The sequence below is a fragment of the Vitis riparia genome, chromosome 19, assembly GCF_004353265.1.
Source record: "Vitis riparia cultivar Riparia Gloire de Montpellier isolate 1030 chromosome 19, EGFV_Vit.rip_1.0, whole genome shotgun sequence".
Classification (NCBI taxonomy): Eukaryota; Viridiplantae; Streptophyta; class Magnoliopsida; order Vitales; family Vitaceae; genus Vitis; species Vitis riparia.
In genome coordinates, this window is record NC_048449.1 from 9,994,259 (window position 1) to 10,138,437 (window position 144,179).

General features: G+C 34.8%; 8 protein-coding genes and 1 pseudogene across 15 annotated transcripts; 3 read left to right on the plus strand and 6 right to left on the minus strand.

Annotated features, from left to right (window-relative positions):
• The first annotated feature begins 7,407 nt into the window (after window positions 1–7,407).
• LOC117908169 lies at window positions 7,408–9,973 on the plus strand (annotated as a pseudogene).
• A 4,727-nt stretch (window positions 9,974–14,700) lies between these two features.
• On the plus strand, window positions 14,701–50,748 carry LOC117908665 (proteasome activator subunit 4). Its single transcript, XM_034822330.1, has 35 exons — window positions 14,701–15,246; window positions 17,984–18,086; window positions 18,182–18,294; window positions 18,663–18,785; window positions 25,544–25,645; window positions 25,740–25,905; window positions 30,156–30,272; window positions 30,380–30,447; window positions 30,547–30,648; window positions 30,742–30,958; window positions 31,152–31,382; window positions 31,467–31,594; window positions 31,772–31,889; window positions 31,986–32,204; window positions 32,287–32,442; window positions 32,639–32,715; window positions 33,113–33,321; window positions 33,690–33,903; window positions 33,985–34,064; window positions 34,181–34,298; window positions 34,394–34,564; window positions 35,494–35,662; window positions 35,745–35,788; window positions 35,942–35,984; window positions 36,065–36,210; window positions 36,563–36,657; window positions 36,866–37,749; window positions 39,278–39,559; window positions 39,647–39,742; window positions 40,796–40,974; window positions 48,077–48,158; window positions 48,593–48,717; window positions 49,399–49,491; window positions 50,334–50,487; window positions 50,586–50,748. The coding sequence occupies exons 1-35, from the start codon at window positions 15,086–15,088 to the stop codon at window positions 50,625–50,627; spliced, it is 5,427 nt and encodes a 1,808-aa protein (XP_034678221.1). The 5' UTR covers window positions 14,701–15,085; the 3' UTR covers window positions 50,628–50,748.
• On the minus strand, window positions 50,677–52,579 carry LOC117908667 (transcription factor MYB80). The gene is made up of 3 exons (XM_034822334.1): window positions 51,858–52,579; window positions 51,633–51,762; window positions 50,677–51,549 (listed from the first exon to the last, which is right to left on the minus strand). The coding sequence occupies exons 1-3, from the start codon at window positions 51,988–51,990 to the stop codon at window positions 50,835–50,837; spliced, it is 978 nt and encodes a 325-aa protein (XP_034678225.1). The 5' UTR covers window positions 51,991–52,579; the 3' UTR covers window positions 50,677–50,834.
• A 687-nt stretch (window positions 52,580–53,266) lies between these two features.
• On the minus strand, window positions 53,267–57,788 carry LOC117908666 (probable amino acid permease 7). 3 transcript variants are annotated; one of them, XM_034822331.1, is made up of 7 exons: window positions 57,450–57,788; window positions 57,073–57,309; window positions 54,839–54,932; window positions 54,516–54,730; window positions 54,283–54,416; window positions 53,963–54,190; window positions 53,267–53,871 (listed from the first exon to the last, which is right to left on the minus strand). In XM_034822331.1, the coding sequence occupies exons 1-7, from the start codon at window positions 57,556–57,558 to the stop codon at window positions 53,470–53,472; spliced, it is 1,419 nt and encodes a 472-aa protein (XP_034678222.1). In that variant the 5' UTR covers window positions 57,559–57,788; the 3' UTR covers window positions 53,267–53,469. The 3 variants fall into 3 exon arrangements, with proteins under 3 accessions (XP_034678222.1, XP_034678224.1, XP_034678223.1); XM_034822333.1 differs by lacking the exon at window positions 54,839–54,932 and having other exon boundaries at window positions 57,450–57,541; XM_034822332.1 differs by lacking the exons at window positions 54,839–54,932; window positions 57,450–57,788 and having other exon boundaries at window positions 57,073–57,443.
• A 1,990-nt stretch (window positions 57,789–59,778) lies between these two features.
• LOC117908786 (probable amino acid permease 7) lies at window positions 59,779–67,156 on the minus strand. 3 transcript variants are annotated; one of them, XM_034822528.1, is made up of 8 exons: window positions 62,601–62,830; window positions 62,363–62,469; window positions 62,042–62,275; window positions 61,823–61,916; window positions 61,343–61,557; window positions 61,019–61,152; window positions 60,712–60,939; window positions 59,779–60,388 (listed from the first exon to the last, which is right to left on the minus strand). In XM_034822528.1, the coding sequence occupies exons 2-8, from the start codon at window positions 62,430–62,432 to the stop codon at window positions 59,987–59,989; spliced, it is 1,377 nt and encodes a 458-aa protein (XP_034678419.1). In that variant the 5' UTR covers window positions 62,433–62,469; window positions 62,601–62,830; the 3' UTR covers window positions 59,779–59,986. The 3 variants fall into 3 exon arrangements, with proteins under 3 accessions (XP_034678419.1, XP_034678417.1, XP_034678420.1); XM_034822526.1 differs by lacking the exons at window positions 61,823–61,916; window positions 62,042–62,275; window positions 62,363–62,469; window positions 62,601–62,830 and adding exons at window positions 64,823–64,916; window positions 65,710–65,946; window positions 66,950–67,156; XM_034822529.1 differs by lacking the exons at window positions 61,823–61,916; window positions 62,042–62,275; window positions 62,363–62,469; window positions 62,601–62,830 and adding exons at window positions 64,823–64,916; window positions 66,950–67,108.
• Window positions 67,157–68,901: 1,745 nt separating this feature from the next.
• Window positions 68,902–78,173, minus strand: LOC117908785 (vacuolar cation/proton exchanger 5-like). Of its 4 annotated transcripts, none has more exons than XM_034822525.1 (12): window positions 74,751–75,390; window positions 74,358–74,624; window positions 74,193–74,260; window positions 74,076–74,104; window positions 73,120–73,316; window positions 72,811–73,023; window positions 71,774–71,908; window positions 70,657–70,773; window positions 70,528–70,581; window positions 70,066–70,182; window positions 69,843–69,939; window positions 68,902–69,342 (listed from the first exon to the last, which is right to left on the minus strand). In XM_034822525.1, exons 1-12 carry the CDS (start codon window positions 74,793–74,795, stop codon window positions 69,329–69,331), a joined length of 1,353 nt encoding a protein of 450 aa, XP_034678416.1. In that variant the 5' UTR covers window positions 74,796–75,390; the 3' UTR covers window positions 68,902–69,328. The 4 variants fall into 4 exon arrangements, with proteins under 4 accessions (XP_034678416.1, XP_034678415.1, XP_034678414.1 ...); XM_034822524.1 differs by lacking the exons at window positions 68,902–69,342; window positions 74,751–75,390 and adding exons at window positions 76,843–76,951; window positions 77,980–78,173 and having other exon boundaries at window positions 69,349–69,939; XM_034822523.1 differs by lacking the exons at window positions 68,902–69,342; window positions 74,751–75,390 and adding an exon at window positions 77,980–78,173 and having other exon boundaries at window positions 69,349–69,939.
• Window positions 78,174–99,064: 20,891 nt separating this feature from the next.
• LOC117908554 (small nuclear ribonucleoprotein SmD1a-like) lies at window positions 99,065–107,096 on the plus strand. Its single transcript, XM_034822196.1, has 4 exons — window positions 99,065–99,173; window positions 99,251–99,327; window positions 106,537–106,728; window positions 106,815–107,096. Exons 1-4 carry the CDS (start codon window positions 99,160–99,162, stop codon window positions 106,874–106,876), a joined length of 345 nt encoding a protein of 114 aa, XP_034678087.1. The 5' UTR covers window positions 99,065–99,159; the 3' UTR covers window positions 106,877–107,096.
• A 614-nt stretch (window positions 107,097–107,710) lies between these two features.
• On the minus strand, window positions 107,711–111,833 carry LOC117909003 (cytochrome c oxidase assembly protein COX15). The gene is made up of 7 exons (XM_034822903.1): window positions 111,602–111,833; window positions 110,776–111,074; window positions 110,225–110,450; window positions 109,880–110,125; window positions 109,666–109,776; window positions 108,297–108,428; window positions 107,711–108,114 (listed from the first exon to the last, which is right to left on the minus strand). The coding sequence occupies exons 1-7, from the start codon at window positions 111,773–111,775 to the stop codon at window positions 107,944–107,946; spliced, it is 1,359 nt and encodes a 452-aa protein (XP_034678794.1). The 5' UTR covers window positions 111,776–111,833; the 3' UTR covers window positions 107,711–107,943.
• A 1,299-nt stretch (window positions 111,834–113,132) lies between these two features.
• On the minus strand, window positions 113,133–117,836 carry LOC117909002 (probable galactinol--sucrose galactosyltransferase 1). The gene is given in 14 exon segments (XM_034822902.1): window positions 113,133–113,950; window positions 114,164–114,295; window positions 114,298–114,380; window positions 114,466–114,600; window positions 114,710–114,777; window positions 114,870–115,011; window positions 115,128–115,538; window positions 115,638–115,772; window positions 115,872–115,979; window positions 116,059–116,150; window positions 116,361–116,409; window positions 116,605–116,695; window positions 116,785–117,044; window positions 117,550–117,836. Coding segments are annotated over 14 exon segments (2,274 nt in total). The 5' UTR covers window positions 117,741–117,836; the 3' UTR covers window positions 113,133–113,573.
• Window positions 117,837–144,179: the final 26,343 nt, after the last annotated feature.

Genomic DNA, 144,179 nt, shown 5'->3' on the forward strand with positions numbered 1-144,179 from the left:
AACGCTTGTGCCATAACATTGATGAATTCTCATTCATTAATTTTCGCTTAATGCCATAATTACTTGAATGCAAGGTTTCATTTCCATTAGTGGCCTTTATGTTCATTTTATATAGTTTGTCTGTTAGACTACCTGTACCAATAATATTTGAATTTAGATAAAGACTAACTATTCCATTTCCAAATGAACAACAGTATCCAATTTTGTCCAAACATGAAACAGAAATTAAATTCCGTCTAAACGACGGTACTACAAAAGTCTCTTCCAAATCCAATGTACATCCAGAGTCTAACTGTAATCTGAAAAGACCAATAGCCTTGACTGCAGCCTTGTTGCCATTTCCCACATAGATGTATCTTTCACCATTAGTTGGCATTCGACTCCTTAGGCAACCCTGCATAGTGACACTTATGTGAGTAGTTGCACCCGTATCTATCCACCAAGTGTCAATAGGCACTACAGCTAAATTAATTTCTGAACAAACAAAGTTGAGAAGTGTACCTTTCTTTTCACGCCAAGCAGCGTATTTGGTACATGTCTTCTTCATATGACCAGCCTTTTTGCAAAAGAAACAAGTGATCTCCTTATCTTGTTTCTTTTGCTCCTTTTGCTTTGATGTCCAAGAAACTGCAGTTTGTTTTCCTTTATTGTCCATCTTTCTTTTCTTGTTGGTACCAAATCCCTGAGATGTGGAAGCCAAGTGAGCACTTTCTATCTTTTCTTGCTTTAATCTCTCTTCCTATTGCACACATTGAGCAATAAGCTCATTCAAAGTCCATTTTTCCTTTTGTGTATTGTAACTGATTTTGAATGGACTGAATTGTGTAGGCAGAGAGATCAAGACCAAGTGCACGAGTATGTCTTCTGACAACTCTAACTTTAGTGCCTTGAGTCTCGTCACAAGATTAGACATTTCCATAATGTACTCCCTAATATTCTCTTTCCCTTTATACCGCATAGAGACAAGCTTACTAAGAATAGTGCTTGTCTCAACCTTTTCGTTTGCAGCGAATCGGTTTGCTATCTGGTCCAAGAATGCCTTGGCTTGGGTTTCCTCAGGTATTGCACCCCTTATTGCTTCTAGAATTGAGTGCTTCATAATCATTAGACTCATGCGATTGGATCGCTCCCATTTTTCCATAGTAGACCTTTGCTCAGCAGTGCTGGCACTAGTAAGATCTGAAGGGCGATCCTCCCTTAATGCAAAGTCTAAATCCATGCACCCGAGCACAATTATAACGTGTTCTTTCCATTTCTTGAAGTTTGTGCCATTAAGCACAGGAATGTTATTCACATTTGCAGATATAGAAGATGTTGAATTCATAATAATAAAGCTCACAATCAGTCACATAAGCATCATACACACATGAATAAATAAACATCATGCAAGATACCTAGCACAAACATTAATATTCAGTCTTTGGACAAAAATATTAACTTGTAATTGGTATCCTTATACAAAATTAATTCATAAATATTGACAATAAAATCAAACATTATATGTTTGTCTTTGAACTAACATATCAATGCAAGATAAACATTATATGTCACATATTTATAACTACTTTATCTATTAAAATAATCTTCCTTTGGGCCGATTATTTTAAATAATAATAATAACATGTTTCATACTTCAAAATGAATAAAATTATATAATATAAGTCACTTTGGCAACAAATATATAGATAACCTATTCATTTTGAAACGTTAAACATAAACGTAACAAGAAATAATAAATTCTAAAAAAAAAAGAAAATACAAAAATTCATCAAAACCATAAATTTATTATAGTATAAAATTCATAAATAAACAGAAGAGTCTCATAGCCTAATTGGTCAAGCACAAGGTTGAAAACCTTGTGGTTTTGGGTTTGAGCCCCATGGGGGTGGCCTTACTCATTTTTCCATCCTTTTTTTTTTTTTAAATATCAAAAACGCCATTCATGGCATTGGCAGCCTGTAACATCATGTTGCCTTAAACTACAGTGGCACCCCGAAACACTCCCCCGGAACGGCGTCGGAGGTTGCACCTAAAGCGCACACCAGTCGCACTTGAAGCGCGCTGTCTGAAGCGCCTCCAATGGCGCGGATTGAAGCGTCGTAACGACACTGTAGTGGCGCCGTAACGACACTTAGAAACGCACCCTAACGGCGCACGGAGATGGCGCTTGAAGTGCGCCTCCAAATGACGCCTGAGAGGCGCCTGTGACAGTGCCTTAACGGCGTCATTCCTAACGCCGGAGTAGCGCCCTGAACGGCGTCAATGGCACTGAAGGCACTGCCTGAACCGCGCCTCAATGGCGCTGCAGGCGCTGAACCGAGCGCATAGGTGCGCGCACAGGCTGCACCCCAGGCCGTACGCACAGGCCGGCAACGCCTGCCTCCTCAGCCGCGCGCACTAGTGACACCGTCAAAGGCGCTGGAATGGCGCCCTGAAACGTGCCTTAACGGTGCCTTGCGCTGGAGTGGGGCCTTAAACGGCGCCGGAGTGGTGCCTCAAGCACGCCCTGAACTGCGCCTCCATTGGCGCTTGAACCACACTTCCGATGGTGCTGCAAATGACGCTGGTATCGCGTCTGAATTCAACGCAGTACAATTATTATTGCCCTAACATGCTATTTCTCATTGATCCAACAAAGGCTCTAATACCAATTGTGAGATTTCATATATAATGATCATACAGGATCGTATGTTGAATCACATGAAGAAATTGTGCCATAATTACTATTAAAATTGTACCAACCTGAATCCATGTGTGAATTTGAAGACGGTACGGATCTTCTAAGGCTGATGGAGGGCACCACATTTTTCTGGATTCTCTCAGGCAATGGGAGCGGGAGAGAGAGCGGTTCTATTCTTTCAAAATGATGTAATTTTCTCAAAAGACACAAGCCTAAGCCTTTTATACCCTCCTGCCTTAGGGACCATACCCATTGGTTATTGGGCCTCACGAGCCTTAGGCCCATCATCTAAAGCCCATGATGACATTGGGCTCTACACATTAGGTGGCCCATACTCAAGATTAAATCAGAAATTGCATGTTAAAAGATAGCTTAATCCTGGACAATGTTTAATATATTGTCGGTCCACATTCATTCTATCATAATTTACTTTCAGATGTTATATTATTTGTTTTTCTATTTTTTTTTATGATTTGATATAAATTTTTTATTAAATAGAAAAATTAAAATTTTACCCTTTTATTTACAAAAATATTAACAATAAGTACTATTAATTATAAAATATTAACAAACAAAAAATTATTAATACTTAAAACTATTAAATACTATTGAATATAAATTCTATTTAGAATTTAAAAAGAAAAACAAACATCACCTTATTGTCATTATTGTAAAATTGTGTCTTCAAAAGTTAAGATGGTTTTTTTTTTACTTAATTATAAAAATAAACATGTTTTCTTTACTAACAGTGATTCACTTTTAGCATTAAAAAAAAACTAAATATTTTATCATGTTGAATAAAAATTTAAGAAATAAGTAATATATCAACAAAATGTGAAAAAACAAATTATCTAAAATCTAAAAGTAATTTATTTTCAACAAATCTTTAAAAAAACCAACACCTTAATCTTCATTTCTTTTCTTTTCTTTTTCCTAGTCATTTTTCCTTTTATATTAATTAATTATTATTATTTTTTAGTTTTTATTTTATTTTTTTTCTATATTTTCCAATTTTTTACAATTTAAATTTTTTTTAAAATTTATTTTATATACATGAAAGTGGTGTTTGGTACATGGGAATAGATAATTGAAATAAATATTTTATTTTCATTTTAATGTTTTGCAATAATAGGAATGAGAATGAAAAAAAAATAAATTGACAATAATGCCCTTTTGTAGACCCCCATTTTTTGGGGTGTGTTTTCTGCAACTCGTTCTTACCAGGTGGAGGGCTCTCAAGGAGCCACTTGTCGACTCATGGATGGCTACTAGGGAATCACAATAGTGCTTAGGAGAGGCAATGGGAGGTTGACACATGTCAAGGAATATTCTAAGAAAAGCTGCAAGCCGTTACGGAGGAGCGTATTCTATTGTTGAGGGTGATATATTTTTTAGGGGGGTGAGATGGTTCTTTAGCTAGGAGAGCAAGCTACTAGAAGGTGAGGTTTTTCTTGGAGAGAAAGTTTATCGGAAAAATGAGGGTGTAGGAAACGGGGTGAGATTTTGGAGAGGTTTTCTTGGAAAGCAAGCAGGAGAGGGAGTAAGACATGGAGGTGAGATTGTGAGGTTTTTCTTGGAGAGAAAGTTTACCAAAAAAATGAGGGTATAGGAAACGATGTGAGATTTTGGAGAGGTTTTCTTGGAGAACAAGCTGCTAGAGGGAGAAGTTTTTCTTGGAGATAAAGTTTACCAGAAAAATGAGGGTGTAGGAAACAAGGTGAGATTTTAGAGAGGTTTTCTTGGAGAGCAAGCGGGAGAAGGGGCAAGATACGTTTGATATAGTTTTTTGGATTATTTTCACTCATTACTCTGTTTTCTTTATCTTCCATTTTCTTTGGTTGTCTCTGATTTTCTGGGCATTGAACGATTGTTTGGGTATGGGTGTGATGTTGTATTACTCTTCTCTTATGTCTTTTTTTTATATATATCTGAATATGGCTCACTCCGATAGTAGGAGTTTGTTAATGACCCCATTTTGATATTTTTTTTGAACTCCCCTGCTGCACCACTGGTTGAAGAACCCCTGGATCTCAATATGAAAGGGGATCCCATTTAATGCTTTGTTCACTCTATTTGCTCTATTCTGAGTACGTTGTATCCTGTTTTTCCCACCTCTTTACTTCCAGCACCTCAATCCATATCTCTTTTCATGGTTCACATCTTTGGATTTGTTCCGAATGATTAGTTGTGTATGTTATGATACGAGCTTGAGGAGAGATGGGTGTGTGTGGGTTTATTACTCCATATCTGTGACCCCAGTAGACGAGATGTATACGTGAGTTATGTTGGCTGTTGTTTTGGCTGTTGGTTGACTTGTCTCTGGTCCATTGTCGATCCCTTGGATAGTTTCAGATGGAGCTTCCGTTAAGTTTATTATGCTGGAAATTTTGATTTGGCACCTATCATCGTGAGAAGCAAAGAGCCTGAGCTGTACCGAAATAGATGTACTCAGAGAATTCGTGCACCTAAAAAGAACTTGCTGAATGGAGGATTGCCTCATGAAAATATGACTGATCAGTGCTTACTCATAAAGAATAAATCAGTCATTGAAATAGATGGAAAAAAATGAAGGATTACATGTTGTACTCTCTCTCAAGGCCAAGGATATAGATAGAATGAAGAACCTAGCTGAGTTAGAAGATGGAAAGAAACTAAATGGTAGCAGCAATGAGGATCGGCTTTGAGAAAATAAAGACTATGCTTAATTAAGAAAAATACCTAAAATGAAGGGGGGAGGGGTGAATTGGGTTTTTTAAATTCTTTTCAATCACAACAAGTTCAAGCACAATATAAACAAAATAAAGAGATAGAGTTAGAGAATTCAAACTCGGGTTTTATAGTGGTTCGACACTTCCTTCCCTACGTCCACTCTCCTCAATCTCTTAACCGAGTGAGGGTCCCACTAACTTGAAGCTTCAACCAAGCTTCTAATCTTCTTACACTTGGATTCCGGCTCCAATGGGCTCTTACACAATCTCTTCAAGATTCAAACATCTTGAAAGCTTTAACACTCAGATTTTACAAGAAAGAATCCCTCAACCTAGCTTAAGGATAGTTCAAATACAAGACAAAGCTAGGATGACACACAAGAGTGCACTAAAGGATATGCAAGTGATGATTTAATGCACTAAGAAAGAAATGAGAGTTTTTTGGTCAAGAACAGGTAGGTAGACAATTGATTGCAAGTGTTCTCTTGTCAATAAATGAAGTAGGGCTCTCAATTTATAGATTTCTAAGCTTGGGAGCCAAAAATAGCAAAAGGTAACCTCGACTGGTCGAGCTAGGGGTCGACCGGTTCACTAGCAGTTGGAGCATTTAATGCTTGACAGGTTACCATTGCCTCGACTGGTCCTCAACCGAACCTCGACTGAGAAGAGAAGGCTATTGGGAGAGAGAGAAAATTTTGTGCATCCCTCGACTACTTCCTCGACCGAACAAGGGCAACCGGTTGACCGGTTCCCCAACCGGTTGAGCCAGTTAGTCATAGCCTCAACCGGTTGAGCCTTTTGGCCCCGAAAACCTATCTTTTTCAATTCCTTTCTTTTCTAACACTTAGGCAAGGTTTTTAGATGAATTATTATGTCAATTTGAAAACATTTTGCCTAAGGTACATTTTTTAAAACTCGAGTTTTAATGAAATCGAAGTTTTAAAGAATAAATCAAATTTTCTAAGTTGCATGAAATGACATGAAAATCCTAAGTGCACTCATGCATTCATCTTACATTAGTTTCCTATGATCACAAGTCTTCCAAACGTCTCGATCTTGTATCCATTTGGTCATTTGATGAATTTTCGAGTTTATGCCTGAGATTCTTAACCATTAAACCAATTAGTCATTAACCATGGTTTGTTATCATCAAAACCCGATTAGGAGAACCCTTGGGCTAACAGGCTTGTTAAGGTTATTTGAGAGGCTTTGGAGAAGAAGAATTCGATATGGGATTGGAAAAACAATGGTTGAGCATTTTTTGGAAGCAATTATCGGGTTTTGACTCCACTATCAACAAACAGGGCCAATCTTATGAGTCCCTTTATGCCAACTCACTTATCATATATGATGCTGTGAGTCAATCCAAGGCCTTGATTGTTCTTTGGTTCTCAATGGTTCAGAGTATGGCTAAGCGCTTAATGAAGGGAATACTAACCGAACCTGGTCATCATAGCACCTTCACCACAACACACTTGTTGTTCATCATCATTTTCCCAACCATGCCATCTAACCCATCTTCATTTTGCCTCTATTATTTCCCACAAACAGGAAGTCCCATGTGCATGGCCATCTTTACTTCTTCCATATTGCCTATCCATGAAACCCATCCATTAAGCTTACCTATTAAACCCATTCCTCACATTACCCATAACCCTATCCAAGACCACTTATATCCATCATCATTTTTATCCATACCCCTACCCGGCTTACCCATATTCTCATACCCACCGAACTTGTCTCACTACCCATCCTTCATACTTCCCGTATCCACTACATGCATATACACTCATTTCATTTCACCATATTTCCCTTCATTCCACTACTTAATCAATTTTCTTCACTATTTTCTCCTCTTACACTCTCATTCATGCAGTTCACATGCATACCTACCAAGGAGCACGTTCACTGGCATAAGACAGGCAAGACCAAGCTTGTGATTGAGACTGGGTTTCAAAAGGGTCATAAGAAGATCATGGTTTAAGAAAGGGCCCGAAGTCAGATAAGTCTCATTGAGTAATGCATCAATATCTTCTTGGCACTGAAAAAGAAGATGAACATGTGGTGTCTAAAGTCTTCCATCAGCCCCAAAAGCGAACAAAGAATAATGATGATATTCCTGTCATTGAAGTTGCTAAAACGGATAAGAATATTGTTCATGATGACATTCTTATTGGTAGATATGTTATCATTCTTCATGCTTCCATCTCCGAAGGTTTTCGAATACAGTGGTTGAGTTTTACAACGCCACATTATCTGTTCACCAACTTCCTAAAAATGCAAGTGAATGAATGTTTCTGGACGACGAAGCTCAACGGTATTTGCTTCCGTACACTCATGTTCACCACGCCCAATTTTGGTGACTTGAACTATCCAATTTCTACCACAATGCATGGAGCCACATGCAGCCTTAGCTATCCTGGCCAACTGAATTTGGGTTTTTGCAAGCTGGCAGCCAACCTCATTCATTTCCTAAGGCCACATTTGTTATGGTTGGGTTTGTACCTTTCACATCCCGTGGGTCCTAGTAGTACTATGCTCTTACAGTTCTAGAACTTACTCGACATGTGTGGGAAACTGGTTGTAATGAGCTCCAATGTCAATGCCACAGGCACGCTACCTAGTGAAGCCCTCAGGGGTTACGGGGGAAAATCTGTTTAGGTCCACCACCCATTATGGGTATAGTGTTGACCACCAAGATGTCGACTCGTTTGAATCTGAATTGGTTGGTAGGCAGACTGATTTCATCCACTATGATTAGACTCGAACACTTGGCATGGATCCATATACTGAGAATGGTGGAACACGGTCTGGGGAACCCTCAAGTGAAATATAGAATTGGCCGCGTCACGTACACTCTATCTTGCACGTATCAATTCATGTATGGTGGCACTGTTGAGAGGATTGGATTGAACATAATGAAAGGTGTTAGTGAGGTTTTTTTTCTTTTATTTATTTTATTTTGGCATGGGTTCTCTGCCAAGTTCAGTCGTGTCGGCCTTGTGTGCATGCACATTGGAATGAAGATAATAGTTAAGAAACTTCAGCTAGATCAAGGACATTCGGATGTGTATTGGTTATTTTTGGTTGTCTAAAAAAAAAAAAAGGGTTTCATGGTGGACATGATGCTCGAATCGACGAGATTCTAACACAATAATGTTGACATGTACAGATTCATAAGTCATAATTCTCCGTGAGACATGTGATTTGTAGATGCCGAGGCTTCCGTAATGAGAGAGGAATGCATCAGGGCATTCTTAAGCAAAGAATAACTTGAATTTGTGAGCATTTGTTTAACACACGAAGTTTTTTTTTAGATCTGATGCATAAAATTGACTTGGTGACTTGGAATGGGAATAATTTATGGATATGTTCAGAATGGTCTATGGGTGAGGTTCCAGATGCCACCCTTAAATAATGGAGGTAGACATGGCAGTGCAGGGATTCAGGAATATCAAGGAGATTAAGTTGGGTTAGAGAGTTCCATACCATTTGAAATTGGGTCCATGATAGGCTCCTGATCCTCTTCCTTTACAGTTGGACTGAATATACCCCTACAAGAGTTGAAGATGCGACTGCTTAGGGATGGTGCATCGGTGATTGTGCTTTCAGCTTTCGGAAGATGTAGGAAAACCATCTTGGCTAAAATGCTTTGTCATGATCATCAAGTTAAAGAAAATTTCAAGAACAACATCTTCTATGTTACCATATCAAAAGTGTTCAACCTGAATGTCATTGTACAAAGTTTATTTTAACATAGTGGCCATGGGGTCCTAATTTTTTAAAATGATGAAGATGCAGTCAACCAATTGGAACAACTACTGAAGTAATTAGTACCGACTCCTATACTTTTGGTTCTAGATGATGTTTGGAGCGGATCAAAATCCCTTCTTAACAATTTTGTGTTTGAAATACCAAATCACGAGATTCTGGTTACATCAAGATATGAATTTCCAAGATTTGGTTATATCTATAATTTGCCATTGTTGAAGGATAAAGATGCTATGACTCTTTTTCGTAGCTCAACATTCCAGCAAGATAGGAGGTCTTATTTGCCTGATGAAGACCTTGTGGAAAGGATTGTGAAAAGCTGCAAGGGATTTCCTCTGGCCCTCAGAGTTGTTGGTAGATCACTATGTGGCCAGCCTGCAAAAGCATGGGAAAGTAGATTGCTGACATGGTCAAATGACCGATCCATTTTCAATTCCAATAACGATCTACTTCTTTGTCTCCAAGGTAGCATCGATGCCTTGGCTAACAAAGGTATACTGAAGGAGTGTTTTATGGACTTAGGCTCATTTCTTGCCACTACTCTTATAGATATGTGGGCAAAATCGTACAAACTCTATACATGCGATGTCTTCGCCATTAATGACCTCAAAGAACTTTCCTTCCGGAATTTGCTCAGTCTTGTAGATGTAAGGAAATATGAAAGTGATGTTGATGGCTACTATAATGACACCTATGTCATGATGCATGATCTTCTCAGAGAGCTAGCTATTTATCAAAGTAGCCAGGAACCCATAGAACAGAGGAAAAGATTGTGGACTTATCTGGAGACAAAGTTCCTAACTGGTGGACATAAAACAACTAACAACCCTTTGAGGCTTGCCTTTTGTCTATCTCCGCAGATGAACTGTTCTCTTCAAGTTAGGTTGCAACTATGACAGGATCGATGTGGGGAAGATGCTATCAGTGGCTTTGCCATACACTCAATACTTGTTTGCCCACCACCTCAAAATGTTAAAAGTGGTCAAGATGCTGAAAAGCCACAAATTCAGAAGTTGACTTAGCTTTTCAAATTGAACTCGTTGTACTGAGAAGAGAAGTAAGAGAAGGAATACTCCTCCAGAACGGATCCAGAAGAAAATGCTCACTACATGGTGTACCGTATGCATGGCCACCTTTGGGCCTTGTGCCACCTCCTGTTTCATCATCTTTGATTTTGAAAATGATTTCCCAACCCCTCTTTTGTAAATAATCTTCAAAATTCTGGTGGTTAAATAATTTTAAATCTCCAAAATTTTCATCCTTGGCATTTTTCTTAGGCGCCAAAAATCTGTTTTCCAATAAAATTTACTGTCATTTTCTTCAGCATGCATTTTTCACAACTTCCATGATTTTAAAATGTTTTGAAATAAGTGTGAATTTAATCTCGTAATTCTGGATAATGGAGTTATTGGAATTGATTCATGCAAAATAAATTGGGCTTTGGTGGAGGGGCCCGACATCAAAGAAGTTTTATTTAAAATAAACATGAACTTAAGCAAAGTGTCAGGTGTGTTATTAATGATTTCATATTCCATTTAGTGACATGTGAGCCATATTTTATGTTCATTAATTGCGCACTAACTCCATTTCTTGATAGCGCATTATGACTCATTGCCAAGGTACACACCCGCTCTCACTCTGGCCATTCTTTATTGAGTGTTTTGATTCTCACATGTGCATGATCATTTTTAGGCATCTTTTAATTTATTGGCCAATTGCCATGATCGCTTCATTCTATTAGTAGAGACCCGTTTTTTTTAGGGACTTAGAGAGGTGTTATGGTATTTACCGTACCTTCCCGATAAGTAACCTGACTCCTGAGCCCATATTTGGTTTTTCACAGACCACCTTTTCCAAAATAAGGAGTCACACTTACAGTTTTCTTTTTTATTTTGTTTACTCTTTAAAAATAAAACAAAAATAAGTGACAACTCCAAGTCATTTTCTAAAAAAATAAATCATTTTTCAAATAAAAAGTGACTTTGCCATCGAGTGGAAGCTCATAAACAGAAATACGGGGTCCACATCTTACACATGATTTAAAATATATATTTTTATTTTCATTTGAAAAAATAAAATTTGGGAGTTTTTTTTGTTACTAAATGATAAGACTAAAAAATATAATCTTATTATAGGATGAAAAGGTGGGATGAATAAACCTAAACACTACTATTTGTGATAAATTGAAATCTCACTTATAAGTGAAATTTGATTTATGTCCAAATCAGTTTTTCTTTCATTCATATCTTTATAAAATTTATCCAAATATGAGAACAAGAGAAGAAATAAATGGCATGTGTATTCTCACTCTTTTTTCCCTATTAATAATTTAAATTTTTTTATAATTATTATATATATATAAAGTGTAAAAAGCAGTTGAATGTTGTAATTGGATTGTTTGAAGAGATTAATACCCTATTTGACAACTATTTTTAAAAGTAATTTTATGTTTTTCTTCTAGAAAATAATTTTCTATTTTTTAAAACATAAACTATGGTTTTTTTAGAACCACCATAGGCCTTTCCATTCACCCCAATGGTGCAAAACATTCAATCCAAAGGTCTTTGTGCAATCCTATGCTTATAAGAGGGGGTTCTCATTGAAACCTAGGTGGTGTTTGTTTTTTGGTTGAGTAGAAAATGTTAAAATATTTAACTTTTTCTATTCAGCTAAAAGTAATTCATTGACACCAACCAATATAATTAAACTAAACTTATTAATAACACGTTCACTTTAATTATGTTGGTTAATATCAACAAGGTACTTTTAGCTTAATAGAAAAAAGTAAAATATTTTATCTTTTTCTATTTAGTGAAAAAACAAACACCACTCTAGGTTCCTTAATAAAGTAGTGTGAATATTGCAATTAGATTCTATATAGAGCTTAAGCCCCTATTTGATAACTATCTTTAAAAACAAGTTTTTATTTTTCATTAAAAAAAAAACAAAAAAACACATTTAATAATTATAAAATAATTTTCTATTCTTAAAAACATAAAATATAGGTTTTTTCAAAGCCACCATAAGGTCTTCCCATTCATTTCAATGGTGCAAGCTGTTCGATCAAATACTTTCCTTCTTTTTCTCATTTGTTTTTTTAATTTATCTCTAATTCCAAATGAGAGAGGTACTTAATGGATTTTCAAACTCATGGGTTTGGTGGTACTTAATTAAAATTTTAAGGAAGGTGAATGAAATTAACCATTTACTAAGATCATATTTTCAAGTCATAACTTTATAACGAATTACAAAAATAAAAAAAAATAAAACAAATCTATGCAGCTCCTTACCAGCACAAGGTACCATAGTTTTGAAAATATTTTTTGAAAGTACAATATTTAAAAAAATAGGTTTTAAAATTATGGTATTAAAAAAAAACATGTGCTTGCTTGTAAATACATAGACTTTGGACAAGATTGTTGTAATGACCCGTACCTAATAATGTAATGTCCCACATTGGATAGATGAAAAAATTATTGGGACTATATATATATATATATATATATATATATAAGTTCCTCTTAATCAAATAGACACGTTTTAAAATATCTACACCATCGGGCCAATGTATTGTTTGCCAAGAGTTCTAAAATAGTCTCTCTCCCGCAAGTGTTGTCAAATTTAATAAATAGGACCTCAATTATAAAACACTTTATAATAATTTATTTTAAGATGTGCATGTTCTCTAGGAAGAATTCAGTGGTACATTACAAATTGGAACATAAAAGTAGTTAGACAAGGATGATGAAATTAACTTGGCGTATGCTTTAGTCTTTTTTGTTTTTGTAATGAAAATTTATGTAATAGACCCTACCACTGTCACAATCAGATTACGTTAAAAGGAGCTGGGTGTGGCAAGGATGGTCAACCAGCTTGGAGGCGTAGGGCAGGGAATAAGCACATTTTTTACGATACCCATCCATCCTGTTCCCGTTCATTGGATGGGTTTGGGATATTTAACTAATTTTTAATGGTAAAAAGTTTACACGCTAGTAAATAATTTTTAAATCTAAATTACACAAAATCTTCTTAACCTAATTCAATTTAATTAACTCACGTATTAATTTTTTTTTAGTTCTCTTGTATTTTAAATAAAATATATTTTATTTGGATTTTCTTTCAAATTTTTTTCTTTGTATTTTGTTTCTATAATTAAGATTATTAAAGCTCATTTATATTTTTTTTTCTTTATCAAATTTTTTTTGAAACAATTAATTATATCAAATTAAAAATTTACCAATTTTTTTAGATATTTGTATATTTAAAATTTTTATCGAATCATATGTTTAATTTGGTAAGTTATGGTCTGTTTGACAATTGTTTTCAAAAATAGTTTTTAAAAACGGTTTTTTCATGTTTTGTAAAATAAAAATCTGTTTAAAAATTTAAAATATTTTTAATTTGTTTATAATATTTTTAAAAATAATTTTTATATATAGTATTTTATTGTTAATCATTATTCGTATTCGTATATTTAAAAGCATCATGTTTTATGTTTTTAAAAATAGAAAAAAAGAAATATTTGGTTGTCAAATGAGTTTTTAAGATTTTTTATTTTAAATAACATAAAACTATTCTCGGAAATAGTTACCAAATAAGTCTTTAAATTTTCTTAAATTTTTATTTTTATAATATTCACTTATGTTAAGGGTTTTAACAAGTCCTTTTAAAATATAAAATTATAAAAATATATTAATATTTATTTTATTAAAAATTTTGTAATTCAAATACTACCTTATGATATCATCTATGAAAAATTCTTATTTTTTTTTTGTTTAAAATCTTATTTTATTTTTATTAAAACAAGGATTAAAATAGATTTATATCAATTAGACGACATCAAGATGGTGGCAACATGCCCCAAGTCTATGCGATTACCTTCATTGATATGAGCATGCAACATACTTGGAATATTAAAATCTATATTACAATAACCAAAATGTTTATTAAAAATAGAATAAAAATAAAAAATATCTCGAAAATTACATTCATTTCAATTCTATGACGTCACATTTGTTACATCTTGTATTATATATCCAAACACAAGAATTAAAATTATTAAATTTATGATTATTTTAAAAAATAAAAATAAAAATAAATTATTCATTTTATTTCCTAGCAAAATTATTAGTGAATTTTCATTAGATGCCTAGCAATTTACATGGTAAACCATAAGGTGATGGAATTGTGTATACATTTTGGTAGTCAGGCCATATATTTGGGAGCCAAAAGAGAGAGAGAGAGAGAGAGAGAGAGTACTCACATCACTTCAAAAATAATTAAGGAGAGAGAGAGGAGAAATCCAAGTCCAGACCCCCAATAATGCCACATGCCCAAACAATTCCCAGCAATTGATTGAAGCCAAATTTCCAGAAATAAAAATTGTTGATGAGAAAAAATATCTAGCGTGTAGACGGTCCAAAATTTTGATGTAGTATAAAGGTACTACACTAAATATTATAAATGAAAAAGGGACAACGGGTGATCTCCCGGCCATCCAACAAATTCCGGAATCAGATTGGGCACACTCTGACTTCGACTTTGGTTGCTGCCACCTAGATATATGAACGAGGCTTCTCTACTTTACAGGTTAACCCTTTTCCATTTCAGTGGCTGAATCCTTACCCACGTGTATCTGCAACCGGGCATCGCCGGTACCCTCCTCGCCCAGCTCAGCCCCAAGCCACCTCCAGTCCACTCTTTCTTTTCTCCAATTTCCAACCCAGCAACTTAGCAACCACCGCCCGATCCCGTCTCGGACCGTTCATTTCTTCTCCATTTCGCACCGCTGCTGCCGGTGCCCAGTCAAGCGTCTCCGTCGTCTATATATGTCAATATATTGAATGGTTTCTTGTTCCAAAAGAAAGGTGATTCAGGTATAAATAGTGGAGGGGAGGGGTAAAGGATTGATACAGAAGTTGTAGAGATGCATCTGTACAATGCCTGGCTTCCACCCCCTGTGGCGGAGGCGACGAAGGGGGAGAAGGAGGCCTTCGGCCGCGTTATAGCGGCAGTGAAGGAGGCGTGGCGGCCGGAGGATCCTGAATCTGTGTATTCCACTCTCAAATGGATTTCAGTCATTGACCTGTGAGTTCGAATTGTTTGGTTCTGTTTAAAATGCTGCGTTTTATTGTTGTAGCTCCTCTGTTTGGATTTGGAATTCAATTAAAGCTCAATGAACCTTAAATCCACAACTGCGGCTCGTCACTCAGAGCATATTCTTTCTTTTTTATTTTTAATTTTTTTAATTTTTCTGAATTGTACAGAATTTGAACCTCAAGAATTAAATCCATTTCCCTTCGGCCAAACGCAGTGTTGAATGTAATTGTTGTTTTGTTATGTGTTTCCTTGTATTTCTATTTCTGAAGTCGAGAGTGAAGTTGTTTGTTTGGATTTTTCTCTACTTTCTTTGTCTATAAATCTGGAAGAAATATGCCAGTGCCATTTTAGTTTTGGTTTGGACCTCAATTATGCGGAAGAGCATATAATTCTCTGTCGAATTGGACCATGATTTGGTATGAAAATCATACTGATATTAGTCAAGAGATCATGGGTGGAGTACAGGGATTTAAATGTTTATAAATATTGAGGATGCAAGAGGTCTTGTTCTAACATTGATAAAAAGATTATCTCGAGGGGAGAATGTGTCCGAAACAAATCAGTGGGGTCAAGATGTCTGAAATTAAGAGAGGAGTGGTGATGTGGGTGTATTGAGCCTTGGACTGCTCCTTGGGGGTGGTATCTTTTGGGCCAGTAGCTAGGCTAGCTTTCCAGTTAGCTCCAGAATCCACCACCATGATTATCTAATATAAGGTCTGTAGGCTTGACAGTTAGGTTCTCCCTTCCTGAGGCTTGGCCTTCTTCTAGGGATAGCAAGGTCAGTGGTGACAGCATCTGACTTGTACAATAACTGACAAGCAACCTGTCATCAACTGTTTTCCATTTTCCACTTTCAGGATGGCTTTACTGGCAGATGTTTTCCTGAGATACAAGCCACATCTGCCTCAAGCATCTGCAACCCAACCACCAAGCCAGGTTTTCTAAATTGTCACATAGCCCACAATTAGTCACCATGGTCCAGTTCCACTGCCAGTGGGGTGCTTTTGGCATGTTGTTTACAAACATTGAATACACTTGGAAGACCCTGGACCTGTTTTTGAACTCAATTATTATTATCTAAAGCCTGATGAAAAACTTCCCTTTTCATCCATAGGCAATATTCATTTGGAAGTTGGCTATAATGTCCACTGTCTAGGAGCAATCATTTTCCAAGTCATGTGTTTGGTACATTAATATTGAACTAATTGATCTTTGATTTTTGGTTGGGAGTTGAACAAGAGGATGATAGGCAAGCAAGATATTCATGAGCTTGAAATGGAATTGAACAAAGAAGAGTTTATTGCAGAATCAAGTCCTCATACTGGATCAAGAAAAATGTACAAATGGGATAGTCTATTGTAGGGAGGCAATGGAACCAGCTTATTTGGAGACCTGCCTCTGCCCTGACTGACTAGAATGGGATTGGATTCTTTTAATCAGCCTAGGGATGTGGATAAGAATTTTTTCATATATATACAGGAAGGCAATGGAACCAGCATATTTAGAGACGTGCCCCTGCCTGGCTCATAATAGGATGGGATTGGACTCTTTTAATCAGCCTAGGGATGGGGTTAAGAATTTTTTCCCCATGTATGTATGTATGTATGTATGTATTACCAAAAAATGAAGTTCTTATAGATTTCACGTAGGAAGGTAGGCTGTGCACTCTCTATTAGCAATCAAGAGCCACCCCCATTAGGGTTATAGGTTTCCTTGATGCTTCAGATATGTGCGGTGTATGGAACTGTGTACTGGAAGCGCAAAACGACTTTTGTTGTATAGTTAGTCATAAATTAAAGTTTGTAAGTATTTTAGAACTCCGAATATTACCTGATAGGCTTCTGCACCATCTGCTTCTCTGATGCCACTTTGTCCTGCGCCTATGTAATCACTCTCCCTATTCTACAAATGAAGTGGATTTACCCTTTTATCCATATGCCCTTTTGGTGCACAACCTGTAGAGTTGTGTAAACTCATGATTACTTTTTAATATCCATCCTTCTGGACAGCTGAAACCTCACACACAGAGGAGCCTTATATGACATTTGCTAGAAGGGGAAATAAATTCATGTCCTTTCCAACCTTTGAAACATGCCCAGTATCCATAGAAGTAACAATACCAATTATGTGGTGTTCAAAGCTGTTTATTCATTGATAACCCATTGGCATTGAGATTCCACTCTTACTCTGTAATTCCTAATACAATTCTTAGTTTGTTTCTCTAGATATACTAATGGCTAACTTCTATTTGGGTTCATATTTGACCACATGCATGCATATTCATGGGAAAACAGTGTGTAGCTGAAGCTTGCATTACATGAAGGTGCAATACTTGTATGTAGGGGGATAATGGTCACTGCTTCTCTGGTTGGATCTTCGGTTCCTGAAAAATCTTGATCAAATGGATAGATAGTAAAACAATTCATGGTTTATCTGGTTAGATGTTTATGTACCAAAGAATATGTATTAAATGCAGATACTGTTTCCTTTGAATGACATGGTCCTTTTCTGTGAGTCTTACAATTCTGCTTCTTGTGTTATTACATTGCTGTGCTTAATGTTTATCCTATTCTTACTAGCATTTTATCACTTGGTAATTGTTAATGTGCTAAACTTATGATTTGCCGATGAAGTGGATGCCAGTAGTTGATTCCTTTTTCTACATATAGGCTTGGTGAGTCAGGGACACCAGTGCAATCTTACTTTTTATCCATTTGTTGTGCAGTTTCATAAAGGCGAAAAGTGAAGTATGTTTAGAAGACGTGGGTGCACTTACGGAAATTGGTTTAGAATTGTTTCACAAATCACATAATAAACTTTATGCCCAGGTGTTACATTGTATCTTAAAATTTTTGTCTTAGTCCTTTATATATATATATATTCTTGATTTTTGCTAAATGATGGTTCTGTTTGTGTTGATTAGGTTAGATGGGGGAACATTCTAGTCAGGTTACTTAACAAGTACCGAAAGAAGTTGGCCTTGAAAGTTCAATGGCGACCTTTCTACGATACTTTGATCCAGACACACTTCACAAGGTTAGTTTTTTATTTGCACCTTCCCACTGCATTGGCTATGTAAATTGAGTAATTAAACATCATTCATCACGAGTATTTCAGTTTGTTTTCATGGAGAATGTTCACAAAATCTATATATTGTGAACCCTCCTCTGCATGGTGTCCAAATAGAAATCTGTCTTAATATCTTGCTATACTTGTTTACATTTCTGTAGCCTCTTGAGAGGTTTGGCTTAACAGTTTACCGTTTTTTTACCTGTCAATGGTCTCTTGATGATTTACCAGTCGTGACAATCAAGTTGCTTAAGTGATACTTTATCCATGTTTTTGTTTTTGAAAGCTCTGTATGACGGTGGAGGCTGTGACTCTAAATTATGTATCTGACACAGGAATACCGGCCCAGAAGGGTGGAGACTGAGACAACGACATTTTGAGACTGTGACATCTCTTGTTCGATCGTGCCGGAGGTTCTTCCCACCAGGTTCTGCTTTCGAGATATGGTCCGAGTTTAAGTAAGTATTTTGAGTCTATCTGTTACCAGTTTTATCAATCTTGTGATCCATAATTGTATTTTTGGATTTGTTCTCTATTTTTCATTAGGACATTTGTGTAGTAGAATTTTTTCTACCCAACATCAAAGGGAGGGGACCACAACGGCTCCTCTCTTCTCGAGAATTACATAGTGTTCCAATTGCTTTAGTTACAATTAAACATATATCAGATCAGTAACTATTTAATTCTTTTTAGATGGAATTTTGGTTTTCTCCATTGGATGGGAATTCCAAATGCTCTGTTACCAGATCAATCTGGAATGTTCTGATTTTCTTTTAAATATAGGCAAAGAAATTTATTAAAGGGCCCCTAGAAACACCCATGTGCATTGATACATACAGCATCTAAAAGGAATAAAAAAGGAAGAAAGAAGGAGAAGAGAGGAGACTCCCTAATCTAAGGCCAAGCCATCTGCAAAATCTACCAAACCCAAATTTACAAATGCAAAGGGAACCCTCAATCATTCCCAAAGGGACTTAAGAAAAGATTCTGTCTTTTTCATGTCAGAGAGCTCCTCATTGAAAATTCTACATTCCTCTCTCCTCAAATGATCCAGAACAAGCAAAGAGGGGCCAAACACCATCCTTCCCTCACTGCTTCCCAAGGCCTTGCCCATGCCATCCCAAAAGATTCATAATGAACTGTGGAATACCTATGGTATCCTTAATAGAGCAAGCAAGAAAACCCCCTTAGAACTTGAGCTTTATCACAATGGATGAGGATTATATCTTTTTCGTTCCTATCAAAAAAAAAAAAAAAAACAATGGATGAGGATGTAGTTTGTTGTCTTCTCACTGATTTTGCGCAAAGCGCATTGATTAGCTAAATTCCATCATCTTTGCATGAGCTGATCAATAGTTAGGATTGATGTAGGACAACCCTAGGATGGTTGCCTACCATCAAATAGGTGGGGGCTAGGGTTTTATTGTTTAGGGTTTAAGGAGAGGAGCAAGGGATAAAATTTTATGGCAATGGGGAAAAGTAAAACAAAATAAAGAGAAAGAAAGATAAGAAGAAGAGATAGAAACCTTAAAATCTCACTAAAGTCTTTTAGGAATTTAACCTAGAAGAAAATCAATGATGTCTCAACATTGAGAATTGCAAAGTTTGCAAAAGAAACTAATATTATTTAATTAGTCTATCTTGTTTTACATCGATTAGCCTTATTTATAGACTTTTTCTAAGAAATCCAAATTCTACAAGGATTCTAATAGCCCATTATAACTCTAATTCTTATCCTCTTATAACCTAGTATGACTTTGATTCTAGTTCCCGTATTATGATTCTAATAATTAGCTACTCCTAATTTAATTCCAATTAATTCTAATAATTAGCTACTCCTAATTTAACTCCAATTAATACTAAGTTGCTTAAAGTTTATTGATTTGTTTCAACACTTTTTTTGAGTAGGTCTTGGAGATTCATTCTCATCAATTCCCTTTGACTTGGAAAATAAACTCGACCTTGAGTTTTGAAATCCTGAGCAATGCATTCCATCCTTTCTTTCTTTGTCGACTCTTTATCATGTTAAGATAGGATCTTAAGATCTCTTCATTGGAACCTTGTAAACTTTTACTAGATGCAACTCCTAAGTGAGATCTTCCAAGTGTTCCTCAAGTTTCTTTTTTGCTAATGCAATAGTTGTTTTCAAAGTCCCTTTGAATGAAACATGATGTTGGAACTTCATAATCAAAACCCATGTTGATGCTTGCATAAATCTACTCAATGCATTGGTTAATTCAAAGACCATGACTAATCATTCATATAATCCACCCTTCCCGAAAGCTAATAAAGATGAAATTCCATAAAGACTTAACCTTTCTTGAATAGAGTATTTAATAGACAACTTAATAACTTTTCTTTTAGAGTTCATGTGCTTCTTGTCATGTAAAGGGTAGGTAGGTAAACTTAGGAAAAAAGAATATGGAGTTAGATCAATATTATGCTTTAAATTTCGCATAGGTAATGATTTATTCTTTAGCACCAAGGGAATCGGGTTACTAGAATCAATTAGTACTTTTTTTTTGATAGGAAACAACACATGTATATATTGATAGAAAAAGAAGTACAATAGAAGGATGAAGAATCCTCCCACTAGAGATAAAACTAAACAACACAAAAAGAAAACAAGACACTACACTATGAAAACTACAAACAATCTCCCTTGACTAGACCGTCCTGTTGGAACTACACACTGCTAGTCAATCTAGTTGTAACATGTTAAGGGGAATGCCCTTAAGAATCGCGGAACAAAAAGCCTAAAGAGAAGCAAGGAAATGAATGGAATCCCAAAGATTATCTGAATTCCTAGCTTTGTCCTCAAATATCCTGACATTTCTTTCCCGCCACACAACCCAAATTAAAGCTATGCACACATTTTTCCACAAAACTATCCCTCTCTTGGAGTTGCCAAAACCTTTATAGTTGATGGACATCATGTCTGAAATGCTTCTCGGAGGAACCCAATCCATCTTGGTTAGCTGAAATAATCTGTGCCACAACCCCAACGCCACAGAACAATGTAGAAAAAGATGATCTGTTGATTCTCCTTGCTTCATGCACAACTTACAAATGTCAGGACTAAGAGCTTTGTGGGGTCTCCTCAATTGTAGCAAGTTATTAGTATTTACCTTCTTGTGTGCCACAAGCCAGGTAAAGGCCATCAATTAGTACTTTTTTGTGCTCGCTTATAGCTATTTTGGGATTCATTCAATCACATCTCACATCTCACATTCTATATTCATCATTAATGATTTCTTCCTTCTTACTAGTAACTTTGAATTGCTTCTTACTGGGAGTATATGATAGTTCTTCTAGTTCCAAGGATCCAAATTGGATTAAAATTTCCTTTATATTGATTGTTTGGGTGGGGGAGTTTCCTTTATTGGAAAAAAATATTCTCACGCCCGCTGCATGTAAGTGTGTAAGTGTTCTCATAGCCATCATGTTGGACCCTTCCATAAAAAATCCATAGTCTTCCAACTGCAATACGAGCAATATCGGCAAAACATCATACCATATTGACAACTGAAAGTTATTGCTAAAATTAAATGCTACAAGACAACGAGAACTTACCAAAATAGATTTTTTCATTTAGCCATGCTACGCCTATTTGGTAGGGATTTGGATGCTTCTTCGTCTTTAGATTAAGCTTCTCAATAAGTTTCTGTAAAGCTATGTTGAAACTACTACCTCAATCGATAATCATAGTCCATATTTTCCCTTGGTAAGCAACATGTGTTCGGAAGATGCTAGTATGTCACCAATCTTCCTCTTTGTTTGCCCTTGGTATGTTCACCAATTGTTGCATAAGAAAATTGTAATGGTTCTCCTACATCAAATATGTAGGCTAGGGCTTTATTGTTTTAGGGTTAAGGAGAGGAATAAGTAATAAAATTTTGTGGTGATGGGGGAAAAGTAAAACAAAATAAAGAGAAAGAAAGATAAGAAGAGTTTGAAACCTTAGAATCTCACTAAGGCCTTCTAAGAATCTCTATAGTAGAAAATCAATTGAGTCTCACCATTGAGAATTGCCAAGTCTACAAAAGGAACTAATATTATTTAATTATTGTATCTTGGTTTACAACAATTAGTTATAAGCCTTTTTAAGAATCAAAATTCTACTAGGATTCTAATATGTTGCCTAATATATTTTTATAAAAGCTTAAACTTATCTTGTTAGGACTCTAATTCTAATTCTCCTATAACCTATCATGACCATAGTTTCTAATTCTCCTATTATGATTCTAAGAATTAGCTACTCTTAGTTTAACTACAACAAATTAAATCCTAATTTAATTCCAACTAATATTGAGTCACTTAAAGTTTATCTATTCATTTCCTTCCGTGAGTGGATTTTGAAGATTCATCCTCATCAAGGATCTTCTTATAAGCAACTTCCCAAGCAAAGAAATAAATCGTAGGAGGGGTACCAGACCCCTCACACCTCCTCGGTAGGAAACTGACATTTTATCTCCATAGAAAGGAGGTTATGATTAGATTTCACTGAGAATTTCCAATCTTTTGCTCCCCTCCAAACCAGTCTATCCTCAATATTTTTCTACAAAGAAACTGACCATATTTGCCTTGAAAAACTCTCCATTATCTCTATCTCCCAATCATGCACTTTGAAATGAGGATTCAAATGTTTCTTGGTTCTCCTCTCTCATCTAAACACTTGTGACTCTTGCATTTCTATTAGAAGTGAAGCAAAAGAGGATAGTAAAGGCCTCTTTCAGGGGAATTCCCCTATACTATCTAACCAAAATTTTGTCCTGCGACCATTACTTACAAGGATTCAGTTTCTGGGTTTGAACTCCTGCTGATCTCCTCTTACAGCTGTTGAAAACCTTATAACATGAGTCTCCCTTGCCTCTCTAGAGCACCATCCACCATCTCACCATACTTACAATCAATAACATCCTTCAAAGATCTCTCTTCATTAAACTGCATAACCATTTTTCTAGCAGAGTGCTATTTGAAGCAGCAAGATTTTTGATCCCCAAACCACCAGTTCTTTTACATTAGCACACTAAAGGCCACCTTACCAAGTGCAGGTTTTTCCTTGACTGACAATTCCCTCAAAGAAAGCCTCTTTGGATCTTTTCTAGCTTGATCCTTACTTTCTTGGACATGATGGGCTAGGACATGAAGTAAATTGACAAATTGTGCTTAAGTACTTTTAATAAGAGTCAATCTACCCCCTTTTGATCAATGTTGTTTTTTCCAAGTTGATAACTTGCTCTTATAGTGCTCCTCCACCAAATCTTACACTATGCTTGAGTTAAAAGGGGCCTCTAGAAGTGGTCCTTGTAAGTACTAGGGAAACTTCCCACTTCACATCCAAATGTCAAAGGCCATCTTTCCACCTCCAATACTTCACCCACAAGGGTGAACTCACTCTTTTGAAGATTAATTTTCAGCCCCAGTAGCAACTTAAAACTAAGAATGATCCATGTCATATATCTCAAGTGCTCTATGTTGCATCACAGAGGAAAATAGTACTATCTACAAAAAGTATTTTAGATATTTCCACTCCATTTCTTCCTTTTTCCCCTTCTTTGAAACCGTTTATTAACCAATAGACATAACGAATGCATCTAGTGAAAACACGTGTAATGGAAATTCATTATATTTTTGTATAGCTTAATAATTCCTAATATTGTGAAGTGAGAGGCTTCTCTATTTCATCCATTATTGGTTCTCCTTCTTCCTCTCTGGATTGGAACTTTAGCTTTTGTCGAAACCTCATTGATCTAGGAATTGAAGAGCATGAACTTCTTATGTCATCTCTCACCTTTATTTATGGTCTTCCTTCTCAGATGAAAGACTTTGATCATAGAATTCCTCAAACTTCTATAATGTCTTTCTTTTCAGCTCTTTCTACTATTCCAAGCACTCCTTTCCCTATGAACTTCATTTGGAACTCTAGAGTCCAAACTAAGGTTAAGCCCTTGATATGGCCAGCGGCCAATTAGAAAGACAAGCCCAATGATTTGTTGAAGTTGAGGAGGCCTTTTAGAGATCTCAATTTGGATTGGGGAATCAATTGAACATTTGTTTTTACATTGCTTAGTTACTTTGAGCCTATGGAATAGGCTATTTGGCATTGTTGAGATAAATTGGGTTTCCCCTAAGACTGATAGATATGTCATTTATTCTTTTTAGGGGGTTTGGGGATACTCCTAGAGGAAGGCTACTTTGGCATGTGATTTGCCTTGCATTGTTATGGAAGGTTTTGGGGGAGTGGAATGCTGGAGTTTTTGAAGATAAATGGTGGTTTGTAGAATCTGTTTGTGATCTAATACATTTCTATTCATCCTTTTGAGCTTCTTAATCCTTCAGCTTTTGAGGGTACTCCATTGAATATTATATAGCTTGATCGGAATATGGTTTGTAGTTCAAAGAGGGTAGGTTGTAAGATGCTCTCAATATGGACTCTACCTTCATTGGATTTGATTTAGCTTTTAATGGGCATGTTCTAGGTAACACAAGTTATGTGGGAATTGGATTTGTGATTAGGGATCACTATGGTACAATGTTAAGGGCTTTCTCTAAGTCAACATAAGAGGTTTTGGCTATTGAGGTAGGGATCTTAGAACTTTTGGAGGGCTTTTTGGCTATTGCAAGTCTAGGCTTTGAATCTCTCCATTTTTTTAGTGGAAGTAGATTTTGGTGTAGTAATCTCATGGTTGTCTAAGTTGGAGAGAGGTCTTTGGAAATATGACATATGGCTCCATTAAATCCTAGATTTGACTGGCAGCTTGGGGTTATTCCTTCTCTTAGTTCCCTCATTCAGCTAATGAGATTGTTGAAGCTAAACAAATGGTTTCTTTTGTAGGGATTTTCCACTCCCCTTGAGTTGTACATTGTTGTATATTTTGTATATGTTCTTGTCTCATACTTTTTCTGTATAGTTATTTTGCAGCTCTTGTTTTCTATTTTGATCATCCTTTGTATTTCGGAAAGATTTCTCATCCTTCGCGTGTCTTTAAATTTGATATCAATGAATAGTTAGTTTATAATCAAAAGAAAAAATAATCATATCATTTTTAGTACTTCATGAAAATTCCCTAATGTTCTATTGTTTTTTAACTCTTAAGCATCCAAGAAAAAGAAGGGTCAAATTTGTCATTTGAACTACCACCAAACCTCCTTAACAATTTGAAAGTTGTTTGTTACTCTGCTTGCTTGGTTAATGAATGGGTTGAACTTGCAGATCTCTGCTGGAAAATCCATGGCATAACTCTTCCTTTGAAGGCTCTGGTTTTGTGAGACTGTTTCTTCCAACAAACTTGGATAACCAGGACTTCTTTTCACAGTAAGGGCCACAAGAATTTAAGGATTTTTATTTTCATGATTTTTGACATGACTTAATAGAGCAATGAATACCAAATGATTTATTGGCATGACAGTGATTGGATTAAGGAGTGTCTAGACCAGTGGGCCTCAATACCAAATTGCCAGTTTTGGAACAGTCAATGGGCAGCTGTTATAGCTCGTGTTATTAAAAACTACAACTTCATTGACTGGGAGTGTTTCTTACCCGTGCTTTTCACTAGATACTTAAACATGTTTGAGGTGAGCATGAATTCTTCAAGTACTGTTGATCGATATTGTTATGTTGCATTCTATAGTTACTGTGTTCTCAACCAACTAGCCTGGTAGTGGTCTTGAAGCTCAACATGATTCAATTCTATGTGAAGCTTGACAGAATGGAAGTAAGCGTAGCTACATATTAGCTGTGTATTAAATATACAGCTGTTCTTTCAACAGCCATCTTTGTGAATGGGTGAGGAATGTAGAAACTGGTTAACCACTTTTGTGGAGCCTTCTACTATAAAGGGGTTTTTCATGACAGTTTTTCCTGAATTTGAGATGTTGACACCTTCTATATGATATTTTGATGCTTAGCCTTGTTCTTTCTGTATAATATGCCACTTTGTAGGTTTTGTAGCTACTTATTTCCAACTTTTGTTGTCATAGTAGCAATTTGCAGTAAGCCTAGGGTATTTTTCATTTTTATTATTGTTTTCTTCTCCTTTGGTTTTTTGTTTTTGGTTTTGTCCTCAGGAAATCATGTAATATTACTAGAATATAACATTTTAAACGTTCATGTTATGGTACTACTTTTTGCTCTCTTCCCTTTAAGACCCTTTTTCCATAGAGAGATTTTTGCTTTAGTATATGTTGCGGGAGTATTTAGGATTTATTCTATACTGGTAAGTCAATAAAGTCTTGGATACAGTTTATGAAGACCCAATGATATGTTCATGATTAACTATTATATATCAGTTTTTTCTCAAGGTACATACCATTTGTTTATGATAGTAAATTTGGATTTTGACCATTTTCTGCTTACCCTTGTATTTGGCTTTATCTGCTTGCCTTTGTTGCAGTTAAGTTGATCCTATGGTCATAAAGCCAGTATATGGCACCTAGGTTAAATCCATGATACCAATGTGGATTTGGGTTTCTTCTTTTTGCTGATGATGCTATTTCATAGCTCTGGTCAGTTTTACTATACATCATGTAATTAAGTAATGAGCATTGTAGCCAAAACTGTTAGGGATGCATTAGTGTCAAATTCTTTAGATGTTTTTATTTATAGGTAGTTCAAGTCTAAAAATTATTTCTAAAAGTTATAGGTATTCAATATTATCAGAGATGAAAATGTGTTGGAATTTGTACGAATTTAATCCAACTTTAGGTTCACAAGTTGGGTCATTGAGTCCAGGCTGAGTTCAGCCTAAAGACTGAGAGAGGTTTGCATTTCATTCAGTTTGATGTCAAACCGCAGCTCTTACTTGGGTTCAGTCCATGCTATTGGAGCAGCTTTTGACCAGATTTGCACCAGGCTAACTTTAATAGTTGATCACTGTTGCAATAAAAACAACTATAGAAACAAAATAATTATGTTGCATTGCCAAAGGGCAGGTTGGATGCAATGCTCATGTTAGGTTTCACACCTTAATACTCCACTAAATCTTAATTATGTTGATTTCAATGCATGTTATAGATATGCAGTATGTGCCCTTAACTTCACATCATTCAAAGTCACGGTCTCGGTCATTAACTTGGGAGGTCCTGAGGCACATCAGTCTTGATATCTCGGGTCGGTATTATATGATACACAAAATATATATGATTAAATATACTTTTTATAAAATTTTAAGTTTAATTATATTTAATATTGTTTAAATAAATATAAAAAATATGTTTATCAGTTTTTAATATTAAAAGTTCTTTTACTTAATATCTTCATGTTAAATTTAACTAATTATAAAATTTTTCAATTGTTAATATTAATAGAAGTAATTGTTAATTTTTTTAGTAATATGTTATCTAACAAAATTTAATTATACATTTTTTTAATTGTATTTAAAAAGTTAATAATTTATTTAAAATATAATTAAATAAATTATATTTACATTTCTATTTATCTTATTATATTCATTATCTATGGTATAAATACCACTATGTTCATTACTCATTTTATAAATACCCAAACACCCATGGGTAAACCCATTACCTCATTACCTGAGACCCATTTCTTCATCCTCCCCGTCGCCTTCTCTTTCAAACCCATTTTTTTTCTTTGCAACTAGGTGAATGGGAATAAAACCATCCTTCCCATCCTCTTCTTGTCTTTCAAACCCATTTTTTTTCTTTCTTTGCAACTGGGTGAGTGGGAATAAAACAATCCTCCTCATCCTCTTCTTCTCTTTCAAACACTTTTTTTTTTCTTTCTCTGCAATTGGGTGAATGGGAATAAAACCATCTGCCATTGATTCTCCTCAAGGCGCAAGTTCTAGACTGCTTCTCATTTCGAATCAATCTAGACCATCTTCGAATCAAACTCGAATATTAGTTTTGTCGCAACTGAGTCGTATCGGTCTCGGCTGATACTTTGAACCTTGCTTCATATTAAGCTAGGATTTAGGCTGAAAAATTATAGTTAAAGCTTGACATGAACTCGGGTTCCAGCTTAGGGATGGCAACGAACCTGTGTGAGATGGGGCATCCACATGTGACTCCATCCTGATGGATGAAAAGCCTCATCCCAAGCTTATCTTGATCCTGAGAAGGAGCAAGGTTGTAGTATATTTCATTGTGGGTCATGGATCCCATTCACTTGAATATGATATATTGGAGTATAGTAAGAATCGTTCTCGTTCACCAAAGCAAATCTAACACTATAATCAAACAAGGAACCTATGTAAACTATGAAATTGACTCTCAAGTGCTTTAAGGTAATGAATGAAATATGTTAGAGGCTTAGATTGTTTGTTTTATGTGCCCATGGCCACTATCACTAGTGCATTAAAATTAGGGTATTTTTGGTACTAAAGCATAATGGTGTCAGGGCAGGGCTGGATGGTCTGTCTTATCCCTGCTTCAAACTTGGGTTGTGGTTTGTCTCATCTCTAGCAATAGTCCTCATTGAGTACTCTCCACACCTGTTCTGATTGGGTGGTGCAGGTTACATGGTTAACTTATCCAATTGTCACCCTTAGTCAAGGTCAAAATTTCACCAAGCTCGGCACTAATAATAAATATTGTTTAGCTTGAAAAACTCAGGCCAAAGGGTGGATATCCAATTAGCTTGGCCTAGTTTTCAGCCAGGAAAAAACTAGTTGGTGGAATGGAATTTGTGTGGCTGGCCCCAGTTAACTTGGATGAGGCTTGGTTGACTATTCGCCCTACTTGAAAGAAAAAAAATATTAAAGCTACAATATTTTGCTGCCTGGTGTTCTAGCTTCTAGTTCCAGAGACTTGAATTAAGAAGCATTAGCTAGCTTCAACCATTGGTGCTGGTTTTTGGGTTGGGATATTGGTTGCTTAGAGTTGCGATAGCAGGTTTGTGTTTCAGGATTAGGATTTTATGAAAATAATGGATCAAAGACAAAAGGTGGAAAAGAATAAATTGGGAAGAGTTGGGAAACTGCATCATTCTCTATAGTAGCTTATATTTGGGGTTTGTCAAGGGTAATCCTAGTATCCTAATATATAGCTTAATATCCTTATATATATATATGTGTGTGTGTGTGTGTGTATGCCTGTATGTATGTGTGTATGTATGTATGTATGTATATGTATGTATACATATATACGTATGACTTACTGCACTTTGCACAAGAAAGGTACCTCCATATTCCTAGATTGATAGTGTGTGCTACATTCCCCTATAAGTGCACGCATGTGCCAGATGATGTTTTTGACAAGTACAACCAGAAGAATAGGAGATTAAGAATTACTTTCTGATTAAGATGTTTGGGGGTCATCTCATTGGCTGCTGGTGCTTTGTGTGTGGTCTGTCATGGATTAAGCAATGGTATGCTAATATGAGTCCTATCATTTGGGACCCGAGCATCTCTCCTAGTAGAAAAAGAAGCAGAAGTAGAGATGTTGAACAAAACGGTAGGAACTGGAGGAGGAATTGACCAGTCTCCAATCAGCTTTATATTGCATTTGAAGAGAATCTTTGGTTTTTAAAGGGTTATGATTTAACTGAGAATTCACAATTCCAAGGTGTCATGAACATGGAATTACGGCTATGATGATGGCTACAAGAATAGGTTAAAGCGGTCAAATTGAAAAGAAAAAAAGGAATGAGTGAAGTGAAGAATATCTAACAGTATAATTGGCTTTATCCTATGGTCAGTATTTCATATGTGCCTTGTCTCATTTTCTTTCTTTCCATTTTTATTTCTTTCAATTTCTAATGTGAATGGGAACTGATATTCTTGGTGCATCTATCTAACAGTTCTCCCCGTGTTGTATGAATTTTTTCTATGATGAAATTTCATGCAGTTATCTTGAAATTACAGGTTCCTGTGGCAAATGGAAATGGATCATATCCTTTTTCTGTGGATGTTCCAAGAAATACGAGGTTCTTGTTTTCAAATAAAGCTGTCACCCCAGCAAAGGCCATTGCAAAATCAGTTGTAAGAATGATAATTATGGCACCTAACCTGCAGTTTTCATTAATTAATTCTACCTTGGATGGTCCCTAATGATTCATTACACAAATATTCTATAATTTCCAATGTAGGTGTATCTCTTAAAAGTTGGTAGTTCAGCACAAGAGCACTTTGAGAAATTGGTCAACCTCTTAGAACAGTTAATTCCTAACATCTTAATGCTCTTCCTCTTGTTTTTATGCATTTGAGTTGTTCCTAAATGCTATTCGTTGCTTTAAACTGATGTTTATTATTGTAGATATTACCATCCCTCTAATGGGGGTCGCTGGACATATTCCTTGGAGCGGTTTTTACTCTATTTGGTAATTACATTCCAGAAACGTCTACAGTATGAACAACAGTAAGTCTTTACCTGCAAAATGATACCAGATGTGTTCTTCCTATGATTTGGTATATTTTATGGTTCTTTCCTACTAAAATACTATTGATACAGGGACATTGATAACAATAGGCAGGCTGAATTGTATCTAGGAAGATCAGAAAGGATGTCTTTTGTCAATGTGGTGCTGAAGTTAATTGACCGTGGTCAGTACAGCAAAAATGAACATCTTTCTGAGACAGTTGCTGCAGCAACTTCTATTTTGTCTTATGTTGAGCCCTCATTGGTTCTTCCATTTTTAGCTTCTCGATTCCATCTGGCCTTGGAGACGGTTAGTAGTGTTATGTATTCCCTTAAGTTTTGGATTTTTGAAATTTAGATTTAGTCTAAGTAGTTTTTCCATTCAAACATCACCTGTTTAGGAAGCATATCAAATTCATATGTCAAATTAGAAGTGTAATTCCTTTTAGTTGTGCTTGTTACATTACATTAATTTACCTTTTCCAAATTTTGTGTCTAGTCAGATGACAGCCACTCACCAGTTGAAAACTGCTGTGACATCTGTAGCATTTGCTGGGCGATCGCTGTTTCTGACATCCTTATCAACTTCTGCAAAATCAGATGATCTTGCTGGTGCTGATGTGTTCATTGATCTTCTATCAATTTCATTATCCAATGCATTACTTGGTATGGATGCCAATGATCCTCCTAAAACCTTGGCGACCATGCAGTTAATTGGTTCCATATTTTCCAATGTAAGCACTAATGTGTATATTAAATATAGCTGGTATGTGCATAATTTGTGAAGAACAGTTCTGCTCATCTGTCTGGAATTGCAGATGGCTACACTGGAAGACAATACAGAAGAGTGTTCATTCATGCCAAGTATCTGTTTTTCTGAGTGGCTTGATGAGTTCTTATGTCGGCTATTTTCCTTACTTCTACACTTGGAACCTAGCAGTGTTCTGTGAGTAATGGCATTCAGACACCAATTATTTTGCTTCTCTTTTATCTCATTGCATATTTCTCTTTCTCTCTCTCTCTCTCTCTCTCTTCACACACAGACGCTCATCTAAGAGTTAATGTTAGATTCACATTCTTATCAATCATTTAGAGTTGGATTAAGTTGTTGGTGGTGCTGCAGGAATGAAGGCCTTCATTCATCAGCAACATCAGGAACTTTTCTGGTTGAGGATGGCCCTTATTACTTTTGTATGCTGGAAATCTTGCTTGGGAGACTTTCAAAGTCACTGTATAACCAGGTTATACTTCACTTCAAATACTCAGTTCAGCTGTTGAAACATTCTAATTTTTTGTTCAAAAATATCTTTGTCAACTTCTCCCCTTATTATCTACAGGCTTTGAAGAAAATTTCCAAGTTTGTCAGGACAAATATTCTTCCTGGGGCCATTGCAGAGGTTGGACTGCTTTGTTGTGCATGTGTTCATTCAAATCCAGAAGAAGCAGTTGTTAGCCTTATTGAACCTATTCTATCATCTGTTATATCCTCTTTAAAAGGAACTCCTGTGACGGGGTTTGGAGGAAGTGGAATTTCTGATCCCTCAGTTTCAGCCAAGGTATTTAATTCTGTAAATGGTTTTATTATATGCTTATATGTTTTCTCCAGAGACTTATTGGGAAAATTAATTTTCTTCTCAGGCAAAACCCACAATTTCCCCAGCTCTTGAAACAGCAATTGATTATCAATTGAAAATACTATCAGTTGCCATCAGTTATGGAGGTCCTGCACTTCTTCGTTATAGGGATCAATTTAAAGAAGCCATCATTTCTGCCTTTGAATCCCCCTCATGGAAGGTTTTTTTATTTTTTATTTTTATTTTTTCTTGTGGTTGACAGAATTAATTTATAAATTAAATTTTGTGTAATATGATGCTTACTGAATATCATCAAAAACTTTCAATGGTATTTTGGTTTGATTGTGTTTTTATTTTTATCTTTTGATAGGTAGTTTTGTTGTGTTTTTATTTGTTGGAACTTGTTTGCATGACAGGTTAATGGAGCTGGTGATCATGTCCTTCGTTCCCTTCTTGGAAGCCTGGTTCTTTATTATCCTATTGATCAGTACAAGTATGTCTAACTCATGTTCAGTAGCATATATAATTGTATTACATTCTTATGTTTTCTGTTGAACAACTAATTTTCCTAAAAGCTTAAGTTTGTAGGATTTGGACCTATAATGCATATCATGTTCTTCAACACCCTCTCTAACATGCACTCCATACACGCATGTGGAGAGACACATAGGCCTGTGGGCATTGAAATCATAGACTAGGGAAATAAACTAGGCTTAAGGTTTGAACACATGATCTCCTGCAAATGAGACTTTGATATCATGTTGAATAATCAATTCTCCTAAATGCTTAAGCTTGTAGGATTTGGACCCACAATGTATATAACGCTCTTCAATAATTTCTTAATTTTCCAATCTAAAATAACAGAAAAATAATTACACTTTGGCTCTCAGGTGTATTTTGCATCATCCCGATGCTGCTGGACTCGAGGAATGGATCAGCACAAAAGATTATGTAAATGATGAACCGTTGATTGGCCCAAAGTGGCATGTGCCTAGTAAAGAAGAAGTTCATTTTGCAAATGAACTTTTAAACTTGCATTTTCAATCAGCTTTAGATGATCTTTTGAGAGTATGCCAAACTAAAATGCACTCTGATCCAGGTGATATGCAAATTCTTCTCTCTTCAGTAGTTTTTCTCTTCAAGTGAAATGTCTGTTTCTTTGTCGGACAGGTGTAGCAATTTGTAGTGGAGCAATATCTCATATAGAGTTTATTTTTTAATGCTTGGAATAGTTATAAGTTTTGCCTTTTTGGAAAATTACACAACACTGACACCAACTTATCCTGATTTCATATTTATTCAATCCTTAAATTTTCATTATGAGTTAACCCTGCTACCATGGTTAATTTCAAATCTAGTTATGCATACGTTGCTCACATTGACATGTATTTGTTTGTTATAAAAATTCATTCTGTTTTCTTGTACAATAGTACAGTGTCTGACAATTATATGAAACTTGTTACCCAGGAATTGAGAAAGAGCACTTGAAAGTGACTCTGTTGCGTGTTGATTCTTCATTGCAAGGTGTTTTGTCATGCTTGCCTGATTTTAGACCATCCAGGAATGGGATGGTTGAAGATCAGGGTCATATTTCTTTCTTAATAGCTGGGTCAACGGGTTCGAGTGTTGGCAGCACTGAACTGCGGGAAAAGGCTGCTGAGATCATCCACACAGCCTGCAAGTAATGTTCAATTTTCAGTGGTCTGTTATTCATTTATGGCTAGTGTGATTTGAACCTCATCAGTATTTGTACATTTGACAGATATTTAATAGAGGAGAAATCGGATGACAGCATTTTATTGATACTTATTATTCGTATAATGGATGCTTTAGGAAACTATGGTAATGGACACTGCATCCAGAAGAAGTAAATCCATTGGTATTATGTGAGCTATTTACAGTAACCTTTTTCATGCATTAGATCTCACATCATTCATTTTCCAACCTGTGCTATGCAGGCAATTTAGAATATGATGAGTGGTCACATCACAGACAAGCTTGGAAATTGGAATCTGCTGCCATTATAGAACCTCCGATAAATTTTATTGTGTCATCTCATTCTAAAGGAAAGAGAAGGTAAAGATTCCCATCTTGAGATATCCTTTTATGTTCACTTGAACAAGGTATCAAGTTCTTGATCTGTAATCCCTGAATTCTTTCTTTCATTCCAGGCCTAGGTGGGCACTTACCGACAAGGCATACATGCATAGCACATGGAGATCATCACAGTCATCATATCATCTATACCGTACGAGTGGGAATATATCTCCATCAGACCATGCAATTCTTTTAATGGATGATCTCCTAAATCTCTCTTTACATAGATATGAAACTGTTCGAGGGTGAGTCATCTAATCTTCTGTGATCGTATTGAATAAAGAAACCATAAGATGGTTACCTTAAATGCAAACCATGAAAATACATTGCACACAAGAATGCTATGCATGTTCTAGTTTGATAATGATTTTAAGAATTAAGGGCAGTATTTTTTTTTTTCTTTTTTTTTTGATAGGTAAATTTTTGCCCCATTGGGACTTGAACTTAGAACCTCCCACAAACCCTCCCCATCCCTTTACCACTTGAGCCTGGCCTCAAGGGCAAGAATTAAGGGCAGTATACACTACCATCATATACTACCATAGATTTAACTCTTATTTATCGTCTCCTAGTGGACCCCAAATGAAAATGTGATCTAAAATTAGTCATTTGAGAAGTTCCATGATGCTGCCAATGATGTAGGATCTGCTTAACCAGTTAATAACTCAATAAAGTATGGAACAAATATCAAGGAGCAATAGAAATTCCCTCTTTTTTGATGGTAGAAAGTAGTGAGGGATCTTTGGAAGCAGTAAGCTTTTTTATTGTTTCTTTTGATCCCTTGTCAGTCATTGCTCTTTTTCCAGAATGACAATCAGCTCATCTTTACTGGACTATTTATGGTCAGATTTTCAAATTGAAGTACAGTCCACCAGCATGAGCTTATTTTACTAGCATCTCTCAACCTGATCTCATGCCCTATTTGAATTCCTGGGGGCAAACTTGGTGGCATGAAAGTTGCAACCATGACTATTGGCTGAGGCTTGCTGTTTGCCCCTCTTGTGACCAATCTATATTTATCACTCCTTGGTTATTTTAATTTTTATGATATGACTCTTATTAAATGGTAGTCGGTGTAACCTATCAAAAAAATTAAATGGTAGTTGGTGTTTTTTCTACAATTTTATGATAATGTCCATCATATCTGATTTAAGTTGTTGGCTTCTGTGTCCAGACTTGCTGGAAAAGCTCTCTTGAAGATGATTAAGCGATGGCCATCTATGATTTCGAAGTGTGTGCTCACTCTTACTGAAAACATACGGGACCCCAATTCACCAGAATATGCGGTCCTAGGTTCTTGTGCTGTACTTGCTACGCAAACTGTTCTGAAACATTTGACTATGGTAATCATCTTGATCAAAAGCACTTTACATTCATTTCAAAAAGTGATTTTTTCTGATATATCTTTTATTAACACTTTATCAGGACCCAAAGGCATTCTCATCTTTTCTCCTTGGGATTCTTTCAAGGTGACCTTATTTTCAGACATTTCGCAATATCTGAATTGGTTTGAGCATTTTAATGATAATATATGTATATATTTGATAGGTAGCTTTTGTCTTTTTAATGATAAAATAATCTCATATGGACTTTTATTTTGCTTGCCTTATTTCCACTTGAAGCTCTCATCATGAATCACTGAAAGCTCAAAAGGCGATAAATGAGGTAAAATGTCCTGTTGGCTTTAGAGGCTGATAGTCATATTCTTGAATTCCCTGTGGTGTAATGTTTTGTGTTTTTGACAGCTTTTTGTCAAATACAACATCCACTTTGCGGGAGTATCTAGAAGCATTTTCAAAACATTGGACAATCATTCAGATGGGCCTGATTTTACGAATCTGGTTTCTCAGATTGGTTCTATGAGTTTTGATTCTACTGGCTTGCATTGGCGGTAAATATATAATTGTTTGGAACTTGATAGGATCATTTTTTTTTTCCTTCTTCTTCCTTTTTTTTTTCTTCCCTTTTTGCACACCTGCTTTTTTATTCTCTCACCTATCTTATGAATTGGCTTGCCTTTTTGTCATTAATTAATGGATTTAGAAATTACACCTGACTGGAAGAACTTCGCTTTGATGCACAAATAGTTTACCTTTAAATTCAAATGTCTTTTAAAATCATAATTCCTAGACCCTAAGCCTGTGAAAAAATAAAGAAAAAAAAAGTATTTTGAGACTAAAATTTTGGAAATGTTTTAGATATTGTCTTTTATTTTGATTTTTTTTACCTTTGGGTGCTTTCAGGTATAATCTGATGGCTAATAGAGTTCTACTATTGTTGGCTATGGCATCGAGGAATGATCCACATTTCTCACCAAGCATTTTGAGTGAAACTGCTGGTTAGTCCATATTGACTTTGGGTGACAGATTTAGTTGAAAAATTGAAATTAAGCTGCTGCCTTGCCATTTTTTAAGTGCAGTTATTTCACTTTAACTTTTAAAATCATTGCCTCTTTGCTTTGTTACAGAAATCTTGCAATTATTTAAGTGTAGTTGTTACAGTTCAAGTTCTAAAACTTTTTAATGTCAAGATTTATTCCTTTTCAGGTCATTTCTTAAAGAACTTAAAAAGTCAACTTCCTCAGACAAGAATACTTGCAATCTCAGCCCTAAATACATTATTGAAAGAATCACCTTATAAGCTGTCAGCCGAGGAAAAGGCCAAAGAAAGTCCCAAATCCTCCCTTGAAGGAGCTTTAAGCCAAATATTTCAGGAAGAGGGATTTTTTAATGAGACTTTGAATAGTCTTTCACATGTTCATATCATCTCTGATACTGAAAGTGCATCTTCAAGAGGAAATCATGGAAATTCTTCCTTTCAGAGCCTAGCAGACAAATCAATCAGCCGTTTCTATTTTGACTTTTCGGCTTCATGGCCACGGACTCCTAGTTGGATCTCTTTATTAGGAAGTGATACTTTTTACTCAAGCTTTGCACGGATTTTTAAACGATTAACACAAGAATGTGGTATGTCTGTATTGCTGGCGCTCAAAAGTACATTGGAGGAGTTTGCAAATGCTAAGGAGAGGTCTAAACAGTGTGTTGCTGCTGAAGCATTCGCTGGAGTATTACATTCTGATGTCAATGGTCTTTTAGGTGCATGGGACAGCTGGATGATGGTCCAATTGCAGAATATCATACTAGCACCAACAGTGGAATCCATACCTGAGTGGGCTGCCTGTATACGCTATGCTGTTACAGGCAAGGGAAAGTATGGCACAAAAGTTCCTCTTCTGAGGCAAAAAATTTTGGATTGCCTGGTAACACCTTTACCTCATATGGTGACTACCACTGTAGTTGCCAAGCGCTATGCTTTTCTTTCTGCTGCACTCATAGAAGTGTCTCCACAAAAAATGCCAGTGACTGAAATACAGCTCCATAACAAACTACTCAAGGAGTTGCTGGCTAATATGAGTCATTCATCTGCCCAAGTAAGTGCTCTTCTTTTCATAATTTTGGCCATTTTTTAGATAAATTTTCTTTTGTATAACTGAAAAAACTTTGCTTCTTTAGCATCCCTGTTTCCCAATCACCCCTGCTGCATCACCCCCTCTCTAGAAAACCTCTCTTTCAAGGGGATATTAGCTTCATGTGTGCCTCTTCAGTTTTTATACTGTCATACTTTTTAATTATTGTTTGCCTCTCTCTCTCTCTCTCCCTGCTGTGTGTGTATGTGTGGAAAATCTCATTATCACTCCTGTGTAAAACTTATGTAACACACTTCTTTTTCAGCATCTCCCTAAGAACTAATGATGGAAAACTAAGGAAGTTTCCTAGTGTTGATTATTCAGTTGTTAGACCCTCATCAAATGGATCCCACCTGGATTATTTTCTAGGCAAAGCTCATTATGATCAAATGATCTTGGACCTTTTTCATTGAAGAATCTTTCCAGTACTTCCTCAAAAAATTCTTGATTGTCTTAAGAATTGGGTCAACTCTGATGGTACAGTATCATCCAGTTTGTTGGATACCAATTTGGGACGAGAAGCTGTAGATTCATCATAAATTGCTTGGAGGCGTGCTTGTTCCCAGGTCTTGAGGGCTTTGGTTTTGTTTGCGTGGTAGTTTGTTTCTCTCTCCTTTTGCTTGCCTTTTGGTGCTATTTGCATACTCGTGTGTACTTTGGTGCACCTTTTCCTACAACTTTTAATATAATTTCTTTTTTGCCTGCAAATAAATTGCTCAAAAGAAATGAGCACTGAGGTTCCCACTTTCTATTACAAAAACTGTTTCTGAAAATTTTTACCTAGTATTTCAGTAATCCAGTAAAGGAGTGAATTTGAATGGTCATCATCAATCTGTTGTATAAGCAATACCACTAAAAGTCAGGGGAACTGTGAAAATTTTGTTAGCCAAAGCTGAACTCCAAAATGTGACAATGTGCATGCCCCTCAATAAGAGTATGAAAGAAAGGGCTAATAAGAATTGTGCATCCTATAAAATAGAACAAAAAAAATATGCTAAGCAGGATAATTTTTTTTTTTCTTGGAAAAAATCTGGATTTCCATACAAAGATTTTGACAATTGGCTGCAATATTTCAAAACTGTAAAAGGTAAGATGGTGTTCACAAATAGATGAATTTTTTTTATATATTTAGCATTACCTTTTTGCAATTTTTTGTGGTGGTGGTGGTGGTGGGATGGTGGTTTGTTGTGATCTGGAAATAAGCAAGCTTGGTTGTTAACATTGAATGTTATTGCTGGCATTTGTCTATTGAAAATAGGGACAAATTTGAAGTTTTCACAATTTATCTTAGCTTTCTTCAATGTGTTATTTTTTATTTACATTTTTTTTGGAATCTCTGACGGGTCTTACTATCAGTATATTAAAGAAGAGGAAAATAATTATTCACAGATATTGATAGCAAATTACAAACAATCTTAAGATTGGCTTCCCCTCAATTTGCAAATTGTTCCTTAAGTCATATTTATTTTAATGCAAGGTTTTTTTGCCACAGGTAAGGGAAGCTATTGGTGTTACCCTTTCTGTGTTATGCTCTAACATTCGGCTTTATAGATCCTTTGCTCATAATTATTCACACGAAGGGTTAGATAGTGATGTGGTGAACCAAGTTAAAGGAGAAAGTTGGGTTCAATTTTTAACAGAACAAGCATTGGAATTGGTTATGAACATTCAGAAAACTAGTCAGTCTGACAATTTGGAGATTCCGACAGATTCAATTCCTGAAAATGGGCTTTCAAATGGGAACTCACAGGATGACATTAAATGGATGGAAACGGTACTAACTATAATGTGATTTTCGATGAAAGCTGCTTTTATATTTATAACCTTCTATTAATGAACTCATTTTTCTTGAATTATGTAGTTATTCCATTTTATTATCTCGTCTCTGAAGTCTGGAAGATCTTCATATTTGCTGGATGTAATTGTGGGTCTTCTTTATCCTGTAATTTCCTTGCAGGTATGTAGCGTAAAATTTTGATTATGTTCTCTTTAGTTGGTTTGTTTGGTTTTGGAATCATCTTGGATCTAACATCTCCATGGCATCTTACCACTTTCATATATTTCCATACTAGTTGATAACAATCAAATCATCGAGGGTGATTAACATACTGCTAAAGAAGACATTTTAAAAGCCATCAATATTTAACTGACATATATAAGCATATCATATCGAAAATCTTGACAGAAAATAACAGTGCCAATATCTTCTAATTTGTAGTTTGCATTACCATTTCAGAGGATGCTTGTTGCTTATTCACAACCACTCTATGGCCAGAGTCAAAATTTACTATAGTACCTAAATGTTGCCCAAAAGTTTCCCTTAATTTTAAAATTCTAAACTTCAAGAGAAAGTTCACTCTCCAAGGGCTTTAAACTTTATTAAAGAGCGAGGTACTACATTACCTTATATGGAACTGTAAAGGTTCACTAAAATATAACTTTCTACTATGTTTGCTGCTCAGAACAGTTTTTCTTTCATAACATGGTTGACTTGATTTATAGTGTTCCCTTATGCAGCCAATAAATTGGAAAAGTGTGTGTATATATATATATATATAAGCTAACATTCTCAAGCACTGGAATTCATTTTAGATAAAACCCTCTAAATATATTTTTTCAACTTCTACTTGGTCAACTTATTAGATATGGTGTCTATTATTGCATTGGTGCACTTGGCTCGCAGATTCTTTTCTAGCAACAGCTTTGCTGCGTTGAACTTCTAATTTTGTTTTGCTTCTTCCTTTTCATTTTCTTGTTTGGTTCTATGATTCTACAAATTGGTGGGGATTTTTGGTCACTTATGAATTTTATTTACCTGGCCAAGATCTGTTACTTCACCAAGCTTAGTGTGTTTCTCTGTAACTATATTTTAATTCCCTGAAGAAATTTGCTAAAGAAGGAATCCACCGGAAATGTTTTCGAGCCTCTGGTTTTCTGTCATTTTTCTGTCTGCACTATGATGTTGATTGGGCATACAGCTCTGTTCTAAGAGATTATTGGCTCTTTGAAGGAAACATCAAATAAAGATTTGTCAACATTGGCCAAGGCAGCTTTTGAATTACTAAAGTGGAGGATTTTTTGGGAACCCCATCTCCAGAAGGCTGTATCTGTGATTCTTTCTTCAGCCAATGACTTTAACTGGAGGACTAGATCTGCAACTCTTACATATCTTCGGACTTTTATGTACAGGTATGCTATTCCTGCATGAGTTTCTCATGCATCAGATCCTTTTTCACAAGTGTGAGGATAACGATTTTCGACATTTAACCTGCTGTTGGTTTCTGTATGTGCAAAATTGTATTTGAAAACCACATTTTAAATTTGAAGATCTATTTATATCATGTATGTATGTCATAAATGTTCAGTTGAAGAATAGGGTTTCACGGGAATAATTTTCTTTCATTGAGATTATTCTTTTATAGAGTTTACAGCATATACAAATCCTTCGAATTAGGAAATTAAATCACTGATTAAAAGGAAAGAATAACTCTTAACAATTACTTTCCTAAAAATACAAAGATTGACAACTAATAAATAATTTACAACTTTACAAAGTTATTTATTTCCATATTAGTTTCGGTTTTCCAACACTCCCCCTCAAGCTGGCTTAAAGATATCTTCCATAGCCAGCTTGCCAACTAGAAAATCGAATTGCCTCTTGTGTAGTCCTTTGGTGAAGACATTAGCCACTTGTTCCTCAGTAGGGATATAGGTCATACAGACCAATCTGTTGTCTATCTTCTCTTTAATGAAATGCTTGTCCACTTCCACATGTTTGGTGCGGTCATAGAGAACCGGATTGTGAGCTACTGAAATTGCTGCCTTGTTGTCACAATACAACTTCATAGGAGATGAACCTGTCATCTTTAACTCTTCCAGTAATCTTCTTATCCACATAATCCCACAAATACCATGAGCTACAACTCTAAACTCAGCCTCAGCACTACTTCTAGCAACTACATTTGTTTTTTACTTCGCCACGTAACCAAGTTGCCACCTACAAATGAACAGTACCCAAAGGTGGACCTTCGATCCACTATGCTTCCAGCCCAGTCTGCATCGGTGTAGGTTTCAATTTGTAGGTGTCCTCGTGACTTGAACAAAAGACCTGTACCTGGTGTCCCCTTTAGATACCTTAGAATCTTGTAAACAACTTCAAAATGATCTGGTCCAGGCGCATGCATAAACTGACTAACCATACTCACTGAGAATGCTATGTTAGGGCATGTATGGGATAGGTAAATCAATCTCCAAACAAGTCTCTGATAACGATCCCGGTCCTTCACATTCTTGGCTTTTGTAGGTTGCAGTTTTACATTCAGCTCTATAGGTGTTTCAGCAAGCTTACATCCTAACATACCTGTCTCATCAAGAAGATCAAGAACATACTTCCGTTGATTTACAAAGATACCTTCTTTGGACCTAGCAAACTCCATCCCAAGAAAGTATTTTAATGCCCCTAGGTCCTTAATCTCAAATTCCTCAGCAAGTTTCCCCTTCAGCTTCTCTAGTTCATTGCAATCATCCCCAGTTAACACAATATCGTCAACATATACAATTAAGATGACTATTTTACCTTCATTTGAATGTTTGTAGAACATCGTGTGATCAGCTTGACTTTGAGTATATCCATAATGCTTTATTACTTTTCCAAAGCACTCAAACCAAGCTCTAGGCGACTGCTTAAGTCCGTATAAGGACTTCTTCAATTTGCACACTTTCCCAACTCCAAAACTTTCTTCAAAACCTGGTGGAGAACTCATGAACACTTCCTTCTCTAGGTCTCCATTAAGAAAGACATTTTTAACATCCAATTGGTGTAAGGGCCAATTGGAATTTACTGCAAGGGACAAAAAAAACTCTAATCGAGTTTATTTTGGCTACGGGGGCGAAAGTCTCTTGGTAGTCTATACCATAGGTTTGAGTAAAACCCTTTGCCACAAGTCTGGCTTTATATCTCTCAACACTTCCATCTGCTTTACTCTTTATTGTAAACACCCATTTGCACCCTACAACTTTCTTTTCCCTTGGTAAATCTACAACCTCCCAAGTGCCATTCTTTTTTAAGGCATTCATTTCCTCAAACACTGCCAATTTCCAACTCGGTTCATCTAGTGCTTCTTGAATATTTCTAGGTACCACAAGTTTTGAAATATTTGTAGTGAATGCTCTATAGTTGTCAGAAAGGTTACTATAGGAGATATATTTGGCAATGGGATGTTTAGTGCAGGCTCGGGTTCCCTTTCTAAGAGCAACAGGGAGATCAAGGTCAAGGTCCTGTGCAGGAACAATTGGGGCTAATCCTAAACCGGGTTCGGGTGCAGATATTTCTGGACTTGGACCAAAGTGTGATGGTAAACTTAGATCAGTAACAGAAGAAGAAAAAGCATGTATATGAGTAGGAATAGAAGGAGGGTAACCTGAGACATTTAGAGAGCCATTGCCCAGGGCTTTCGGTTGATCATGTGCTGGGATGATCGACTGGTCTTTACTTCTTCTAGGGACTTTTTTCCTTGAATAAACCATAGGCTCAAGATTGTTTCTATTTTTTTTCATTAGTAATATTTCTTCTTCTGATAGACCAATTTCAGATTCAGATTCGGTAGACTTAGTTTCCTTATTTTCTTTTTCAAGAGAGATATCAAGAATTACACTAGGCAAAGGTTCAACAATTTCCCAAAAATTTGGTTCCACTAATTTCTCCCCCTGAAGTAAATTTTTGGTAAAATATGAGACATTTTCCATAAAGGAAACATCCATAGTTGTGTAAAAACGTTTTGTAAGGGGATTAAAACATTTGTAACCCTTTTTATTAGGAGTATATCCTACAAAAACACATTTTTGTGCTCTTGGGTCTAACTTAGATCTTGACCTTTTTAGAATGTGTACATATGCAGTGCAACCAAATATTTTCAAGGGTAATTCAGAATTAATTCAAGATTTTGGAAATACCTTTTTCAAGCACTCCAAAGGAATGGTATACTGCAAAATTTTTGTAGGCACCCTGTTGATTAGATATGAAGCAATTAGTATGGCATCCCCCCATAAGTATTTTGGAATATTCATGTAAAATATCATAGCCCGTGCTACTTCTAACAAGTATTTATTTTTACGTTCAGCTATTCCATTCTGTTTAGGGGTATTAGAACACGAGGATTGATTTAAAATTCCTTTCTCGTTTGAAAAGGTTTCCAAAACTTTATTAAAATACTCAGTCCCATTATCAGATCTCAAAATACTGGTTTTTGTTTGAAATTGGTTTTCAATTATTCTGTAAAATTCTTTAAAAATCCTTTCAACTTCAGATTTTTCCCTCATTAAATATACCCAACAAAGACGTGTATGGTCGTCTATAAAGGTCACAAACCATTTTTTTCCTGAAATTGTGGTTACTTTTGAAAGTCCCCAAACATCACTGTGAAAAAGATAAAATGGTTTTGATGCATAGTAGAGTTTTGGAATGTGAGTTTTTCGTTGGCTCTTTGCCAATAAACAACTTTCACATTGAAATGATAAATGGTCAACCTTTTGAAATAACACTGGAAATAAATGTTTTAAATAAGAGAAACTAGGATGGCCTAATCTGCAATGCCAAACCATTATTTGATCACGAACAGAAAGAGAACTAATACTACTTAGTCTTTGAGCAATTTTATTACTAGGTAAATTATCCTCAAAATAATAGAGACCATTGATCATCCTAGCACTGCCAATCGTCTTCCCTGAGCTCTGGTCCTGAAAAATACAATGGGATTCATACAAGATAACACAACAATTAGAATCTCTAGATAATTTGCTAACAGACAAGAGATTACAAGTAAGGTTAGGAACATGGAGAACAGATTTAAGATCTATTCCCTCAGAGATTTTTATTAGACCTTTTCCTGCAATAGGTGAGAAATTACCATCAGCTATCCGAACCTTTTTATTTCCAGGACACGGTGAATAGGATTCAAACATGTTTGAGGAATTGGTCATGTGGTTGGATGCTCCAGAATCGATTATCCATGGAGTAGATTTAAAACGACAAGATAGAGTATATAATTCATTACTTGTGTGTGCCAAAGAAACACTAGAAGTACCGGATGTCAAGTTGGATTTCAGCAGCGCAAGAAGATGCTCCATTTGCTCAGTGGTGAAGGTGCTGGTCTCAGCCTCATTAGCAGTAGGAATAATGGCTCGGCCTGGCTTGTCACCTGTTTTTCCTTTACAATTTGCAGGTTTCCCATGAATTTTCCAATAGTTCTCACGAGTATGGCGAGGTTTGTTGCAAAAATCACACCAAACCCGTGGTCTTTCATCTGATTTGCACTAAAACGTATCGGCTTTATTATAGCCTCCACTCGTGGTAACCAAGGCTGAACCTTCAATAGCAACTCCAGGTCCCTTCTTGTCCAACATCACATTCCCCCGACTTTCTTCTCTTCTAACTTCTGAAAAAACTTCACCAATTGAAGGCAGGGGTTGTCTTCCAATGATTCTTCCCCTTACCTCATCAAACTCGACATTAAGGCCAACCAAGAACTTGAAGATCCGATTGTCTTCCACGGTCTTCTTATGATGAAGTCCATCCTCGGCAGATTTCCACTCATAGGTGTTGAAGAGGTCAAAGTCTTGCCAGATCTGCTTCAAGGAGTTGAAGTACTTTGTGACGTTGTCCTCCCCTTGTCGTATCTCACCAAGTTTGAGGGTTAATTCAAAGATCTGCAATTGATTCCTTAAATCAGAATACATCTGATTTACATTCTCCCAAAGCTCTTGTGCTGTTGGATAGCACATGTAATTAGAGCTAATGTCTTCTTCCATAGAATTCACAAGCCATGTCATCACCATGGAATTCTCAGCATCCCATATAGCATAGTTCGGATCATCCACTGCAGGAGCCTTCTTTTCACCCGTTAGGTAGCCTATCTTTTCACGTCCTTTGATGTACATCCAAACTGATTGAGACCATCTCAGAAAGTTGTCACCATTCAAGCGAATCATGGTGATTTGGACAGAGTGAGATTCCGAGGTGGTAGGACTGATTTTTGAAGAATCAGTGATGATGGGATTGTTCAGAGAAGGTTGAGGAACAGTAGTGGACTCGTTTGAAATATCCGACATGGTTTCAGAGAACAGGGATTGAAAGAGAGGAAGAAGGAGGATTTCGGCAAGCAAATTGCTAGCTTTGATACCAAGTTGAAGAATAGGGTTTCATGGGAATAATTTTCTTTCATTGAGATTATTCTTTTATAGAGTTTACAGCATATACAAATCTTTCAAATTAGGAAACTGAATCACTGATTAAAAGGAAAGAATAACTCCTAACAATTACTTTCCTAAAAATACAAAGATTGACAATTAATAAATAATTTACAGCTTTACAAAGTTATTTCTTTCCATATCAGTTTCGGTTTTCCAACATGTTCATTTATAGAGGAATTCTGAGGAGCACATTCCAAGTACAGGTGAAGCACTTACAATACTCAAAATGAAAAAGAGAAAAAAATAAAAAGAATAAAGAAAGGAAAAAAAGCCTCTCTTTTCTAACGGCAATACACATTATTGATGAATCTAACAAAAAGACCTACTCCCCTCAGTTATAGGCTCAACCATTTCCATAATGAATGGTTTCAAGAAGATCCTTTAGTTTCCATTCTAGTAATTCCACCCACCTCTCAAATGTTCTTCTATTACCCTCTTTACAAGTACAACACACCAAACAAAGTGCTGCACTTGATGCTTTTCTTGACAGACTTGCTATGGTAGCTAGCTGGAACCCCATGCACATCCTGAGAAGAATCTACACAACTCAAAAGAGTATAAAAAATCATGGACCAAAGATTGTGGGTCATCAGCCAGTTGACCAGGAGGTGATTGGTTGTTTCCTTATCCCTTTTTACAGACACAAAACTACTTTGGAGGACCCTTCCTCTCCTCACCAGCTGATCAGTGCTCAGGATCCTTTCCCAGGTGGCCATCCAAATGAAGAATGCCACTTTGAAAGGAGCCATGCTGCCTCAAACATCATTTCCCCAAAACTAAACTTCTTCATTCTCCATCAACACCTTGAAAAATTATTTAATTGTAATTATTCTCTCTTTAGCACATTTCCATCAAACTGCATCCAAAAAAGAGTCCATGTCTTCGAATTTCTCATCTTGGAAATTCTTGATGAATTTTGGGTTCTGACAGCCTCCTGTCTTAGAGCATACTCCGCCACCATATCCTATCCTTTTTTCACAATCCTAAATATATCCAAGAAAGTTGCCTTCAAGAAGGCTCCTCATGGACATCATGCCAAAATTTCAATCTTAGCTCATCTCCTATTTGTAGAATATATGCTTAGAGATCATTTCCCACTCTCCTAATCCTCATTAGATGCCCTTCAGCCTCAAGCCTCCAAAGCATTCCCAAACAGTGCCTTATTAAGCTTCTGTCCTCATATAACCTAAACTCTCTCCTCTCCTCCTCATTCTCCAAAAGCACTCATACATACCCTCATTTTGGAGAATATACCACCTTTTATCAATCCCTCATTACCACACAGATGAACAGGAAACTCCATTGTGGCATTGTGTGTTTTCCAAATTCTGGTCTCATTGAGATTTGGATGGTAAGGTTTATATTGAGTACGTCAGTGAGTCTGAAAGAGGTTCTTTGTATCAGTGTGAATCTCCTTCCTTGGAAGAAATGACTAAGGTCATGCTTGACAACTGTTTTTTAGAATGGTTTTTTGTTCTCCAGAACAAAAAATGGGAATAACATGTTTAACAAGAAGAAAATTGCTTTTTGCTTTCTGTTTTTAAAAATAAAAAACAAGGTATTTTTTGAGAACATTTTTTAGTTGTTTTTAATTGTTTTCACTTATTTTCTAAGGTTTGTTTTAAAAAATAATTATATAAACGTGGAGAAAGATTAAACATAAAACACTAGATATAAAAATTATTTTTAAAACATATTTAAAAACATTAAAAAGAGGTTACAAACATTTCAATTTCTCAAATAGACTTTTGTTCTACAAAATATTCAAGAACAATTTTCAAAAATTGATTTTCAAAATTGTTTTAAAAAACAATCATCAAATAGGGCCTAAATTTCCTTGAAAAAAATGATTAAATTTCCTTTGTTGAAAAAATTGACTTTTTTCAGTCACACATATCTTGCTCCCTTCCTTACCTTGTAACTCTATTTGATATATTATTATGATTATAGATTTATTTTATGGATGTTAATTCTAGCATGTAGTTTAAAGAATATTTTTGTTATAATGTGGATCAAATAATGCTGTACTCACTTTTTATGACAGGCACACTTTCATTCTCTCAAGGGTGGAGAAACAACAAATATGGAAAACGGTCGAGAAGCTACTGATTGACAATCAAGTGGAGGCAAGTTCTTGGCTTGAGTGCTTAGTTAAATTTTGATGTAGAATGGTCTTGTGATCTGTTCTCAGTCAAAATGTTACTAAGTATGGTTACATAGTTGTGCGAGACATTGCAAATATTCATTTTACAAGCCATTTATACCATGTTATTCTACTACTTATCAAGTTCCTAACTACCTTAAATGTTTCTGTTACTTGATAATGTACATTGCTTTCTTTCTTTCTTTCTTTCTTTTTCTTCATGGCATGGTAGCACTGTAGCATTATTAACAGTGATGATCTGATGGACTGAAATCCTTGATCAGAAGCCATAGAACCCAGAAAGAGAGTACTTTAAATCACTTCTAGGTGTCTATGGCTCTTTGTGACACACCAGAGTCCCTGGGCAACAGATGGGATTTGGTCACTTACAGCTGAAATTGCTAATTGTTGACTCAGGTAAGAGAGCATGCGGCAGCAGTTCTAGCAGGTTTGTTGAAGGGTGGGGATGAAGATCTAGTTAGAGATTTTCGTGATGGAGCTTACATGGAGGCAAAGAATATCCAGAGGAAGCGAAAACAGAGGTAGTTTCCATGTTTCTTAGTTCCTTTAGTTGGTTACTTCACTCTTTCCACTTAGTGGATGTTTCAATTCCAACATATCTGGTCATCATTACCCCTCTTCTTGAGTCAAAATTCATCCTTCATTTTTTTAAACAAGACATAATCAGTGCTGTTCTGGCCACCAGGATTCTGGGAGGCTTGAGTTAGATATTGTCATAGCTGACAAGTTTTTTTTTTGCAAGAAATGATCTGTGCCCAAGTTTTGAGCTTGCAAATCTGTTTAATTTTTTTGCATTGTGAAATTTATTTTCTGAAAAGAACCTCTTTCTGGTGCATTACTTGTACCCCACCTTTTTGGTGAAACAATTTCTGAGATCCTTCTTGTTTTTTTTTTTTTTTTTTCTGTTTTGTTTTACTGAGGTCCATCTGAATGTTTTGTTCTATAGTTGCATAAAATTAATTGGTTAACATCATAGTTTATGACACATGAAATTTGTCAGGTGCGTGTCTTTTATGCAATTTGTGCATGTGGAACATTAATAGAAGATTCTTGGTTTTTATCTGTATGAGATTTTAAATTTGCTTTTTTAGTCTGTACATGCGCATCCCACATGCATAAGATACTTAATGCATTTTTCTTTCCTAGCACTAAAATTTTCGTCTGTAACTACATATTCTGATAGAGGAAATTTACAAATGCAGAAATTTGAATCCTGGTCAGTCCATAGCTTCTATACATGGTGCTGTACTTGCTTTGGCAGCTTCAGTCTTATCAGTTCCTTATGACATGCCCAGGTGTGTACATGTTAAACATAACAGGTCTTACTGCCTATTTTATTTTTATGGTGTATTACTTTAAATTCAAATTAGTTATGGGATGATGAATCAAAAGATTCCAAATTTTTTGGGAAAGACAAATTATTGATGACCATTTTTTTTTCAACAATAATGGTTAAACATTTGTATTACTTTTTTATAGGAGGTATAGGAGGAAATTGTTATTGCTTATAATGACAATAACAGTTAGTGAAACTATGTTGTGCAAAGGCTCTGACATTAGCTCAGACAAAAATAGGTATTAAGAAAATTTATTCAAGAAAATCAAAAGGTGGTGTCAACCACATACATGGGAAGGTACATAACTAACTACTAAGAAAAGAAAAGGAAAAGAAACTGTAATGGTATTAACAATAGGCCTCGAGTCTCCATGAAACAATCAATGAAATCCATACAAGAGAATCTTCCTTCTCAAAAGAAGTCAGAAACCAAGCAAACAAAGATTTAAGAAGGATGTCTGCAATTTCAACTATGAAGCAGCCTCTGAACAATTATGTTAAATAAAATTGGGATGTTTTATGTACTACAGACATCTTTTTATCCAATTCTGCCTTGATTGGCAGAGGCTTGAATTTTATTGAACAATATTAATATTTGCCTATCCAAATTTTAGCTCTTGGTTGGATGCTCAAAATAATCTTTTGGTATGAATTTATGGTATGTTCTCTTCAAGATATGGTGCACTGAGTGAAACTACAAATCTAAGACCTTTTAATTGCTTAATTGCTGATTTCTCTCAAATGATATTCTTTGTTTTTTTATTTATGTGATCATTAATGGTATTCATAATTTTGTTTCAGTTGGTTGCCTGAACATGTTACTTTACTGGCTCATTTTGTTAGAGAGCCATCACCTGTGAAATCTACTGTTACGAAAGCAGTTGCAGAGTTCCGTCGGACCCATGCAGATACTTGGAATGTTCAGAAAGATTCATTTTCTGAAGAGCAGCTTGAGGTATCTTCACACGAGACTTTACACATGCTGTACTTTGTATTTTAGTAAATTAGTCACATGCCTTAGTTTTTAATTTTTCTTCATTTCATTACTTGCAGGTTCTGGCTGATACATCTTCATCATCTTCATATTTTGCTTGATCCACCTTATACCATTGAGTAGAAGAGGAAAATAATAGAAACACATTGATTGAAAATAATGTTGAGAAATTATGCCTTTATTGATAATTTGATCATAATCCATAAAATGAACTTTTATTTACATTTGCATCAGTTATCATTGCCATAAGAAGTATATTATTTTGCATAAAGTAGGTTTTCTTGCCCTCTGCTGTTGTATAAGCTCTCTCAAACCATAGGGTCCATCAGATCATCAGATGGTAAATCCCATAGGATGCAGTCTGAATTGAATATGCTGGACGAGTGTCTAATTTCTTTTCCACCCCCAGTCTCTTCCCCATTTTCATCCTCGAGTTTCTCACGCAGCCGCCCTTGCTGGTCCCCTGCTGTGCATGTGCTCCCAGTACACATACTTTGGCTCCATGGTGATCCATCGCCTTCGTTTCCAAATGATGATGGGCCATACTGAAATCTAGGGACAGATATGGGGAAGCCACTGCAGGCCCCAGCAAAATTTGCGGAAGTGGCTCCATTGGAGTCCCAAGGCTTGTTCAAGGGTAGCATTGTAGGCTCTTGCATGGCCCTTGATAATCCCAGCTTGATCTTCTCAATGGTATCATCTTTTTCATCTTGTTTGTTGGCAGTGTAAGTGGCTGCAGTGTTTCCTGGTGCAGCGCCAGATTGCTGAAACTGGAAGTCGATACGCTTTTTGGTAAGCAGGTGGAGCATTTCATCTTTAAAGCAGCCGAGGGCCGCTTCAGCAAGGTGAGCCACCTGTGGAGGAGCCAGCGTGGTGGCAATCTCGGCCATGAGATGGGAAAAGGGCTTGTGGGTGACCGGATCAATTCCCATGCCTGAAAGCTTCTTTTTCAGCTTGGTGTTCCAGTGATTCTTAACATCATTATCGGTGCGGCCAGGCAGCTGAGCTGCTATCAATGACCAGCTGCAATGCCCATTTTAAGAGGTAAGTAAAATACCTAAGGAAATACGGAAAATAGGAAAATAGAATGACAGCAATTCATGTACCGGTTGCCAACAACTGAATGAAGCTTCACGATGGTCTGTTCTTCTACATCCGAGAATTGGCCATGCTTCAGATCAGGACGAAGGTAATTCGTCCATCGCAGCCTACAGCTCTTCCCACATCTCTGAAGACCTTAAGCGAAGAAAAAAGAGAAACAGAAAATCAAATGCATTTTTAGTAGAATCACTAACCCTCGGAGACAGGTGTAAAGAGGAGAGAACACAAACCGGCATTCTTAGGGATGAGGCGCCAGTTGCGGGTGCCATGCTGGGCGATGTAGGAAGAGAGTTTGTTGTCTTCCTCCGGTGTCCATTGCCCCCTCTTAACATTGTCCTTCTCGCAACACGGGATCCGACCCATCTCCGGGTATTTCCTTATTTTCTCAGCCCTCCTTAAGAAAAAACTCTAATTGGGTTTTGAGTAGAGAAAGCAGAGAATGGGCTGGAATAATAAACTAAGAATTTCGTAAAAGAAAAAACCCTTGAGTATGTTTTCAAGTGATAAAAAAGATAGGAAGTGAGGTGAGTGATGGAGGGGAAGGAGATAATATATTAGAAATTTAGAATGGGGTGCATTGCATGGAATGTGAAGTGAAGAGAGATGCCACCAAAGGTGCATGAGGGCATTAAAGAATTCAACGCCGCTGGGCGTGTGAGAGATGGGCCGGTAGCTCACCCACAAGACGCTTGGTCAACCCTCTCTCTCTCCATCTCTCTCTGGTTGACTGTTTTCTAGTTGTGCAGGGGTTGGGTGGCATGCTGCTTCGCTCACACAATTCACAATTCCACTGGAGGAAGCTCCTCTTGGTTTTTATCAAATTCCGAAGTTTAAGGTTGTTGCACGTGTGGGTGGCACCCCTGTTTCTTGTAGGCAATCTTCATTTTCTTTGTTTTCTTTTCTACGTTTGGGACTTTATACAATTCTATATATTTGGGTGACAAGAGTGGCTGGTGGCATGGTGTTGTGTTGCTCTCAAGTACCTCTTCTTCCCATTTGGTCCACTAGGTGCCTGGGGCATTTTCTTTTAGGGTCTCCTTTTCAGGGGTTCCGTCCAAATCTAATAGAGAGAGAAAAAACAAAAAGGTAAATTAATTATAATTAGGGGCGCAATTTGATCCTGTTGGTTGGCTCCTTTGGACGGCCTTTAAAAACCAATTTCCCAAACTGGGTTAGACTTGAGTTGAAACTCAAATCTCAATTTGGGTCGGCTTGGGTCCAAAGTTAGAGCAACTTGAACCCCAAATCTCAATCTCCATATATAACTCTCTTTTCAAGAACTTAGTAATAATTTTAGTTACAACTAGAAGGTAAAGAAGGTATCATGCAGAAAGAACTGTTGAGAAAGTTTTAAGATTAGAAGTCTTCTGGAAGAATGTTTTCCCTGAATGTTATGGTTGCCTCTGAGGTGACATTTATTTTCTACAAGGAAAATTATAAATAAGTTTAAATTGATCTAAAATCTAATAGAAACGAATGCGGAAGCATCATCACTCAAACTTGAGCTAAAAATCTGAATGAATTCTTTTAAACCAATACCAACTTCTCATGGCACTTGCAAAAGCTAAAATATTTTAACCATGCAGCAAACAGGGAATAAAGAAAGAAAACAGATTACCAAAAAAAAAAAAGACAAGGATTAATCAAGAATTCTTGTTCATTTTTATTTCAAAACCAGGGGTTAATTACAATAATCCCAACTAACAGAAGGCTCCTCCATTAAAACTTAGAGAAACCGCCCCAATTTGTATTGTGTATCAAGGGCCTATGCAGTGACAAATCAACAGCGGTCAGCCTTATTGATCATTTTTCATGTATAGAAAAAATTGTTCTAGGTGTTTTTTAGCTTAGTTTTGCAGTTATGAGTCCTTCCACTGATCCAACGAATGCAAAAACGGTGACAACCAAGCAAACAAAGCTAAATATTTGAAGAAGAAGCCACATTCTTGTCCAGACTCCAATTTTCCTCTGCACAAAGTACATTTCCACTGGAAAATATATAGCCAAGGGCCAAAAGTTCATGGCTCCTATCACCCCCAAAACCTGGTTGAAGTATGGGAAGATCATGGCTATTCCAGTTGTTGTTCCAACATAAGCTGTTCTGAAACAGAGTCTGAACAAGTTTACTCTGAATGCTGGCAACAATGGCAGTTTGAAGACGTAATCGTTGTTTACAAATCCACTGTTGGGGAACTTCTGGGCAGACCATCTGTCCACCATTCCGAATAGTGGTTGGGTGTATATCTGAAAACAACAAAAACAAGCATTTACAGCTTGTACAGGCTGTTGTTTTGGTGATTAGAAGAATAAACAAGGCCTTGTTTGATAGTAGTACCTGATACCCTCCAACCAAATGAGCCACCACACAAGCATTTGCGAAGTCAACAAGCCAGTATGGCTCGTAGAACCCGAACCCTGTCAAGAGGTTTCCTGGTGTGTCATCCCCAAAGGCTGCATATCCAAAGCCTCCACAGAAGAGGTAGAAGAGGGTTGTGACAGTTATTGCCAGAGTTGATGCCTTCTTCATGGTCTCACTTTCTGGTGGGGGTGACTTCAAAGTGTCCTTCATGTTTTAAATTGCAAGTTTCATCATTGGTTTCAGTTTCTTAAAAGATCAAATGCTGTTTTAAGTTGGGAATTGGAATTGTGTAGCACCTGAATCTCAATGCTGATTAAGGAGTAGGGATAGGCAAATGCAATGTCTCCAAGGGCTTGGGAGATCAGCCATACTTTTTCAGCTACAGTGGAAGTCGAGATCCCTTCAATGCTTCCCTTGATTTTCCCATCTCCTGCATGACAACATAGCCAGAAAAGCTGAATGATTAAGCACGCAGAAAGTGGTATTCCAAGGCCAACAAGCCTAGAACAAACAACAGCAGCAACCTCACCTATGGTCTTGGCAAGGCCTAGTCCCAATCCAATGAAAGAATAGCAGAATGACATGACTGCAGCCACAACTGAGAGCCATTCCATGTTATGGAAATCGGGTATTTGAGATGTTACAATTTGAATGGCTCCAAATAATAGCATAAAAGAATTATCTCCATATGCACAAGCAGCATCATGCCCTTCTCTGTGATAACAATTTGATTTGTTAATTGCCCTGCATCCATTTGACAGAGAAAAAGGAGAAAGCATCAAGAATCTTAACTGTTTAGAAGATGGGAAATCATACTGGGAATGGCAGGAGCCCCTTGAACAATGAACATACCTCATGCTGATAGCAGACGTAATAGTATAGGCAATTCCAATCCCATATAAACTTATATACACCACCAGGGCACACAGCCATGCACTCCTGCTTCCTGAAATGCCATCTCAAGCATAAACTGCCATACCCACTCATTCATTTCATAATAATGAATTTCATGATAGACTCCATTATCCTATGATCAACATCAATGTACATTGATCATTGTAGAAACCCAGATACTCTGGAATTTTGTTTTGGGCAGTGCTGAAGAAATCCTCAAGAATCAAGATGGGTGAGAACTCCTGAGATTACTAAACATTCATAACATTCAGGGTGAATTTGATTCAAGATGCTGAGGATTTTTTAGCTTCATTTATAAATTGTTCCTTCTAACATATATAACTGAAAATCAATGGGACTCATATAAAATAGCAAAGAAAAAATTTTAATTAAAAAAAAAGAAAAGAAAATATTTTTTTTAAATAACTAAACTTATATATATATATATATATATATTAAATATGCTAGCAAAATCAATAAAAAATTATATACTTGTATTTTAAAATAATTTATAAAAATTATTCCCCTTTTAAGGCAGGAGAAATTTTATTTATTTTTAAATTTTAAAAACACCAAAAAATGTATCCAAATACCATATAGTATCAGAAGGTATAAAACTAAGAACATGACTCAGCTGCATTTTGTGTGAATGTGGGTGTTTTTCTGTTTGTACACATCACTACTCCACTGGGCTTTGGGCCCAACAACCTATGGGTTCAGTGTTGCTTCCTTGGCTCTTGTTGGCCTTTCTTCTTTCATAAGAAATAATTTAAAACCCACTGTTTCATATGCACATCCTATAAAATATTCATTGCATAGAGGATATTCTTTATGGTTATGTTTTGGCTCTTGAAAAATATTAAAAAAAGAAAAAAAAATGTTAAAAAAATGATTTTCTCATATTTGATTATCTTATAAAAAAAATACTAGAGAAAATAAAAAATAATTAAAACTATTAAAAAACTTATATATTTAAAATTATTTAATTTTTATATCAATTAGTCAAAATAAGTAAAATGAGTTTAAAGTACCAAATAAAAATAATTTATTAAGTTTTAATCTTTTTTTTTATTTCACTTTTTCTATCTTTTCATATTTTTATTTTTTATTTTTTTTTCTTTAACATTTTTCGTCTCATTTTTTAGAATAAAACATAGCCTACATATATGAAAAATAGGGAAAAAAGAAAAAAGAAATAAGAGTTATATATAAAAATAACTAAGGTCAAGATATAAAAAAAAATAGTTTTTTTTTTTTTTTTGTATAATTTTTTTTTTCATCAAAGGGTTTAAGGTGGAGTTGATATGTGGGAATGACATAGTGAAGTGCAAGGTATACAACTACAAGTCCTTGGATTTGGCGTTTTGGCAGTGACTGGTGGGTTTGGCATCACCTTATCTCAGTCACTTCCTTCTAACAAAGGACGTGGAATCTTCACTACCAGACATTTCAGTCAGTCAAGCGAGAAGAAACCATACAATTTGGAAATGGGCTCATTCCATCTACCAGCCTCTTCCTTTTCCTTTGAAACTACTACCATTTTAATTGAAAGATCAGCTGTTTTTGTAAGTTTGAATTGCTACTACAGCAACCCACCTTTTAGAAATTGACAAGTTGAAACCACACAACCCATGTGAACCAACAATGGAACTTTAAAAATGAGCATCAACTAGTCTTTAATCTCAGACCAGCCATAGTTAGAAATACTTAAAGGGAGAATCACAGCCCCCCACCTTATGCCAGCCAAGTATTCGTGAAAGGCATTGTCATAAGAGATGTTCATTATCGAAAAGACATTATCAATCGAAGGACTTCATGTATACAAATAAAATTTAAATGCTTTATACCCGAGTCTCGTTGTTTCGTAGCATTACTTTTATTTAATAATCTATAAAATAAACTTTGCAAGGTAAAATTAAAAGTTTGATACTATCCTAGATTTTTTTTCGTGATTATTATAGGTATCACTTTCTTTTTGGTTTGACCTTTTCCCTGAAAGGTGGGTGCGTTCATCCCCCCGTTGCACCCACCTTACTGTTCTTTCCAACCTAACTTTCATCATTTAAATTAAAAACTCGCCTAAAGTGGATTGTTGTTGGGTGATCAAACTGGAAAATTGGCAAAAGAGAAACTAAAATAGAGCTTCCCTGAAATCAAGAATGGGAAATGGAGTAGCAGGAGTATGCAGTTACCTAAGTTGATGTGAACAGCATCCAGGTATGAGCGATTTCTGCCAGGGCCGCATTCTGGATCTGGAGATCTGTAGGAATCGCAAAGGAGGAAGGTAGAAAGAAGGGTGACAAATGCAAATAACAGCATGGACACAGGACCTGCAATCCACCCCAGCTGAGCCACACACCATGCAAGGGATAGGACTCCAGACCCTATCACTCCAGTTATGATGTGGGCAACTGCTGTCCACAGGCTCCCTTAAAAATTCAATCAAATTCAGAATCATTATAAGCCCCTTTCTTCGAAAACAAGTATACAGAATCAGGGTCTTCAATCATTCCTTTTGGAAGTTGAATTTTATCATCTAAAGGGGGAAAAGCAATGAACATATACCAACCAGTTCTCTTGGTAGGAGATTCCACTGGTTGAACACCTGAAACATAGGTTGAGTTCAGTAATGGGGTCTCATGATCTCCAGCTGTTTCCTCCATTGCCTTCAGAGACATCCCTGATGATCAACTTTGTGAAGAACCCAGCCTCTCCAGAGATACAAATTTCAAGAGAGAAGAGAGAAGAGAGGAGAGAAATTTGGGTGGTAAGCTCTGCCCAAAGTGGTAGTAAACTATTGTCAAAATGTCAAGTTTCCTCTTTGCTTTCTAGAGTTCTGAAACTATTTGCCAGGCATTGTTATTTTGAGACCCACTTCTTAGGCTAGGGCTTTATTTGGTTGTGTTCTATCAATAAAAAGACTAGTCGACAAATTCTGACAGAGAAAGCAAATTTAATAAAAAAAAAATTAAGTTTTTGTTTCGTCATTGTTAACATGACATGAGAATCCACCAATATAATTTAAACTTAGAACAACCGTCTATTTTCCTTTTGTAATAATATAGGATCTATGCAATAATTCAAGCCATAGTTAGGTCGACTAATCCTCTTACCTAAAGATCAACCCATATCCCACTACCCCATGGCCTCCTTGTATTCATGTGACAGATACACACCCTGACTGTTAGGCTCACACACTGTCTGAAGGAAACAAGGGTTGATTTACAGGTACAAAGTTGCAGACATTGGATTCTAGACATAAAAAATGACAATTGAATGAAGGATGAGTTCCGTGTCTTGCTGTATCTTCCAAGAAAGTTATTCTGATGAGACATAATGACAAAGAGTTCAAGCAAAAAAAATTATGACATGCCATTATGTAGGTTGAATGATTAATTGGAATCATTAAGTCGAGAAAACAAGTTTTTTTCCTTGATAGAAAAGCAGTCCTATCTAGCCATTATGAATGCAGTGTTAGTGCATAATGGCATAGTTGATCTTAAAAAGTTAAACAATGTACAAGTGTTCTTTGACTTTATCAACAAAATCAGATGACTTGTCACTGAAAATTTTGTAATGGAGCCTGAACCAGATAAGTGTTTTGGACCCCAAGCAGGGATGAATTAGGAAAGAGACGAGTTTGTGTGTCCTATTAACCATCTTGCCACCCAACCGAATAGTCCAAGAGGAAGAAAAGTAGAACCAGAAAGTTCAGACTCATCCTTGCCTAATTTGACCCGGATCCTCCTTTTGATCCAATTGATCAGTCTTCAACTTGAATTTGGTCATAGGAAGCATGAGAGTCATGAATATGATTAGCTTTTTGATCCATTTCAAAACAGAACAGCAGTGAGGTTTCGTCCAAATTCTGCCCATTGAAAATGAAAGTGATGTTACATCTTTCCCTTGTCCTTGATAATTTTGCGTCCAGAATACCAATTCCAACTAAGGGAAATAGATTTGCTCAAGCCTAATTCATAATTTCCCAGGAACACAGAGTAATCCCACATCCTACTTTTTGACTTTTATAACTAACATTAGATGCTCGTTTTTCACAATTTACGTTATCATGACTAGGGGAGGAGTTATTTTTATCTTTAACATTGAACAAGGATGGAGAAGGGTTAGAAGGGCTGTATCACTTTTGAAGGGATTGTAGAGGAGGATAAGGTAGAGAAGTGGTGTTGCTAACAGACACAAGAAAATAATATAGAAATAGTGAGTTAACATGCAACCCTATAACATTTTTTGTAAGGAAATATAAAGATGGAGCCCTCGTTTATGTATTTTTAAAGATGGTGTTCCGTTTAAGTTTGGGCTCTGATTCGTCATATGAATGTGAAGTTCAGTAGGTCAAAGTTATAAACGTGATGTGATTGTGACTGTGACATGGTTTGATTTGCTAACACGTAAAGAAGAGCTATATGCTTTTTCAACGATGTGATCATTTGTTTTAGAGATGATCGATGACGAGGCTCAGTTTTGGTTGGTTGAAGTTCAAAGCCACCTGTTTATCAGTGTTGGTTTCATGATCTTAGGCTGAAGAAATATGGCTTCAAAGGAGGGTAAATAGGGATGAAACAACTGAAATATATTTACTAGATCACTCATAAAGGTAGAGTAGAAGAACATTAGAATGAGGACTGGTTGATGGCAATCTTGCCCATCAACTAAATGGTGACCCTTGATGCAGAATTATTCATATTAATCCGTCATACAGACAGACTGTTCCTAATGGTCAAGTTTGATGCTGGGTTAAATGTGATAGCTTAATTCAGTAGCCTATTCAATTTGATGGTCTTAATCCATTTTACAGTTTTGGTTTTTGAACTTAACAAAGGTCTTTAATAATGCTAGATTACAGGCTCTGCTAGCTGTAAACTGGGTTAAGAAGAGCATAGACAAATGATGTAATACATTTGTATTCCAATATGAAATTTTACAATGGTAGGCTCCTTCTGATCCCAGCCAAATAGAAGGCTCCTATTCTATGAAATACTATACTACATTGACATTGTTTCCAATGGTTATGTATTCAAGCTTTTCCTTCATTTTATGGACAGCAGAACTTCCCATAAATCATTACCCACTAGCATCAACTAGTTTCTAGCTTAACTTGGCACTTATTATTCCTTCAACAGACCCAACTAGGGTAATTATTGATACAAGCAAGCACACAAGGCTAAACGTCCGAAGAATGATCCACGTTCTTGTCCAAGCCCCTATTTTCTTTTGCACTAAGTACATTTCTACTGGAAAATATATAGCCAAAGGCCAAAAGTTCAGTGCCCCCAACAATCCCAAAACCTGGTTGAAGTAAGGGAAAATCATCGCAATTCCAGTTGTAGATATAACATACGTGGTTCGAAAGCATATCCTGAGAAGATTCATCTGGAAAGCTGGCAGCAATGGGAGTTTTAAGGTGTAGAATTTATTCACAAATCCACTGTCTGGGAACTTTCTGGTAACCCATCTTTCCACAAATGCAAACACTGGCTGGCTATACACCTAACAGATGAAAAAAAAAGTGTATCAACAAAAAAGACTTGTAAAAATTACCAATCTGAATTGTGGAAACAAATGAGAAATATGTAGAGTACCACTAGACAGAAAAATAACATATTAAATAATGTGGAAAGGCCAATACCTATTAGAAAAAGGAAGCAAAATTCTAATCTGTAAGTTCATAAAATTTTCTGGTGGAATTACCTAAAATGAAGCTATATTTGGGAATAGGAATATGTGAGTATGCGTTTCCATGCATAAAGAAAACAGGGGATTCAGTCATGTTTTTGAAGTTCAACTAGTTTTGATATAAAATAGTAGTGTACCTGATAACCACCCACGAGATGAAGAATGATGCAAGCATTAGCAAAGTCGATGAGCCAGTAAGGTTCGAAAAATCCAAAACCTGTCAAGAGATTTCCTGGTGTATCATCCCCGAAGGCTGCATATCCAAAGCATCCACAGCAAAGGTAGAAGAAAGTGGTAATAAGGATTGCAGACATTGAGGCCTTCTTCATGGTCTTGTTTTCTGGTGGAGGGGCCTTCAAAGTATCCTTCATTCCACAAATTTCATAATACAAAGTTATTTTATGTTGTTTTAAAAAATATTCTAGATGTCAACCAAAGACAAACCTGTATTTCAAGAAGAATTAATGAGTATGGATAGGCAAAGGCGATGTCTCCAAGCGCTTGAAAGACCAACCATGTTTTGTCAGCTGTATTAGAAGCTGAGATTCCTTCAATACTGCCCTTAATCTTCCCATTTTCTGCAATTAAACGCACAAGAACCTAATGTCTGGTTGGCCAGCTCCATGAACCATACTTTTCATTAACTTTGGGTGATGAATAATGGAATATCTATCTGATCTTGATAGAAGTCATCAATAGGTTTGAGTTTTTTCTTGACAGTAGCATCATGTAATTTCACAAAAATAACAAATTGATTGACAATGTTACCTACTACTTTTGCAAAGCCAAGTCCTAATCCAATGGAAGCGTAGGAGAAGGACATGATTGCAGCAACAATTGAGAGCCATTCCATGTTATGGAAATCTGGTATCTGAGACATTACAATCTGAATAACTCCAAATAGCACCATATAGAAAGAATCCCCATATGCACATGAAGCATTATGCCCTTCCTTGTGGTAGCAGTTTGATCTCTGAATTGCTCTGCATCAATCCAGGAACAGAAAAATTATAGGGACAGTGTCAAATATGAAATCAACTAGAAACTAACAAGGGAAAAAGTAGTAGTGTATGCACACAATACTAGTGCAGCCTCTAAAGATCCTTCTAAAAAAGTGTGTTATCTAGATCTTCCGATACAGGATAATGCTTCAGTGTGCTTGATTAGGGTGAGATCCAAGTAACAGTATTTACAAATCATGGGCTGAAAAACAAATATAGAAATCCCAGCTTTCACTGAAGGAAATACCTCATACAGGTTGCTGTGGTAATTACATAAGCAGTAGCAGTCCCATACAAGTTCACATATTGAAGCAAACCACAGAACCATTGCCTTTTTCCGCCTGAACTACCACTAAACCGAATCAGGAGGCATATAAAGGAGACAAATCTATTAGAAACAAAGCCTAAAATGAGGATGAGACAGAGATTCTAAAAGAAGTAGACAAGGTTGGTTTTTTTGTACTACCAAGATTCACTCTAACAGCGTCCATGTAACAGTAGTTCCGAGTTCCAGTAACAGGATGAGGAGATCGGTAACAATCGGAGAGGAGGAATGCAGAAACATAGGTGACTATTGCAAAGCAAAACAAGGAAATTGGCCCCGCTATCCATCCCAACTGTGCAGTGCTCCATGCCAGAGACAGAACCCCAGCTCCGATAACAGCAGTAATTATGTGAGCGATGCAACTCCATAAAGTTCCTGGTTGATAAATCCTTGCCCATTGACACTAAATTCAATATTGAATTACAAGCAATAAGCCAATAACTAGTCCTAGAAGGCCTTTACCAGTTCTCATCGGACGCCCATCATCATCACAGGGACCTTTAGCCAGTTCGAATGAGTGCTGGACTGCCATGTTTATCCAATTCAGAGTAAACAATGAAGTTTGCTACCTGTATATCCAATATGAACAACCTAAGACCAATTATAATTAAACAAAAGACTATGCTATACATACTTCAGTGAAATTGAATCTATTCCTGCACCAGCTGCAGGATAACACCAGCTTTAATTTCCCTCTCACCTTATGTGTGGAACTATATCCTCAGTGTAGTGTAAGCTTCCTCCATCAGCATGGGAAACTAAGCATAGGTTCCTTTAGTTTTATAATGTTCCAATTCTACTGAATCTTGAATGCTTAAGGCAGCATTGACCAACAGATTTACTTAGCACTTGTAAAACGACATTTACCAACTAAATGGCATAGTAGTATGAAAAGAACCCACCAAAAATGATAATACAAGGTTTAAAGTCTTTACCATCATTGAGAAGATGGCTCCTATTTCCACTCTGATTCGAATCTTGAAGATTGACATGTACTAAAGGAAACAATTTTATAAAGAAATTGTTTTAATTATTTTTCATCAATTACTAAGTTGTGATACTGATTACTTATGGAGAAAGGGGACAAAAAAAAAATCTCATCATACCCTTACAAGTAATTTCTCTTCATCATAGGAGATTTTTCGAGGCCTTTTCAAGGGAATCTACACAAGTTTGGCTTTTTTAAAGACAAAGTTCTATGAATCCAACTTTAGTAGGCTTTTTGCACTTAGAGTCCACAAGAATATATGGTGCTAAGTCAACAAGATCCTCCTCCAAATGATAGTTGGATCAATTATCATGTTTTTCTTTGAGATTTATCCTTTCCCCTTTCTTTGAGATTGTTTTCTTGCCTCAACTTTACTGTGAAAAGCAGAAGCATGCCACTGGATCCTAGTGGGTTGGCGAGTAGTCTCCTTCACTGACAAAGAAATCCACTTAAAAAAATGCAAAAATTTTGTCTCATACATTTGCAAGCATTCCAATGTCCAAGGACCATAAGAGGTTCCTTCTTTCCCTAAAGTTAGAACCTCCTCTTAATTGATACTTTTGTTTCATTTTTTCCATTCTATCACTGCAAAGGTTAGCTTCTTTGCAACTGACTTTCATTGATTTTTTTTTCCCCTTTTGTCTTTAGCATTCTGAAAACTCTGTTATTACCATCTTCAAGGCCTTACTTTTTCTATTTAAAAACAAAGAGACCTTAAAATAGGTTAATGAGTTCTTCCAGCATACAATATCATTTGAATAGAAAGCATCCCTCATCAGTTTTCTCTCTTATCAACTTGCCCATGCCCCCTTTTTACATTTTCTGCCTTTGAGAAGCTTTTCTTCATGAAATATCTTTATGATGAGATCATCATATTACTATTACCTTTATGAATAAAAGGGAAGCTAAAGGTGGGCACAAATATTGTTTATCTTCTCCTGAAGCATTTGAGATTCACAAACTTAGAATGCAACTATGCATTTACAAAGGCAGATATTGTTTGTCAGTTTCTAGCTTTCAATTGAGGATACTGTTGTCTTACTTTCATATAGACATCAACAACTCTTCGTCCTCCAACATGTGGCTAACCTCCCATGTGATGATTCAGACCAACCCCCATCCATCTTTCTTTAAGAGCAGTTCTAAATTACTTTTTTGTAGCCCATGTATTCAGGAACAATATAGAATAGATTCAAGGCTTGACTTACCTTGTTGAGTGCAGGAGCTCGATAAGATGAAAACAGTAGTCAAAACTCTATGGAAAGAAACCAATAATAGTAAGTACCCACACATACTTTGACTACAGTGACAGTAGTGTTCCCATCATGACACAACTCACACCCATGTGCCATCACATACTTTGACATTTCCTATCCTCTAACGTGTTCCCGGAATCACTCCCTGGATTCGGAAGATGGCGATGAAATTAAGGCATCCAGATGGGTCATCCTCTCTATTGTCCATTTTTGACTTTTCTCTGCACAGCCTACGACTAGTCGACTACGATTACTCGCCTCGTGGGCTACAATATGTCGTTTTCCCATATCCGAATGGAGTGGGTAGAGTGGGCTCAGTGTTGACCGTTCCAGGCCCATGTCCTATCATATTTGGGCCCGGCTTGTCTTCTACGTGGTTGATTTTCTCTAGCCCCAGCCCACAAACCGAAAATGAGTAACGGTTGACTGCCACCACGACTAATCACTAAGGGCTAAATAAACAAATAATAATAATAATAATAATAATAAAGGGAAACTCTCCTACCGTACACAAAGCTCTTGCAGTAGGGGAGCATTATTTGGAGTATGGAGAAATGATGTGGGGATTGGAGATGAAGAAGAAGAAGAAGAAGATGAGGAAGAAGATGAGGAAGAAGAAGATGAGGAAGAAGAAGAAGAAGAAGAAGAAGAAGATGAAGAAGATGAAGAAGAAGATACCTGACGCTAGAGGCAGCAGTAATGTTGTAGGCGATTCCAGCTCCGTAGAGGCTCTCATTGGCGAAGAGTCCGCACCAGCGTTGGTTCTTGCCTCCTGAAACATGTAGCACTCTTTTTCTTTAAACTTTTCACAGATTTGGCATCAGCATCACCCATGTGCCATGTGCCACAAGTGACACGACAACGACCCCTCTACACGACTAACCTACATATTAATGGCCTTGGAAATCAATGTTTCATCAGGCCAAAACTCTTGTTTGCTTGCGGGTCAGCCATAGGTGTTTCTGGTGAAGGAAGGGAAAGATCGGATGGTTTATTTGAAGTCTACTGCCAATCAAATTAAATAAATATTTTTAGTGGACCATATAGATTGACATAACGCTTGATTTTAATTGGGTTTAATTGATTTGAGGTCAGAAGTGTATATTTAATTGAATAGAGGCAAAATTTATTCAAAGCAGAAGAAAATTTTAATCAACATGGACCCTCTCACTGACTGCAACCCATGTAGGTTAGGCAGTGGTTGATTAATGGGAAGAGTTTGGGACGCATAGGAAAAGCTTGTGGAGGGAGAAAGTGTTACCAAATCAGGGACAGGCAATCAATTGGGTATAGTGATTATTTGCTTCAACAGTGGATATGAAAATGATTTTTTTTTTTTTTTTAATAAAAGTCTTGTGTAAAAAATAAAAACAGAGGATGTATTGATTTTCTTGCATGTTAATGGGTTAATATTCTTATTTTTAATTTTTAATTTTTATTTATTTATAGGAAGAAATTTAAAACTTAGCATGTATTTAGTTTGGAGTAATAAATAAAAATGGGGCCTATTCTCATTGTGGGTAGCAAGTGGTCTTTATGGAGGAGACAAAGCTGTGGGTGCTCACCTAGATAGAATTTAACAGCCTGGGTGTAAGAGCTATTTCTGGTGGGGCCATGTTCAGGATCAGGTGATCTGTAGCAGTCACAGAGAAGGTAGGTAGAAAAAACGGTGATCCCTGCAAATACTATCAACATCACTGGACCTGCAATCCACCCAAGCTGAGCCACGCTCCATGCAAGAGACAGTACCCCTGCCCCTATCACGCCTGTTATTACGTGTGCCATTGCAGTCCATTGGGTCCCTTCACATCAAATTTCAACCTAAATTAATATAGATATAGCCAATATGATATAGTACACTTTCATTGTTGGTCCGATCATTTATTTTATTTCTAATAAATTAAGTCATAATCACAATGAGTTTCTGAGTATAAGCCAATGAAGAAATCTATGGCTAGAGTTGGAAAATTGTAAGGGAGTCTGTAACAGTTTTTTCCATAATCAGAAAATCCTCCATGTGGTGCAACACAGAGATGTTACAAAATTAAGTTTGCATCATGGGGTTGGGGCCAACTTGCTGTTTGTATCATCTTTTGGGTTCTGCCTAAGACAAAAGAGACACAAGATCTATACATACATAGAGAGAGAGAGAGAGAGTGCAGTCACAACTGTAAGAGAGTTGGCATCATTTGGTGTTTGTATCCCCCCCTAATTGCGATTGCCATTTGGACAGAGCCTCCATCTTTCTCCCACCTAGATATTACCTCCTAAATGAGTATTTTGTATCCCAACTGCAGACCCTCCATCACGCCCCTGCCTAGATGATACCGCCTAAATTTGTGGTTTGGATTCCCATTTCCCACTACCCTCCCTCCTCTATCTCACTGCAACTGCTGCTATCTGGGCAATGCCTCCATCACTCCCCTGCCTAGATGATACATACCACCTAGATTTGTAACCTCTAATAGTGGTGTACCCACTATCCAGGCACCTTCTAAAAATAACCTCCTACCCAGGTGGTGCAGCACACCTGGTTTTTCTGAGAAACCCCTGTTCAACACCTGCACTTCTCTTCACCAGCATAATCCCAACATCCAACTTTACAAACATAAATTTTGGTTTCCACCCATCATTTCATTTTCCTATATTTCAAGACAGACAATATTTTGGACTCAACAATCATTGCCTGCATTTTCAGAGAGTTTCTGAAGACTAAATAGAATCTGAAGACATGGCTTCCTTCCCTAAAAGAAAGTAAGAAATGGAAACAACAACTTCATGAGTAGAGTCAAGCTCAAAGTTTACCTGTTCTTTGGAAAGACTCCTCTGGATCAAAAGATGAAGCGTAGCTTCCCAGTAATGGAGACTGTTGATCATCTCCTTCACTCCCCATATCTCTCTCCTTCAAAAAATTTAGCAATTTTGGATCCAACTTCTCAAAGGAGGTTTTAACAGAAAAACAGGTCCCTTATGTCATAAGCAACACAGTCAAGTTTATAGTTACATGAAAATGAGGAGGCCCATCAAATCACAAAATGGATGGATAAAACGTGCCCTTCCCTAATTGGGTCGCTCTTATCCTGCCCCGTTACCGTATCATTTTGCCCACTAAGTTTTTCTGGTCTTTGGTTTATAGGTAATATATACCAATTAAAGAGAAAAAAAAAATTACAACTAAGAAGGCAAAAGAAATTCTGAAACTTTTGTTACACCTAATGAAAACCATTTGTTATTGGTATATATTACCAAGTGGTGACATCATCGTTTGGACTTTCATACGTTGGACCACCAAGCATGTAAACTCACTTTTCCTTTTTTCTTCCTAGAGGTCGACTTCAAGCCATTGTTCATATGCAAGCCCATAAAGTCCAATGCCTGTCATCTTGTAGATTTGATTGTTCCTTAAGAAGCAAGTAAAAACATAAGAAAAAAATCAAAGAACTTGGTGAAATATAGGCAAGATAAGAGAAAATTCAAGAATTGAATATTAGGCAACTGGAATTCAGTTAAGTTTGGGTAGGTAGGAGCAAAAGCCATCTGAGTCACTGGTATTATTTGTTGCCACCGCTAGACAATTTGTCCATTTTGAAAATCCATCCCCCTATCACTATGGTCGAAAACAGGTGGTTGGCTTTTTCTTGGTGGCTACCACATTGTCAACGGGATTGAAGGGCTTATAAGGAGTTTGTAGCTTGTACACAAACCATTTGAAAGTTCTTCTATACCGTAAAGAGCTAGAGTTCCCATATTCACAAAGGTCTAATATTATGCCTCCAAGAATTGGAGTTTGTGAATAATAACTATCTTAGAGTTAATCTACAACACACTTCTTATTTATATAGTTATATGCTTAACTTTTCTGAGTTGCTTCCAACCATTTCAAGTTATGTTCTTCTCTTTGTCTTATAATCATTCTTGCCTCGAAAGTTCCTGATTCACAACTTTGTTATTATGATCACTTGGACAAAAACCCTTTTAGAAACCCCACCAATATACACTTCTGAAAACAGACAAAGAGCTGATATTCTTTTCAATCCAAGTGACATGGAGCATATACAACTATCACAACAGAACATACATCCAGTATGTTGGTGCTTGGCCAATGAGGGGTGTCTAGCTAGCCTTTGAAATGTAGACGGATAGTTCGACCTGCACACAGGAATATCCAGATGGGTTTTTTGGGCATGTCCCTTCGAAGCTTAAGTCAGAGAGATAAAGAACTGGAGCAAGAAAATAGTTTTTTTGGAAAAATGGCAGCATACCCCCCTTTATGGTTCAAGAGTGGCTATTTATTCTTGCACAATTGTAATGTTTTCTCAAGTGTCTTAATGGTGCCTTTAATTGCTCTTGATCGTGTGTTATCTTCCTTAAGTCAATGATTGTTGGCTCATAACGGCTGTCAAGCTTTTGATGAGCCTTAAAGACTGGCGCTTTAACTCCATAACGGTTGTGTTAATCAAGGCACTTAATGTCTGTTGCTATTAATGCTTATCAGGCGGCATATTCCGGTTTTGTGTCGTCTGCTTCCCTTTGGACAGATGGACAAAGGTACTTGGCCTTATGTTTTCAGGCTATGACCCAGATGGGCATATGAGACCTGCGAGCGTCCCACACAGTAAACATATTAATGTGGTATGTGGACTCAATGTTAAGGGTCTGAAACTGAAAAATTCAAGTCAACCATCCAGTTATGTGAAGGAAACTGCTCAGCCATTTTTAGATAGCGACGAGGAAACTAGATTACTACCAGAAGAAGAAGAAGAAAGTGTCATTTCATTAAGTTCTAAATCCAATCATATACCATCAGTTTTAGTTGTGGTTATGTCTCCCTTATCCTTTAATGCGACAGAACTCTGGAGCCAATCAATTTCCTATCAGACCTCTAAACTGCCTGTAGATGGACAAAAATTCTCAGTATTTTATACAAGATACACAATTTCAGTTATCTAAGTGAATGTTTAATCAGAGTAGGGGCTTAAGGACAATAGAATCAGCCAAACACCTGGTCAATTAAGTTTACTGAAGAAAAACTAATATCAAAGTACAAACTCAAGGGCAAAGAATGTATTCAATTAGAAGCTTGAAACTGAAAGCTATGTAGGTGGAACAGTTTGTCAGCAATATATACAGAGTGAAGGGGTGCAGCTTTAGGAGATCCACCTCACGAATCCACAGCTTCACTCACTATGTTTTATGTTCTGCAAAATCACATTACGTTAGATTCTGGAAAAACTATAACAAGTTTCAAGCAGAGAGAATATAATGTGGAAATTATTAAATCAACTGAAGGAACCCCCTTTTGATTGAATGGTTCAACTAATCCAGGCCACCCAGATGCAACAGAAATAAGTGTTACCAACAATAGTAGTCCATAGCAAAAGCTCCTACAGTAATCTCTTGCAAACAATATAGTAACAGAAAAAGTTACCTCAATTACAGGATGGGTCAAGTCAATTAGGTTAACCTTTATTGACTAGTAAAAACCAAAGGCATCAGCCAAAAAACAAGAGTAATCTAGACTTTCTAAATCCTACTTCTCTAGTGCCTAGTTCTTCCCCCATCCCCCATGCTGGCTAGCAAGGACATCTATGTACAATTTTTCAATAACTGCTGAGAACTTTGTTGGAATCACAGGGAATATATTTTGGTTTAATTCGTCCACATGGACACCAGTTAAAAATTTTGACTAAAAACTGACCTACTGAAGTAGGATCGACATGTACAAAGAAACTTGCTGCAACTATTAGATAGCAAAGAATGAGCATTAGTCCTTTAAAGTAATTAGAAGTGCCTTCCTGCAAACAAAACAAGAGGAATATGTAAGTTATTGTGAAATAACCAAACAGAGAAATAATGATGACTATTTACAAGACACCACTATCAAAGTATACAGATCTGTGTTCCTTCATTGAAATACAAACCTGAAGCAAGAAGGCCACAACCAAAACAGTTATAAAAAGTGTTGCTGTCTCAAAAAGTTGAAAATTTAAGTCCATGGGGCAGCCCATTATCCACCCAATAACGACACAAAAGGGAATCTGCAATAATTACAGCAGTATAGATTTAGGAGACTACTTGTTGATCATGAGCATTGCATGTGAACAAATTTATACGATAAATAAGTATATTATACACTTACAAACATACATAACACATAATACATTCATGAGTACATACATATATATACCTACCGTTTAATCAGCAACCTTCCTACTCCATAAATTATTTATCTTCCCAAGTCTTGTTAACATTTGTATATCATATTATAGAGTCACACTCAGAAGAAAGTCTAGTGCTAGCAAAAATTCCATGTGATTAACCTGGAAAAGAACTGACAATAAGATATGGAATGTACTTGGACCTATGCAATGCTGAGTACCTACCGCAAACATAGATATCTGTGTTGATGACCCTATTGCCACTCCTAAGGAAATGTCCTGCAGAAAAGCTGAGGTGAATTCTAGGAAATTAAGAACAGTAACACATGAAATGAAAGCCAGGAAAATGCTCACAAGCTTGTCTTTCATAGCAAACATAATAGCACTTGCGTGCTCTGCAGCATTCCCTACAATTGGAAGCAAAATCACGCTAATAAATGAAACAGGCATTTTCCATGCAATCGATGCGCCCTGCATTATAAACATGCAACCAGAAAGCTCATAAGTTGTAAACTAGCACAAAGACAAACATAAAGTGGCTGCATAAAACTTCCATTCTATAACAATTGATAATACGGTAATCTTTCTCAAAGAAACCATTGGGTGGAGGGAAGGGGACTGCTAGTTGATAAATGAAATTGAATGTGACCAACATCAAATCATCTTATATAGTTTTTTTCCAATGAATCATGTTCATAAGTTTGATAGAAGGTCTAATAGTATATTCCAAGCTAGCATTTTGTTTAAACAAGGAAAAAAAATCATAATGAACTGAACTGTACCATGTAAAACATATATTTTTTTAAGTTACTTTTGTATAAATAGCTCCTTGAAGCATTAGAGGTAAATAAAAATCAATACTTTATTCTTTAGGACCAGCTCAATCCTTCTAAAAGTTCATGTTTTATCTTTCATTTTGTTTCTTGGATATCCTTGTGTACTTTCACTATGCTAGGGTTGTGATCCCTTGATGGACATAAAGATGTTGAATGCACTTATTAGGCATAAATATAATATGTGACAGGTTTTGTTATTTATTATTTATTTTAAGATTGTTATTTAGTGATAAAAGTTTTATTAGAGTTAAGATTATTAAAATTAGTACTAGAGTTAGGATTGTCTATCTATATATAGGTCCAATGATATTAAATACTTTGGAACTTTTTTTAGTAATAATATTTGTAATTTCTTTGGGATCTCTGTTTCCTACTTCTATCTCTTTGCTCCTATTTCTCTCCCCTACATTATTTTTCTCTCAATTGTTCTACATCAACCCTTTTGTTGAATGACTTTATATATATAATCGACCAAGGAAATGTAAGTTGTGCCCCCCTTATATATATCTTATGCCCCCTTTTATTAGATGTCTTGTATCCTTCCTCTATTCCACGGTTGCGCCCACTTTTATTCAATGTCTTTATGCATATAATCAATGAAGGAAATGAAATTGTTGGGAGGCAAAAAAAATTACCTCTATTGCATCAACAAGATATTCTGATAGGATTGCTATCCAAGCAGTTAAGATTGAAAGCCAAATTACTGATTCCCATTTAGAGATCTCTGGACCTTCATCATCATCTGAGCCCTCTTCAGGCAGAGTCCCTCCCTGAGTTCATACAATTAATGAATGAGCTGATGGAACTAATCCAAGCTGCAAAGAATTTTATTAAATAACATAACATAGGGATATGAAGAAGGAAATAACCATCAAAAGGCAAAGCCAAGTTGCACAAACCAGCTAAGTGATCTTTTTCAATATATAAATTATTGAGCTATAGCATTGAGCCATATATATAACTACATGTGGCCAAATTTTCTTGAGTTGAAGAAAAACTATTCTTCACAATTCTGTTTTACTTCTCTGGCAATTACAGATTCTAATAAAGAAAATCTTTAGTAACAAGGTGGACAGAGCACTTGAATGTAAGACCAAGGCTTATGATTCCTTCACCCACAACCACCTACAGACGCATATTGGCCAAACTTTATCCTTTGTGAGGCAGGGATGACACAAAGCATTCACATTCTCCAGAAAGTTAAGGAGAAATGAAAGCAAAATAAAATTTACTAGAAGTGAGATTTAGTCCTCCAAAGCCTTCCTACAGATCTCCAACAAGGAGCTGATGACTTTTGATTTCAAATTAATTTGACAAGATGAGAGGTGAAATCCGAACTCTGTCCATTTTATAATGTTGCGGGAGCCACTTTTTGATTCTACATATCTGTCTTCCTAAATTATTCTAAGAAGATTAAATTACAAGCATGTACAAAACTAGAATCCAGAAATTGCAAAGTATATATGATATGTAAAATCGCTGGTCCTACAAATTATAAAACATGAAAAACTTTCTGGAATGAGGATATTAATTGGTTCAAAATATTTGGTAGCACCAGTTTTAGTTACATCTATTAAGTTTTGAAAATATAACATATTCTATAGTTTAGTAAAAGAAAAAAAAACAGCAAGAAACTTGATTATGAAAACATTTAAAAGAAAAAGGGACCAACCTCAGCAATAGACATATATAGATCCTTTTGGCTCTTTAACTGGAAAACAAGGTAGCCAGCATATGCCAGAAGCATAATACAGCTGCTAAACCTTGAAAGAGCCAACTCTGACCTCCCAAAATGAACTTCAGTGTGTGTGAAGTGTAGAACAGCTGGAAAGAGTAGGCCCATGACTGCCATCAATAGCAACCCAGAGTTCAGAACAGCAATTGCCTGCATGCAACTTAAATCAGATATAGCATAAAGGATACAATACCAGAAGCAACAAGAGCCCTGGAAAAATGAAAGAAAAATTCTTCAGATATCTACCTTGTTAAACACCTGCTGCTTGTTATTGAAAACAATCCCACCACAAAAGAATGCACATCCAAGCACCAATAACATATTTGACAGAATTGAGCCCAGTAATGACTGCTGAACAACACGTATCATACCACTTTTCAAAGCATAAATTGATATAATTAGTTCTGTTGCATTTCCAAAAGTAGCATTCAAAAGACCCCCAACTGCAATTTCCAAGTTAACAGATTAAAAATGAACTCAGGCAGAAGTTGTCATTCTATAGACGAAAATAATCAATATAACTGGCTGTGCTTGTAGATAAATGTAAATCTAAATGTTCCAAGCACAAGCTCAAACAGGCACACATATGCATATTAATGTAAGAAATGCAGAAAAGAAAAGCAATGAAGTGTACTTTCATGGCCATTATGAGGCAGCAACTAGGTAAAGTAATAACTAATAAGTTCAATGCCAACAATCAAAGCAATAGTGATTTACTACTTGCCATTTCTACTTGAAGTAGCTAGTTGTGTCCTCTGGAAAGGTATAAAAAATGCTTAGAAATTAGAAGATCAGAAAATGTAGTTGACAAATAACAGAAAAGTCACCAGAACATTCCAAAAGGCAAACTACTGTAAAAGATGAAAGCACAGGCACTCCTTTCCGACAACACGTCTTTTGTACTTATCCTCATAATTCACCCGTTCAATGGTTACTGCTACAATTGGTAATACAGTGTCAATTACAAGAGCATCCAAGCTACCCATTTATTTTTTACCATGTAAGGGCACAATGGAAAGCAGAAGACAAATAAACAAATAGATTAAACAGCATTACCAACCAAGATTCAGCTGATACTGCAGACAACTATACTGTCCAGCAAAAAGTTATCAAGCTATGACATCTAGCAATGGCACTTTTGAGAACAGAAGAGAGAATGCCAAATATAATTTATCAAAATTAAGATATAACAGAACATTTACCTGTATCCCCAGTATAGAAAGACAGTTGCCTGTATGAAAGTAATGGTTGGGCCATATTAGCAATCCAACCTGTATTATGCAAAGAGATAGTATTGGGGAAATGGAATTAGATCTTACTCTGTAGCATAACCTAAACGCTCAGCCAATGGTGTTATCCCTAACAAGGTTAGAAAGAAGACCCAGCCCTGTAAACCACCATAGCAAATCAGCAAAGAATCACTCAATTCATTCCATATATAATAAATATATGCAAGAGACAGTATATAAACATATGAAACTCACATTATGGTCACTCAAACCATGGACTAAGACTGCTAGAGGCCCAAAAGGCATAAGCAAGTTGAGTTTGTTGGAGAAAACAACAACCCGGATGCTCATAAATACAGCATTCCCCAAAAGTTTACTGCTCCAAATTCGCCAATCTCGACAAGAAGATCCCAATTGTGGTGCATGAAAAGAATTTGTCTTTTGCCCAATTTTTGCTGGACTTATGAGACTCTCATCCTCAAGCTCATGATTTGATCTCTCCTCTAATGATCCCATCTCCATCTGTCATAACAAACATCCTTCCATTAGAAATCATCATACCACTCACAGTCTCATACCTTTCAGCAAACAAAAAACAGGGGGTCTCCAAAATTCTACTGCGCCAGGTTGGCTTTTCGAGAGACTTACTTCTGGATTCGATTGGAGCCCAACAAACTGTAACCTGTAGTCCATCCTCCTTTATGTAAAACCCAAGAACAAATCCACCTGGGTATTTCTTGTTACCGAAGAAACAAAACTTATGAGGCACAAATACTTCTCAAATCACATATCCCAACAAGAAACCCGTAGTTTTTTTTTTTTTTCCTTTTTCCTGGTAGAATGTTTCTCAAATCATTAGAAACAATTCAGAAATTTATGAGTCTCCTGTCCCTTTCTTGGGCATATGGCAGAATTAAATGCAATAAATTATGAGAGAAAACTGACGTTGATCTGACCCACGAATGAATTGATGGGCATTCATTGCCTTGATTCAAACGCAAAATTCCAAAGTGAGGTGTCAGTAGATCTGAGATAAAGGCTGAAGTGTTAAAGAAACGGAGGTCAAACTCGTAATTGAATTGTACTGGCCGAGTGAGACCCAATTGCGAGATTGAAGGTTGTTTGGTTTTTGGATGAAGAAGGAGATGAGACAGAGTTGGAGAGGAGCCGAGAGGCGCTAGGTGAAGAATTTTCCCGGCAAAGTCGGCGGTTGCCTTCCATTTTTAGAATTTCTTTTTACAGATTTCAGTTACCGTTTCTGATCTGGGCTATGGGATGGACCCCATTTTCGGTTATTTGCATGTGACTCCCACCCTTCCCATGCTTTACGAACTCATTTGGTATAAATGTCTTTTATAAAAGTATATATATATAAGTTTTAGTTATTTTTTAAAAAAATAATAAAAATATTTTTGTTCAAATGAAATAAAAAAACAAAGATAAAAAGTTAAGCTTCAAAAATTGATTTTTTTTCGAACTTTTTAATCTAGAAACCCTTTGCATATTCTTCTCGACTATACCTTATATTTACTTTCAATATTTGTTTTTTAATGAAAGGGTGGTGACGACAAATTCGTAATATAATTCTAATCTTAATTTAAACAATTAAAAATAAAGCTACTTATAAGTATAATTTTTTCATTTATATGTGATCATACTAAATTATATAGGTACTTAAAATGTAGAAATTATGAAAACAAGTACAAATTTTTGGTTTTCTGCAAAAATAGTGTATTTTTTAAAAAGTCATAATATAAAACATAATTTTAAAATTACGGTACTTTTCAATTTTGAGTAGAATTTGTTTTTAAAAACACAAATTCAATATAAAAATAAATTTGTTTTTTCATAAATGAGTTCAATGTAAAAAAAGTGAATTCGTTTTTTGAAAAGACGGGTTTATTAATAGGGAAAACTCATCTTTTGAAAAGATGAATTCAATACAAAAATTGAACTGTTTTTAAAATAAACAAGTTCAATATAAAAAGTGAATTCATCTTTTAAAAAGATGAGTTTAATGCAAAAATAAAAAATCGATCGTATTTTTTGTATTTAATTTTTAAACAATTGTATTTTAATAATTTTTTTTAAAAGAAGAATATTAAAAAAAATCCACATGCACCTTTTGATCTATTTCCGTTTTTAGTTTATAAAATAATAATAAATTTTAAGAGTTATAACAAATATGAACTTACCTTGAAATTATTTTTTAAAATGCAATATAGTAAAGGTTTTTTATTTTTATTTTTAAAATAGTTCTTAAAAATTATTAGTTAATTTTAAAAAAAAAATAAAACTTTCCATATTTAAATATCATATTATCATAAGAAAATATTAGAGTTTCATACACTTTGACCCATGTATATTTGGGTTACCATTTTGCCCTTTTCTCTTGCCAACTAAGTCTGCCACATGGATAAAAAGTAAAATAAAAAATAATACTCAAAACAACATCATTTGACCCTAAAGGTTCCTCCTAATCCAATTTAGCAGTCAACCAAAACGCTCTAATTTTTTTTTTTTCTAAACATAAACACACTAGAGCTCCCTCCAACTAACATTCCAACTTATCAAAATACAACAACTACTCAAGAACAACACATAATTTAATATCAATAAGATCTCTAATCAGAGTCTAACAAGAGTGTCCACAATAAAGCAAGTTTAATTCAAAATATAGTCCATAAACAATTACATAATTTAAAAAAAAAAAAAATCTATTAGAACATGTTCCACTAACCTAACACAACCAATGATAACAAAATCCTCTAAGTTGCTCCAAAAATCTACTGAGGCATCTTCAAGCCCTCCCTATCCCATCCACTGATCATCAAGAGTTATATCTGCATCTAAAAAGATTTAAGAATGAAGGGGTGAGTATTCCACATTGCTTAGTAGGGTGTCTTATACCCAAAGGGTTAATTGAGATTACTAAGGTTCAAGTTAACACAAAATAAACATTCCATCATAATTGATCAACTCAAAAATTTTAATTTATATAATTATAACAATTAAACAATTTTTAACAATTAAATAAAATGTATGTGGATATGTGACATACAGTCATACAGTGCGCTGTCGTTCTCAAGCTTTCACTGAAGGATATGCGTTCGTACCCAAATACGCTGGCCATTTGAAGTCTTTCCAAGGTAGATTTTTGGATCTTTCATCCTAGGGATCTCACTTTCTTCTTATTCGCTTCTTATGGACCTTTACTTTTCATTACTATTTTATTTTTATTTTTTAATCTCATGCACCTTTCACAATTTTTATTTTTCCTTCACACAACCATAATGTATATGATATGCAATGAGATTAATTATCCTCATTCACAAATATCACAAATATTAGATAAAATTGTCACTAATTCAAATATAAATAAAATTACAATGATTTCATTGTTTCTCAACAATCTCAATAAATTCTAATAATCAAATAAAATTATTTTTCCACAATTAAATTACCAAAAACAACCAAATAAATTCTCCATAATTCAAATATCACCTAAACATAATTTATACTAAAATTCTATTATTTCTCAACAATCCTAATAAACTCCAATAGTCAATACAATTATTTATCCACAATTAAATTACCAAAAAAAACCAAATAAATTCTCCACTAATTCAAATATCAACTAAACATAATTTCTACCAAAATTCCATTATTTCTCAACAATCCCAATAAATTCCAGTAACCAAATGCAATTATTTTCCACAATTATTTATAACACAAAAATTTCAAGGAAAATTCCTAAATTACCCAATAAAATTTCTCGTATCATAAATATTATTTATTTAACTTTCAACAATGAGATTTATAATTTTTTTTAAAGTAAAAGACATTAAATAAAAGTTTTAGGGTTAAGTCTCCTTACCACAGATCTAATAATCCCACCGTTGAAAACGAAATCCGACATCATACGAATGTTCTTTGTGTCGAGTAGAGTGTTCCCTCAAAATTTCACGTGAAAATAAGCACGTTTGGCCGTCGAAATGGCTGGCCAAAGAACAGTGGTGTGTTTTCCTCTTACAGTCGCTGACGCCCTCTGCACTTCTCTCATTTTTTTTTTTTTTTCCCTTTTCCTTGCTTTTTAATCTCCCAGAGACCAAACGACCACTAATATAACATATTATATTATATTGTTTTTTTTCTTTTCTTTTTCTTCAATTCAATTCATTTTTCTTTCTTACTTCATTTTTTTAACAACATACAAAATAAATTATCAAACAGCAACACAAAAAATTTAATTTTCTCAAATTTATTATTAAGTAATTTAATTTATTTTTTACTTAATTAGTTCTCATTATTTTTAATTAATTCATTTTTCATTTTTCATTTTTCATTTTCGTTTTCAGAAATTTTTTATTTCAAGGAGAATTGGGCTTTAGACCCATTTGGCTTTGGTAATTAATAAAGAGTCCTTCAAACACCTATAATTGATTTTAAGGATATGAGATGGGAATAGACAAAAATACCCACTTGACTTATTTTTGTCTTTATTCTACCACTCTTCACATGCCACTATTATTTCTTATTTAATCATTTTTGGATTTTTCATTATTTTTTTAAACTCTTTTATAAATAATTGAAAAATCAAAATTATTTTTTTATTTTTAAATTATAAATAAACAAAAATTATATTAATGATTCAAAGACTATTTTGGAAAATACTTTCTAAAAAAATATTAATTTAAATAAATAAAAATTACATTTTACATTTATTTTTATCTTTTATATTTTAGAAGTAAATAATTTAATGATTATAATACTATTTAAAATAAATATATTCACTATTTTAATTTTTTTTATATTAAAAAGTATTTTAAAGTTTTTTTTTTTACTATTATAAAATAAAATGTTTATTTTTTTTAATCTTATTTCTTCCTCATTTTAATAACTTTTTGAACATGACTTTTAGTAATAAGTTATATGAAATGTTACAAATTTTTTTATTAAGGATTTATTTTAATGATTTGAATTAATTGAAAATTTATTAACATAAGAAAAAGAAAAAGAAAGAAAGAGAATGGATGAAAAGTTTTTATTTTAAGTACTCAATTAAAATGTTTTCATATGACTGAACTTTAGAAGTGGATTATATCAATACATAGTAGAGATTGAATTTTTCTTATATAAAATGGTTGAAAGGTATATTTACTTATTTTAGATGAAAACAAGTAGTTAAAAATTATATAGATTATATTTGAGTTTGGTTTTAAAATATTTTTCTAGTTTTTATTTTTTATTTTTAAAAATAAATTTTATTTTCTATATTGTCTCTTTTTGAAAATATTTTTAATTAAAAAATGAAAACTATTTTTTAAAATGAAATTGAAAACCTTGTTTAGTACTATTTTTTTTATATGAAAATAAAAAAGTAATAAATTTTATTTATTTATTTATTGTGTCACTGTACAATTGTATTACACTAACTGTATAAGGAAAATGTAGTAAGTGTACAAAGGTGTACAAGGCTACCCTTTGTGAAATATTATAATCAATTATGAGTCATTCCTTTATTTTTTTTATCACTCATGAATTGTACATATATGTCATGCACTTTATTTAATTCCCGCATGAAAATTCCAATATTTTCCATAATAATAATATTTGGAGAAAAAATTTTTTGACCTTAAATCATCTACCATCTTCTCAACTAAATCATTGAAAATATGGTTAAACACTCCTATATGGACACATAACTTAGGAGAAATATAAAATTTGTGTCATTGTATAATGGTATTACACTAACTGTACAAGGGAAATGTATTAATTATACAAAGGTGTACAATATTACCCTTTGTGAATGATTTTAATGGATTCTAAACTACTTTTTTATTTTCTTTGTCACCCAATGATTGTACACTTATGTCATGCACTTTATTTAACTCTTATATGAAAATTCTAATATTTTTCCCAATAATGATATTTGGGGAAAAAAATTGACCCTAAGTCATCTACCATTTTCTCAACCAAACCATTGAAAATATGATTAATACACCTACATGGATATATAAATTAGGAGATATATGAAATTTATGTCATTGTACAAGGGTAGTACACGGGTAGTACACTAACTGTATAAGGATATTACACTAACTATACAAGGGAAATGTGCTAAGTGTACAAGGGTGTATAAAGTTTCTAATAGGTTTTATACGATTTTTAAATAACTTGAATTTGACATTAAGACGATTATTGATATATTTTTTTTCTTTTTTTACCAAACTATGTCATTAAGACATTCTCTACAAAAATTAACACATAGGAAATAAAATTAAAATCAATCATGTTTGAATTGTTCATTATAAGTAAACTAAATGAAATATATATTTTTACTATTTTGCCTTTGTAAATATAATTTCATTGTTATCAATAGAGATTAAAAAAAATCATATTTAAATGGCATTAAAAATAAAAAATTATTTTTATAACATTTTTATTTTTTAAAATCATTAATTTAAATTATGAAATTAGTTTTAAAGTTAAAAATATTTGTTGTAATTATAGTTTTGAAGATTTCATGATTTTTATCTTATTACTTTGAAAAAATTGTTTTAATAAGAAAGTATTTATTTTAATGGTTTTAAATATTTAAATCTTTATTAAAAAATATTTAGGATTAGTGTGGAGAGCAATTAGGTAATTTTGGAATGGAGAAATTTTGAATATTTTTGAAGACTTTAATTCGGTCAATTACTCTATTTACATTTTCAAAATTATTGGAAGGTTGGTAAATTAATCTTATAAGTATTGTCTTCTTGATTAATATTATATATATATATATATATATATATATATATATATATATATATATATATATATATATATATATATATATATGCATGTGAGTATTTATATTATATTCAAAAAAAATAATAAACACCATGTGTCTAATTTGCAAGTTAGAAAAAAAATTAATAATATTTTATGAGGTATTTAAAAAGTATTTATTATATGTTCTATAAATTTGAAAAAAATATAATATTTGATAATATCTAATTTACAAGTCAGAGTAAACAAATAATACTAATATTTTAGGAGGTGTTTAAAAATTATTTAATATATAAAAGAAATAATATAGGTTTGAAATAAAGAATGATATTTATTATATATTATGTAAGTTTGAAAAAAAGAATAATATTTGATAAGGTATTTAAAAGTTATTCACTTCAAAAATACATTTGGTAATAATAATTTTTAACCATCTTTCATATTTGATGAAGAAAAATGATTCAAGTTGGTTCCACTATTAAATAGGTGAGAGAAGGGCAAAAAAGTCAAAGAGAGAATGAGAAAGGTGAGGTGATTGGTTAGTTTTTTCATTTAATAGTCAAGGGTATTTTAGGGATTTTTTAAAGACAATATTCTTACTCTCAATTTCCACTCTTTCATTGGGTGTTGGGCTTAAATATGAAACTTATATGGACCATACATTAATTTTTGGGCCCAGCTAGGCCCAAAACACAATTTTCCCAAAATTCAACTCACTTAATTGACCAATAAAATATTTCGAATTCCGTCAATCCAAAATTGACACGTGTTCTCCAATCATTTTTTTTTTTTGTTTTTTGTTTTTACTTTTCAACCACCGTCCAATAGAAGACTTTTCAAACTTGAAATTCCAACATGACCTAAAATACCCTGTCATTACATTCTACCCCCCTAAAAGAAATCTCATCTTAAAATTTAAACGAGCTTACCTAAAAAATTATAGAAGAGTTGCAGATAGTGTCGTCTTATTTCTTCCTTAGGTTCCCAAGTGGCTTCTTGCATCCCATGGTGTTGCCACCACACTTTGACTGCAAGAATTACCATGTTCCTGAACCTAGGCTCTCCAATTTCTAGAATTTGCAAAGGTTTCTTCACATAAGAAGTATCTTCGATAATTTGAACATCTTGCAAGTCAACTACCCAAGTTGGATCTGGAGTACACTTCCTTAGCATTAACACATGGAAGACATTATGTACGTGAGACAATTGTTAAGGCAAGATTAACTTGTATGCCACTAGGCCTACTCTCTTATTGATCTGAAACGGTTCCACAAATCTAGGGGTTAACTTCCCCATTTTCCCAAATCGAAATATGCCTCTTCGATGGGACACCTTAATAAAAACCTAATCCACTTCTTCAAACTCCAAAGCTCTTCTCGTTTGGTCTGCATAACTTTTCTATTTATCTTGAGCGGTCTTAAGCTTTTCATTGATGAATTATATATTTTCTGTAGTCTCTTGGACAATCACAGGTCCCAACAAACTACTCTCACCCAACTCTGTCCAACACAAGGGCGATCTACAAGGTCTCCCATAGAGTGTTTCATAAGGTGTCATGCCAATGCTAGATTGTTAATTGTTGTTATAAGCAAACTCTGCCAAAGATAAGTAGTCTACCCAATTCCCTTCAAAGTCCAAAACACAAGCCCTTAACATGTCTTCTAAAAATCAAGATACTCTTTTTGACTGACCATCTGTTTGAGGGTGAAAAACGGTGCTAAAATTCAATTGGGTGCTTAAAACCCTTTGTAAACTCTACCAAAATTGAGAAGTAAACTTAGGGTCCTTGTCAGACACTATAGACAAAGGTATCTCATGCAACCTCACAATCTCCTATATATACAACTTAGTGAGAGAATTCATGGAGTCAATAGTCTTCATGGATAGAAATTGAGCTGACTTAGTAAGACAATCCACAATCACCCAAACTCCATTTTTTTTATGTCTAGTTCTTGACAACCCTATCACAAAGTCCATAGTGATATAATCCAACTTCCACTCTCAAGTATAGGTAAAGGTTGCAACAACCCTGCAGGCTCTGGTGTTTAGTTTTTACTTGCTGACATATTTGACAGTTGGCTACATATTGAGCATTGTATCTCTTCATCCCACTCCACCAGAATTGTTTCTTTAAGTTTTGATACATTTTGGTACTCCTAAGGTGGATGGTATACTTTGCTCTATGAGCATTTGCTAGAAGTTCATTCCTCAACTCCACATCCTTTAGCACACACAATCTTCCTTTAAATCTCACATTCCCATCTACATGCATAAACCAATTTTCATCTACTTCACTTCTACCAACTAGGCTTTAACTCTTTCTAAAAACTCATCATGAACTTGGGTCTCCACTATTCTTTGGATAATCATTGGTCTAGCTGATATATTGTACAAGCATGGACCTTGTCCTTCCCAACCAAGACATAACTTAAAATTCTCAATAGTTGCATGCATCTCAAACTCTCTCAACCACAAGTTAGACAACTGGCCATAACTCTTCCTACTTAAGGCATCTGCTACAACATTTGTTTTTCCAGGATGGTAATGAAGAGCAAAATCATAATCTTACAATGTCTCCATCCATATTCTCTGCCTAGAGTTCATATCTTTTTTTAGTGAAGATGTATTTCAAACTCTTATGATCAAAGAACGCCTCAAACTTCTGTCCACTCCAAGTCTTAAGGGCAAACACCATTGCTATAAGCTCCAAATTATGTGTTGTATAGTTCCGCTCATGTGGTTTTAATTTCCTTGAGGCATAAGCTATCATCTCACCTTGTTGCATTAGCATGCACTCTAACCCCACTATAGAAGCAACACAATAAATCGTAAACAACTCTCTACTAATAGGAGTAGTTAACACTGGAGCAGTGGTCAATTTTCGCTTCAAATCCTAGAAAACATTCTCACACTCATCATTTCATCAAATTTCACTTCTTTTCTAGTCAATTGAGTCATCGATGTTGCAATTCTAGAGAAGTCTTTCACAAACCTCCTATAGTATCAAGCTAAGCCTAAGAAACTTCTAACTTCAAACCCATTAGTAGGCCTTTGCTACTCATGCACACATTCCACCTTGAAATGGTCCACTACTATTCCTATCTCAGAAACCACGTGGCTTAAGAAATTCATTCCAGCAAGCCAAAATTCACTTTTGTCCAACTTTCCATACAAGTGGTGTCTTCTTAAACTTCTAAGTGTGGTCACCAAATGTTGTTTATGTTCTTCCAAACTCCTTGGGTAAATCAAGAAGTCATCCACAAAGACAATCACAAACTGATCCAAGTAAGCACGAAATATTCTATTCATTAAATTCATGAAAGCAACACGGACATTAGTTAACCCAAAAGGTATGACTAAGAATTCATAATGCCCATATCTCGTTTTAAAAGTGGTCTTGGGGACATCTTCTTCTCTAACCCTCAATTGATGATACCCAGTTCTTAAGTCAATCTTATTAAAATACTTTGCACTCTTCAATTGATCAAACAAGTCATCTATCCTTGGAAAATGATACTTATTCTTCATGGTAACTCTATTCAACTTCCTATAGTCAATACATAACCTTAACGTGCCATCTTTCTTCTTCACAAACAACACTTGGGCTCCCCATGGCGATGTACTTGGACGAATAAAACCCTTACTCAACAATTCCTCAAACTGAGTTTTCAATTCCTTTAACTCAAGAGGGGTCATCCTATAGGGAGCTACTGAAATATGATCCGTTCTTGGATATACTTCAATAGAGAAATCAAACTCTTTATGTGGCGATAAACCTGGTAGCCCGTCTAAAAATACATCCTAAAACTTCCTCACCACTGGAATTTCTATAATGTCCTTCTAGGCTTTCTCCTTACTATGAAGGCAAACTAGGAAATTTATTAGTCTTTTCCTCAACACAAACTGATAAAACGAATCAGACTACGAAAAATGCAAACTGACACACTTTCCAGTAACAAAGCAAACCTTAAATCCCTATAGCAGACAAAATATTATCTTGCGGCGATGACAATCAATAAGCGCTCTATACACTATCAGCCAATCCATTCCTAGGATAACATCATACCCAATCATATCCAAAATTCTAAAATTCACCTTAAGTGCTTTATCCACCAAGGTAATAACGTACCCCTTGCATATTCTATCAACTCTAGAATTTGTACCCATAGGAGACTCGGTAAGTAACCAATTTTCTACCATTTCCATTTTCAACCCCAATGCATTAGCATAAGATGCATAAATAAAAGAATAAATTGCACCAGTATCAAGCAAAACACATACCTAAGTACTATAGATCAAAATCATACTTTCCACCAAAAGGGCATTATTTTCTGGCTCTATTGAGGTTAAGGCAAAAACTCTACCTGTTGTTTGCTTTCTTCTCCTTTTAGCACTCGATACCTAAGAAGATAAAGTCTAATTAGTCATAGTGGTTGTCTTGGCTCTCTACATTGCTAGGGCTAACTGCGGAATCTGATAGTAGGGTATGTGAAACTAAGGGGACTGGAAATGCAATGTTGGTTGTTGCTGGGGGCCTCCTTGAGGTTCGCCCCTTAATGAGCATGCCTTTTATAAATGATTTCCTACCCCACAACCATAACATACTCCAATAGTAGTCGCCCTTTGAGCACCCTGCTCACCTTTTGCATAGAACGAATAATGTCTCTCAAATTGCTGACCTCTTTGCCTCTGCTACTGGCTCTAAGATCTCCTCTAGGAACTTTTTCCCACTTTTTGCTTCCATTTTCTATCTTCTCTTTGTTCCCGAATTTGATAAGTGTCCTCTATGTCTTACTCAACCAATAAAGCTCTTTTAACTAGCTTAGAATAATCCTCTATAGCCAATGAGACCAATTTATTCTTATAGTAGGCCTCAATCGCTATTAGAATCTCTTGACCTTCTCTCATTCCTCACTAATCATCCCCATGGAAAATTTAGACAACTTTGAAAAATGAGATTCATATTCCAGTACTGATATAGTTCCTTGGATGAGGTGCTCAAATTCCATCATCTTAGCATGCTTAGCCACTTCTCCAAAATATTTGTCCAGGAAGAGTTTTTCAAATTCCTCTAAAGTCATCACCTTAGTGTCGTATACCATCTTTCATGGTCTCTCACCAAATATCCGCCTTATCCACTAGCATGTATGCTGCTAAACCAGGGTTCAAAAACTCGATCGAGTCTGGTACGACTCAGCCAAGTCGTATTTGCCTCGACGTCGGCCGCAACGATTCCGATACCAAATACAATTTATACCTAGACTCAATCTTGAATCAATTGGACTCGGATGACTCGATTGATATTTCGAGTTAACTCAGTCGACTCGATAAAAAAAATAAAAATCAACAAATTCCCTACAAAAGAAATCCATCACAATAAGAATCAAAATTTTCAAAGAAATTAGAGATTCCTCTACAAAAGAAAACCCGTGAAAATTTGAAACAAACCCGTGATCCTTTCAAAAACCTTTAAAAAAAGACACGGTTGAAAAATCACTTACTTAACCTTAAATCCACCATTGCTGGAGTGTAGATTTTTCATATTTGGTGCACTGCTAGAGTGCTACAACGGTGACTAGACGCCAACAAGGCAACCCTCCTCCCTCCAATTATGGTTGTGTGGTAGTAGTGGGAAGGTCCGAGTCATCTAAGAGGCTGCAAATCGTGGTTGTCGTGGTGTGTTGGGGAAGAAGCCAATAGATAATAAAGGTAAAGTTTGATTTATCTTATTTAAATCAAAACACCCCTACACTACCATAGTTAAGATTATATTTTTAAGGTAAAGTTTGATTTACCTTATTTAAATCAAAACACCTCTATATTGCCATAGTGAAGATTATATTTTTAAGGTAAAGTTTGATTTACCTTATTTAAATCAACACACCCATACTGCCATAGTCACACTAGATTATATTTTTAATTTACTGAATCTAATTATATAAATTGATAAATTATATTTTGTTGGCTAATTTGATTCATAATTTGATATTATATTAAAAAAGTACATAATTTGAATTAATTAAAAAATATATTTAAATTTTGATTTACCTTATTATGCTGAGATTATATTTTTAATTTATTAAATTATGTAAAATTTTATTTTATAATATTAAACTAATTTACATGTATTTAAATTGGTAAAATTAGGAAATTCATGTATACAGTGTAATGTTTAGATGTAATGTTATGAAATTGAAGAATTGAAAAATAATGTTTATATGAATTTGGAGAATTTATAATGATAATATTATGATGATATTAAATATATTTATATGTAATGTTTTTATTTTATATAGAGATAATATTTTTAATTTATTAAATTATGTGATTTTTTTATCTTATAATATTAAATTGGTTCACTAAATTCTTTTTGTATGGTATAGAAATATAAAATACATTTATATGGTACAAATATTGTATTTTTAATTTATGTTTTTATCTTATAATATTGCAAAATCAAATTATATTAGAAAATTAATAATTATTTAAAACATTTTTTTTTCAAATAATCATAAATGATTTAATAATACGAAATGAAGGATATGCATTTACATGGTATAGAAAAATTACATTTATATTTGAATCAATTTTACTTCATTATATCATGTAGCTTTTTTATTTTATAATATTCTACAATTAAATTACAATAGGAAATCAATAATTATCAAAACAATAAATTGGTTCACTAAATTATTTTTGTATGGTATAGATATATAAAATACATTTATATGGTAAACTTTGTATGGTATAGATATTGTATTTTTAATTTATGTTTTTATCTTATAATATTGCAAAATGCGTGTTCTCATCTCATAGTTGCTGACGCTACAAGTTTTTTTTTTTTTTTTTTAATTTTAATTTTTATTTTCCTTGCTTTTTAATCCATCCAGAGACCAAAAAACCACTATTATAACATATTATATTGTATTTTTTTTCAATTCAATTCGTTTTTACTTCTTAATCCATTTTTTAACAACACAATAAATTATCAAACACCAACACAAAGAATTTTAATTTTCTCGAATTTATTATTAAACAATTTAATTTATTTTTTACTTAATTAGCTTTAATTAATTAATTTTTCATTTTTTGTTTCTGTTTTTTTTTTTTTTTTTTTTTTTTTTTTGCTTTTCATTTTCGGAAATTTTCAATTTCTACGATCCTAAAAAATCTTCTACCATAAAGCTAACATGGTACAAAAAATTCAACCCACTTAATTGATCAATAAAATCTTTTAAATTTTGTCAATCTGAAATTGACACGCATTCTCTAATAATTTTTTTTTTTTTACTTTTCAATTATCGTCCAATAGAAGACTTTTCAAACTTGCAATTCCAAAGTGGCTTAAAATACTTGGTCATTACATAGGCTCCGTCCAAATCACCAAAAAATTTCTTAAAATCCACAAAAGATTTCTATTCAAAATATAAAATAAAAAAAAAAATCCAAAAATGAATGTCCACCATTTTGAATCCAAGTTCATTAGTGTTGATACCACATTGTTTTCGCCAAAATCTTCCACTATAAAGCCTTATTTTTTTTCCCAAATTCTCTCCAAATTCCATATCCATAAAAACCCTAACCTTAGTTCTCAAGCTTCTTTGGTGCAGTGCTCTCCTTTGCTATAGAAGATGCGAGGCTTAAAAAGCTTTAAGAGAAGAAGTAGCCCTTGTACGCTCCCAGCCTTCCTTGTGCGGAGACATGGTTGAAGAATCTCAGGATTTTTTTTAGCAAAGAAGATCGAGCCATTTGGCTAGTGGAAAAGCCTAAGTGGCACTCCCAGCTCTCGTTCGTTGTCACCAATGTCTGTATCAGGCCTTTGGTGGCTTTTTGAACTAGTTTGGTGGTTTTATAATGTGGGTTTGGATTATTTCATTTATTATATTCATGACTTTGAAGTTGAAAATTTTTAATGTTTAATTTTTAAATAATTTGGCCAAATTTTGCAAAATACTTTTTAAGATTGGTTTTCTAAATAATTTGATTACAATTTAGTCGGAATATTCTGTTTTTAAAATTTGAGGTTACGTTTGATTCTCGGAAAATACTAATGTTTGGTTCTCATAAAGTATTAATTGTGCTTGGTTCTCGAAAAATACTAAGGAAAGGAAAGGAAAAAAATACAAAGGAAAATGAATTTTTTTATATTTGGTTGTCTTATGAAAAATATAAAAGAAAATCAAATATAATTAAAATTAATTAAAATTTTATGTATATTTAAATTATTTAATCTTTATATCAATAGTTAAAATAAATAAAATGAGTTTGAAGTAACAAATAAAAATAATTTATCGACTTTTAATCTATTTTTTATTTTCTTTCACTTTTTCTTTCTTATTACTTTTCCTCTCAATTTTATTTCCCTCACATTTTCTCTCAAATTTTCCGAGAACTGAAAATTTTAAGTAAAGATGCAAATGAAAGAAAATAGAGAGGAAAAGTAGAAGGAAAGAAACAATGAAGAAAAATAAAAAATAAGTTTAAATTTAATAAATTATTTTTATATATTTCTTCAAACTCATTTTACTTATTTATATCTATTATATCAGATAAAATAATTTAAATATATATAAATTTCAAATTAATTTTAATTATATTTGATTTTCTTTTATATTTTTTCTATAGTGAAACTAAACATGAGAGAACCATTTTCTTTAATAGTTTTTTTTCTTTCCTTAGTATTTTCTAGGAACCAAACATATTCTAAGGAAAGAAAAAAATGTAAAAGAAAATAATTTACTCATGTTTGGTTGTTTTATGAAATATATACAAAACAACAAAAAATACATAAGTTTCTAACATGTTTTAATTATAGTTGATTTTATATATATATATATATATATATAGATAAAATCAACTATAATTAAAACTAGTTAGAAACTTATGTATTTTTAAATTATTTAATCTTTATATTGATAAATTAAAATAAGTAAAATAAGTTTGAAATAAAAAATAAAAACAATTTATCAACTTTTGATCTATTTTTTTTTATTTTTCTTTTCTTCTACTTTTCCTTTGTAATTTTTTTTTTTTAGAAACCAAACATAGCCTAAATGATGTTGCAACTTGCATGAGAACAAAATAAAAAAGTTAGAAGTGAATTTTCAATCAAAATAGGCTTAAAATAAGGCTTGAAATCAAGCTCCTCTATATTTGGATTCTTTGCAAATGAATAGGTGGGCTATTTTGGAGGAGGTTTCTTGATGCGTGTTGGTCATGAGGAAAATAATTTTAATTGAATATGTATAAATCATAGAAGAGTAAATGAGAATGTTGTTGGTGTTATGATGTTGGAAGGTTACAAAACTACATTTGGTTAAAAAATGAGAAAGGACTGAGGAATTTAGAAAAGAGATGCTCATTGTGATTATGTCATTCACTCTTGCTAGTTCATGGCTGCAATTTGAGGTCATCTTCATTGTTGGAAAAGATTGTATAAACAAAAGTGTATTGCTAAATAACATGAATGGGCTCTACAATTGACTTCTTCAAATAGATATAAATAGTAACTAACTATCCATGGATTTGCAGATAATTATATTTGTCCATTGTGTTTATTCGACTAAGAAAATTGTATAGTTCATATTGTGTCAATAAGCATTTTCCCAAACAAATAATTAGGATCGAAAACCATGGCATATATCAGTTCTCGACTTGTTCCTTCCACGAGCATGCATATGGGGTGAGAAAGGGGTGGGAGGTGGGTTGGGTTGCATAGTTTTTTTGCCAATGCCATAAACTATTGTTTGTTATGGTTTGATGGCAAACCCAACCTAGACCAAACAAAATTTCAGTCAAAAGACATTTTTATTGTATCTTGTACTACCTAAAAAGGTTGTTTTGTGTTGTTGTTTCTACACTTGGGTTACAATCTATTTTTCTTTGGATTTCCTTCTTATTTTTGTTTTTTGCAACCACCATGTGGATCATGAATATTATATTTAACTTGCATGTACCTGGAAAGTGGATAGGGAAATATGGAGAAGGATGTAGAGAGGATATTCAATTATGCACTAAGCAAAGGGGATATTGAGAATGCCATACTCAGAGGACCATAAGAAAATGAGCTAAGTCTAGTTTTTTCTTGGTCTAATTGATGTCCTCATGTTTGACTACCTCACACCAGGTCTTTTTTTACCTAATAGCTAGATAATCAAATTTAGAGTTAGTTGTTCATTATTTGTTCAAATATGTCAATGATCTTCTGTTTTTCCTACTCTTAAAAGAGAGATTCTAACTAATTATGTGTGTTCAATTTCATGAGTATAAAACATTTTTTTTTTGAATTTTTATGTTTCAATATCCTTTAAAGTTTGTAGCATTAGTACTCAATTCCTTTTTTCCCTTTATTGCCTTTTGTTCTCATTAGAATTCCAATCCATGCAATATAGTAGCTTGGTGAATTGTGACAATAGATAGCCTTACATTATGATTCACCATACATCTTATCCAGTGTACGTCATATAAACTAGAGCACTCATCATAAGAAAAACATCCTAATAGCCAAGACACGTTATTCCTCCAATTAGGAGATGGTAAACTATAGTTTCAAATGGATTACCCAAATCCATGAATCGACTATGAATAATTCATCACTCTGTAAGGAACCTATGATTTGAATCTTTTATGGAACTCCTAATGCACCCAAGTCATAAACAATACAAGAAATGTGAGACATTTTTGCTCAAATAATTGATTAATGCAAAAGGGATAGTAAAGGGAAACTAAGAAACATAAATAAATAATTTATAAATAAATCTCTATATATTGCATCATGTTATGCTTTCTAAGGCTCAATCCCAACAAATCCTACTAGCCCTAAAGTATGATGGGAACAAATCTAACACTTAAACTATCCCTATGACCATCAAAGATTAGTAGACAGTTTTCGTGAAGAGATCCACTAGGTTTTCTACAAATGATATTCTATGTAACCACATTTCCTCTCATTATTATCTCACATATCAAGTGATGTTTCATCTCAATTTGTTTATTGTTCCAGTGGTTTCTTGGTTCTTTAGACTATGCCACTACTCCATTGTTATCACAAAATAGTATCAAGGGTGAGACAACTAAGGGTACTATCCCAAATCCCATCAAGAACTTCTGAAGCCAAATAACTTACTTTACTGTTTTAGAAGCGACAACATACTTGACTTCCATAATGAAGTCAACAATACAAGATTGTATCACACTTCTCCAACTAACAACCCCACCACCTAGAGTAAATACAAACTCGGAGGTAAACTTATGAGAGTCTTTATCAGACTAAAAGTCTAAATCCGTATACCTAAGGGGTAACAACTCATTGTAATGATACACCAACATATAATCTCTTGTTCTTCGAAGATACTTGAGTATATCCTTAACTGTCGTCTAATGTTCCATGGTTAGATTAGACTGATATCTACTCACCATTCCTATTGCAAAGCAAATATTTGGTTTTGTATATAGCATCGCATACATAAGACTATCTACTACATAAGTATAAGATATTACCTTCATAAGATCCTTTTCCTTAATCATCTTAGAACACTGATCTTTAGCAGTGATGAAAAAATTGGAAAATATTGTTGAAATATCAACAATATTTCGGATATCGGAGGTGGTCGTAATGAAATCGGCCACCGATTATCGATTGGGGGATTTTTTTAGCAAAAAATTGGAAATATTGCCGATATTTTGGTACAAAACCGAAAATTCGTTGACAAATAAAAAATGGGGAGCACGTGTGCGTGAAGAAAATTTTCCTAAAAAGTCACCAATTTTTCGTGATTTTATTGTCAATTTTTTTCACGATTTATTGGCGATTTCTCTTAAAAATCGCCGATTTTTTTGGGTAATGCCATTTTTTCCATATGTTTTTTATTTTTATTTTTTAATTATCCATTTTCAATTTATTTTTCCTTTTAAATTTATATTATCATTTTATTTTATATTATCCTTTTATTTTTAACTACTTTTCATATTTATCTCATTAATCCTATTTTTAAAAATTATTATCACTCCACTCTTAAATTTATTTTATATTTATCCTTTCAATTTTATTTAATTTTAAATGTTTTTATTTTAAAATATTAAAAATATAATTTTACCCAAAAAAAATTGCTAGAATATAAAAATTAAGGATGTTCTAATATTTTATAAATTAAAATTAATTTGATAAGACAAATTATGAATAATTTTAATTGTTTAAATAAATTAATGTTAATAAAAAAGTTATTATCACATATTTTTAATAAAATTTTAGAAATTAAATCTCAAATAAAATATTTTATATAAATTAATTAATTTTTCATTTAAAATGTAATAAAACATGTTTTCATAAAAGTATTTTAAATTTTTTAAAATAAATGAATATAAATATATTAAAAGAATTTAAGCTATTTTTTTTTAATAAAAATTTGATAAATATTACATTTAATCGTACTTATGTCAATTACACTTACAAAATAACTTTAATATGTGTATTATTTCTTATTTTATCATTTTTTTTAAAAAGTTTTCTAAGCATTTCCATTAATTTTGAATCATTTATATTCAATCGATATTTGTGTAAAAATATCCACCGATATTTCTTTGATATTTCTGATATATCCATAAAATTCAAGTACCGATATATTTAAACCTTGATCTTTAGAAAAAGGCGCTTCATGCTTGAAGGGTAGCATACTCTTCTTGGAGTCATGCATCACATAATTGACTAAAAACTTGTCAATGTAGGTGGCCTGAAACAATAAAATCTTTCTATTTTTATGATCTTGAAGGACGTTAATCTCGAGAATATATTGTGCCTTGCCCAGATCTTTCATCTGGAATTGAGTAAGTAACCAAATCATAATTGATAACAATAACTCTACATCATTCCTAATGAGTAGACTGTCATTGACGTACTAGACCAAAAATACAACTATGCTTCCTTATGTCTTTTGGTACACATAAGGCTCATCCTCATTCTAATCAAAATTAATAGTCTTGATAGTCTTATCAAAACGCCTATTCCATGAGTGAGATGTTTGTTTTAATCCATAAATGAATTTATGTAACTTGCACACAAGGTGTTTTTAACATTTTGCTATGAATATGTATGGTTGCATCAATAGATGCTCTTTTCAAGAACGTTGTTTTGACATTTATTTTCCATATTTCATAATTGAGATGTGTCACAATGGATAAAAGTATTCTGATGGATTTGAACATAACTATTGGTTAGAAGGTTTCCTTATATTTGAAACTAAGTTTCTAACTATAACTTTTCACTACCAATCTAGCCTTATACATTTCAACCTTTTCATTTACCCATTTCTTCCTCTTGTAGACCCACTTGAACCCTATGAGGTTTATCCTTTTAGGTGCTTTTATAAGATCCCAAACTCTATTAGAATACATAGATTCTAACTTTGTCTTCATAGCTACTTGCCATAGAATAATATTATCACTACTCATTGTTTCATCATAATTAGTGGCATCGGTCTTATGTTCCTCTAGAATCCCCTTGAAAGACTCTCCCAAATACATAAACCTATTTGTTTGCATAACAACCCCCCTATTACAATGAGTCATTAGTGTACTAGAATTGACTAGAATGGTAGGTGTTGGAACCCCTGCCCATAATCTCTTGTGGTAATGTGGGAGTATATTTAAGTGTCTTCTAATCTATATCACGTTTTGCCTTGTTATTCATGATATAGTCTTCTTTTAGGAATCTAGCATTTGTACTAACAAATACCTTCTAGTTGACCTAACCATAAAAATAATGCCCTTTAATTCCTTTTAGATAACTTACAAACTGATATACCTCATACCTTACTTCTAATTTATTTATCTTTGATTTCAGCACATGTGTTGGGCACCCCTAATGTGAATGTGTTGCAAACTAAATTTGCAACCTTTTACGTCTTTATAAGAGTTAAAGATATCGACTTGGAAGACACGAGGTTGAGAAGGTAAGTCCTAGTATCCAAGGCATATACCTAAAAAGATATAGGAAGTGATGAAATACTCATTATAGATCTCACCATCCATCAATGTTCGATTTCTTCTTTTTTTACTCAATTTTACTATGTGCACTCAATTGGGATATAATCTTGTGCTCCTTAAGGGAAAAATTGAACTAGGTAGACATGTACTCTTACCTCGATCAGATTGAAAAGCCTTGACACATTTATCCAATTGGTTTTTTGATTTCGCTTTAAATTCAATGAATTTTTTCAAGGCATCAAATTGCTTATGCATTAGGTAAACACATATGAACCTAGAGTAATTAACCATAAACATAATGAAATACTCACACCCTCCTCGTGCATGGACATTAAAAGGCTCACACATGTTAGTATGCACTCTAAACACTCTTTGGCTCTATATCCTTTAGCAATAAAGGGTTTCTTAGTCCTTTTGCCTTCTATACAGTATTTGTATATTGAAAGATCCTCTGGAATTAAGGATGGTAAAATTTTAGACTTAATCAATTTTTGGATCTTGTATAGATTAATATGACCTAGGTGTATGTGTCGGGTTCTTTTTTTTTTTTTTTTCCTGTGAGATATGAAAAATCTCATTACTTGGAAAAATAGATGATGAAGAAACACAATAAAGGTTATCTATCAATGATCTTGAGCATATAAACAAATCATGCAATTTAATAAAAACTTGTTTATTATAAAAAAAAATGAATAATTTAGTTTACATAAACTGGAAATCGAAATCAAATTCTTCATAGACTTAGGAACATAAATATAATCTCTTAATACTAAAAAAACTACTATAGGAAAAGATAAGGGTAACATCTTCCACTACCTATACAACAACTTTCACTTCAGAAACTAAGGTTAGGTAGATATCCCTATCATTCAACTTTTTCCTTAGTTGAAACCCCTATAATGAATTACAGATGTGATTAGTGGCTCCAAAATCTATCCACTAGGATTTAGTGGAATCTAATACCAAAAATGATTTAACTAGAAGGGAATGATGCATACTTGATTGTCTTTTCAAGCATTTAGGGCATTCCTTCTTCTAGTGGTCTTTCTTACCACAATGGAAACACTTGTTCTTACTTTTGCTTTTCTTTTTCTTTCTCTTGCCCATGAACTTTTCCTTGTGCTTGGTAGACTTTGTAGTGTTCTTTTTCTTTTGGTTAAAAGAACTTGAAGTTCTTTTGGCTAAAAGCACTTGAAATTCTTTTGGCTAAAAGAACCTAAAGAACCCTTCATTACTATATGAATACCTTTCTAGTCCTTAGTGTATGTTTTAGATCTATAGAGATTTAGTTAACTTGCAAACCAAGTTTTTTTTTCCTCATTTTCTTCAAAACCTTCCCATTTGAGCATACAAATTTCTTCTTTACGCTATTTGTGAAGAAACACAATTTTCACATCTAACTATTCAAGGTGTAAATCAAATTTAGCACACATAGGTATGACTGCTCAAATTGATGTAAGTCGAGCAACTGGAAAAAAAATCTTGTTGAAATCAATACCTTCTTTCTAAACTTGTCCTTTAATCACCAGTCTTGCACAATACTACTCCATTTAATCATTTTTATCACATTTGATCTTATAGACCCATTGTTTCCAATAGTTTTTCTTTAGGTGGTAGTGGCATAAGTTTCCATATTTGGTTCTTATGCAAGACTTCAACCTTTTCTTGTATTGTTGTCACCCATAAAGATGAATCTGAATTGTTTATGACCTCCTAATAATATGAAGGCTCTCCATCTTCTATAAGGAGACAGTATGTAACATTAGTTGTTATAATGAACTTTGAGTGCTAAGAAGGTTTTTTTCTTTCTCGAGTTGATTGTCACACTTCAAGTGTCTCAGACTCGATAGGTACTTGTTCATTGTGTCTTGAAATTACTTCAAAAGATTTTGGTTGTTTTTCTTCTAACTATTCATCTTCAATGAAACTTGTAGTATCTGCATTTTTCATTAATGTGCTATCTCCTTATTCACTTTGTAGCATGTCTTCTATAAAAGTGAAATCTTTAGTGATGATAACCTTGCGAGCAATGAGATCCCACAAGTAATACCCTTTTACTCCATTAGCATACCTTAAGAATATACATTTTTTGGATTTTGGATTCAATTTTTTTCTTTTTTGGTCATTATATATCACATAAGTGGGATACCCAAATATGTATAAGGAGGAATAGTCTGTTGGCTTACTAGTCCACATCTTTATAGGTGTCTTCATCTCAATTGCTATTGATGGAGACCTATTAATTATATAGCATACAATTTTGGCTAGTTCATTCCAATGTTTTAGGTAGTCTTGTAGTCTTCAACTACTTTCATTTTTTCTACTAGAGTTCTACTTGTTCGTTTTGCTATACTATTTTGTTGTGGAATGTAAGCAACAGTTTTTTTTGTCATTGTACGTCTTCTTGATTATAAAATGCATCAACTCCCTGAACAATGACATCAAAATGCATTAAATTATAGATATTTTCTATAATTTTAATTAAAATGTACTTAATAATTTTAATAATTTTCTATAATTTAAATTAAAAAATGTTTAATAATTTAAAGTTATTGAGTCAAAATTGAGTGAAAAATGTCTATGTTTAGTATGGCAAAAAGAGATATCTTCACCAACTTCCAGCAATTGATAGATAGCCTTAAAGTCACTAAAAGAAGGCCTTTATCATAGCATATTTATTAACAAATGCTCTAATTTTCCCTTTTTATTACATAGAGAGACATTAATAAATCAAGGGTGCAATTTGGGTTTAATGACCCCAACTTGAACTCAATTTTATTTGAAATTTCAAAGTTAGAGCCTCACCAAACCTATAATCTACTAATAATCCATCATCATCATTATCTTATATTTATGTTTTACTAATACATTTCTTTAGAAATTGAAATAAGAGCATAAAATAAAACCTTATGTAAACTTGAAATCGATATCCCCATCCATTTGCTCCCACTTTTTTCTTTTTTTCCTCTAAATAATCTATTATTGGAGCCTAACCAAGTCTTTATTAGTAGATTATAGTTAAAAAACAAATAGTCATTTCAAATCCAAATATATATATATATATATATATATATATATATATATATATATATATATATATATATATATATATATATATATATATATATATATATATATATATTTATTTATTTATTTATTTATATTTAAAACTTATATTTAAGTTTTGATACGATAAAGCATGCATAGGTGATTATATCACATTAGTGAATTAGAGAGAAGCTATGAGGTATTTTCTCATAATTTAAAGACTTAAAACTTCGACATCCCCCAACCACTATGTCAACTTTTAGGTGAGATTTTAAGTTCATGATGTTGGACCCAAACCTCTTCTACGAAGGAACCACAAATTATGAGAGAGAGAGAGAGAGAGAGAGAGAGAGAGAGAGAGAGAGAGAGAGAGAGAGAGAGGATGTCAAGCCTTGAGTCTCACTTTGATTATCTAGTAGATTCTAGTCTTGGTTGGGCTCCAATTTTGAAATTTCAAATAAAATTAAGCTCAAGTCCGTGTCATTAAACCCAAATTGCACCCTTAGTTAATTAATCAATTAATGTTTTTCTATGTAATAAAAAAGGAATACTAAGACCATGTTTGGTTTTGAAAAATTTGAGGGAAGATATGAGAGAAAGAAAATAGGGAGGAAAAATAGAAGGGAAGAAAAAGTGAAAAAAAAAAAAAAATAAAGTCAATAAATTAATTTTATATCATGTTTTAAATTCATTTGACTTATTTTAATTTTTTGATATAAAGATTAAATAATTTGAAAATATGTAAATTTTTAAAGAATTTTAATTATATTTAATTTTTTTTAGGTTATATTTGGTTTTTCAAACATTTGAGGAAAAGCTTGAGGAGAACAATTAGAGAGAAAAAGTGAAAAAATAAATAAATAATTAAATTTAAATAAATTATTTTTATATGTTGCTTTAAATTTATTTAACTTATTTTAAGTTTTCAATATAAAAATTAAATAATTTAAAAATATTTAAATTTCTAATTGATCTTAATTATATTTAATTTTTAAATATTTTTTATTTTTCTTTATTACTTTTTGTGAACCAAACATAACCTAGGGTTATTTTACAACTAAACATGAACAAAAACAAAGAAATGTGTGGAAAAAATGAAAAAGACAACGAAAAATAGAGAGGATTCAAAGTATAATACGGCGTCGTTTGGCAAATTCAAAAATCCCTTAGGCCGAGCGGAGAACCGTCTTCCTTGCTCACAGGCTTTTGCTTTGCTTTGAGCCCTAGCTTTTGAATCCTTTTCTCCGCCAACATGAAGCTCGTCAGGTCTGCTTATTTTTCAGTTTTTCTCTTGTTTTCATTCTCACTAACTATTGTTGACCTAGCTTGATACGAAATTTCAGGTTTTTGATGAAGCTCAACAACGAGACTGTGTCAATTGAGCTCAAGAACGGTACCGTTGTTCATGGCACCATCACAGGTCTCTCTCTTCATTTCAACTTCCAGCATTTTCTGTACTTGTCTCTAGGGTTTTGTTCAAACCCTTTGGTGTGTTTTTCTCCTTTGGCTTGATATATGCTGTTCATTATTGAATGAAAAAGATTTTAATCGAGGTCATTTAGTGGTTTCGGGCTGTGATTTCATGTTCACTTTACTGGAATTTTTGGTTTTGTGTTTGACTGTTCGGAACCATGTTCAGGTGTCTCAATTTCGTTTGTCTAGTGTCATAATGAGGAATCCTGAGCTTATGCTATTGAAATTTTATAGTTTTAAATGCGATGAATTGCTGCTACTGGGTTGTGGATTTTGAACGGTTTTTTTTCTAATTTGAATTTCGTTGAGGCATTGGAATTTGAAGAATGACAATTTGTGCATAGACATGAGGATGGGACCTGAGTTGTAGAGCCATGTGCAGTTAGCTGGACTATGTGGGCCTCATGTCAATTTGGGGAGCCCAAGCTTGTTGTAGTACACTTTTTAGCCTTAAATGTGCAACATCTGCTGATAGGTGAGTTTTGTCTACCTTGAGCGGCATCTTCTTTTTAGTGTCAACATGTTGCAAGTCTCAATGAAATGGATAACATGCTGTTTTGAATTTCCCTTTTTATCCAATTGTTAGATGTAGGAAGTTGATAGCCTAAGGGCATGTGCAAGTTGTCAGCCATTTTATTGTAAGGTTTAGAGTACATGATTGTACTTTGTGACGGACCATGATATTAAGCCTTGATGGTGTTAAGTAGGTGGATAGATAGTGAGGCCTCCAAAATAGGTTTGAGGTTTTGACTTCCTACTTGCATTGACAAGGACGCAAGTGGTGCACCATTGTAAGGTGTAGAACCTAAATGGTGAGTAAGTTCTTGGCTTAATTCAATGACATTTGGCACCTTAAGCTAGCTCATGAGAGAAGCGATTTGCAAGTCATCCTTTGTAGTCTCCTAGGCTTGGTGATGACATGGGTCATCTTAACCAATATTCAAATATTGAGGTGGTCCTAGTTGTCATAACTGGCATAACCATAGAGTAGGAAGAACTGAAAGAGCTAGAGTGATTTGATGAGATCTCTTTCCTTGGCAATCTAGTTGGTGATTCAAAATGTAAGTTGGCATTGGAGTTAGTATTACATATGGAATGAGAAGTTTTATCTCTCAAGACTTTTAAGGCCACTGAATGTCTCTCCCTACTATGGGAATCTCAGCCCTTTGTTCTCAAAAAGCCATATTGGAGTTGGTGTCAGAATTGATATAGTGGATTTATCTCTTGATTCCTTTGAAGTCGATGAAGATCTTTCCCTGGTATTAGACTTATTTCTTTACCCCTAGAGAGACTAATGTGTTGGAGCTAGTGTTAGAGATGAAATGAAGGGATTTGTCTTTTGTTTCCCTCGATGTTGGTGAACATCCATACACAAGGGACAATTTGCTTCTTTGCGCTTAACAAGGCCAAATTTATGGTTGATTGGCTTTTGTTGTGCTCTTCCATTGGTTTTACCGATTGAGTTTGCACATTTCCATTTTGTGTCAAAAGTGCGATGGTTGTCTTTGATTTGTTGTAGGTCATGGACCTATAAAGGTGTCATGTATCAATTGGACAATGTTGATCTTTTCATTTCCCTTGTTGACATATGTGGCTTAAGTGCTTTTGGAGGCCATTTAGCTTGGTGGAACTCTAAATTGGCAAAAGCGATAGAGGTAAAGATGTTCCATTAGCCATGTTAGAACTTTGTACATAGAAGTTTCATGCTTTGCAAATCAAGTGGGCAAGAAAATAAATTAATTGCATTACTTATAATACAAATAGTATGTATACAATTCTTTGTGATAACAAAGAGAATATCTTCCTTTGATTTGACCACGTATCTTGATTTCGATTCAAGGGCAATAAATGCATGTTCTTGATCTAGTGTTCACTTGAGTCCCAACAAAGGCTTGTTCTTGAGTAAACTTGTGAAGAATTTATTTTTATTCTCTAGAAAGTCTTAGGAAATTTAGAGATATTTTAATCCATCTTTGATCTTAGAGTTGGATAGATGATAGAGATGTTGTACTTGATATTCTTCCATAAGCTTGTTGAAGAATGTTTAAGGTTTGGTTTTAGCTTGCAAAACTTCTTTTGTAGATTAGACTTAAGGTCTTCTTTCTTATTTTTCCAAAATCCCTGTATTGAATACCTATTTATAGGTGGAGTTGGGGCTTTAATTTGGCATCTTTTACATTGAACAAGCATTGAGTGCCTAGCTATAGAAATACATCAATCATTGTACCCAATCTAGTTTTGGCCAACACCCTTTTTTTTCTAACCAACAAGTAGGAAGCCCTAATTTACATGATCATAGGCCTCGTTAATGCAGAGTTTGCATAAAACGACATTAGAACAACCCTTCAACCTTGAATTAATGACCTCATTTGCAATACAAGTGGTGTCCAAATCTGTCTTCCTTCTACAAAGGCATTTTGAGAGCTAGAGACCTCCCTACCCACCACTTTTTTGAGTCTATTTGTTATCACCTTTGCTAGTAATTTGCATGGGCTTCCCACCAACATAATTAGCCTAAAATCTTTCAAATCTTTTACTCCCTTTTTAAGTATTAAGACCAAGAAAATGGCATATAAACTTCATTCGAAGAGCCCTTGTTCAAAGAATTCCTCAAAGAATCCCAACACATTACTCTTCAAGAAGTCCCAACACAACTAGCAAAAGGTCGTAGTAAACCAATCTAGTCCCAGGGTTATATTCCTATTCAAATACAATTCTTATTTACCTATCAAAAAAAGGGTTTTATCCCTATTCAAAGCAGAGAAAGCAAAGATACCTTCCTTTGAAAAAGTCAATTCTAAGCTTCTAGCTTCCTCCCCTCTCAGAAAAGCAAAGGGCATTCTACTAATACAAGGTCTGCAATCTCTAAAATCATCAAGATGGCTTCAATAAGAGTTAGGTAACCCCTCCTTGACATTGGTTAACCAAGCTTATTCACTCTTCTTCTAGTAATAAAGTTTCTTCTTTTGTGTGCATTTATTGTCTTGGGGAAGCATTTTGTGTTTTTGTCTCCTTCCCATAGGTATAACTCTCGACTTTTGCTTTCAAGAGGTTTCTTCTAGCTTTGCCCACTTATTATAGATTTGTACACCCACTATTTTGGCCTTAGCCTCTTCCTCAACTAGTGGAGCTTCCCTCTACTTTGCATCTCAAAAACCTAATTGATTGAGGGCATCAACTTTCCTGATTGACACCATTCCCAACACCTCTCCCGATTCCAAATTTTTAAGTCCATTTTCAAGGATTTCAATTTGGAAGCCAAAATAAAATTGCTAGAGGCATTTAACCTATGGCCCAACCACCAATTTTTAATATCTTTGAAACCCTCTACTTTAAGCCACATATTCTCGAATCTAAAGCATGATTTTTCCTCCCCTCACTCCTCCTTGATCTAACCATATAGGTGAATGACCAGAGATTGATATCGGCAAAACACTTTGCAAGAGCCCACTTAAATGATTCTCCCAATCATCGAACAATAGAAAATGATCCAACCCTGACATAGATTAGTTGTTCATGCCTCCACACCAAGTAGAAGGCCCTCCATTCTATAGGAGCTCTTGCAGTTTCTAACCCTCAATTATTCTGAAAATTACTCCCCCAATTATTCCATAAATCATCCCTTCACCCCCAAAGGCAGACAAATGCACACTAGTAAGTGGGAGCATTCTCTGTATCTTGTTGTTTTACAAGCTCTAAATATGGCTTTCTCTAGGTGTTTACTAGTGTAATGCACACTAGTAAACACCTAGAGAAAGCCATATTTAGAGCTTGTAAAACAACAAGATACAGAGAATGCTCCCACTTCCATTTTTAATAACAAGATAAAGAGTGCTATACCATCAGTTAACCCCCTTGCTTCTGCGACTTTGCACTATAGAAATCTCCCAACACCTAGACTCCGTATTAGGTGCAACCACATCTTTGGCACCTTAGTATCTTGCAAGCAAATCACGTCAGCCTTCTCCATTCTTATTAGGGATTTAACTACCTTTTGCTTTTTCTTACCATTAACTCCTCTAACATTTCACCACAAAATTTTAACCTTCATTGAGGGACAGGAGCTATTTCCTACCCTTCTTGCCACTTCTCCCTTTTTTCCCTACTTTTCTTACTATGTTGTTATACTTAATTAAAAAATTCCAAAAACTCCCTCTTAGTTTTATATGTAGCATTTGTCTTCCTACCTTTCACTGCAAAAGGGACATTCTTCCTCTTTGCCTTAATCCTTAATTTTCATTTTAAAAAAAGGCAAAATAACCTCTCTGTTGGTAGCCCCACAAACCTACTAAACATAATCAGCTTGCTTTTTGGCCAGTTGGCACAAAAATCCATCCCCACCTCTGAGCTTATGGTCTTCCCCTTACTATTGCTTTGCCCTTATGCAACTCACCACCCGTTGAGGCCCCATGGTGACACAATCTATTCTCTAGGAACTCCATTGAATTATTATCTTGTAGGACAATTCTCAAAGGGAGGTAGAGATAGCAAGCCCCCTAGAGGATTCTTTGGCCCCTCTTCATTCCTAAACACTCCGAAGGGACAAAACCCACTCTCAAAAAGAAACCCCACCCCCCAAGCTATAACAAGAGGAAGAGCACACACCTAGGAAACTAGCAAAACAGGTTGGAGAAGGCTCCATCGCCATCAGTGAAACACCTTAGACTATTGAAATAGCCTTGCCTCCGTAATAGCACTCTACTAATGTACACCATCCTCCTCCGTTGCACGGTCCGCAGGAAAGCTCATGGGTAGAAGCTTCCCTAAGCTGACTTTGGGGGGCCCTTATCTCCCACATCCTATTGGCCCTTCCTTCCTTGAGGGCCTTAAGGAATTGGTCCCTCCACCCTATCCAAAATATAAAAGCCCACCTTTGGGCTATTAATTTTATTCCTTCGGCCCACAAGCCCTAATCCATTAGAAGCTTTCCTGCCCACTTCAGCATTTGCGCTCAAAATTTCCCAGCCCACTAGCCTCTTTGCTGCCTAAATCCGAAACCATCACTTTGTCGCTCTCAGCTTAGGCCTCTAAACTAGTGGAGTCCATTAAGCGTTGGGGGGCTTTGCCATCACACACCACCTCTCCCTTATGACCAGCCTCCACTCCATTGTCAAACATTACCCAAGACCTCCTATGAACCCCACCCTGCTCTCCCACCTCATCCCACTAAGAAACCAATGCTTTTCATAGCCTCCTTTGCACGAGAATAAGACACATCTTCTACTCATGGCATGAAGAATGAAGTCCCCCACTCTCATTGGCGCATGATCCTCCATCACTCCTTCCCGTACCTCCAACCTTCTGTTCGCAGTACTTGGAACCCCCTACTGCATCCATGGCATAATCCCCCACCATAATTGAATAGAAAAACTCCAGCAACCCACAACCACCTACATGGTTCCTAACAACTTTCTCCCATTAGTTTTCACAAGAATGCTTGCTCGCCAAAAATTTTCATCTATTGCAACAAAGCCATTGCAAGAGTCTCCCAGCCTTTTGAACAAATCCTTATCCTAAAAATGCACTAGCAACCTTTCTATTCTCACTTAGGCTTCTTTCACACAAATTCCTTTTCTATGACAACTTATCTCTAGGACCCATTTATCTAAGAACATGTCCTTTTGCCTATATCTCCTCAACCCCTGTTTAAGGATCATCTCAGTATTAGTAGCTAATTCAAGTTCAAACAGAAGCAAGGATCCCCCCAATGCAACCACCTGTAAATCCCTTTTGAGATTCTAGTTGTACTAAGCCCACCTCTTTAGCATCTTTATATTCAGAACTTTATCTAAAAAAATCCCCCATCTGCCCACCAAACATCTTTGCATAACCTTTATCTTGTTACATCCTCTTCCCCTAGTTCCAACCACACAGCATCACCCACTTCAAAGCGAGACTTCCTCAAAACCTTTGAAAAGGCCGCCTCACCTCCTGAAGGAAGAGGAACCAACCCAAGGCTTCAACACTTGTGGGTAAAATCATCCAACCCCCAGGAAACCTCTCGACTTGTTGGTAAAAACTGCCCAACCCTTTGGAAACCCCCCTACCTTCTGGGAACACACTAGGGTGAACCACCTTGCCTTCACATAGCAAGCTGAGTATAGAATATACCCCCCTGCTCCATTGCTATGGAGCTCTAACCTGTACCAAATGCCCCCTTCCATTCATTAAGGGCTTTCCCTCTTCCATTGGCATCACAACTCCAATCCCTCCAACACAAAGGAAGGACCCTTCTCTCTTGGTCCAACTAGAGAACCCACAACCCCTTTCCAGAACTATACGGACCCTTTCTTTGACGACCTCTACCAAGATTTCGATAGATTTTGAATCTACCCCAAATCAGCCTTTCCCCCTTTCCCCCTTTCATCTTGTAGGAATTCCCTTTTTTTTTCCTCGAACATTCTTCTTTTCTTAAAAGCAGAGCAAAAAGAGGACTTTATTAAAGGAATTTGATGTCTTGATTTAAGAAGTTTGTTTTATTCCTTTGTGAGATTTGGCACTAGGAGAATATATTTTTATAATTCTCCTTTTAACTTTGATTTGCTTGACTTTGATTTATTTTATTTTGCAAAACTCCATTTTGAGGTCTTCCTAATGTTTACACATGTCAATTGTTAAGATCCAAATAAATTTTTTATTTGGTGAACTCGGATCACCAAAATCTTGATGTCCATGCTTGGTGCTAGTTCTATGAAATTTTTTTCTGCCATTCGGTTCTAAGGCTATATAATCTGTTCAATGATAGACCATATTCTTATTGCACCAGTCCGTGTTCTTTATTATCTTCCTCTTGTTGTTGGAGTGCCTTCAGGGCTTTAAATCACTCCCTTATAATTTCCATTTTGATACACATGACAAAATTGCATTTGATCACTCCTCATCTTTTCCTCTATTGATGCCGCCCCTAGTTTCACATGGATGTATTTCATGCATATCTCAATGTGGCACAATGCTGATGTATGATATTCTCTCTAATATTTAATATCTTGAAATTTTATGATATGATATTCTTTTCCTGTATTTCTAGTTGTTTGCTTATGTTTGATGATTTTTTCTAGTAACTTGAAGTAGGTAACTCCATGTTATGACAAGAACTATTTAGAATCAAAGATGATTGGAGAGATCATTGCTGATGGTATTGCTTTGTGTGTTATAGGAGTGGATATTAGTATGAACACACATTTGAAGACTGTGAAACTGACTCTGAAGGGGAAAAATCCAGTGACTATGGATCACCTGAGTGTGAGGGGCAACAATATTCGCTATTATATACTTCCCGACAGCATAAATCTGGAGACATTGCTGGTGGAAGAGACGCCTAGGGTCAAGCCCAAGAAGCCAACTGCTGGTATTGCATATTTCCCTTTTGACTTATATACCTTGTGATAGATTAATACTTTTTATTTTTATTTTTTAATGCCTCTATAAATCCAGGACGGACTATGGGGCGTGGTCGGGGCCGTGGGCGCGGACGTGGACGTGGTCGAGGCCGCTAGTTACCTTGTAGTTCAAATTTTTTGTCACTTCTGGTTATGGAAAATCCTTTCTTGTAGAGAATTCATTTTAGGAGGGAAAGGAGCAGATTGCTAATGATATTTGTACTTTACAATTAACTTGAAGTCTTTGCTCTGTTACTTGGAGGCTTTAAATGGGAAAAAGTCATCTTTTTGGGTTCCTTGGAATTTAAAAGGAAATCAATGTGAATTTTTATGATGAGCTATAGGGTTCTTATTTTTTTTGGCTTAAAGATGCTAAAGCAGCCGGTCGTCCATATCATCTGGTCCTTTATGTCTAATAATCTGAGGGAAGCTGATAAGTTTTGTTCTCTCTAAAAAGTGGCACAACTTTGCTTTTCCCTGTTCTGATTTTGAATTCCCCCAGAGAACAGGGTGACAAATATTATTGGAATTTTGTGGTAGTCTTATTACTGTGATTGTGCGAAAGGTTAACCTAGCTGATCAGTTTGATCTTTCATGTCATTTTTAATGATTTCAAGAATGAACATCATTCTACTATTACTCAGTTCAGAACGATTACTCGGTTCAGGTTAGAGAATGTCATGGCTCTTTCTTTTCTGCTGCAACCGGCAGAGCTTCATGCTTTCAGCCCCACGACCTGAAGCAGTGCTTCTATTTAATAAGTACATGCTATTTGGCTAAAACAGCTTCATCTAGAAGCTGATTTAAATTAAGTTATTAAGTCACTATAAGTCATTAAATTGATTTATTAAACACTCTCTTTGTCTATGTGACAGACTAGGATGTATCACACGTTTTACCTGATGAAGATCCTCGTCTCCTATCCAAAAAAAACAAGAAAAGCTTCACCCATAATTAAAGGACGAATTACTGAATTGATAATGGATAAATGGCCTTACATAGAGCTACAGCTTTGTTATTCTTGTAAAGGCTTCCTGAGTGCAAATGAAGGTCAACCTTCATTAACAAATTTCCCCTCAATTATTAGGAAAAATGGAGCCTGATCTTGAAAAACCAGAGGTTAAAAATAATAATATGACAATTCAAATGCCTGACATTCAATCCAAAATCAAAACCTAAAATGATCAAGGTGTCCTTGTGAGCGGAGGCAGAGATTTGAGAAGGGACATTGATGGCCTCCGTACAGTGTGATTAAGGAGGACCATAAGCGACAAAAGAGTTAAAGCTCCAGCCTGATGTGCAGTGCCGAGTGAAACAGGTACATATGATAGGAGAGTTGATATCCCTAAAGTGACCTGCAAGACCGAATCAAATTGAAGTATTAAGCTACTAGGACTTTTTAATAATCTTGGAAAACCCATGTGGTAATTGTGGAGTTAACTATTACTTAAAAGAATATTACACTCAAGAAGCAACCAGCATTTGAAAGAATTTGCCTAAGATAAATGGGGCAAAGAACTCAATGGCACACAAATACCTGAAGAGCAGCCATGCCAATGGTGTTTCCAATTAAAAATCGTACTGCTGGATGTATGTCCAATTTTCTTGTTGACCACCACAAAATGCCAATCGACATTAATGTTGCAGTCGCAAGGATACGGTGGTCAAGCTGTAAACATTAGAAAATGAATATTTGTTATAACAATTTACTGTTTGAAAATTTGCCAAAGATCAAATCACAACTGTTGGCTTCCCATGAGTAAAATTTCAACATTAAGTCTGCATCTTTAAGGAGTTCAAGTAATTATAGGATTTAAACTGCATCATCATTCCCACTAATGTTCTACTGGTTGTTTCTGGAAGTGATTTCAGTAATAATCCTAGTTGCATGAGACAGGAAACAGAATAGGGATTAAGAGCCTGTTTGGCAGTGTTTGTAGAAAACACTTCTAGCATAAAAAAACATGTTTAGAAAAAAAATAAGGTGTTGGGAAAATTTAGAAAACGCTTTTAAAAAGTTGAAAAATGACTTGTAATATTTACTGGGGAAAAACTTGATAGGTAATTCTCTAAAAAACACTTCTAGAGAAAACATTTTCGCTAAAAACATTTCAAATAGAAACACAACCAAACTCACTCTAAATGACATAAAGTTCAGAAAAGATGACTTTCTAGAAACATCTGAAATTTAGCAGGCAGGATTAATCGTTTGCAAAGCATTTGATTGTAAGATAGCACAAGAAAAAAATTATGGAATTGTGCTTCTTTACAAACTAATAAAAATTGACTTTCAAATCCAAACAAAAAAAATTTACATACTGATTTATCTGATGTCCTCCTGAACCTAGGACCAATTTCCACCAAAACCTACATTTGGTTGTCGAGAAATTGTAGGAAACAATGACCAAAACTTTGGCCCTTAAAACAGTGGTTGATATGGCTGTTCAATGAATTGAAATCATACTGGTCCCATAATTTCTCACATATCACATGAGGAGTCAAGGTAATCAAAAGAATGCCAGCAATTACAAAAATCATTGTAACTAACAGTTTAAAACACATGGTTCTTTACTGTGTACATGGTTCCAGGAACAGATAGAAGAGAATAAATAATAATAAGGGTTTTCCTCTTTTTCCCTAATTTCTTTGTGAAGATAGGAAAAATAAATAATAAGAGAAAATCCCTCAAATTTTTTCCATTTAATCTAAAATTCTATGCTAGAAGAAGAGGTTTGAAGAAAAAATAAAAGACAATTTTCTCCTTTAAAATTTCCTCTACATTCTTTGAAATATTTTTAGTTCCAACTACTTCCTCTCTCCCCATTATAATTTTTTTTTTTTCCGGTTTCCTGTTTTACCAAACAAATATTTATATATATACCCAATAAAGAAGTGTGGAACAATACCTGCACTGTTGATGTATTCTCGAAGAAGTTGCGTATGAATGGCTCCATGCTAAAAATATCATCTGGAATCCAATTGTCACCCATCTTGGGAAAAGTATTATATGCATGGCCCTGGCAATTTAGCATGCAATTGAACATCACATCACATCACAATATGCTCTAAAGCAAACACAAAGTAGTATTATCCTCTAGATAAAGGAAAAAGGTTGCGTACGGCATCATTTCCTGCAACAAATGCTCCTGAAACAGCAGTAATGCCGACAAGGATGCTTATAGGAAGGGCGAGCCTCTTAACTTTTGCAGCCCCACGAACCCAAGCTACTGATTCAGCAGGTGGTTCAGGCATAACAACAGAAAGAGCGGTCCAGAGAAGGCCGCAGTAAATAACAAATGCTGAAGTAAGATGAGCCGTGAGACGATAAGGGCTTACTCTTGGCTGAGCATATTCAGATGCTGGCTCCTATGAGGAAAAAAATTGAAAAAAAAATGTGTTTAACAACTAATAAAAACTTCTAATGCAAAATAACAGTAATAAAAGAGAAAATTAAGTGCTGCCTACCTCCAAACCACTTTTAACCATCCACCACCCAATTAGTCCCTGCCCAGCACCAAGGCCAAAGAGAGCAGAGAGTCTCAGTCCAAGTTGCAAGGTAATGTATCCCTTATGAAGAAAATATGAAAATGGCAGAGCAAACATGATACCCAATGCCCTTCCCCACATACGATGTGCATACTCCATCCAATATATGAATTTAAAATCTTCAATACTCATCCCTTTGTTTACACTGCAAGAGGCAAAAGGTTAAAGATCAATTGAACTTCCTCTCCCATTTGTAATACATAGAAACTTCAAATTAAAAGGTGTAACTGACATATATAAGAGTCAAAAAATATAATCACCCTTTAAGACAAAGGATTTTTTCTACCAAGAATTATCAAAGAATAGTATATTTATAAGCAAGCCTCAGAAAGCTTCCAAGAAGATCTTGGAAACAAACAAAATGGAAGTTGCAAATGCAGGAATTTTCCTATAGTACTACCAAGTACAGATGCTTAGCAAATAAAACAAATATAGATACTACAAATACATGTTCTGGAGTTTGCACTAACCGCTTGTACTCGGGAGATTGCTTATATTTCTCAAACTCAGCCAACCAGTCCTCATCTGATAGGGGAGGGAGGTTACCAGTGAATTTCCAGTCGGTCATTGAAAGACCAGATCGGGTCAGTCGTGTAACACCGCCAAGTACGACCATACTAAACACCCATGCAGCAGAACCAAAAAGCCATATCCCAACCATTTTCTGAGCACGGGGCCCTGCAGTTACTAGAAATTTCAATCCCTCCTTATTCTCCACAGTAGCAGTTGCAGTGGTGGACATATTCCTCAACCATGGTTTATGAAAATCCTACAAAAAAAAAGAGAAAAAGAAGAAGAAAACCCATAACAAACTTATCCTTAACAATGTGCTCAGCCGTATGAAACCAAAGCAGGAAGCTACAAGTTCGTTCATTCAAACACAACTACATATTGCCAAAAAAGGCACACACCAAGCCAATAGTTTATGGCTGTTAAAGATGTTAAAATTCAATAGAAGAGAAAGACAAATACAAAGTGTGCAGCTTGCATCAAATCTTGAAGCTATCATCAGGATTCCAATGTAAAACTAATGTCATTTATGATTTTCTTTGTACTGAGTAAAATAATGAAATGGTCATCTCCATTTCAGGAAAAGTTCATAATTTCCAGATAGAATTATCTTATGAATGACACAAACACACTCTCAGCTCATACCTAATAGAAAATTTCCCATAAGAATCAACTCAAAACCCATCCAAAAACATGAGATTCCGAAAATTCAAAGCTTCAGATGCCCGATTAGCATTCAACATTCATAAATAATTACAAATTCAAAGAAATGAGGAGAATTTGAACCTTGATCAACGATCTGAAGCCATACAAGGCGTTTCTTTGTGCGCCAGAACTACCACCAAGTTCAGAAGAAAATAATCTGGGCCGTCCATTCAAAACCCTAGAAGAAGATTCATTGAAAAAGCAATTTTGAAGCTTGTTCCTCCTGAGAATGGACACCAGCTGCCTCCCAAACATGGCTTTCCCCTGTGCTTCCCTATCTGTGGGTTTAGAAAGGGCTTTTGGGCAGAAATCACTTAAAAGAGTTTAAGTGATTGTAAATTTGCCCACAGAATTTAAATCGCCGCTGATTCTTCCAAAACGCATCGTTTTGGGTTTTGCCATGTGGGAGGGAAGTGCTTTTTATTAGTTACTCCAAAAACGCTTTTAATCATTCTACTTAAAAATATTATAAACATTTTTTAAAATTACTTTGAAACGCACTCTAAATTTTAAGGTTACATGAGAAAACATTTTTTAAAATTACTTTGAAACGCACTCTAAATTTGAAGGTTCCATCTCATGTAAGAATACAATTTATAGTGTATTAACTCGATAAGTGTTTGGTAGAAATATTTTCTTTAAAAGTGTTTTTAAGAAAATCTTTTATCAAGTATTTCCTCAAAAAAACAACATAAATGATTTTTTAATACTATAAATAATTTTTTAAATTTTATAATATGCTTTTTAAATTTTATCAATAATTTATTTTTTATTTTTGGTTAAAAATGCTATTTAGAATCACTCTGAAATATTATTTTACAATTTATTTTATAAATATTTTTTTTATAAGTGATGTTTGTTTTTTTTTTATTTTTTACTAAAAATAATTTGTTTTTAAAATTCAGGTTATTTGTTTTTTTACTACTTTTCATGACTTATTATAAATTTTTTACTAAATAGAAAAAGTCAAAATATGTAACTTTTTCTAAATAGAAAAAATAATATATTGATTTTTTTTACTTTTTAATACTTAATAGAAATAAAATACTAAAAAACCAAACAACCTAATATTTAACATTAAGTATTAAGGTTCTATTTAGAATTAAGTAAAAAAACAAACACCATTAATTTTTTTAAAACAATAATTTTATTTGTAATCGAATTTTTTTATTTTGTAAAATAAGTATTAGAATTAACAGTATGAAATCAAATATGTTATAATTTCTTTTAACTTATTTCATGTCATATCTTAATCAACGAAATATGACTTTCATGAAGATATTTCCAGTATTTATTGCAAATGGATTATCATTTGACCTCTAAATTTTCATTTCACATTTTTTTTCAAGTATACTACCACCTTTGGAGTTTGGGTTGAAAGTAACCCTTAGGCTTACTTTGGAATCAAATATTCAAAATGGTATCTTATTTTTAAATTTTCTTTTTCAAAAATATTTCCTAAAAGTCATCTTAAAACTAAGGCTTTAGTACAAATTTAGGAATCATTTTAAAAAAGGGTGACATTAATACACATCTAGAAACCGTATTTTGAAACTGCGACAGAAACAGTATTTTAAAAATATGGTTTCAAAAATTAATTAAAACCGTAACAGACAGTTCAATCATTCGGCCATTGATGAATGCTTGAAGTTGCAGCTTCTGCATACACAATGTTCATCTATTCCATAGTTTTCTACATGGGTAATAAGATTTTCTGCAACATGAGATTTTTCTTGAATGAAAGCAAACAATTTCAGGGTGACAGAGCTCATGAGAAACCAATCTTTAAATTTAGAACTTCACTAGAGAAATCTAGCTCACCACCATCCATGGTCTATTACAACTACAGAAAATCCAACCTTGGTTAATTTCATGGAAAGATCTATAGCCTCTTCTGGGTGTTTTCACTTTCCTCAAAATGAAACCTCTGCAAGATATCATTCCCTTCTATAATCCCTGGGGAAGTACTCTGCTTCAGGTTGGAATTGAGTTATGGCCACAAAACAAGCTAGTCTGAATCCCTCTGATAAATTGTATGAAATCTGCCAAGGCTTCATAATTCAATAGTTATATCCCAAAGGTACATTTCTTCCTCTGGAATTTTCAAATCAATGGTGGTCAGTCCAGACCCTTCTTCGTATTCGAACTTCATTTCTTCTGTGTCAACTGTTATTCTCTTTGGCCGAGATGATGAATAGACACCAAATATTCCAGACCCGCGAACTTTCATGCCCACAGTTGCATTTCTCTCCCTTTCATATTTCAATTCCTTAATGGCTCCTCCTGAATTGAACATCTTGGTTAGGCCTATGGGAGCAAACGTGGCACCATTTGACAATGCCTTAACAGGAACCACTGTAAAAACTTCATACTCCCGAGACTTTAGTGTCATTGGAATAGACGCGTTCTTTGGCAGATAAACTACCTCTCCTGCAATGGACATCGAGAGACACTCAGTGAGTGAACTTAATCAGGATTTAACTTTCTAAGACTAATATTCTTGATATATATCATAGCCCCCACTTTGAATAGCTTCTAAAATGCCTGACATATTGCTGGTTTGATAGTTAGAGAGACATGTAAAAAATCGATCGATAAGTCATTAATAATAGATGTCGAAGGCTCTAAGCATGCAGTACATACCACCAAGATGGGAAAATATGATAGTATCCCCATTCCATCCATCGTCAGCCACTCTTGGTAGATAATCAACGTCTTTAGCTCTGATAACCCCAGTTATTGTCCCAGGCTGGTCATCGTGGATAAGGTTCTTTTTTCCAACTCTGCACACCCAGCTCCCTGGCAATTGAACACACCCACGACTCCGGAGAAATCATTCAGATTCCATATCTTTAAAAGGCTGTAAATGTCAAGAAAACTACATTAAGCAGAAGTCCAAAATCAAGAGTTCTTCCATTTATAATTCATATTAATTTATTGTCTACCTTATCCCATCTCTGGCAGGATCAGAGAATAAGCAATCCCTTGTTGGTCTTCCTGGAAGTTTGGCTCTCAATATAGAACCATCAGAAAGTACAAGCTTCTTCAGTAGATTAAAGTCATGGTGTCCAGGTTTGTCACTGCATGGTGTCCAGGTTTGTCACTGCATGGTGTATGGATATCAGCAGTGAGAAAAATATTTCAAACATCCAAGAAGACATAATACAAATTTCTGAACAAAGACTGTACCTGACATAAATAGCACAGCCACCCACGGCACGAGCTGCTCCATGGTATTCAGCCATTGGGTGTAAGCTCTACAATGCAAAATAATTTATATATTAACATCCATCAGCTTAAGGAGATTCTTGGAAATTCAAATAGACAAAGATCACTGTTGTCAGCTTACATGAAACATATCCCAATCTGGCTGCATAAATTCCCCAAGGAAAATAGTGTTGTAAGCAACTGATGCAATGTGAATTGTGTGTGATGCAGGATCTCTTGGCCAAAAATCATCTGATGCTCTAATTACAGCAGTACGCTTTGAACTACATCAATACATAGAAGTACCAAATCAGGAGCCTCGAAACAAAACTTTACTTTACTATTTTAACTAGTTGAAGAAGTAAAAATTGAGTTAAAGCGATTAAAAGAGATCAGTTACCTGTACAAACCATCTGTGTTGTGACTCATACAAGATATAATTCCATTATCCTGGAAGTTTCTTGAGATAGATGCCTCTAGTGCCTGATGGTATTTTTGAGCAAGTTTTACCCTGCCACCATGACCTGCACCAAGTGTTTCAAGGATGTTCTGGACATCTACTTTCACTCCATCAATACCAGCTGATGCTAGATATGAGTGGAGTTCATTGTAGAAGCAAAAAACTTTTTCGGGGTTCACAAGGCCAAGCCCATTAGTAACTATGCTTGTCAAAGCTTCACAAGGCTCATTTGAGTTAACACCTGGAGACGAAATTGGGTAGGATATCTTAGATTCATAGTGTTCCATTTCAGTAATCCCAGGACTAACACCGCCCCAGTAGCCCGTTATAGCATGCCACACATAAACATACCTACAAATAAAGAAAATATTCAGAACAACAATGAACGAATGGCTAATTAAAAAGTAAAAGCAACCTTACTGTTCACAATTTTAGACAAGGAAGTCATACTTTAGATAGTGTTTTTCTTTGATTTCAGTAACAATGTGGTGAAGTCCCATAGCTGGATCCTCTACCCTGTGACCCTCTTTACCATCCTTCTGAAATTTGTGGTTCTCTTTGATATGGGTTAACCTGCTAGCAAAGCTGAATGACAGAAAGAAAAAGAAAATGGCAAAAATCGATAGTTAGTGAAGGAAAATATGGCACAAAATAAAACAAAAAGGTTCTAGTTCAAGTGCTCACTTGGCTGTGTTATCAGCTTTGCACTTGATACCAGTTGTATCCATGCCGACCGATTGCCATCCATCATCAATTATAACAAACTTTGGAGGTATCCCACCTTTCTCTAAACTGCAAGAATTAATACTTTATTCACTCTGTAATGCTAAACATATAATCTCAACAGTATCCAAGAGGTGAAGAGCTATACCTCTTTAATCCTTGTCTTACACCCTCTGCAGTAACATCGGTATAAAAAGCATCCCAAGTACACCAGCCAAACCAATTCAGCATATCGGGCATCTGAACAATAAATTGTAAACATGTTATACTGAAATGAACTTTAGAAGCAGGATCTTTGCTTTTGTTTAGTTGTCACAAAAAAAATGAAAGGACAAAAACAAAAAAACAAAAAGGAAGTCATACTTCAGCCAAATCATTAATGGCTTCCTCTCTGAAAAAATTTCCACTTTACAAACCATAAGGAGAATTGAGAAAAGATAGTGATGGTACCTTCTTTTTATCTCGATGACTAAATGTCTGCAAATGTTTCTCAACTGTCCTGTACACATTTTGAGATGCAACAAAATGTTAATGATTTAAAGCTTTATATATGTAAAAAGAGAAAACTACTATGCGGAGGTTCTACCACTTCTACATTCAACCACTTATGGGCAAAACATGGGGAATGATCTAAAATTTTTAAAATTAATTTGCGAAAAAAAAAAAAAAAAAGAAAAAAAAAATTGTAACTTACTTTACAGCATTTGTGATGACATCAAATGGGTTTGATCCTGCTGCCACAAAAACCAAATGACTCCCCTCAAATCCATCAACTGCCGGATCTCCTGCAACAAACCACCAGTCTTTTCATTAGTCATCAAGAACAAGCAAAATGTTCAGAATATGAAGATTTATCTTTTCATTTTTTTCGTACCACTTTCCAAGCAGATCTCTATCTCATTATGTTCATTTCCTTGAAGAACAGCTCTAAAATCCCCTTCAAGAATGGGTAAGAAAACGACATACAGAGCAGATTGGCCGGCTCCCATCTCACTTCCCTCGCCAAAATGAGAACCATTTTGTCCTTCAACAATCAAAAATTGGGTCTCAAAGGGAATGTCTTGGCCACAAGACCCCATCCTCTGTGTCATCCACCACAACTTGAAGCGGAAAACACACATAAATCTCAAACCCCTGCAAATTAATAACACAAAATCAACCCTTACAATGCATTCATCCAAGATTTAACCCTCACCCACAAGGTAGATACCTTAGTAACCCCAACTATAAGACACAAATCAAAATGGATAATAACTAAAAACGAAGAACAGTACTAGATCGTCTGCAGCTCAAGATCAGCTTATCAGGTCACAGTTTTTTAAGAAATACTAGAGCTACATCAAAAGCCTTAAGCCCCCCTACAAGCACAAAAAACCTTCTTTTTACTCCTCTATGATCCGTTTGGTTGCGAGGAAAACGTAAGAAACGGAAGAAAAACAAAAAATTTAAACTCCTCATTCATTCTTTGGGTACCCACAAAAACCAAACCTGCACCTCAACAGACCCTCAAAATCCTATTTCTCTCTCTTTTGGTCAGCATACTCAACAACCAAACAGAGAATCACAAAGAATAAATTAATAAACACAGGAGATGAAAACAAGGAAGAAGAAGAGGAACGAAGGGTCATGAAGAGCATACTGGAGCTTGCCAACAGGAAAGACCCGGCGACTGCCCAAGCGGTCAGAGTGAACGCCGATGAAAGCTCCGTTGGTAAGGGAGTCTCCGGCGGCAGGAGTTGTAACAATGTTGTCATGCACATCGGAAAGAATGGCGTTTCCGAGAACCACGAGATTGCCATCAGCCACAGTGATCCCAGCTCCCACAGTCATCTTTCTTCAGCCAAACCCACCACAGAAATCAAATCAACAACACCCCAAACTACACAAAAATCGATATCAAGATCACGGGAAACGAGTTCATCTTCAACAACCAGCATTATGGAATTTATAGTAAAATGTCGAGCATCCTAACCCTCGGGATGCGTGTACAATATAAATCAGGTGCGTCACACCCCTTGCCTTCATCACTAATGACTGCAGTTTTCGGCCGCAAGATGAGGTTGATTTTGACTGGTTGGTGGCCCACCGCCTTTGATGAACGGTTTCGATTTAGAATTGAATCGGGTGAGGTGACAATGGATTAAGTTTCTCGTAAAAATATCTGGTTTCTAACGTCTACAATTGATGTCTGGCAAGGTTAAAGGGTTATCATTTTTTGGACTTTTCAGTAATTTCCAGTCAACAGGAGTCGGCTGCTTGACGCAGGTAGTGTGGGTGAGGTGTTAATGAAACACACGTGGATATGAGGTGGAAACCCAACTTTGAAGTCTACTTTTCGGAGGCAACTTAAAAGTAGAGAAAAGTGCGTGTCGCCACATCAGATCTGACAAAGAAACAGTACGCATCTGACCTGGCACCTACTGGTTAGCCTCCCCCATTAACGCGACATATTGGCCACCTTATATTTATTAAATTTATTAGTCGGAAACATCCGATTCATTTCGGAGGCAAAATTTTTAATCTACAAAATAAACAATCTTGCTTCATGCACCATAATATGGATTTTGGACTAGTCTTAGCTTACTAAATGATTTTGACTTAATTGTGAGATATTACAAGGGATTTACTTATTTTCAAAGGTAGATGAAAAACGTGATTGTTGGTGCTCGAGCCTATAATGATCGTGCCCTATAATCCTCTCCTCTTATGATAGTGATTGTTTATGTTGTTTTTTCCTAATGCTTGAACCCTACATATAGGAGCAATGAGAGAATACCCTAACTACACATCTTTGATGATTAAGTCAAATTAGGCTCACACAAGGAATTTAGAGGAAATGGTTGGCATGAGGTTATGATTGTTGAGGGATAGATAAAGTCAGGTTTTTTTTTTTCAACTTCTAGAAAAACTTAAAAAAAAAAAATCTTACAAAATGATAGTTGGAAAAATATTTACAAATTTATGACACTTTTTGCCACATCGAAGGTGTTGTTTTAGACACCTTCCATAAATTTCAAATTTATGTGTTGACACTGAAAGCGAATTGAGTCAGGAACTCATGAGCCACATCCTCCCAGTTGCGAAGTCTCCTAGTTGAGGCAAACCATCTCTGAGCTGCCCCACTAAGTGCATAGGAAAGAAGGCCACCAACTACGCATCATCTATCCCATGTGCTCTCATGACTATGCTGTATAGTCTCAAGTGGATCTTGGGACAACCAATCCCACTATAACGCTCAATGTCTAGCATGCGAAACTTGGCGAGCAAGCAAGCCGCCAGTATGCCATCCCTATCATCCCAAGTCAAACCTCCATATTGTAATTTGATTTGTCTCATCTTGAACTTAAGCCTCTCAACCCTGGCCTCCTACTCAACCAATTTAGTATCATCAGTAGTAGTAACAATGGGAGGTGCCACTGTGACAGTGGGTGGTGGAATGGTCTCATAATGATCTGCCAGATGGACTGCAATACCAAGTGAAGCTCCAAGTGGAAGAGCCTGTGTTGCCTGAGATACATGAGGAACTATCTCATCAGTGACCATGCCAACTGGATGAGGATCCTAGTGAGAACTCTCTATCTGATCCAAGCGTTTACTGACTCCTGCCATGAACTCCTAAATAAAAACAAGTGTAGAAGCTAGCTCGTCTGACATCTCAATTGAACTGTCTGAACTCTGATGTGAATCTGCTCTGATCAATCGACCTCTAACTCTCCTCCAAAAATGTGACTCCAGACTCAACCAACTCCTAAACTGACTCCCTACAATGCAAACAAAATGGATGGAGGACACAAGATAGAACCCTAAAAGACAACCATACAACATGCAAGCACATGGTCCTAGGGTGGCAATTCGAAATTTGGATGTATGATGAGAACTCTAGAGTCATAAAGGTGTCCACTGAGAGATGACTACAAATGTGACTAGAGAATCCCTATAAATAATCCAAAATGAAAGAGGTGTGAGAAACACACTATCACGAGATCAATACTCCATCTATAACCACATATCCTTAACTCAACCTTTAATTCAAGTTCTAAAAAGAGAAAAAAAATGATAAGGTGATCAAAACGAACCTCTCGAAAAAAGTGTAAATGTGAAAACGTGCCCTTCACCTTTCTATAATGAAAATATGAGCATCAAGTCAAAAATCGAATAAAGGATTTTACAAAGAATGGGGTATTGGGCCCATGACAAGTGTACACTGTAAAAAGATGATCATGATCAATGAACATATCAAAAAACATTAAGTGGGTGACAATAAAGTGAAAGGACGTGTTCAGCCAAGAAAGGAAGACGAAAACCCTAGGGAAAAAACATGCTAAACTCATCGGGTGAAAAACATAATCCAAGGCAACATGACAAAAAGTGATCCAAATGATATTGAAACTTGTATTGATCTCTGAGCACTCTTAACTGGAAACCAAAAAACAAAACATTGGACCTAGTGGTGACTAAGGCGACCCTAAAGGCTCTTAGATGCACCCACGTGTGAGGAAGGAATCACAATCAAATGATCTAAGCTCATCCTATAAGGTTAAGGTGGCTTTAAAAAAAAAAAAAAAGAAAGGTAGGCTTTCAAGGGTCCCTAGCAGAAGCGATCATACCCTCCGACGGTACGCAACCCTTTGCACGCCTCCAAAGAGATAAGGCGCTTCCATGAAAGGTGGTCATCACTTCCACACATGCACTACCTCGACATCCTTGGGGGTTTCTTATAATGAAAGCTCTCATAACTCTCAACACTCAATAGTTAACTAGAGTGCGTAGTGAATTGTGTGAGTGCGTCCAAAAATCCTATCAAACTAAGCAGAGAGAGAACATACTAGTCACACAAATATCCCAAAATCTAGCTCTAGGCTATACAAGTCTTCAAAGGTCGGACTCCAATCAGCATCAATGTGTCGGCCACCTCTAAAATGCTCCCAAACATATATATAGCCCATCGTTAGACTTTACTCCTAATCACTAGCTTGGTCGAAGAGCAAACGAAGTAACAAGTCTCATATCAAATACGAGACCAAGGAAAACAAGGTCGAACAAGACTAGGGAATTGGAGATAAGGGGATAGGTGTGTGTCCCACATAGACAAGCAACTCATGCAATCACATGGAATGAGAGAAGTCATGCAATAGATAGTCATGCAAAGCACATGTATATCATCTAAATCTACACACAAGCTAAACAAGAAGTATGATGATCGAGATGAATATCTAACAAGGATAGCATGCTCCATGATAATCATGATAATATACAACCAAGAGAATCAAACATGTCAAGATGAATAAGATAAGCAACAACAAGAATGTACATGTCAAGGTGAGCAGAGTAATCATACAATAAGAAGAGTCAATATGTGAGGATAGGCGAAATGATCAATCAATATAATCAACATGACAATGCCTTAAACGAATACGATAACCAAGCATGCATCAAGGATAATGATATTAAGAGCTCTCAATGTGTAATCAACAGTCAAGCAAACAAAAGCATAAAGAGAGGTGGGTACCCACTGATCAACCAATCAAACGCCACATTTGCCTCAACTCATGTTCAAGCTTGACCCTCTAGTGATCCCCAATGGAGTTGCCATTTTGTGGACCTCGCATTTCGCACGATGCGTTCCCACTCAATGGCAAACTTGTTTTTTATTATTTTGAAAATTGCTTTTTGAAAAAGTGTTTGGAGTAGCCACTTATTTTTGTTTTATTTTTAAAGGAAAAAAATACAATAAGAAAAAAAAAACCCTAAATGTGACTCCTAAAGGAAAAACGAGTTTGAAAAACCGAGTCTAGGTCTGGGGGTCGGGTTACCTAATGAGAAGGTATGATGATAGACTATAGCACCCCTTTAAGCCCTAAGAATTAGGTCTCTACTAATTAAGTTAAAGCAAGTGTGACAATTGATAGGTTAAACATGGATACCAAATGAATATTATTCTAGAAATAAACAAATAAGAAGAAAGACAAGGTGCGTACCTGAGTAGCAAACTAATTGCTTTATGGAAAATGAGGGTTAGTAAACGAATACAGAATAATCACATGCATCACAAAGCAAATCAAAGTCAACCAATGTTCAATCACAGATGTTGGGCCCCACCAATGCTCGGATTATTTTTGCATGAATTAATTCCATAAATTCCATTATCTTTAGAATTATATAAATGTATTGATGCTTATTAAAAATGTGAAAATTAGAAAATTATTAAGAACCATGGAGAATTTATGAAAGATGCTTGTCGGAAAGAAATATGGTAGCAAAATTTATTACAATTGGATTTTTGGAACCTAAAAATTCTAAGGATGACAAATTGTGGAGTCAAAACATGATTTTTTTTTTTTTTAAACCAAATTGTAAAGACATGCATGAAGATATAGGGGTGAGACACGTAGGTTTTAAGGGTGGCCCACCAAAGGTGGCCATGCATGCCATGCTAGAGAGAGAGAGTGGGTCTGGGGTGTAAATGAGTTGGTCACAGTTCATCATTCTTCTGGCATGAGGACCTTGTCTTCGTTGCTGGCGAGGCTTTGGAGGGCCACTTGATCTTATTGGTGGAGAACCGCACAGCCTAGAAGGCCTTACTTCTCGGCCATGTCATAGTGCCGGTGAGTGCCATTGAGCAGCGAATAGATGAGCGCTACGTGGCATCCAAATGGTTCCCATTGGATGGCGGGGGCATAGGTGGGCCCTACTACGGGAGAATCAATCTACGACTATGCTTGGAGGGTGGGTATCATGTGCTGGACAAGGCAACCCAGGTGTGCAATGAATTTCAGCCAGCAGGAAAGCAACTGTGGAAGCTGATGGTGGGTGTTTTAGAGCTTGGAATCCTAAGAGCTCGTGGATTGCTGCCCATGAAAACGAAGAACGAAGGTACAAGTTCCACCGATGCTTACTGTGTTGCCAAGTATAGGAAGAAATGGGTTAAGTTAATGGAGATGAGTATGGTATGAGAGGATAAACTGAAAGTGGTGCGCATGTTAGTGTGTATGGAGATGAGTTCAGTGGGTATGGAAAGTGTGGGTTGCCACTTGATGGAAGGGGTGGTGGAAGGTAGTGAGAGAAGTGGGTATTGAAAGACGGGAGGAGGTAGCAAGATGGATTCAACTGCTGGTAGTGGGCTGTTGGAGCAGGGGTGAGAATAAGAACTGGGGTAGGAATTGGAGTTGAAGCCGGTACTGGTATTTCTATACTCAAATGGGGTGTAGCCAATGTTTCACTTACAACAAATGAGGATTGAACCCCATGGCAATGAAAGCTACCAGTGGAGGTTTTCATGAAACAGTCAGATGAGATGCCACTATGATGGTCAAGAATTTGAAACCATGTATATCCTCAAGACGCAATTTAAACATAGCTGATGGAGGTGCTTGCTTAGTCTGGTCATCCGGTTCAATCTGTCTTGGTCATTCCAAATCCATTGTCAATGATAGTGAGTGTGTTGTTGGTTTTGTATGGGACTATATGGACGAAAAGCTCAGGTTGTGCACCAAACTTGCCCTTAAGTACTTCTATCACCTTAATGAGATTTTCAGTTTCTGAATCATAGATTCTGGCCATGACTGTCATGACTTGGAGAAATTGTAAACACCAGATCTTTTACAGTCTTGTAAGATGAAGGATCCAGAGAATGACATTCATGGTTGTAGAAGGATGATGATGCTATCATGAGGCGTGAATCCCCAAAGATTCTGGGTTCGATCCCCAGTGGAGTCACCATTTTGTGGACTTCGCATTTCTGCATATGCACTTCTACTCGATAGCGAACTCGCTTTTTATTTGAAAAGTATTTATTTTTTAGAAAATGACTTGGAGTTGCCACTTGTTTTTGTTTTATTTTTAAAGGGAAAACAAAATAAGAAAGAAAACCCTAAGTATGACTCCTTATTTGGAAAAGACGATTTGTGAAAACAGAGATGAGTCCGAAGGTTAGGTTATTTATCGGGAAGGTACGAGAATAAACCGTAGCACCCCTCTAAGCCCTAAGAATTAGGTCTCTACTGAATAAATTAAAGCGAGTGTGGTAATTGATGATTAAACATGGATACCGAAAATGATATTACACTAGAATCCAAACATGCATAGAAGATGGTCAAAGTGAGAGTGCGTGCATATCTTAACGACAAACGATAATGCGCTATCATGAAATCAGGTTAGTGTACGATAATGAGTATAAAATATGTCACATGCATCACTAAACAGGATGAGAAACCACCAATGGCAAACATGGCACTTCACTCAATTTTTTTTTCTTAAGAAGACATCATTGTTATTAGGCCCCCACCAAAGCTCAATTTATTTTTGCATGAATCAATTCCGTAAATTCCATCACTTGGAATTAAAAAAATTAAATTCATGCTTATTTTAAAACATTTTAAAAATCAAGGAACATGTGAAAATTGCTTGCCCAAGAAAATGACAACAAATTTTATTGAAAATGGGATTTTTTGGACCTAAAAATTCTAAGAATGAGAAACCATGGAATCAAAACAAGATTTTTATTTTGAAAATCAATTTTTAAAGACGTGCATGATGATGGATACAGTAACACATGAGGTTTGAAAATGAGCATAGGAGGGTGCCCATGCAAATCAAAGTCACACATGTGGGCCTGGGATGCAAGTGGAATTGTTTTGTGGGTATTGTTGAGATTGGTTTGAAGAAATCATAGTTTTTCCAGTATGCTCAAAGTTCTAGCTCGCTGCAGCTCTATACTTTCCTCCATATGAAAACTGAATTGATCTCCTTTCCAATTTTACAACACGTCAGCTAAGTCCAATGGAAGATGATGAGCAAACATCTGAAGATAACCTTCTTAATTTGATTGGTCTAATTTCCTCAACAATCTCTGCAATTGAAGAGTAAGCTCTTCCTAATGGCAACTTCTCATTCCCCTTGGATTATTAAAAATAATAGCAGAAGTAATGGGAGGATGATTAGCTTTTGCTGAAGGTAAACTGTTGCCAGTCTTTCCAAGAGGAGGATCAATAGGTTTCTCAGGTAGCATGTACATCAATTGGGTTATCTTTTCATTGAACACATAGACCGAATTCCTTAACCTCATGCATTTCAAGCTTGCAAGCCTGTCATCCCCATAACCATCAAACAATTTGTACGACAAATCCTGAAGCGTAATGTCAATTTCACTGAACTCCGACATCTCCTCATCAAACTTCCACAAATTTTCCGACGAACTGCGGGGCGGGTTGTAGAGCCCAACTAGCCTAAGTTGGTCCCAGCAGGTGAAGTGGAATGAACACAATACACCGAGTGGCTTCAGCGTCTGAACCTTGGTCCAGAAGTATTTGGTAAGATAGAGGGCAGAAGTGAAGCAAGAATGTACTCAAAACACATGAAATTTATCCTTGTATAAAGCTGAGCACAACCACTGTGATGAATTCCCAGATATGGAATACACTAGTAGCGGCAGACAAAGCTCTCATGCACCTAAACTAGAGGTTTAGATCTCAACAATCAACCTGTCTTCAATGTCCACCAACCCACCAATGAATCTAACGCCACCCACCAAGATAAACTTTGTGGACTCAAACCCATATGAGAAAAGCATCGACAAGAGGGTTGGAGCGAGAGAGACAAATGGGATAGTGAAAGAAGTGGGTTTGGGTAGATAGGAAAGAATGAGATACGGGTATGATGATGGGTATGGGCTGCTAATAGTGGGTATAAATGGCATGCCAAAGCAAACTATCCCCCTACGGAGAAGCAATGGAGACAAGTCTAGTGGAGGCCTCCTTGGCCTATGTTCATTGTACAAGACATGTCTTTCCACCTTGGCGTGTGTTGAAGGTGGCCATTCAAAATAACATTTCATGCATGCCAGGTAGGATCCAAAATGTTGAGTTGCATTAATAGGAAAAGTCTTTGATAGACCAATCCCATTATTTTGGTGAAAACCCAATGTTTTCATGGTAATAATATGAAGCACCACTTACAGGGTCCTTTGCCTAAAAAAAAAGTCTATGTTCCACCTTCCTCGTGTCTAGCATATCTAGGAGCCTCAATCAATCTTGAAACTGAATACTGCTCCATGTACTCAGACATGTCAATTCTCATCAAAAGATTTTCATCATCAAAGAGTTGTTCAGCCAGGGCCTTGGCAAACACAGTCTTACCAACACCAGTTGGACCCAATAAGAGGAACGAACAAGTGGATTGTTGTGACTTTCCTCACTCGGCCCTTGATCTCAAGACTGCCTCTGCTACAGCCGCCATTTCCACTCTTTGATACAGCCTCTCTACAAGTCTAGTTAACATTTTTTTATCACTTTGTCCAAGCTTGGTGACATGAATGCCAGTCTTGCGGCTTGCCACCTCAGCAATCAGCTTAGGTCCATTAGTCTCTGTTAACATCATGTTTTCATAAGTTCAGCACAAGTTTGAACATATTGGTCATAATCACCAGTGTAAAGCTTCAGTTTCCTCATCAAATTAGATTGGGATCCAAGCCCACCACCAAAATACTCTGTAGTGCAAGAGGCCGACCTAGCAAATGATTTTGTAATATTCACCGTGTTAATCATGTTTATCTTGATGTCATTTCCCCGACCCTCTATTTTGGTAACTATTTTGGGCATCTCATACCTGTAGAAGGCATCCCCCTATTCCCAGCACTTATGTTTCGTGAAACGATCTTTGATTCAGAATAAAGAGACAAAAAAAATGGGTTAAATATCATAAGAGCGCGCATGCTGAATTCAGTGTGTTGGCAGCAGTATGGTTGACGTCGGAATATTGACTATCTCTAGGTAGGGAATGTTGCATTCAGCTGACCCCACGATGCATTCTGCATTGCTCGACTCTCGCAGCAAGAAGAAGAATATTGGGAAAAACTCTCTTCATTGCACATATACTCATTCCACAAAGATCCAATCCCAGTGAATCAATTCAACCAGTCCATCCAAACTTGCTGAAAGCCTAAACGAAAACCCAAACCATATATTCATTATTCTCGGGTAACTCATGCCTCAATACCAACTGATCATTCCATGAAACAGTAATCTCGTCACAAATTACTGAGCCTGTTCCCTTTTCCAAACTTGGGTACCAAGCGTTAACAGCATCCAAAATCCAATCTCTAACATCATCAACTGATAATACACATAATGCCGTGCACCCAAAATACCCACAAAAAACAGAGGAAGACAACCAAGAAAACAGAGCACAAGGAAAAGAAACAAAAATAAGCCAGTGAAAGCCACATTTCATGATCGTTCAATGGGCTCATGCTGGTGGAAAAAAATCACAAATAGATTCAAAGCAAAAGTGCAACCAATATCTCTAAATGCCCCATAGTGAACATGATAAAGAGTCTCACCAGTTTTTCAAGCCAAATCAAGGAAATGAAGGAAGAACCAACTTCACAGGTGTATGAACGACGCAAAGATCAACAAAGACATCAAGCAAAATAGTATCCAAAATGAGGAAATACATAGTTCATAGGGAACATACCTAGAGTGTTTCTACGAGCTAGATTTACTTGTCCTTACGCTTTCTTTCCTTTCCAAAAACCAACCAAGAAATCTTTGCTCCTTAGTTTCAGCTCTCTCTGTTTCACCCAAGATCAACTCATTCCCTCACAACTCTCTCAAATTTTTCTCCTCTCCCTTTCTTCAGCTCTGGCTACCTCTCTTTGTTTTTCGATGCTTTCTTTCACAGCTCTCTCTAATGCTCATCTGATTTCCCTAAGCTCTCCTCTCCCTCCACCTCTTTTTCGTTCTATAAAACCCATCCTAAACCTCCACATCTCTCCTCTAATGACCTTAGGATATTCCTATGCCACCTGTCGTATGTTGTTTGCCTCAAGAAAACATCTTTTCTAGCCTACTCCCTCATCATACACGTGCTGCCAAAACTTCTCGAAAGTGGTAAAAAAATGTACTCCCAAAATAACCCCTACCTATAGACTAAAAATGAGGGTCTACACTACACTTAAAAAATTTGAATTTAAATTAAAGGTGCCTCAATGAGAAACATTTTTTACGATTTCAAAAATATAGATTTATATTAAAGGTATCTCTTGTAGAGACATTTTTTTATAATTCCACAAAATCCAATATATGTTAAACTATGTTTGGTTCTCAGAAATTTTGAAGGAAAATGCGAAGAAAAGAAAATAGAGAGAAAAACTAGAAGGAAAGAAAAAGTGAAGGAAAATAAAAAATAGATTTAAATTTAATAAATTATTTTTTATATATTTTTTCAACTCATTTTACTTATTTCTCTTTATAATAGCAAGGTTTAATAATTTAAAAATATATAAATTTCAAATTAATTTTAATTATATTTGATTTTATTTTATATTTTCTATGATGAAATAAAACATGAGAAAACCATTTTCCTTAACATTTTTTTTCTTTTCCTAGCATTTTTCAAGAACCAAACATAACCTAAAAGTGTCTTTTGAAAAGACACATTTCCAGAAGTCTACAAAATAGAATTTATACTAAAGGTATCTATTCAAGAGGCGTCTCTTGAAAAAACACCTTCTATAATTCCACAAGAGACGCTTTCCACAATTTTTTTTTTATTAGTCATACACGTTAAAAAAATCGAATTTATACTAAAGGTGTCTCTTCAAGAGACACCTTCCACAATTTTCATATAAACCACATAGTAAAAAAATTGAATTTATACTAAAGGTGACTTTTCAAGAGACACATTCGACAATTCTGTAAATTTGATTTTATATTGAAAAGAGACACCTTTTACAATTCCACTAGAGAGACCTTCCCACATTTTTTTTATTTTTTATTTATTAGTCATACATGTTAAAAAAATCGAATTTATACTAAAGGTGTCTTTTCAAGAGACACATCCCACAAGTTCATAAAATTGCATTTATAATAAAGGTGTCTTTTGAAGAGACATCTTCTATAATTTTCATATTAACCACAAAATGAAAAAAACTAATTTTATTTTAAAAGTGTCTCTTAAAGAGATACCTTCCATGATTTTACAAATTTGAATTTATATTAAAGGTGTCTCTTAAAAAGACACCTATCCATAATTTTTTTATCACTCATACATGTTAAAGAAATCAAATTTATACTAAATTTGTCTCTTCAAAAGACACCTTTCACAATTCCATAAAATTGTATTTATACTAAAGGTGTTTCTTGAAGAGACACGTTTCTCAATTTTCATATTAGCCACAAAGTGAAAAAATTTGAATTTATGCTAAAGGCGTCGTTTCAAAAAACGTCTTCCACGTTTCAAAAAACGTCTTCCACATTTCCACCAATTTAAATTTATATCAACAATTTTTTTATCAATCATACATGTTAAAAGAAATATAATTATATTAAAGGTGTCTCTTGAAGAGATACCCTTGATATATATGCAATTTTTTGGAATGGTAGAATATGTCTCTTGAAGAGAAAACTTAAAAAAAATAAAAAAATATATCTCTTAATCAGTATTATCTTGTTTATAACTAAATGTTTAAACTTTATAACTTGTTATAATTAATATTTTGACATTTAAATCCATTATCAATCAAAATAAGTAAATCGAATGGCAATTAAATCATCACTTTTCCAAAATAGTAACAATATTATTTTGTCTAAAATAATTCCAAAATAGGTAGAATACTATAGAACTTATGTTAATAAAAAAATTAGTAAATCTAAAATATAACAAGTATAAATATCCATCATGAGTATTTGCCCAAAATAATGACATGCAAAATACTAACAATATCCAAAATACAAGTCATATGTAGTAACATTCTCAATGTGCACTGCACGAAGGACCCTTTCTTTTATGTTGTGGATGTCCATGATATGCATATTCCACCATTGGCTCTATGGGGTTGACATATACCCCCACCCCCACATCCCATGTGCTTAATGACCACGTCTCCTACCACGTTATTGACTACGATCATCCTCTTGTCCTTGTTAATCATCATTTGTTGTAGGAACTAACTCCTCATCAACCAATGTAGCCTCTATTGGTTATGGTAGCAAGTGGTACTATAGGTGAAGTGGATGGCACTTCCACAAGTGTAATATGAGTCTCTCCCATAGGTGGTGGGCTGATGTTAGTTGATGGTGCATCTCTAAGAATAGATGTATGCCTAGTCCTTCTACTATGAGCCCTTTCTCCTTTAGTTCGTACACCTTCCAATTAAGGCTGGAGTCGTGTAGTAGCAGCAACACTAAATGGATTGTGATCCTATAAAGGTGGAGTAATGGATGATATCAGTTGTTGATGAGGCGATGGAATAATGTTAGTCGATGATGCATCTAAAACAACTAGTGTATGCCTAGTCCCCTTCTTACGCGACCCTCATCTTATAGGTCATACACCTCTTAATCGAGCCTGGAGTTGTGTAGTAGCATTTGAAGGAAAAAACTTAGATCTCTCCGTTTCCCAAGTCTGGATCAGGTAAGATACATGCATAACTATCCTAGGCTTTATCTAAATCCTATGCATAGCGAAAAAATAACATTTTATACTTTAAAAGGATTCAGAAAGTGCTAACAAAAACCATACCTTAGATTCAGATTTTCCCGAATCAAATCCACATGGTAAATATGAAGATTGAAATCGTAGAAGTTTTGTAAACCCAAAGTCTTCCACCTGATGACTCAAACCTTGATCTTGGTACACTTCTGGTGGGGAGAAAATAAGGGTGGATGAAATGGTTCTCTATCTCTCCAGATGGTGGAAGACAAAAGCTATAGAAACCCTAACCCCTAGGGGGTATTTATAGGGTTCCTAAGTGGGCTTAAGTGACTTGAGCCCACATGGGCTTGGGTCACTTAATCTAGCCCAAAATGGTTTCTAATTGATTAATTAACCCAATAGGGTTTACTAATTAATCAATTAACCTAATCCAGAGACCTTATCCACTTACCCCTATGCAACCTTGCGTAATTACCAACACAACCTTATGCACAAAAGAGAACGTAAAGTCAATCTAACCCTCATAACCCATGATAACAAGGTATATGAGCTTAGAGTAGGGACCACTGGGACCTATAGGAATACTGGCTCACTCAGAGTCCAATTCTAAAGTTGATTCAATATCCCATTAGAGATAATCAACTGAATTCTAGTATATTATGTAAATAACAACAAGACACCAAGTGCTCGGATCCATGACCTGCTATCCATTGTATTCAGTCTCCCCATGAATTGGTGTCCATTGTCTAACTAGATGAAAGTTATCAACCTTTCAAGACTATTTCTACCATCCTTGAGTTACAGATCCTCCTATTGTGTGTTCAATTGTCATATCTTAGCTCTCAAAAGAGCCTATGTCATGTTCCACTGAAGGAACTATTATGACCATAGTTTCCATGAACACACTTCCTTAGGATCACCCAAGAGGATGCACTGTCTCAATCCCAAGAGATGTCATAGTGCCTCTATTGAGAATACCTATTGCTATTGACTTTTATTAACAATGACCTAATCCATAGGGAATAAATGATCAGCTTACAATCTCACCCATAGGTCAAAGTCATTGCTAACTTTAGCACAAGCTCAATATTTTCTCAAGGTTGAGAGATAACACAATGAAACAGCTTGGTGAGATCATGACTACTTGATAGCCTTAAGTCATGACTCACTGTAGGTCTTGGCCAATTTGTAACCATACACACTAGTGTACTCACCATGGGAAACCCATCCCGATAGCCAAGACCAACCATCTCTCCAATTAGGAGGTGGGACACTACAACCTCTAATAGGTTTCCTAGACCCATGAACCGACTGTGAACAAGTCATCTATTTGCAAGAAACTCATGACTTAGATCTTTCGTGAAACTCCTAATGCACCTAAGTCATGTACAATGCAAAAGATGTAGACAACAATGCTCACAAAGTATAATACATGGAATGAGGATAGATAAAAGGGAAACTGGAATATCATTAAATAAATAATGAATTTCAATTTTATTACATCTTGTCATGCTTTTCAGGGCTTTTTCCTAACATCATTAACACTAAATGGAGCATTTAAGCGATTCATCTAATGTATGGCCTGTAGTAGAATAGTTCACAATTTGTGAACACACATATCATTTGGAGGTGCAATATCGTATATTTGATGTATGTTGATAGTCTGTAAGTCAAATAGGATATAAATTAAATTCTTATAAAAATAAAATAAACTTTAATAAAAAGCTAAGACATGCAAATTACCAGTAGCTCATGGAAGGACCTGGTCTTAGTAAGAAACCAAATAGTAATGGAGTGACATCACACCATGTATGGATCATGATACCTCAATGGACCTATAGCCATCTCGCCTCTAGCAATATGCTCACGCCTTGAGCTCCAACAAAGAATGTAGTCTCCATGTCGAGTAGTCCAATCAACATCATGTCTACCTCTCAAATCACATTTATGTAAGATTGACTCATTATCAAATGGCTAAGGAATCCCTTGAAGAAATTTAAACTGTCGTAATACTCGATTAGGTCTATTCCATTCAACTATATGGAAAAATATCAAAGGTGAGATAGTGCACCATATATCTTTCCTAACCGTACAATAATCAAGAAGTCTAACATTCATGTCATTAACATAAGGTTGACATATAATTTGTACTCAAGAAAGGTTAGATATAATCAATGGTTTGAAATTTGTTTAGAGAAACAAGTTTAAAAAATAAATCACACTTTTATCACCTGATCTACCGTAAGTCGATCAAGATGGTGTCTATATTGAGCTAGGATGTGCACACATATCAAAATAGTACAAAACTCATCTCTACAACTATTAAAATAAAAAACAAAGTATAAATAAATAAATAAATGTTAAAATTTAAGTTTATTTATTCCCATAATAGTAAAATTTGTGGTAATATTATAATATGTACTGAATGAACAATGGGAGTGGAGGCAGTTGATCGTCATGTGGAGCTATATGTAAATGATGAGGTGCAATAAATGAGAACCTATCCCATACCCATAACTGGAGTAAAACCAATAGGGCGACTATATCATATGTATTAATCTAAAAGGCTCGACATAACTGTTGATAAAGCCAAGCTAAATAGGCACTACCCCAACTATACCTAGAGGTGTCTAATGGGTTGGGCCGCCCATTTTGGCCCGTGGCTCGACAAACCAGAAGATTGGGTTGAGCCAACATGACTCAACATTGTAGTGGACTGGGCCAACATGGCCCAAAGGAGCGGGCTTTGCTAGGTCTAAAGAAATAAATCATTGACCCACCGTGTTGTCCCATCATGTCGGCCCGATGTGCCAGCCCACTGTGTTGACCCGATGTGCTGGCCCACTTGGCCCTTTTAAATTTCACTTTTTTACTATTTACTTTTTACTTTTTATTACATGTCAAATGTCTATAACACCCCTCTCAACAACTATATAACGACTAGTTTGAGGGGTGAAAAAGTAAATCAATAGTTATTTTTACTTTTTTCATGTCAAGTGTCTATATTACCTCTCTCAACAACTATATAACGACCAGTTTAAAGGATAAATAAGTAAATCACTTAATATTAATATTTTTTTATGTCAAATATCTATAATATCCATCTCAACAGATATATAACGACTAGTTTTAGGGGTAAAAATGTAAATGACTCACCAATACTTTTCTATAAATACCCTTCATTTTAATCATTTCTCACACAATTCTCTATTCTCTCTCTTTATATTGTTTACAATTCTATCTAATTTCTCTTTTCACAATTCTTTAAATTGAAATTCTCTACAAGTGGTAAAGATATCTACTAATTCTACAAGTGCTAAAGATATCTACCAATTCTACAAGTGGTCATCATTCACAAGGTTGAGGTATTTATATTTAGTTATTTCATTTATTTATTGTAATTCTATATATTTAATTTAATTGTTCTCTTTCTTTTGCCTTAATTTTTTTCCTTTAAAATTAAAAATGGATCCTTATCACCTAGATGTTGAAAACCTCGAATTTGGTATTGATGCATGTAATGAATTTAATCCTTTTGAAGATGACGAGACTCCCACTTCATCTACTGTCACTCCCTCTAACCTTCCCCAACCCAATCTCACAGGCAAAAGACCTTGGGCTAGTAGACGCACATCTATAGTATGGAATCACTTCACTATAATAAATAGACAATATAAGAGGAGAAGTAGAAAATCTAGTTGAATGTAAATATTGTAAAAAAAACATATAGTTTCAAAGCTAGTGGTGGCACATGTTACCTTAGAAGACATGCTAAACAATGTACCAAAAAACATGGTGCATTAGATGCTAGACAATCCCAAATAAGTCAAAACAAAATAAGATCTAGTACATCTTCAATGTTCCATTTTATATACAATCAACAATTCCTCAGAGAAGGGTTAATTGGAATGGTAGCTAGTATAGGGCTTCCATTGCCATTTGGAGAAGATCCTAGATTTGTACATTTCATGCACAAGTATACCCAACCAACCTATCATAGAATTCCTAGGACTACTTCTCGTACTGATGCAATTAAATGTTACTTAAATGAAAAATAATTAATAATTGAAGAATTTAAAAATCACAATGGTATTGTATTTGTGACTTGAGATATATGGACTAATCAAAGTAATTAACCTTTTACATGTGTGACATCACATTATACAGATTCAAATATGAAATTACAAAATAAAATATTAGGTTTTCGTAAAATATTACATCTTCATGATAGACCTTCGGTATATGATTCTTTGACAAGTGTTTTTAGAGAATATAACATACAAAGCAAAATTTTTAGTATTACCTTTAATAATGCTTCAAATAATATAAGTGTCATAAATTTATTTGTAAGAACAATTAAAGAAAGTCCATTAAGTGAAATATTTCCTGTGAGATGTATTTTTTATATAATTAATAATACAAGATGGTTTAAAATTAATATCATCCTCATTAAAGGTTATCTAGTATACTATACAATTTCTTAATTCATCTAACAAATTACAAGAATTTATACTTTATGTCAATCAGTAGGTTTGAAGAAGAGAAACTTCTGTCATGATATTGGTCATCATTGGAATTCTACCTACCTAATATTAAAATCTTGTGTAGGTTATCATAATATATTATATTATGTCAATAGTAAGATAGGTAAAATTATAATAACTTCGGATGATTGGGAGAAAGGTTTTGCTTTTTTAAAATTCTTGAAGGTTTTTTATGATACTACTAACATGTATTCTACTATATATACTCCGACATCTTGTATAGAACTTAGATGTATTTGCAACATGAGTGACGTGTTTGAACAATATAGGGAACATCCCATTTTTAGTGAAATATGTGTACAAATGGAATTTTTTTTTGAAATATTGGAAAACTATTCCATTACTTTATTGTTTACCTACTTGTATGGATCCAAGGATTAAGGTTGAAGGTGTAGAAAATATTTTAAATTTCATAGATATTTGTATGAACCAACCATCCGAACCAGTTGGTAAGATATACGAACAATTAAATAACTTATATAAATATTATGAGAATAAATATGGTAGTGTCTCTTAAAGTACTATAACTCCATCTACATTTGGAAATGATCCATTCTTTATACAATTAGCTAAGGAAAAATGATATTGACTAGGCCATTATGCGCCCATGTTATGAGCCAACGTGTCGGGCCAGCACGTTGATTTCACATTGATTTCCTTTCAAATTCCAAGGAACCCAAAAAGATGACCTTTTTCCCATTTAATGCCTCCAAGTAACAAAGCAAAGACTTCAAGTTAATTGTAAAGTACAAATATCATTAGCAATCTACTCATTTCACTTATAAAATGAATTCTCTACAAGAAAGGATTTTCCATAACCAAAGGTGACAAGAAATTTGAAGTACAAGGTAACTAGCAGCCTCGACCATGTCCACGTTTACACCCATGGCCCCGACCACACCTCATAGGCCATCCTGGATTTATAGAGGCATTACAGATGATTAGCACGTGCTGGCCCAACATGTTAGCTCGTAATGGCCTGGTCAATATCGCTTTCCCTTAGCTAATTGTATAAAGAATGGATCATTTCCAAATGTAGATAGAGTTATATTACTTGAAGAGACACTACCATATTTATTCTCATAATATTTATATAAGTTGTTTAATTGTTCGTATATCTTACCATGTGGTTCGGATGGTTGGTTCATACAAATAGCTATGAAACTTAAAATATTTTCTACACCTTCAACCTTAACCCTTGGATCCATATAAGTAGCTAAACAATAAAGTGATGGAATAGTCTTCCAATATTTCAATTTTTTTTTTCCATTTGTACACATATTTCACTAAAAATGGGATGTTCTATATTATTGAAACACATCACTCATGTTGTAAATACATCTAAGTTCTATACAAGATGTAGGAGTATATGTAGTAGAATACACGTTAGTAGTATCATAAAAAACCTTCAAGAATTTTAAAAAAGCAAAACGTTTCTCCCAATCATCCGAAGTTATTATAATTTCACTTGTATTACTGTTGACATGATCTAATAGCATGTTATGATACCCTACACAAGATTTTAACATTAGGTAGGTAGAATTCTAACGATGACTGATATCATGATAGAATTTTCTCTTCTTCAAACCTAGTGATTAATATAAAGTATAAAACTCTTGTAATTTGTTAAATGAATCAAGAAATTGTATAGTCGATCGGATAGCCTTTAATGAGGGTGATATTAATTTTAAACCATCTTGTACTATTAAATTAATTATATGACAAATACGTCTCACATGAAATATTTCACTTAATAGACCTTCTCTAATTGTTCTTACAAATAAATTTATGGCACTTTTATTATTTGAAGCATTATCTAAGGTAATACTAAAATTTTTGCTTTGTATGCCATATTCTCTAAAAACACTTGTCAAAGTATCATATATGGAAGACCCATCATGAGGATGTAATATTTTATGAAAACCTAATATTTTCTTTTGTAATTTCATATTTGAATCTGTATAATGTGATGTCACACATGTCAAAGGTTCATTACTTTGATTAGTCCATATAACTAAGGTCATAGATACAATACCACTATGATTTTTAAATTCTTCAATTATTAATTCTTTTTCATTTAGGTAACATTTAATTACATCATTATGAGAAGTAGTCCTAGGAATTTTATGATAGGCTGGTTAGGCGTACTTGTGCATGAAATGTACAAATCTAGGATCCAAATGTCAATGGAAGCCCCATACTAGCTACCATTCCAGCTAACCCTTCTCTTAGGAATTGTTGATTGTATATAGAGGGAGACATTGAAGATATACTAGATCCTATTTTATTTTGACTTATTTAGGATTGTCTAGGGTCTAATGCACCATGTTTTTTGGTACATTATTCGGCATGTCTTCTAAGGTGACCTGTGCCACCACTAGCTTTGAAACTATATGGTTTTTTTTTTTTTTCACAATATTTATATTCTACTAGATTTTCTACATTTCCTTTTGTATTTTGTCTATTTATTATAGTGAAGTGATTCCATACTATAGATGTGCATCTACTAGCTCTAGGTCTTTTGCCTGTGGGATTGGGTTGGGGAAGGTTAGAGGAAGGAACACTAGAGGAGGTGGGAGTCTCGTCATCTTCAAAAGGATTAAATTCATTGCATGCATCAATACCAAAGTCAAGGTTTTCAACATCTAGGTGATGAAGATCCATTTTTAATTTTAGAGGAAAAAATAAGGTAAAAGGAAAAGAACAGTTAAATAAAATATATAGAATTAAAATAAATAAATGAAATAACTAAATATAAATACCTCAACCTTGTGAATGATGACCACTTGTAAAGTTCATAGATATCTTTAACACTTATAGAGTTAGTAGATATCTTTACCACTTGTAGAGAATTTCAATTTAAAGAATTGTGAAAAGAGAAATTAGAGAGAATTGTAAACAATATAAAGAGAGAGAATAGAGAATTGTATGAGAAATAATTAAAATGAAGGGTATTTATAAAGAAGTATTGGTGAGTCATTTACATTTTTACCCCTAAAACTAGTCGTTATATAGTTGTTGAGAAAGGTATTATAGATATTTGACATAAAAAAAATATTAATAGTGAGTGATTTACTTATTTATCCTTTAAACTAGCCGTTATATAGTTGTTGTGAGGGATAATATAGACACTTGACATGAAAAAAGTAAAAATAGCTATTGAGTTACTTTTGTGCGCTTCAAACTAGTCGTTATATAGTTGTTGAGAGGGATATTATAGACATTTGACATGTAATAAAAAGTAAAAAGTAAAAAATGAAATTTAAAAGGGTTAGCACTATGGGTTGGCACGCAGGCCCACATGGTAGGCCGATGAGCTATTTTTTTAGACCCAACATGACTATCTCCATTGGGTCGTGCTGGCCCAGTCTGCTAAAGTGTTGGGCCATGCTAGGCCATGCTGGGCCATAGGCCAAAATGGGCTGCCCAACCCATTGGACACCTCTATATGGAATGCTAAATGACTATCATTCATTACAACTACATGTACATTTGTTCAACTTAACAACTTGTTTGTTACATCCCTTATCCATATGAAACCCATAGAGAGCAGTAATTCCTTCAAATGTCTAATTAATTATATGGAAGATAGTCATAATATGTCCACTAGCCTTGGCTTCAATTCTTCTAAATTTATCAATTGCATATGTAGTATACATATCTCCACTTGCCATTCTAGCATGTATCTTTGCTATACTAGTATCAAAGTATGACACACATCAATAGATAGTTAATTGAACAAGTGCAGTAATAGGCAACATTCGCATTACCTTAAGTACCCTATTTATATATTCAACAATATTTATGGCCATCCACCTATATTGATATCCTATATCATATGGTTGAGTTCATTTTTGAGTTTCCAACTTTAAAAACCAACCCAAACTTTTTTCATCTAATCATTTTAACTGCTCCATGCATTTCTCATACTTTCGTAGTTGATGTTGAGATCCAACTCTATACGCTAAGCCTTTTAAGACCTTATTCTTAAATTTGTCATTAAAATTTCTTACTATGGGCTTCATCCAACTGATGAATTTCTAACAACATTTATTCCTGCATGGTAATGTGAAATTAGGCATATCCCTTCTCTTTGAGTAACGTGATGCCTTAATGCAATAAGAAACCAAGGCCAACTATTTTGTGATTTCTCTTCAACAATTACAAACACAAAGGGAAATATATGGTCATTTGCATCAATTGAAGTAGCAATTAGAAGTTTCCCCATATATTTTCCATCTAAGAGCGTGCCATCATTGGTCTACAATGCTGAAACCCTTCAACACTTGGCCCAAATGTCCAGAAAACAAGCATAAAACACATGTTTCCAGAAAATTCCTCTTAAAGGTATTATCTTCCAAACAATCTTTATTCTAAAATTAGTTAGCTTAAGTTTTTTCATCCACTTGGACAATGCTTGATAAGATTCATCACAATCACCTAATACTATAAGCATTGCCTTTCTCTTAGCTTCTTAAATTCTCTTATAATGGACATCATAGCTAAATTTATCTTTCACTATCTGATGCAATGTAACAATAGAGGTGGTGTGATCTATTTGAACTACATTTTGGATCTCTCTTGTAATTAATGTAGAGTTCAATTGAGAGTGGTCTTGTGATAATTTAGGATAAACACAAGTATGAGGACTTGTGTACTTGGTTATCTCAAATATTCCATGACTTTTATGATGACATGCACAAAGCCTCCAATTACATCTTTCCTACCATTTTTTACATCTCACTGCCCAAAATTGTGGTTTTGATTTACAAACAACCAAATGTTGAATTCGACATATTAGATAATATTTTACAACATATTGCAAGTCTTCTTTACTCTCAAATCTCAATCTTTTAAACAACTCATTGGATTCATTCACAATTCAGTACATGATATGAGAAACTTAGTAGTCATGTTATTGATTGCATCCCAGTTCAATTGTTTAAACATTGGGAAAAGAATAATATGTAACCATCATCTAAAGAAGCCTTATTTGTTGGAAGTTTATCATCATAAATCTTCTTATTAATCTTATCCTCATCATAAAATTCCACATCATTATCTTCATTTGTAAATGCGATGTCAACATAGTTGTTTGTATATAGGTAATGTTTCCATTTCCAATCAACATAAGAATTGGATACCAAAATATAATGGATAACATGGTATGAATGCGATCAATCAGCATAAAAAGACACAACTTATCCTCCAACTCATCATATTTTATCAAATTGTTGATTAAAACACCTTTTTCAGGAGGACAATTGTAACATACTCCATTTGGGCCATCAATTATTTTACCATCCTTGTAACACACAATTGTAATCAAACTATCCATTTATGTACCTAAAAATAATCAAATAAAAGATACATAAGATTGAATTGATAAGAACTACGAAAAAAAAGAAGAAAAGAATAGTAACAACAATAATGAGAATGAAATAATAATTACTAAGAAAAAGAAGAAAAATAGTAACGAGGATGGTGATGATGATAATAATAATATAAAAATATACAAATATAGGAATTTAAATGTCAACTACTACTACTACTACTACTACTACTACTACTACTAATAATAATAATAATAATAATAATAATAATAATAACAAGAAGAAGAAGAAGAAGAAGAAGAAGAATATAGGAATATAAGAATATAGGAATTTAAGTGTCAACTAGGACCAATAGGCCCTTAACTTGGGCTAAAAATTTAAGTATTGATTTAAGATAGATCTAAGCCTAGTTATTCAATAAATATATTTAAAACATAATAATAATAATAAAATATAGGAATTTAAGTGTCAACTAGGACCAACAAGCTCTTGACTTGGGCTAGGAATTTATGTGTTAATTTAAGATAGGTGTAAGCCTAGTCATTCAATAAATATATTTAAAAACAAAAAACCGCAAAAAATGAAGAAATGACAATTATCATAATCTTCTCTTCTAATGTTGGGATGAAAGCATTTCTATATGCAACTAAAGAAATAACATTAATGCATTATGCATGTGTAAATCAATAGTTGGGCTCTATCAACTCACACTAGCAACGTTCAGTGGGTTGCTTTCTATTGTCATCTCATTCTAAAAGAACATTATTTGATACAAAACAAAAATAGGTTGTCCAATACATCTAGATGAGCCTCTTGAACTATTAAAGACCATATATAAAAAATTATCATCATCTGAGAAAAGAAAATTTTCATAACTATTTACCATGATTCATAGCACCATCCTTGCCAAAAGAAAGCACCAAAAAACAAAATATCTATTCCCTCCATTAATAATGAAAATTTAAAATTAAATTAATAAATAAAACCACAAAATAATAATCAAAGAAACCTTCACCCATAGATAGAAAGAACTTCAAGAAAATATGAGAGAAAGTTTATTACCAAACTACTAATTAAAGCCAACAACTTGAATAAGATATTACTTAAAAGGTTATCTTATCATCATAATGACTCAATTACCAACACATTTCTTAATTTTTTTTCTTTTCATCTTAGAAAATCAAAACAACATAAAATTATTGTTCAAAACTTTATTTTCTCTATTTTCCATGATTTTTTCCTATAGGATCCAATCATTACTAAATCAAATTGTCTCAAAAAGTAGAATTCCATGCTTCATTGAATACATTAGACTTGAGATTTTTATTTTTTAAAAAAAACCAAAAACCGTAAAACACAAAGCCAAAAATAAGTTCTTTTGTTTCCTAAATTGTCATATGAACCAACACAACAATAACATCACATTTTCATCCATTATCAACCAATGGTTGTCTCAATTAATCAATAATTAGGTCATAGTCTGAGATAGAAGAAATACAATGCCAATGTAGCAGTTAAAATATTAATAGATAGCAAATGATGCAATGGAAAAGGTCTAGTATTTTGTCTCCTCAACAAAAATTTCATAAGACAAAAGTGAGAGACCAAGCCAATGAAGAATGTAAGACCTCTAGTACTTGGCCTACTTGACAAAAATTTAACACAAACAGAGTTCTACTTATATTGGTTTATTCATTTTAAGAAGAAGATTGCCTCACCAATATTTCAACAATTTAATATCTAAAAATCCACAATAGAGGAACAAACTGTGCTTAATCATCTACTTAAACACCTTGATTTCACACATGTTCAATTAGTCAAATTATTATTATGAAACTTGGCTACCTCTATAGCAAACCTTTCACAAATGCTAAAGTTGCTACCTCTATAGCAAACCTTAAATAACAACCTTGGAATAAGGTAAAAAACGAATACCCTAATAGTTCCAAATTTATCTTTCAATTCATTTTTGGTCAAGTTACCTATAAAAAACCATCACAATTGAGTTGGAGAAACTTGCAAGATGAGGTGTAATTCAGTGAAGAGTATTCCATGTTTTACCTTTATCAATTGTAAAAGCAGGTCTTGAATCTAGATCAACTACCACATAAGAACAATCACTTGAATGAAATACAATAGTTGAAATTTTCATTTCTTTTATTAGGTTTTCATTTTTGTTAAAGTAAAAAAACAACATAATACATTCTCTTAACATTGTTTATTTGTTTATTTTCAAATCTTTCCTTAGCAACCAAACACAACGTAGAGAACTAAATTTTATTTTCATCACTCCAAACAACAAAATATTTGAAATTCAACAAAATAAAAAAGGACAACCAAACAGAATCACAACAAGCTCAACCACAAATAGAACCACAAAGTTTTCAACTTTCCCACATTTTCTCGACAACCAAACATAATCACAACAAATAAAACTACAAAAAAAAAATGAAAACTTTATCCATAATTTTTAGTTTACTCGGTTCTTTATTAGAAAAGTGAAAACTTAAATTTTTTTTTTCAATTTTCCTACACTTTCTTTGCAACCAAACACACACCAAACATAACCACAAAACTTATCTAACACCTGAGGGCAGTGGTGTCTCAAATCTATGCCTTCACTTCCTTCTTATTGATGTCAACGCAAGTAGCTCCACTTCATGGTAAGCAATAAGTATAGGGAAAATTTTTGAGGCAGAGAGGAAAATGGGTGTTAGGGTTCAGGAAATATGTTTGCATCATAAACTTTTATTAAAATATAAATTTTTTTTCCACCTCTAAATCCTACATGTTCGACAATGTCGTAGAATTGAAATTATTTTCCAATCTACGGTATTTAAAAAAATAATTTCTTAAATATTTGTACATTTATAAAAAAAATATATGATAAGATTAAGACTTATTTATATATGAATGAACTTAGCCTTTATGTGAAGTTGAGGCCTATTTATATAGGAATAAACTTAACCTTTCTATGAAGTTAGGGTCTTTCTATATAGCTTCTAGGTACTATGCTGCGATTAAATGGGTGGTAGAGTCAAGATCAACATCTTCCTCACAAATGGAGATCAACCACTATTGAACATGTGACTTTGTTCCTACATGTGAAACCTAAGAAGCCACTTTTATTTCATCATTGGATGCTCATGCTTGTGTCGCGATAGTAAGCGGATAATAAAGAATGTTTATCTTTGATGGAACAAGTTGTAGACTAGACACCATCTGCCACATCAAGTTAGAAGAGCCTATTGCGATATATAAAAAAAAAGAGCAATATTCATGTTCATGTCTAGGTGGTCATGACCATGAATTTTGTAGTGAAACTATGCTCTTTTCAAGCTACAACTAAATAAGAATGAGAAGAATTTAGTTGTATGGTCTAAGTTCAATAAATCAAATGGATTGAGTGTGCACTGTGCTAGTTTTTAAAAGTTGGTTGGCACACCTAACACTTTTGTCCAACCTCGATTCCTGAACAAACAGAAGAGTTAAACTACTGGTCTTCAATTAGGTTAGGGATGCTGAATACTTGGTGGACTCGAGTTATAAGCATCTTGGTTCCTCAAATACCTTTTTTTTTTTTCTTTTTCTGGGAAACAGGTTGGCTCATTTATGGTGAAAGTTCTAAATACACCTAAGAAAGACACAACTATCTTTAAGCGAGAAATTTGAGGGTTTTAAATTATTGAAATTCTTGAGGGGCACACGACAACCCAAGGTTCATGATGCCATGCACCGCCCTAGGTAGTTAAGGAAATGATGGGGCATGGTGCTTTAAGTTGACATAACCACTTGTTCACAGTTAATGTAATTATGATACACCATATACTATTATTTTCTTCTATAAATACTCCCTTCCAATTGTTACTCTTTTTTTCCCTTTATTTTCTCTACCATTATACTTGGAAAGTCTCAAGTGAAAACTTTAACTTTATTTTGGCAATGGTAGCCTCATGGTAACC

Coding starts and splice junctions, on each gene's coding strand:
- LOC117908665 (XM_034822330.1), top strand. CDS start 15,086: ATGCATCTGTACAATGCCTGGCTTCCACCCCCTGTGGCGGAGGCGACG. Junction 15,247..17,983: donor TGGATTTCAGTCATTGACCT/GTGAGTTCGAAT, acceptor TTTGTTGTGCAG/TTTCATAAAGGCGAAAAGTG. Junction 33,322..33,689: donor TAAAATGCACTCTGATCCAG/GTGATATGCAAA, acceptor CTTGTTACCCAG/GAATTGAGAAAGAGCACTTG.
- LOC117908667 (XM_034822334.1), bottom strand. CDS start 51,990: ATGGGTCGGATCCCGTGTTGCGAGAAGGACAATGTTAAGAGGGGGCAA. Junction 51,763..51,857: donor CCTCATCCCTAAGAATGCCG/GTTTGTGTTCTC, acceptor TCTTCGCTTAAG/GTCTTCAGAGATGTGGGAAG. Junction 51,550..51,632: donor CATTCAGTTGTTGGCAACCG/GTACATGAATTG, acceptor TGGGCATTGCAG/CTGGTCATTGATAGCAGCTC.
- LOC117908666 (XM_034822331.1), bottom strand. CDS start 57,558: ATGTCTCTGAAGGCAATGGAGGAAACAGCTGGAGATCATGAGACCCCA. Junction 57,310..57,449: donor ATCTCCTACCAAGAGAACTG/GTTGGTATATGT, acceptor TGAATTTTTAAG/GGAGCCTGTGGACAGCAGTT. Junction 54,191..54,282: donor TAATCAGCATTGAGATTCAG/GTGCTACACAAT, acceptor TAAAACATGAAG/GACACTTTGAAGTCACCCCC.
- LOC117908786 (XM_034822526.1), bottom strand. CDS start 67,037: ATGGGGAGTGAAGGAGATGATCAACAGTCTCCATTACTGGGAAGCTAC. Junction 64,917..65,709: donor GGCTGTTAAATTCTATCTAG/GTGAGCACCCAC, acceptor TACATGTTTCAG/GAGGCAAGAACCAACGCTGG. Junction 61,153..61,342: donor TGGCTTTGCAAAAGTAGTAG/GTAACATTGTCA, acceptor GTTTAATTGCAG/AAAATGGGAAGATTAAGGGC.
- LOC117908785 (XM_034822523.1), bottom strand. CDS start 78,024: ATGATGTCGGATTTCGTTTTCAACGGTGGGATTATTAGATCTGTG. Junction 74,261..74,357: donor ATGGTTTGAGTGACCATAAT/GTGAGTTTCATA, acceptor GGTGGTTTACAG/GGCTGGGTCTTCTTTCTAAC. Junction 73,024..73,119: donor AGCAGCAGGTGTTTAACAAG/GTAGATATCTGA, acceptor AGTTGCATGCAG/GCAATTGCTGTTCTGAACTC.
- LOC117908554 (XM_034822196.1), top strand. Junction 99,328..106,536: donor TGTTCATGGCACCATCACAG/GTCTCTCTCTTC, acceptor TGTGTGTTATAG/GAGTGGATATTAGTATGAAC. Junction 106,729..106,814: donor GCCCAAGAAGCCAACTGCTG/GTATTGCATATT, acceptor CTATAAATCCAG/GACGGACTATGGGGCGTGGT.
- LOC117909003 (XM_034822903.1), bottom strand. CDS start 111,775: ATGTTTGGGAGGCAGCTGGTGTCCATTCTCAGGAGGAACAAGCTTCAA. Junction 110,451..110,775: donor CAATCTCCCGAGTACAAGCG/GTTAGTGCAAAC, acceptor TGCCTCTTGCAG/TGTAAACAAAGGGATGAGTA. Junction 108,429..109,665: donor AGAATACATCAACAGTGCAG/GTATTGTTCCAC, acceptor TAATGTTTACAG/CTTGACCACCGTATCCTTGC.